The sequence below is a fragment of the Dendropsophus ebraccatus genome, chromosome 15 (assembly GCF_027789765.1).
Source record: "Dendropsophus ebraccatus isolate aDenEbr1 chromosome 15, aDenEbr1.pat, whole genome shotgun sequence".
NCBI lineage: Eukaryota > Metazoa > Chordata > Amphibia > Anura > Hylidae > Dendropsophus > Dendropsophus ebraccatus.
The window spans coordinates 8608956-8753134 of record NC_091468.1 but is presented as its reverse complement, the minus strand read 5'-3'; the positions used below and the strand labels follow the sequence as shown (position 1 = coordinate 8753134).

Genomic DNA, 144179 nt, shown 5'->3' with positions numbered 1-144179 from the left:
GAGCATATAGCCGAAATGAAAAATACTTCAGCTCTCAATAGATGCAGATCAGGGCCGGCCAAGCATTTTAGAGATGCACATGGTGGGGATCCATCTGGTTTCTCCTTCTATGCAATAGAGACCTGTAAACCTCGTCGCGGTGGTGACTGGGTACATCTCCTCAGGAAGCGCCAGGCATTTTGGATTCTACGCCTCGGCACTCGCGTTCCTGAGGGGCTGAATTACAAAAGTGATCTTTTCTATATATACTGATTTTTTTTTTTTCCCACATAATCACATTTTTGTTTATATTGCTTACTGCTCATTCTGTTTTTCTGTTTGTACATACAGCAATTGCAATCATTAATTATTTATTAATTTTTTTTTTTTGCTATGCATCTAGAGCCCTGATATCAGTGTATAATATAGCATGTTATTCAGTATTGCTTGTTTTTGGTTTGCACAATACACACTATGCTTTAATCAGGTGGTTTCACAGAACATACATGGTTAACTCCACTGTGACCTGCTTCATTCCCCTCCCCCTCCCTTCTCCTATTCCAGTGATGCAGAGGGGTGGAACTTGGGTTTTCAGACGCCATTACCCAAAGCATATATAAGTTTGCCTATTATGTTGTTGTACTGTCATGATTATGGGGCTTGTCCCCGAAACGCGTAGACGTGCTGTTTTTAACACGGTTGTTGTTTTTTAATATGCTTTGGAATAAAGATTTTTTGGAGCTGTGATTTCCTTCTAATTTTATGGACTGCCTCTACATAAATCCCGTGTGCACCAGTGCGCGCGGCTGGTTTCCTGCTTATTTTCCCCCCAAAAAATGAAATGAAAATTAAGCGGACCCTTATTCCACGCCCCCTGCTGTGCCCTACTCCAGCCACTAGGTGTTTCACTCCCCCTGTGCACAGCTGCAGTTATATAGGACGTGCGCATGGCTTCCGACGGGGATTTCTCGGCGGCGGGGCGGGGTCTGGGACTTTGAGGAAGGGCTTCACCCCGGCAGCTGGGGTGACAGGTTCCCTTTAAGTTATCGCAATATGAGTCGAGGTTGTTAGGAACCCCGCCTCCCCCGAGTTGTCTTCTAACCAGAGCTGTAACCTGTGAGAAAAAGCAGCAACAAGTAACGTAAGTCCTCTATAGCACCTCCGCAGGGGAATGTAAGTATTACACCATTCTCAGGAAAGCCACTGGGCTGTTCATGTGGATCAGGAAGGTTCTGGGTCCTCCAGGGAGACGCTTTCTGCTCCGGCTTAGGAATCCTTTGTGACTCAACGCTATTAAATCCGAACGCCCTCACAGAGTATAGGAAAATAGGTGATTTAATTGCTCTTATATTTATATTTCTCTATGTAAAATCCCAGTGCATAGCCTTCTAATGCCTCTGTGACTCTCTTACTGACGTCTGCCTTTTTTCCTATTTTTATTATGCTAATAATGAGAATTATTTTAATTATTTTACTATTGTTCTAGAGTTTTTTTTATGTGAATACCAACCCATTAGAGAACATCCTGCTGTCCCCCTGATTGGCAGGTAGCTGCATCTTGGATATTTTAACCAGCTTGTGTTGCCATCGTATCCGTGCGTGGAGCCTGCCTGCAGATATTACGCGGCGCTGACAGCCTCCCACATCCCCCTTCTTTACGTGATCTCGCAGTTGGAGCAGACATCTGTACAGGTCTGTGTTTCCGGCAAACATTCTGTCATTTTACTCAATAATTTCCTAAAGTGTCAATTCATTTGTGGTCATTTATAGTTTTTGTTCATCTTTGTCTCAACTCCGCTCATTTATTATATTTGATATCACTAAGAGTACGTTGACACGTCCTGGATCTGCAGCGGATTTCTTGCTGCGTATTCGCAGCGAGACCCTCTGCGGATCCCTGTCCAGTAATTCTATGGGCAGACAAGCTTGCAGCAGGAAGTACATCCCGCTGCGAGTTTGTCCCCGCCCCGTTAACCCCCCCGCCCCTGGAGCCTATACTGCACCTGGTCCCCGCTCCGGCTTCCTTCGGGGGTTCTCGGCACGTCCCGCTCGGCCAATCAATGCACTGCCTCGCAGCAGCGCACTGATTGGCTGAGCTGGACGTGAAGACACCAGGAGCCCTGAAGCAAGCCGGAGCGGGGACCAGGTGATGTATACGCTCTGGCGGCGGGGGGTTAACTGGGCGGGCTGCGGACAAACTCGCAGCGGGATGTACTTCCTGCTGCAAGCTTGTCTGCCCATAGAGTTTACTGGACAGGGATCCTTAGGCAGCCTTAGGCTATGTTCACACTACGTAAGTTTCCGGACGTAGCGTGTTCTGTGAATAAGCGGCCGGAGATTTATGTAGTTTGCGTACAATGTAAAGTATACGATCTACGGCTGCACAGTTCACACTACGTAAGAACTTACGCCTGGATCGTACGTGGCGGCGTAAAAAATCAACCAGACCATTGTTTGAGGACGAAAATGCCGTAACTTACGCCCGTAGCGTTACATGCGGTCCCGTACGGAGTGGTGATTTCTTCATTTTTGCACTTTTCTTTGGCCGATTGCCAAAAGGTTCTGTGGGGTGTCCGGGGCTAGGCGAAGATATCCAAGTAAAAAAACGCTGTCAGATTGCTACGTAGAGCGCTCGGGAAGCGTAAGTAGACTACGGGCGTAAGTTCGCGGAACGTACGTAGCCGGCCGCAATTTACGTAAATCCCCGGCCGGAGTTTAACACGTATATGTCCGGCCGCGACATATACGTAGTGTGAACATAGCCTTAAAGAGGTTCTCTTTAAGTGGTTTCACAAAGTTCTTTAGATATGTAATTTACTTCTGTTTAAAAATTTCCACTTTTCCAGTACTTATCAGCTGCTGTATGTCCTGCAGGAAGTGGTGTATTCTCTCCAGTCTGACACAGTGCTCTCTGCTGCCACCTCTGTCCATGTCAGGAACTGTCCAGAGCAGGAGAGGTTTTCTATGAGGGTTTGGTGCTGCTCTGGACTGTTCCTGACATGGACAGAGGTGGCACCAGAGAGCATTGTGTCAAACTGAAAAGAAAATACCACTTTCTGGACATCCAGCAGCTGATAAGTACTGGAAGAGTGGAAATTTTTAAACAGAAGTACATTACAAATCTACCTAACTTTCTGACACCAGTTGATTTAAAAGAAAAAGATTTTGGGCCCCCCTGATGGTGCCCTAAACCTAACCCCTAGCCATAATCGGCCGAATCAGGCCGATTCTTGATCCATGTAATAGAGACAACAATTATTGGCTGATCTTGTCTTTTGGTCCTGACTAAGGCTGGGTTCACACTACGTATATTTCAGTCAGTATTGTGGTCCTCATATTGCAACCAAAACCAGGAGTGGATTAAAAACACAGAAAGGATCTGGTCACACAATGGTGAAATTGAGTGGATGGCCGCCATATAACAGTAAATAACGGCCATTATTTCAATATAACAGCCGTTGTTTTAAAATAACAGCAAATATTTGCCATTAAATGTCGGCCATCCACTCAATTACAACATTCTGTGATCAGATCCTTTCTGTGTTTTTAATCCACTCCAGTGTCACTGCCTTTTTTTTTTTTTTTTTTTTGCAGAAATCAATAATACAGGTGATTTTAAGAAACTTTGTAATTGGGTTTATTAGGCAAATATGCCATTATCTGCATTTAAAAAGACTTTCCCCAGGTCCCCCCTCCCTCCTCTCTCTATCATCCACTGCTCATTATCAGGAAATCTCGACTCTTTTACATCAGTTGAGCCCTGTGTAACCTATGTAGGGGCGCCGAGGGGGATTAGTCACCAGCAGAGAGCAGAGAACAAAGGATTACACAGTGGGAGCTGTGTGAAAACCGGTATTCAGAGGTCAGAGAGGTCAGTGCTGACTTCAGAGGAGATAGCCGGTGATGTAGCTGTAAATTAACTCTTTGTTGTCCTGTTTTGGTACCTCATCTCCCTCCACCCCTTCCCTCCCCTCTCCATAGAAAACGATGAAGAGCTTGGGGGAGAGCTTCAAACTGCTTTTTCATGATAAAAATGTTTTTTCCCGGCTAATAAACCCAATTACAAAGTTTTTTAAAATCGCCTGTACTATTGATTTCTGAAAAAAAAAATTAAATGACAGTGACACTTGAAAATCATTAGCTGCTGACCGTGCATTGCTATGTGTAATAGCTACATGTAATAGCAATGCACGGCCAACAGCTGAGAGTTGTGTAAAAAAATAAAAATAAACTCTATACATTACCTCTCCACGGTCCCGATGGTCTTCTGCCCTCTGCTCGCTTCCCGGAGCCGCCGCTGTAACTTCAGAGCCAGTCTCTGAACTGATAGGCCTCGTAGCCAATCACTGGCCATGGTGAGCAGAGGGCAGAGGACAACCGGGAGTGTGGACAGGTAATGTATACAGTTTAAGGGCTGCACATATATCGCTAATGATATACAGTGGTACTTTGGTTTAAGAGTAACTTGGCTTCAGAGCATTTTGCAAGAAGAGCTCGCATTTTTTTTAAAATTGTGACTTGGTGTAAGAGCATTGCTTTGGTGTAAGAGCTTCCTGTACTGGGTGGGAGGGGGAGGGGGGAGGGGCATGGTCTGCATAGCGGGGTCTACAGCCCTGTACTCTGACCCAGGAAGTCTCCCTCACCTTCCAAATCATAGCAGATGCACCTCAGGCTGGGGCTTGCATCAGGGGACAGGACTGTGGAGGTAATCTCTTCATAGCTGTAACCTCTGTCTCCCCGGATAGAGAGTGCTGCATGTATGTGCCCACATCTGTCCTGCTCATTCCTTCATGCTCCCTGCAGTCTCTGTCAGCTATTGTGTCCCCTATCCTCTCCATTCCTTCTATACCGTGTCTGCACTCACACTCAGCTATACACACTGCTGTATAGAAAAGTTTCTGTCACTGCCCTCCTGCACAGCTCTGTGATTCTCACTTCCTGATTGGTCCATGCTGAACACACACCCCTTCCCCATTGCTGTCATGTGACCACACAGACCTATGACAGCAGCCCTGCTTCTCTATTCTAGCCTGTTGTACTACGCTACTGCATTATGGGGATCTGCAGCTCCATCCTGTATCTACAAACTGCTGCTGTGTTATCAGGGTTATACAGTTACTATACATTATACACCACATGCTGCTATACTGTACAGTAACTTATATATCACATATCCAGCTGCTGCTGTGTTATCAGGGTTATACAGTTACTATACATTATACACCACATGCTGATTGCTATACTGTACAGTAACTTATATATCACATATCCAGCTGCTGTGTTATCAGGGTTATACAGTTACTATACATTATACACCACATGCTGCTATACTGTACAGTAACCTATAATATCACATATCCAGCTGCTGCAGTGTTATCAGGGTTATACAGTTCTATACATTATATATCACATGCTGATTGCTATACTGTACAGTAACTTATAATATCACATATTCTGCTGTTTCTCATTGTTTTATCTGTTTAACATGTTTTTCAGAATAATAAATCATTATATTTGGGGTGTGGAACCAATTGTCTGCATTTCAATGATTTCTTATGGGAAAATTTGCTTTGGTGTAAGAGTGGATTTGGATTACAAGCGCCGTCCCGGAACGAATTATGCTCCTAATCCAAGGCACCACTGTATGTATATGTATATATATATATATATATATATATATATATATATATATATACACATCTCTTGCTAAACAATTATCAAACTGTGTAATAGGCACGGTAAGCGAGCACCAATCTAGCAATCGAAGCTCAATTAGGACTATGGCCCGATCATTTTAATAAACTGTTTACTGAACCTATTAGGCCGATAATCGGGCAGTAAGGGCTGCATGGACATTGTTAGAGATGTCCATGCAGCCCTAACGATGTCCATGCAGCCCTTGCCCAAATACCTGACACCTTAGCTCTCCCCCATCTTCTCTCCTGTGCTCCGCAGCTCCGTCTGAGCTGTCAGCTGACAGGCCTTTCAGCCAATCACAGGCACAGGAGAGAAGAAAGGGAGTGGGGAGAGGTAAGGTATCATATGTTTGGGCAATTGTCAGCCGTCAGCCATGCATCGCTATTATACGTAGCTATTAGGCTAGGTTCACACTGCGTTTTTGCAATCCGTCTTTTTTTCATCTCTTTTTTGCAAAAATGGATGAAAAAAACTGATGCATTTGTGTGCATCCGTTTTGATCCGTTTTTCCATTGACTTCCATTGTAAAAAAAACGGATGAAAACGGATCTGTTTTTTTTTTTGACGGACACAAAAACGTAGCTGACACTTCTTTTGTGTCCGTAAAAAAAAAAAAGGATCCGTTTTGATCCGTTTTTTTACAATGGAAGTCAATGGAAAAACGGATCAAAACGGATGCACACAAATGCATCCGTTTTTTTCATCTGTTTTTAATCCGTTTTTTTTTGCAAAAAACAGATTGCAAAAACGCAGTGTGAACCTAGCCTTATACGTAGCAAAGCGCGGCCGGTGGCCGACAATTGTAGGTCCAAACCCACACCAATGATCAGCCGATGATCGTAGTCATCGGCTAATAGATGCAGGGACGGATTAACTTTACCATAGGCCCCGAGCTGTTCACCAAGCCTGGGCCCCCCCACCCCACCGTAACTATGGCGGCACTAGCCTGGCGTTCATAGTACAGGATAGACAATATCATGATGCCCTGATCTGTGTATAATCACGGTAGAAAAGCAGTGATTTTCTGCAAATCATGGCAGAACTGTAGCCAGGAGACAATACACCACTGAAAGTATAAGTCTTTTTGGGTGGCCATGGGCCCCCCGGAGCTCAGGACCCCGGGCTACCGCCTGAAGAGGACCTATTATAATCCGCTACTGGATTGATGTCTCTATTAGCGGCTGATTCGGCTGATTATCGCTCCATGAAATAGGGCGCTTACAGGAGACATCGGGCCGTGTAATAGGACCCGAAACCATCCCACCCCATGTGTCCCATACACAGCTTGAAATATGAACCATCAAGATTCAGTTACGTGCATGAAAGGCTAAAGTTGTCAGAAGGTGCACATAAAAGAGAACACTACCAGATGTGAGTCTGGCGCAGACACAATGACAAATGCATTCAGCCTACTTATATCCGCTCTTTTAGCGCCATTCATCCTCCTAACTGGGATCAGTATGTGAGATTTTGCAGGTTTCATGATCTCTTCCCAGGAAAGGGTCAGCTAGGTTCCCGGACTGTTCCCCCTCTTTCTTCTGAAGTCCTGAAGACACCGCGTCATTATATTTGGCCGGTGACTATTTCAAGGCTCATAGATATGGCGGATCAGGTTACAGGGGCCACACCTGTCGCTGCATCTGTTACTGTCTTGTCCTGTATTTGTTTTACTTTGACATCACCTGCTGCCTTGGGATAACACAGAGCGGACTACGACATACCAGTGGAGATGATGAGACCGAGGGCTTATGTACTCACATCGTAGGACTGACAGCAAGCGAGCAAGGGACAAGGAATTGGTGCCAAAATATATGAGGACATTGCACAACTTTTCAAGTTTAAAGGGGGAGTTCACCCCCAAATTTTTCTTTCAAAACAACTGGTGCCAGAGATTTGTAATTTACTTCAATCAAATAATCTCCACTCTTCCAGTACTTATCAGCTGCTTTATGTCCTGCAGGAAGTGGTGTATTCACTACACTGCTCTCTGCTGCCACCTCTGTCCATGTCAGGAACTGTCCAGAGCAGGAGAGGTTTTCTATGGGGATTTGCTGCTGCTCAGGACAGTTCCTGACATGGACAGATGTGGCAGCAGAGAGCACTGTGTCATATTGGAGAGAATACACTACTTCCTGCTGGACATACAGCAGCTGGTAAGTACTAGAAGACTTGATAGAAGTAAATTACAAATCTCTGTCAATTTCTGTTGCCAGTTGATCTGAAAAAAAAAAAAAAATTATTATTATTTTGTAAACTACCGTTAAGGGTTAGCGTATATGGCATTTCTGGCTGTGACATCAGATACAGCTCAGTGACCCTATAGATTGTGCAACCAATAAAAGTGACAGGGACAACAACTTGAAAGTTGCAAGAAAATCTACCTTGGATGGATTTCTTAGGACTGTGGGGTTGTGCATGCGTCCACGTATGGGTCCCATCACAACACCATTCACCTTTATAAGTTTTGGTACTGTGCGATCATAGCGGCACGACACAGTGCATTATTTTAAGTCAAAAACAGCCCTTGTTTTAATGGCCAACAATGGCCGTTTTTGTCTTAAAAAATACACTGCATTAAACTCTATGGGAACAAAGGCCTTTGTTTACACACTGTATTGTAAAACGGCCACTGTTCACACAACATATGGTTGTTCTGACGGCCGAACATTGCAGAGAGTTCAATGGTTAATTGGATTGCGCACCCAAATGAGCCGCAATGCAAAGAAAATGAAATGATGTTCCTTCGGCCGACATGGTAATATCGACTGCAGGATCATGTCAGAGTGCGGCCGTTGTTTATACAGAATGTGAACATAGTCTTACACTGCGCCCTGGATTTATTGCCTCTGTCTATACAGCCCATCTCGTCCTTGTTCGGCTAATTCATTACCTTTCCCCTATGATGAAGCTGCGCCCTGGAGTCGTAGTAATGAGTCGGCGCAGCGGCCATTTAATACGCTTATCCATCATCTTTACTGTCTGGCTGCTCTCTGGATGTGCTAACAGGCCCCAGGATCCCGCCTAGCAGCCGGCCAGACTGAAGGGGTTAATGGAGATCCCTTTGCAATGCGCAGTAATCATTTTTTCATGAGACATGCATTTGTAGGCCCCTGAATAGCTGCAGATCAGGTTGCGCACTCAAGAATGACATTCCAGGTCAATAGCTCCTCGCTGCTGCCGCTGCCGCCGTGTGAAGGAGGAAAGTGTCCTCTCAGAGTTGGAGAATGACGAGCGTCGCGCCCATCTCCAGCCGCCACCTATAAACCAGGGACGGATCTCCTTTATTCTATGGTTTCGGCAGATTCCTACATTGCAGCAGTAAATCCCCTATTACACCGGGCGATGCAGAGGAGCAAACCAGCGCCAATCTGTCAGCTCCGCGCTCGTTCCCCATGTGTCGGCAGCGAGCGGGTAGGAGTAGGGAGGCTGCCTGGGTGATCGCCACATCGTCAGGGCAGCCCATAGAAGATAGTGGCGGTTCGCTGCCACTGCTCCTATTACACGGAGCTCCGCCAGCATATCACTGCTATCCTCATAGTTGGGTTTTCAACATGTTGAATAACAGCGATCAGCCGACAGTGTGCATGTCGGCTGATCATTGTCTTCTATTACACAAGACTATTATCGGCCGTAACAGACGATATCGGCTGATAATCGTTTTGTGTAATAGGGCCTTAAAGGGACACAATTCACAGCCCACATATATTTTTATGGAAAAAAAACACACACACAGGCAACAAAGTTATGTTCTGAAGGCTTTCATTTAAATCTATTCAATGGTGCAACCAGCTTGGTAAATGGTCGGGAGGTTACAGATTTAAGGGTGCGTTCACACGTACAGGATCCGCTGCGGATCCAGTGTCAGTTCAACCCTATTACAATACATACTCGCAGCTGGATGTCAAGTTGTAATTATGTACGTTAACCCCCGTGGTGGCCGAAGCATACATCACCTCCTCCCTTGCTTCGGGGTTTCTCGGCAGGACATCCCACTCAGCTAATCAGCCCCGGCAGCACACTGATTGGCTGAGCGGGACGAGCAGACGCCGGGAACTCCTGAAGCAAGCCGGAGCGGGAAGCAGGTGATGTATGCTCCGGACACCAGGGGGTTAACTTACATACAGTATGTATTGTCATAGGGTTGAACTGACACTGGATCCGCTGCGGATTTTGCTGCGAATTTGCAGTGTGAAATCTGCTGCGGATCCAGTGTGAAGGAACCCTAAATGAAGAATCTACAGAGGATGAGATGGATGGAATTACTTGAACGTGTCTTCGATGTCTATAAGATTATTCTCTTCCTTCCTGTTTCATGTTAGTCATAGCGGAACTGACCATACAATGTACGAATCACATAGAGATAATCTGACCGCATAATCCTGATGATTATTTATTACACATTATCAGTGCTCTCATATAACCAAGAATACAACTGATTTTCACCATGTTAATTTGATGACCCAGATGGAAGAGCTGAACCTGAAGACCGTGGGCCAAAGTGCAAACTCTGCCACAACTTTACAGTACTGGCCTCCTCACATGGGCAGGAGAGACTGTATTGGCCTCCTTAGGGTCCTAGTACACAGCCCAATAATAGTTTAGCAGGGGCTGCACGGACATCATTAGTGATGTCCGTGCAGCTCTTGCCCAAACAGTAAATACTTCACCAGTCCACGCTTCTGGCTAGTGATTGGCTCAGCGGCCTGTCAGCTCTGAGAGGCTTCTCTGAAGCCACAGCTGCAGAGTGCAGATAAAGACTGGGAACGTGGACAGGTGAAGTATTAACTATTTGGGCAATGGTCAGCCGCACATAGCGATGCCCGGTCAGCGGCCGATGATTTTAGGTCTGGGCCTAAAGAAACGATGAGCCATCGCTTCATTGGCTAATTGTTGTCGCTATTACACAGAGCGATAATCAGCCAAATCGGATTATCGCTCCGTGTAATAGGGCCCTTAGGCTCCTGGGCCCAGATGAAACCTCACCCTCTGCACCCCCTACAGGTGTTGTTCGAAGGACAGATGGTAATAGTCATGCCCATACACACACAGTAGGGCACCCTCATACTTGCTAGAATGGGATCCCTAGCACTAGGCACTACCTTAGGTACCTTAGGGTTTGTTACAAAGTAGAGCGAGAGGGTCTGCACTGGTAGGATGGTGTCTAGTACCCTCGGGCACACCCTGTTTAACAACAGGTTCAGGAGACTGGACCTGGATACAGTAAGTATAGCTGTTATATAGCAGCCTTCAGGAGACTGGACCTGGATACAGTAAGTATAGCTGTTATATAGCTGCCTTCAGGAGACTGGACCTGGATACAGTAAGTATAGCTGTTATATAGCTGCCTTCAGGAGACTGGACCTGGATACAGTAAGTATAGCTGTTATATAGCAGCCTTCAAGAGACTGGACCTGGATACAGTAAGTATAGCTGGTATATAGCTGCCTTCAGGAGACTGGACCTGGATACAGTAAGTATAGCTGTTATATAGCAGCCTTCAGGAGACAGGACCAGGATACAGTAAGTATAGCTGTTATATAGCAGCCTTCAGGAGACTGGGCCTGGATACAGTAAGTAGAGCTGTTATATAGCTGCCTTCAGGAGACTGGACCTGGATACAGTAAGTATAGCTGGTGTATAGCTGCCTTCAGGAGGCTGGACCTGGATACAGTAAGTATAGCTGTTATATAGCTGCCTTCAGGAGACTGGACCTGGATACAGTAAGTATAGCTGTTATATAGCTGCCTTCAGGAGACTAGACCGGGATATAGTAAGTATAGCTGTTATATAGCAGCCTTCAGGAGACTGGACCCGCCTCCTCACTTGCAAAATGTATCAATGTATAAAAAAAAGTAAAAAATCAGATTCCAGATTTGTCAGCTGCTTGATAAGGGAACTTCTGACGCTGTCACATAGATTGGCAATGATGTGATGTCTGTGAAAAACACAAATCTCAGAAAACTCGGTTTCCTAAGAATTTTTTTTTTTTCTTTACTTACTGACGTGCCATGAATTGTGGCCTCATGTGCAGCCTCGGAACCTTTAACTAATGCAGAACGACATATATCATGGGCCCCTGCGACTATTTGTCTTTTGTTAAGCCGTTCATCCACCTTTATCTGTTCCCAGTCCAAGCAGAAGACGATCCTAGTAAGTGTCATCTAGGTAACAACGCGGCACTGAGCTCAGGCTTAAAGGAAAAGTCCGGCCATGAGAAATAATTGGGGTGGAATAAACAATTCCAACTCACCTCTCCCGGGGGCCTCTCCAGCGATGGCTCACCACTCTGGGAACCCCACCACTATGGGACCTTCTTTGGGAGCAGCGGCACAATTTGGTCGATGAAATGCCCGATCAGCAGGATCCCGCTGCAGTCACTGATTGGCTGATGGGCATTCCATCAGCTGGGTCCACCATTTTCCCCCAAGTGGTAATGTCACTGAAACTCAGAGGAAAATGCCTTCCGAGGAGGTGACTACTGCAGTGTTATTTACCACCTGCCATCATCTGTTATTGCAACCGTATAAGATCTGGGCCTCCAGTGTATGGAAGATATTTGGTAAAAGTGACATGTTACACTACAACAACCTTTGACTCCCAGTGTCTTAAAGTGTCACTATTGTGTTGTGTTGGGGTTTTTTTTGTTTAGTTTTTTTTGCAGAAATGAATAGTCCAGGCAATTTTAAGAAGCTTTGTAATTGGGTTTATTAGGCAAATCTGCCATTATCTGCATTCAGAAAGACTTTCCCCAGGTCCCCCCCCCCCATCTCATTCACTGCTCTTTATCAGGAAATCATGTCTTGTTTACATCAGAGGTACACTGTCTGTTCTATGGAGAGGGGGAGGAGGGAGATTAGTTGCCAGCAGAGAGCATAGAACAAAGGATTACACAGCGGGAGCTGTGTAAAAACGGATATTCAGAGGTCAGAGAGGTCAGTGCTGACTGTCAGGGGAGATAGCCGGTGATGTAGCTGTAAAGTAACTCTTTGTTGTCCTGTTTTGGTGCCTCATCTCCCTCCACCCCTCCCCTCTCCATAGAAAATCATGAAGACAGGGGAGAGAGCTTCAAACTGCTTTTTCATGATAAAAATGCATTTTTCCAATAATAAAGTCAATAACTAAGTTTCTTAAAATCGCCTGTACTATTGATTTCTGCACGACAGTGACACTTTAAGCTTTATTACACAAAATGACTAACGGACGTACTTGGCCGATTACCGGCCATTCCAGTCAATAATTATTTTGTGTAATAGCTCAAGTTGGAAGACAACGATCAGCTGAGAAGCACGATGTCGGCTAATCGTTGTCTTTCAGCAAAACAACAATGATAGCGACTGCTGGCCATTGCGCCGTCTAATAGGAGCGGCGTCAGCAGACCGTTGCTGTCTTCTATGCCAACACCCCCCACCCCCTGATCTGACAGGTCGGCGCTCGCTTGCTTCTAAATATCAGGTCGTGTAATAGGACCCTTAGGGTGTTAGTACACGGGCCCGATAATAACTGTAAGATTATATAGATAATATCTGTAAGATCTGATAGATCGGCGCTCGTTTACTGGGCCTATTCCACGGGCCGATTATCGTTTAACAAGGGCTGCATGATCGTTGTCATCGGCTGATCGTTGTATTTATTACACTGAGCGATAATCAGCCAAATCGGGCCCATTCGGCCAATTATCACTCCGTGGAATAGGCCCCTAAGTCTCCATTACAATCTTACCATCATGGGCACTCACATATCACCAGTCTGGACATCATTGCTGGACTCACAGGGAACCCCAGCTATCACCACACTGCTACTCTCAGTTGGCCCGTAGCATAACCTACCATAAGAAGCACATATGCTTTAACGAAGAAAAAAAAGAAATATAGCACGCCCACAGGTGGATGCCATGTTCCAGCATTAACATGGCAGTTCATTAAAGGGGAAGTATCAGCAAGTTAGACTAATCCAACCTTCTGATAGCTCCCTATTGCCGGGAAGGATGCTATGTCTCTTACCTTCCTCTTCGGCGCTGTTCCTGTGCTGTTAGCAGGGTGATCCGCCTGCCCGCACCATTGCTTATCAGAAGGAGGGGCCGGCTGGTGCTCTGGGGGCGGGCCAGTGCACCATTAGGAGCACTGCCCGCTCCATTGCTTATCATTAGAAGGAGGGGCCGGCTGGTGCTCTGGGGGCGGGGCATTGCACCATTAGGATCACTGCCCGCTCCATTGCTTATCATTAGAAGGAGGGGCCGGCTGGTGCTCTGGGGGCGGGCCAGTGCACCATTAGGAGCACTGCCCGCTCCATTGCTTATCATTAGAAGGAGGGGCCGGCTGGTGCTCTGGGGGCAGGCCAGTGCACCATTAGGAGCACTGCCCGCTCCATTGCTTATCATTAGAAGGAGGGGCTGGCTGGTGCTCTGGGGGAGGGCCAGTGCACCATTAGGAGCACTGCCCGCTCCATTGCTTATCATTAGAAGGAGGGGCTGGCTGGTGCTCTGGGGGAGGGCCAGTGCACCATTAGGAGCACTGCCAGCTCCATTGCTTATCATTAGAAGGAGGGGCTGGCTGGTGCTCTGGGGGCGGGGCAGTGCACCATTAGGAGCACTGCCCGCTCCATTGCTTATCATTAGAAGGAGGGGCAGGCTGGTGCTCTGGGGGCGGGCCAGTGCACCATTAGGAGCACTGCCCGCTCCATTGCTTATCATTAGAAGGAGGGGCTGGCTGGTGCTCTGGGGGCGGGGCAGTGCACCATTAGGAGCACTGCCCGCTCCATTGCTTATCATTAGAAGGAGGGGCTGGCTGGTGCTCTGGGGGCGGGGCAGTGCTCCTAATGGTGCTTCGGGCCGAGGATTACACTGCTAACAGCACAGGACATACCTTCCTCCTCAATGCTCGGTGTAGATTTGTCTAACCTGCTGATAGTTCCCCTTTAAGTGTAGTAATTAGGTCAGGTTCAGGGCACAGGCAGCTCCTTGCTTTGTTTTCGGTAGTTGGTAAATGAGAAGCTAATTTCACACAAGTTGAATTAAAAGGAAGGAGTTCCCTCAGGGCTCATTTTCCTCACTGAGGGTATACGGCCTTCTGCATCTGTAATAATTCAGAAACATTTTGCTGAATTTCATTACGGTTTTCCAGAGTTCTGTCTGAAGAAAGTTCAGAGACTCTCTTTGATGTCATTGGAAATATCGGCTTCCTGAATTGCATCATTGTCCAAGTGTATATTTGACCTTAAAGGGGTTGTTCACCAACATTTTTTTTTTCTTTCAAATCAACTGGTGCCAGAGAGTGCCAGAGATTTGTAATTTACTTCTATTAGGAATCTCGTTTTCCAGTACTTGTTAGCTGCTGTTTGTCCTGCAGGAGAGCAGTCTGGAGAGCAGGAAAGGTTTTCTATGGGGATTTGCTGCTGCTCTGGACAGTTCCTGACATGAACAGAGGTGACAGCATAGAGCAGTGTGTCACGCTGGAAAGAATACATTACCTCTTGCAGGACATACAGCAGCTGATAAGTACTGGAAGACAAGATTTTTTTAATGGAAGTAAATTACAAATCTCTGGAACTTTCTGGCAGCTGTGGATTTAAAAAAAATTTTTTTGTAAAAAAAAAACATGTGGAGACTTATTGGTCCTTCATACTCCATTGGAAATTCAGTGAAGAAGGATATGCAATGCCACCTTTTGAAGGTAGATTTCCCTTGAAGTCAATGGTGAACTTCTTTAAGAGGTCTTAAAGGAGAAGTCACATGAAATTCAAAAAAGGGAGGAAGGCAGAGGGGGTGCGGAAAAGTAAAAAAGTGAACTTACCCGTCCCCGTGCCCCCGTAGCACCACTACCCATTGACGGCCGCCGGATTACATTTTTGCCTGGAATCTCGGTACATCAAGCACCCAGCTCTTTCAGCTGCAAGATTATGACCCGTCTGGGTAACAGCTCGCTCAGCCAGTTAGGGACTAGGGTGGTGTCCTGCCCCAGTCACTGATTGGCTGAGTGGGAAATAACTCAGCAAAGTATGTCACATTGCAGCTGGAAGATCTGCAGGTGATACAGGGCACAAGGATAGGTACATTTACTTTATTATTTTTCGCACTCCCCTGGCTTTCTCCCTTTTTTGAACTTTGTGGGACTTCTCCTTTAAAACATGACAATAAGCCAAGCCCTTCTCTCAGAAGTGGAAGTTTCTAATTTTGGTCTTTATAAGTTTGGAAAATAAGCTTCAGCTCCATGTTTGGCGGCACTAAAGATTCCTTAAGGGCAGGGATGTGGAATCCAACAGCTTCCATTCAGCAGGAAGGAGCAGGAGCAGTGAGCTTTTGGGTGACCTAAACCTGGTCTTAAAGGAGAAGTCTGGCAATTTTTTATTTTATTTTTTAAGAACTGTATTGCCCCCAAAAAGTTATACAAATCCCCAATATACACTTTTTTTTCCCTGCAATTACTACTGCATCAAGGCTTCACTTCCTGGATAACATGGTGATGGCAGAGGATGATGGCAGAGGGATGCTCCAGTGCCTGTGTCCCTCAGTGTCCCCCTGCCATCATCCTCTCCAGCAGCCACAGCCTGCACAGCTCTGGGAGTCGGGTCATGACATCACTATGTTATCCAGGAAGTGACATCACCATGTTATCCAGGAAGTGACATCACCATGTTATCCAGGAAGTGACATCACCATGTTATCCAGGAAGTGACATCACCATGTTATCCAGGAAGTGACATTACCATGTCATCCAGGAAGTGACATCACCATTTTATCTAGGAAGTGACATCACCATGTTATCCAGGAAGTGACATCACCATGTTATCCAGGAAGTGACATTACCATGTCATCCAGGAAGTGACATCACCATTTTATCCAGGAAGTGACATCACCATGTTATCCAGGAAGTGGCATCACCATGTTATCCAGGAAGTGACATCACCATTTTATCCAGGAAGTGACATCACCATGTTATCCAGGAAGTGGCATCACCATGTTATCCAGGAAGTGACATCACCATGTTATCCAGGAAGTGGCATCACCATGTTATCCAGGAAGTGACATCACCATTTTATCCAGGAAGTGACATCACCATGTTATCCAGGAAGTGGCATCACCATGTTATCCAGGAAGTGACATCACCATGTTATCCAGGAAGTGACATCACCATGTTATCCAGGAAGTGACATTACCATGTCATCCAGGAAGTGACATCACCATTTTATCCAGGAAGTGACATCACCATGTTATCCAGGAAGTGGCATCACCATGTTATCCAGGAAGTGACATCACCATGTTATCCAGGAAGTGGCATCACCATGTTATCCAGGAAGTGGCATCACCATGTTATCCAGGAAGTGACAGCACCATTTTATCCAGGAAGTGACATCACCATGTCATCCAGGAAGTGACATCACCATTTTATCCAGGAAGTGACATCACCATGTTATCCAGGAAGTGGCATTACCATGTTATCCAGGAAGTGGCATCACCATGTTATCCAGGAAGTGACATCACCATGTTATCCAGGAAGTGGCATCACCATGTTATCCAGGAAGTGACATCACCATTTTATCCAGGAAGTGACATCACCATGTTATCCAGGAAGTGGCATCACCCTGTTATCCAGGAAGTGACATCACCATGTTATCCAGGAAGTGACATCACCATGTTATCCAGAAAGTGGCATCACCATGTTATCCAGGAAGTGACATCACCGTGTTATCCAGGAAGTAAAGCCTTGATGCGGTAGTAAGTGCAGGGAAAAAATCGCTTTATAAGCATTTCCCGTAATAAGTGTATATTGGGGATTTGTATAACTTTTGGGGGGCAATACAATACTTTAATAAAATTTTTCGCCGGACTTCTCCTTTAAACACGGGCAATGTGATTTTTGCAGGTTGATAAAATTATTTGACGGGGCTGTAAGCGCATGCGGCACAGGTAAAGTTTAGAAGTTCCCATTCTTTAATCTGTTGACCATCTGCCCATGTTTGAGCCATCTAACGTCAGTGTGAAGAGCTCCTGTATGCTCCTCATCTCATATTATGGCAACGTGCCTGGAAGAGGCGAGAATTTACCGCTCTTGCCTTCATAAAATTTACCATTTTCACTGTAACTTGAAGAACACTGAGCGGATCGCTGCATAGCTTGGCTGTAAATTATACAGTGATTCCATTCCATGGAAGGATATGGCTCTCTTAGGCGCGCTGGCGGACTCTATTAGCAGCACTGTCTGTGCATACTAACACTCCCATGATACGTACTATATATGCTTGTTGCAGCATCCAGCATCTTCTTCTCATAGATTTCTTCTTCTTCTTCCTCCTCCTCCTCCTCCTCCTCTTCTCCCTGCTTCATATCCGTCATCAGCATAGCTGAGAAACAGCATCAAGTGTTCTAATGTAGGAATGATTCTTGATCCATCAATCTGCAAAGGAAACATTTTTGAGTTAGAATTTTTGAAGAAAATTGTCATCCTTTAAAGGAGAAGTTCGGAGGATTATAAAATCCTGCAGCCGGCAGGGCAGGGGGCAAATAGATAACAATTACTAACTTACCTCTCCCCGTGCCTACAGTGAGCAGCAGGGTCAGCCTCGGGACTCCCGCCGGAGGGCATTTTCACCAAGTCATCATAACTCGGGGGAAAAGGCCTGTCCTGGCTGATGGACTGGCCGCTGGCGGTGCCCCCCCATCCAGTCACTGACTCGTTGAGCGGCCAGTCCATCAGCCAAGTCGTGACATGTCAGCTCCAGAGATCCTGGAGCCCGGCAGGGGTCCCGTGGTCGGCCCTGCCGCTCACCGCTGGCACAAGGACAGGTAAGTTAAGGCCCTTTTACACAAAGCGATTATCCGATACTGACCGTTACGGATGATAATCGCTTAGTGTAATAGAAGACAACAAGCAGCCAAAATGCTCGATGTCGGATGATCGTTGTCGTTCAACATGTTGACATGAGAATGTTCACGATAGCAGCGATCTGCTCCAGCTGCCCCGAGGAATAGGAGCGGCGGCAGCAGACCACCGTTATCTTTTAAGGGCTGCCCCCTCCACAGCTCCCCTCACACTTACCTCTCCCCGGGCCTCTTCCGCCCCGGAACCCCTGCTGGGCTCTGGGATCTCCGGCAATGCAGATGTCACGACCTGGCTGATGGACTGGCCACTCATCCAGTTAGTGACTGAGGTGGGACGCCACTCCAGTCACTGATTGGCTAAGCGGGCTGTACAGCAACTAGGACGGTTTTTTTCCAAATGACCAACACATGTCATCATATCAGGGTGGAAGAAGTGTACTTCTGTACTCCCTGATCTTTCCTCGCAAACTGGTTTACCTTCTGTAAGGATGGGACACAGCCATGATGAGCTGAGGAGGCTCTGCATCTCTGTGATCACAGACAACCCCAGGGACAATCCACAAGCCCTGGAGACATCTGTGATCGCAGAGGAAGACACAGAAACTATAAAATTATACTTACCAGCTCCCAAGTAGAAGCCCGACCTCTTCTCACAGAGCGGTAAGTTAGGCAATGAGCTGTCAACTATAGTGTAAGAGGTTGGGTAAAAATGCACAAGTAAGCAATTTAGCTAATGACAAGCTTACTTTTGCATTGTGACAAATAAAAAAAGGTTTTTTTTTAGTTGAAAATACCCCTTTAAGTATTAGGTTTCCTAAGTCTATGACGTGCAGAGGCAGAAGAAGGAGACAGGGGACTGAATGCAGAGACACAAACAGGATGACACAGAAAAGCTGCAAAACGCTCTAGTAAGTGTTATCGCTTTCCAGTGCTGTATTCACTGTTTACACTACTCCTTACTATTCTATAATGTCCTCCATGCTGCTGCAGCTTCTATGGGTATCCAACAGAGATACAGGGGAGCAGGGTGTATGTTGTTTATATGTACAGATTGCTATAACAGCATCTCTTGAAGACTGCGGAATTTACTGCTTAGACATCTTTGCATAGCTCACACCAGATGCTGGTGTATACTGTGGCATAAAGCAATCAGCCTAGTCACTGTAATATCCTGAACGTGGCGTACTATGGCGTGACTATGCATTTCCTGCATTTTACATTTATTTAGTGGGACTGCAGTAGCCTGCTGTGCTTCTGAGTCCTGTAAAACGACTGTATATATGCAGGAAATTACCCATAAGCTCTGGGAGCCTGCACAGTAGATTACTTTCCCTGAGCATATGGGAGTCTTCAAGCTACAAAGCTGTGAATGCTCAAATGACTATAAAAAAAAACCCTCAAGCAAAAAAGATTAGGCAATTAACAGAGAACTTGAAGAGGGATATCTAAAAATTTAAAAAGGCCGGCGAGGGGTGGGGGGAACATATTAAAGAATCCATACTTACCTGTTCCTGTGCAGCGCAGCTCAGCCAGTCAGTGACTGCAGCGGGACACCTCTGCAGTCACTGACTGGCTGAGCAGGTACTTCTATCCCTGATGTGACGATGCAGGAAGCCGCAAGAAACTGGACCCTGGCACCTGTTAGAGGGCCTGTGACGCTGCTCTGTGGGGGCACGAGGACCGGCCTTCATTTCATTATAGTCTGCAGCACAAAAGTTGTAGTCAGCCAACAAACAGGCACTTTCTCATTAGTTGGCAGATTGCTGTCTCTTTTACAGGGGCTGATGCATTCCCATTGGCCCATGCTGCTGCTCTAGACAGTTCCTGACATGGACAGAGGTGGCAGCAGAGAGCACTGTGTCAGACTGGAGAGAATACACCACTTCCTGCAGGACATACAGCAGCTGATAAGTACTGGAAGGCTGGAGATTTTTTAATAGATTTAAATTACATATGTCTTGCACTTTCTGGCACCAGTTGGTTTAAAAGAAAACATTTTTTGGTGAACCCCTTTAATCTGCAACTCAGATGTGAGTTTCGACAAGTACTGTACGGTGCTGCAGAATAACTTAGCGCCATATAAAGCAAATAAATAAAGAATCCAAATAAAGCTTCTTTGCTGATATAATAATACAGCATAAAACGTGCATGTTACAATCCAGAAAATCATATGTTAAAGTAAAATCGCGAATGTGAACAAGTTGTATCTTGTCGCTGTGACGGCCGCAGAGAACGGCTCGTTCTATGTGTGAAATGATGTAAATAAACAGCTTTAGAAACTGTGTGAATCCCGACCTTGTGCACATGTCACTGGTCGTCTGTGATCTGGCTTCAATGACATCTCATACCATGTTCACTATTTACCCTACGCAGGTTTTAATAGGCCCCACTTTCCACTTACAGTCGCTTCCAATGAGCAGGAGTCATAAGGACAGGACTATTATGTGTACGGCCAGTGCTGAGCAGGACTTTGTACAGGGATGAGTCAGCGCCGATTCCAGTTACAGAGATACAGGACAATTAGTAATGAGAACATTGCAGGGGATGAGTCTGCAGCACTGGAATCTGCTGCTGCCTGGAATTACAGCGATGCCAGGTCGGAGATGGTAGTCAGTAATCCTCACCTCATCCCTGTATAACCAGTCATCTGGGCTTTAGGGCGTGTTCTCACATTCAGTTTTTAATGCAGTTTTTCAAGCCTACGATAGTTTGTCGTAATGGTTTTATAAAGAGAACTTTAGTTCTATCATCAAAAAGCTTGAAATGTGAGAAGACACTTGAATTTTTTTTTCGTCCGTTTTTGCAAGATGAAAAAAAAGGATGCAATTGTGGGCATCCGTTTTGATCCATTTTTCCATTGGGTTCCATTATTAAAAGAAAAAAAAAAAAAACGGATCAAATTGGATTTTTTTTTTTAACGTACACAAAAGTAAGGTCAGCTACGTTTTTGTGTATGTTAAAAAAAAATGGAAGTCAATGGAAAAACGGATCAAAACGGATGCACACAAATGCATCCGTTTTTTTCCCATCCTTTCTTTGCAAAAATGTAGTGTGGACCCGGGTAATAAACACAATATTCTAAACAATCCCCCTTCCAAATACCACCCTATGTCTAATATACATGTATAACCTGTCTTGCACCCTTTCCCTGTTTTCTTTCTCATATTTCCCTGCTCTCGATGTGTGAATTCATCTTCTCTGTGTCCTATCTGACAACACGCTGCTCCCTTTCCCCCCTCCCTTTGTAGACACAGGGCATGTGATCCCCTCTCTGGGGGCCGGATTAGCTGTCTATTGACACCCAGGAGACATTATCCGCATCATCTCCATGCACCTGTGCTACTTTCATAGATTTACAAGTGTCCCTGAGCCTAGGTTTCTGTAATATGAAAAGTTATAGCTCTATCTCTGCTTGCTGTCAATGAATGCAGGCATATGTACCTGTGTTTGTGTCTCAGCTCTGTATATTGTAAGTGTTATGGATGTTCTTAGAGTCTGGATGGAACTAGAATGTTTTCATTTACAGTCAGAAAGCAGAAATCTAAACCTACACTACACCCCCAACCCCCCATAAACAGATTCCGTCATGCAGCATATAGCTACACCATGCGCATGTCAGCTCTGCTACACCATGCGCATGTCAGCTCTGCTACATCACCAGCTGGTCTGGAATAAATACTGGGGTGATGTGATGCAAAATCAGTGAAAAAAACTGTCCTGTGGTTACTGTGCAATAGTAATGACAGCAGTGGGCAGGAAAGAAAGCTAAGGGGGCGAGTACACAAAATGACCAATCAAGGAGATGCATGATGGGAAATGTAGTTTCCAGGCCGGCGCCATCTTGGTTATAGATCGGCTTTAAGAAAAACTTGTAACCTCAGGAATGGCAGCAGCTAGAATGATGGAAGACGGCTCAAAATACTCCGGGGGACTTGGAGAGTGAGACCAGCAAGCCTTTTATTTTTAGCTCTTACATGGATAACCCCTTTAAGGTCATATTACACAGCGCAGTAATGAGGGGAAACAAGTGATGATCTGTCAGGTCAGCGCTCTCGCCCTCCTCGATCCCCGCTGGCTGCCTGTACTATTACACACACACAGATATTGATCGGGGAGGAATGGGAGGGGCCGCCCACCTGATCCTTAGAACCAATTAAAGTCTGCTTAGGTCTGATGCTGCCGCTGCTCCTACGACTTTGACTGACAAGCAGCAGACCGTCGCTGACATGTTGAAATACCGCGATCAGCTGACATTAACATGTTCTATTACACGCAACGACTGTCATCCTGAATGGCCAGCAATTGGCCAAGTAAAGCCGATAATTGTTTTGTGTAATAGGGCCTATAGTGGTTCAAATCAGCAATCAGGGCTAATTCTGAGAAACAAAAGCAAAGCTGTGATTGGTTGCTATCTGCCTGAGATGTGCCTGTCATACCACTTTAACCCCTTCAGGACCGGACTTTTTTTTTGTTTGCGCTTTTGTTTTTTTCCTCCTCGTATTTAAAAGGCCATAGCGCTCACATTTTTTCACCTACAGACCCACATGAGCCCTTATTTTTTGTGCCACTAATTGTACTTTGCAATGGCAGGCTTAATTTTTGCATAACATACGCTGCAAAACCAGAAAAATTTATTGTGTCATGAAATTGAAAGAAAAAAACACATTTTTTGGGGGGAGTTGTATTTACGCCATTTGCCCTTGGGTAAAACTGACATGTTATCTATGTTCCTCAAGTTGTTACGATTACAATGATATGTAACTTGCATAACTTTTATTTTATTTGTTTTTTTAAAAATTAAAACCTTTTTTTTTTTAAATTAATGTTCCTTTAAAAACGCTCTATTCCCATGCTTATAGTGCTTTTATCCTTTGGTCTATGGGGTTGTGTGAGGTGTCATTTTTTGCGCCATGATCCGATCGCTTTTTATTACAATTTTTCTGAATTTGATGCAACCAAAATGTGCAATTTTGTACTTTGGGATTTTTTTGCGCTTAGGCCATTTACCGTGCGAGATCAGGAATGTGATAAATTAATAGTTCGGGCGATTACGCACGCGGCGATACCAAACATGTTAATTTATTTTTTATTTATAACATGGGAAAAGGGGGGTGATTCAAACTTTTATTAGGGTAAATTCACACGGGCGGATCCGCCGGAAGTCTCACATGTATTGCGGATTAGCTGCGGATTTCGTGCATGAGACTCCCGGCAGATCCGCCCATGTGAATTTACCCTTAGGGGAGTTTTTTTTTTTTAAATAATAATAACACTTATACTAGAAGCCCCCCTGGGGTTAGGGTTATTCCCCCTGGGGTTAGGGTTATTCCCCCTGGGGTTAGGGTTATTCCCCCTGGGGGACTTCTAGTATAAGTACACTGATCTCTCATTGAGATCTATGCAGTATAACTATAACTATAACAATGAGATCGGCACTCGATTGCTTACGGCTGCTGCAGCCGAAAGCAATCGAGTGCCGAGCCGGGATCAGCGCCATTACGACGCAGACTCCGGCCAGTGCCGGATGTAAGGATCACCCCTCTGTTACTAAAAGCAGTAGATCTCAACAACAAGGACAACTGCACAGCATACACAATTCAGTACATGCCACAAAAAAAAGAGAAAAACATAAGAAAGATTAATTAAAACAGTACTAAACCTCTAGCAGCAGAGCGGATCCTCACACCACCGAGTATTAGTCCACCGAGAAACCTCATATTCTTTTTACGAGACTTAGGGCCCTATTCCACCGGACGATTATCGTTCAGATTATCGTTAAATTGTTCGAATCTAAACGATAATCGTTCGGTTGAAATGCAGTTAACGATTAACGACCAAACGAGAAATCGTTGATCGCTTTATAAGACCTGGACCTATTTTTATCGTTGCTCGTTCGCAAAATGTTCGCAAATCGTTCGCATTGAATAAGACATCGTTCGGTCGTTCGCAATAGATACGAACGCAATAGCGAAGAAATACGGAAGAAGAAACGATCGCAATTACGATCATAAGTAACGATTATCGTTCCATGGAAATGAGTGAACGTTTTCAGGTCTTTCGCAATAGCGGTCGTTTGAGATCGTTAATCGTTAATGATTATGCTAACGATAATCGTCCGGTGGAATAGGGCCCTTAGACATGTAGGAGGTATCCCTCCTCTGCTGCTGCCAAAAAAACGTCCCCCTCCCTTCCCTCCCCTCCCAGAGCGGCAGATGTGAGAGGAGAAAGGAAAAAAATCATCTGAATACTTAATTAGCAGGCACGGCGATCGGACCGTGCACACTAAAAGCAGCAGTCCCGGGCTACATACAGCACCCGGGACCGTGGCGGTTCAGAGCGCCTAGGCGACCGCTGGCAAAACATGTACGTCCAGGGATTAACCCCTTCCCGTCAGTTACTGATGTGTGTAGGACCACTGCAGTAAGAGCGGTCCCGCACACATCAGTGTGTCCAAGGCCGGAGGTAATGAGAGGCAGCTGCACTCCCGCAGCTGCATATCATTAATCCCTTAAATGCTGCAATCTATAGCGATCGTGGCGTTTAAGGAACTCAGTGGCAGAACAAGCAACTGTCACTGAATGATGGCCCCCCCCCCCCCCCCCGCAGCTTTTGTGACAGGCGGGGTTAAGCTCCTTATTTCTGTCCCGTCGGATCGACGATCCATGTATAGAGTCTGCAGGCTCTATGCATAGATCACGATAACACTAATCTATGCTATCCTAGGGCACAGCATAGATCAGTACATGCAATCTATTGAGTACATGTTTTACAGTAATAAATAGTGTAAAAAAAAAAAAAAAAAAAGGTTAATAAAAAGGTTTTTTTATAAGTATTAAAAAACCCTTATAAACCCCCTCCCAATAAAAGTTTAAAATACCCCCTTGCCCATTAAAAAAATAAAAATATAAAAAAAAAAAAATAAATAAACATATTACATATCGTAGCATGTGGAATTTTCTTATCTATTGAAATATAACATTATTGTTCCCGCACGGTGAACGGCGTAAATGAAAGAAAAAAAAAACGCACCAGGATTGTTGATTTTAATCAATTATATATCCGAAAAAAATATATAAAAAGCGATCAAAATTTTTCTGTTACACCAATATGATATTAATAAAAACTAGAGATCATGGCAAAAAAAACGACACCCCAACCAGCCCTGTAGGTGGAAAAATAAAAGTGTTATGGCTCTTATGGGCCTATTCCACAGGAGCGATAATCATCCAAATCGGGTGATTATCGCTCGGTGGAATAGAGAAAACGATCAGCCGAAGATCACGTCATCGGCTGATCGTTTATTTAGGGCCAGACCTAAAATCATCGCTACGGTGGAATAGCGGTGCGCGGCGGGCGACTGACGATTTGAGAAGCACCATACATTACCTAGCAGGGCTTCTCCACAGCATCAGCAGCTTCGGAGCTGCCTGACTGAGCTGTCAGACTGCTCACCAATCACAGGCCAGGACCGCCGCGGGCAGTGATTGGCTGAGCGGTTTGACAGCTCAGACAGGCCGCACAGGAGTTGATGCTGCGCTGCGGGACCCGGGGAGGAAGACGGAGCGGAGGAGAAGTCCTGCCAGGTAATGTATGGTGCAAGGGCTGCAAGGACATCGATGTCCCTGCAGCCCTCGCTCAACGATCATCGGGCCGTGGAATGAGCCCAGTAAACGAGCGCCGATCTAGCAGATCGGCGCTCGTTTACATTGTTGATTGGGCCCTGCTCAGCCCATAGAATAGGACCCTTAGAAGGCGGGGAGGAGGAACATTGCATTAATCTGTCCGGGACTTTTGTGCATCAAAGGGCTCTTTCTTGAAGGGGTTAATAAAGCGGGATAAGGTGACTGAAGACTAAGGGGCCTATTCCACGGAGCGATCGTTCATTTAGGTTCAAACCTAAAATCATCAGTCGCCACCCGCGCATCGCTACGTGGAATAGCGGGCACAGAGGGCGACCGACGATTTCACAAACATCATACATTACCTGTCCAGGCTGCAGGTCTTCTCCTTCTCCCGGTCCCGCGCCGCAGCATCAGCTTTGGAGCGGCCTGACTGAGCTGACAGAGCGCTCAGCCAATCACTGGCCAGGACTGCCACGGCCAGTGATTGGCTGAGCGGTCTGTCAGTTCAGTCAGGCCGCTCCAAAGCTGATGCTGCGGCGCGGGATCGGGAGAAGGAGAAGACCTGCAGCCTGGACAGGTAATGTATGAAACAAGGGCTTCAAGGACATCGGTAACAATGTCCCTGCAGCTCTCGCTAACAATTGTGGGGTCGTGGAATAGGCCCAGTAAGCGGGCGCCGATCTAGCAGATCGGCGCTCGTTTACATCGTTGATCGGGCCCTGCTCGGCCCATGTAATAGGACCCTTAGGCCATAGAAGCTGAAATCACTGTTCTGTACATAAAAGCTGTAAAGAAGCCAAACAACTAACATAGAAGAAACAAATAATATTTGCATCAGCCGGATGTATTCATGACACAAATTGCTTAACATTTCAATTTGTTGAACTAAATCTATAATACAAGTTATATATAGAATATACTAATAACCATTGCACTTATGTCAGTAGAGGTTTTATAACCTGCTGAGATATGAAGCTGCACACAGCGCACTTCTTGTTCGATAACTGTATTGAACTATCCAGCAGTCAGCAACCCCCGGGCCTGCAATGGATCATAGCTAGGAAAATACATGGTATCACTCAGCAAATGTTAAAGGGGTACTCTGGCGAAAATCTTTTTCTTTCAAATCCACTGGTGTCAGAAAGTTATATCGATTTGTAATTTACTTCTATTTAAAAATCTCAAGTCTTTCCATACTTATCATCTGATGTATGTCTTACGGGAAGTGGTGTATTCTCTCCAGTCTGACACAGTGCTCTCTGCTGCCACCTCTGTCCATGTCAGGAACTGTCCAGAGCAGGAGAGGTTTTCTGTGGGGATTTGCTGCTGCTCTGGACAGTTCCTGACATGGACAGAGGTGGCAGCAGAGAGCACTGTGTCAGACTGGAGACAATACACCACTTCCTGCAGGACATACAGTCCCTGATACGTTCTAGAAGACTGGAGATTTTTAAATAGAAGTAAATTACAAACCTATATAACTTTCTCTAACCAGTTGTTTTGAGTCCTTTTAACTCTGTGATATTTATATGGTTCTATCACAAATACTGCTAGATTATGCATGTACGAATAGAATCATTGACCATCTTTTTATTGGTCTTTTATTGGATTATAAGAATTCCTGGTAAATAATGGATAATAAATAGAAATGAGCGAACCTGGAGCATGCTGGAGTCCATCCGAACTTGAACTTTCGGCATTTGATTAGCGGTGGCTGCTGAAGTTGGATAAAGCCCTAAGGCTATGTGGAAAACATGGATATAGTCCTTGGCTGTATCCATATTTTCCAGACAACCTTAGAGCTTTATCCAAGTTCAGTAGCCCCAGCTAATCAAATGCCGATCGTTCGGATTCGGATGGACTCCAGCATGCTCCAGGTTCGCTCATCTCTAGTTTTTTGCCCTGTAATTTCACAAGGACTCTGTGTCCTGAATGGAATTTCCAATGCAGTGTGAATTCCCCTTTAAGGATGCAGTCGATTTTCTGTTTCAGTATTTTTTGTCTATATAGTTGTATAAGGGATTTTTCTTGTAGTTATGAGTAGGGAATGGAGAAAAAAAAATTAGTGTTTACTGTGGAATAAAAATACACATAAACTTAAAGGGGCACTCTGGTCATTTACATTTTTTGCTATAGTGCTGGAGCCACATAGAACATAATAAATATCGTATTCTTACCTAACCCCGCTCCCCGGGGGCCTCCTGTAGCATCTTCTGGTCCCCTGCTGAATGCTTCCACCCTATTTCTGAGATGGACTCTTCCTGTCAGTGACAGCTCGCTTAGCCGATCTCTGACCACGGCACTGTCTCTCTTCAGTCAGTGATTGGCTGAGCAGGCTGTCTCGGAAGCAGGGGTGGGAGGACCCCGGGGGAATGGGGTTAGGTAAGAATAAGATGTTTATTATGTTCTATGCAGCGCCAGACGGCAATCTCCGTCTCAGGTAGTGTACGTCACACTCCCCAGGTGAGTTAAATGTTTTTTTTTTTTTTAAATTTAGCTGCAGTTAACCCCTGCCTGACCGAAGCAGGGCTGCAGTCGGGCAGGGGTTAACATTTACCAGCGTATAAGGCGAACCCCAGACAATCTTTAGGGGTTGTCTTATACGCCCAGTCGCCTTATACAATGGAAAAATACGGTATATATACATATACTGATGTCTGTGCAGCCCTTGCATTTTACATAAAAATTAATAAAGTTTATACCTTTTCTTCCCTGGTGTCCTGATGCCTTTCGCCTGTGTTCGCTGCTCACCGCTTCTGGAACTGTCTCTTCAATGACAGCCCACTCAGCCAATCACTGGATAAGAAGGGACAGCCCCGTGGCCAGTGATTGGCTGAGCTGCCTGTCACTGAAGAGACAGTTCCAGAAGCGGCAGTGATGAGCAGGAAACACAGACGGAAGGCTTCAGGACACTGGTGGAGAATGGGTAAGTATGAGTCTTAATATATTAACGCTGTCATCAGCTGTTGGCGGCACACCACTACATGTAACGATGCATGGCTGATGATTTTGAAGCAAGTATAAACGACAATGATCATCTGATGATCGGCTCTCCGTCTGATCGTTGTCTTTATTACTCAGAGCGATAACCTGTTGAATCAGCCTCATCAGTCAAATTTTTACCCAGTGTAACAAGCCCCTTAGATGTCCCCCCCCCCCCCCATTACCATCACCATTACACATGCCGACAGTGAGCAGGCGCGGGGGTGGGGTGGGGGGTGGTCGTGGGGGCTTATAACATGTTGAAAGACATTGAAAGACAACATTGAGCCAACATCGTACATGTCCTCTGATCTTTGCCTTCTTTTATACTAAGTGATTATTGCCCGTAATGGGCGATAATCGTCCAAATACGACCGATAATCGCTTTGTGTAATAGGGCCTTAACCCATTAGATGCCACCGTCTCAATTGACCTACGTAACTGAGGGGGGCACGCGGCCAGGGTTGGAGTTTGCTGGTGCATCCAGCTATCAGCTCAGGTCCGTATCATCCCTGCACACATTACTGCTCCCTCCCCGGGTGCAATAAAACGTAAGACTGTTTGTAAATGCATTGAATGCAACTTAGTGGATGCAACATGACTCTCTGTGTCTCTTCATTATATATAAATCTTGTATTGTAGATAGACAATTAGAGGTGTATCAGTAACCGTAGATTACAGGCATCTTGCACATTTCTTCGGGCTGTGTACTTTCCCGGATAAATATTGACACAGTACACAAGATAGCGCTCTCATAGAGAGAGAGATAAGACTGTGCAAACATTGTTGTGAAAATCACCTGCCATGTAATATACGTAGCCTTTTCCTGGTCATGATCCTGCACTTTACAGCTTATATGGCCTTGTACCTTACTGTAAATTCTAGAGGAACTTTCCCTAATAATTGTTGATTACGGCCCAATGAATCATTTATAATGGAGTTGTGAATATCTTCTAGCTCTCAGTGTGCAGGGATGGGCTGACGTGGATAGATCCCCAGGCTTCTGCGGACACCTGGTGTTGTCACCAACTATACAAGTGAAAGGTTGATGGTGTATATCAGCTGTGAGCGGCGTCACACTGCCGAGCCCACCCAGGAGATTACTCCGGGGTCCACCCTCCACCCATAAAGCACAGCCACTTAGGCTCACACACAGTGCCAAAAAGTGTCTTCAATGCATGACCTTTGACCTCAATGGGAATATGTGCTGCAGTTCACACATTTTAAATACACCAGGATAGTGACATCACTACGAGGGTCTCTTGGTAAGGCCCATAGGAAATGCATTTTTTACCCCATGGATATGGAGGAAAATGCATCTAAAAGTGCCATCCCCTACCATCTAACTCCAATACAGAGACCTGAGGTTATCCGCACAGTTTCTGCAGTGTATTTTGCAGAACACAGTATGAACATACTCTTATAATGATATTGTAGTCTATGCAATAATAATGATATTGATTTGTATAGTGCCAACAGATTCCACAGCACTTTTTTTGCACAATACAAACACACATACAAAGATTGGGCATGGGGTGGGGTTAGGGGAATTGAAAAGGCAAATATGTTGCAGCCGCATCACAGAGCTCCTGGACTCTAATGGCTGTCATCTTCTCCCTGATTCCGGGTACATCACAACCTGGAATCCAAGTCACTGAAGAATGGGATTTACCCTACTCAGCCAGTCAGTGACTGCAGCTGTGTCCCGTACCAGTCACTGACTGGATAGACAGGAGCTCAGAAAACAGCTGGCGGGGTCCAGAAGCGGGACATGGCTCTGCGCGGGTGTCAGGACAGGTGACTATAAGTTGTTTTTTATTTTTCCCCCTGTCCATTAAGATATTATACTTCCCAGCCAGACTTCTCCTTTAAAGTGACTGTACCACCAGGCCCAGGCTGAAGCCCTGGAGGCGGCCGACCCACCCTTAGTGGGAAGAAACCCCAGCCCCTCCATGACGTGACTCCATTAGAATCAATAGAACCCTATCATAGAGGGGAGGGGTTTCCTCCCACTAAGGGTGGGTCGGCCCGCCTCCAGTGCTTCAGCCTGGGCCTGGTGGTACAGTCACTTTAAGATTTTACTTGTCACTTATCCCATAAGAAAAAGATCCTAGTGATAAGTGATTGTCTCAAACGTTACCTCAGGAGAAGTGCTGAGTGGAAAAGCCAAACTCTTCTGGTTCGGCAATGTTCTACGAACCCAAACTCTCGGCATTTGCAGAACGTTTGAGTTTGGAGAACGTTGCTGAACCCGAAGAGTTCAATCTCTCTGCTCATTACTACTGAAGAGTCTATTACTGTGAGGCCACCTTATCGTTGGTGGGGTGGTTTACACTGTTTGCAAATGGTAACCAAGAGCCTCATTATTTTTGTGGGAATTTTTCTTAGCAGTTGGGGGGGCTGCTTTTAACTATTTACAAGTCTGTATTGGGTCTGTAGCTTGCCATTGCGGTGAGCTGTTGCATTTTTCTGTGTTTGCAATTTCAGCCATAGCAACGTGCTCCTGCCTAGTGTGAATGGTGTTCTAGGAGAGCTGACCAATTTTGTCTTTTTTTCTGTGTTCCGGATGGGGGAGTGGCTGCCTCTACTTGTTCGTGCACTCCACCTATCCCACCCAGGTGGTGTAATTACTTTTGCCGGTATAAGATGGATCTTGCATGCCCAGAGCATAGGCGTATTACACGCCATGGAGAGGCCATAGTACAGTGTAGGGTCTGCCCCAAACATGGGACCACCTTATCGTGGTGGGGTGGTTTACACTGTTTGCAAATGGGAACCAAGAGCCTCATTATTTTTATAGAAATTTTTTAACAGTTGGGGGGGGTTGCTTTTAAGTATTTTCATGTCTGTATCTTGCCATTGCGGTGGGCTGTTGCATTTTTCTGTGTTTTTGAGTCTATTACTGTGTCAGAGACAGGATCTTCATGTCCTCTGCTGGGCCAGTCAAAACCTGGCTATTAGAAGCATTAGGTTCTTACAGGTCCTGGATGTAAACAAGAATATTTCCATTCACAGTATAAAGCCATCTTGAAAATGGTGAGGAGCTGAAACACCAAGTATGTCAGAAGTTTGAAGAACTTTTCATTATAAACTTTTCATTGACGGCCGCCGAAAAAAGGTAATATCCTAACCAGCGATTGCTGGAGTTCTCTGTGACCTTGACAATGGAGATCTTAAGGGGAAAATTCCTTTAAGTACATAAAACATATAATCCATGTCAATAGTAAAGTAAAAGAAGACATAAATTTAACCCATTATTGTACAATATACTTAGCAGGGCTGGGTTGCTGCTCATGTAGATAGGTATGGCAGTGGGTCTATGGGCTATCCCGCATAGTTGCTGTATGCTTTGATGCGGCACAACCATGATGGAGGGTAAGAATGCTGAATCGTTAGACATATGAGTACTCAGCCTTATACAGATCCCCTGTAAACATACCGACTGAGGATACGTCTCACATTGCAGCTTCCACATGAAGAAGAAACCATAGTAGTTACTGGCCACCACGTCTGCATAGTTTCATGCAGAAATGGAACTGTATCCTTACAAGAAAGACATTCAGATTATTGGATCAAAAAACACAAACTCTGGATAAAAGGGGCAAAATTTTTTTCTTAAGTTTGTTTTCTATGGGGATTTGTTATTGCTCCTGGACAGTTCCTGACATGGACAGAGGTGGCAGCAGAGAGAACTGTGTCAGACTGGAGAGGATACCCCACTTCCTGCAGGACATACAGCAGCTGATAAGTACTGGAAGACTGACGATTTTTATAAAGAAGTAAACTACAAATTTGCGGTACTTTTTGGCAACAATTGAAAGATTTTTTTTTCTGCTGGAGTACCCCTTAAAGACTGGGTTGACATTCGCTTCGGAGGTCTGTTTAGGGCCTCCGCTGCAGATTCTTTTTGGGTCAGAATACGGAACACAATGTATTCTAATGCTGCCTTTACACAGAACGATAATTCGCGCAATTGAACAATTAACGATTTCGAAGTATCGTTTTTTTTTTTATTACGATCAGCGTTTAGACGGAACGATATATCATTTGGAAAATTTGTTATTGCGATCGTTTTAATATTGCTTAAGCCCATATCACACATAGGGTAAATCGGTGAAACACTGTTTACACGAACCAATCTGCGAATTTTTTGCAAACGACCAACGACAATTTGAGAAAGTTAAAAGATCAAAATGAACGATTTCTCGCTCTTTGCTTGATCGTTTGCCGTGTTTACATGAGCCGATTATCGCTCAAATGCGATTGTTATTGCGAAAATTTAAACGATAATCTTTCCATATTAACGTAGCATAATGGTTCCCAATGGTGTCAATAGCGGGGATCATCGACAACACTAGTTCTATTTTAGTTACGTCATGCTTTTCAGTCAAGAAGTTGCCCCTTAGTTATGATGAAGTCTCACATGGCTTTATAGCCGAGCTGCAAGTCTTCATACTAGGTCTTGACTGTATCTACATGTGATGCGAGCTGCGCAAATAGAATGCGACTTTTCATCAAAGTTGCAAATCAAAAATCAGGCGTTATGGATGCGAAACCACGAGAAAAATCTGAGAAAAATATACGTATGACATAAGGTGTACAGCACAGGTATAAAACTCCCGGCTGTCTGGGCATGATGGAAATTGGAGTTTTGCAGCAGTTGGGGGGCTGCGATTTTTACACCCCCGTTGCAGAGCAATGATAGATCCCCCCTGCGCGCAATAATATGTGTATTTTCTTGTCCGGTAAAGTTGCACAAAATTAAATGTTAAAAAAAAAACTGGAATAAAACGCCAAAGTGCATTAAAAAAATTTACAAAATTATCGCACGACTGAAAACGTTACGAGAGTAAAAAAGTGCAAGTGACGGAAAACTCGCACAAGAAGGTGTGAACATGGGCCGAGACGTAACGCATCAAGTCCATCATTACCCAGACGGCGGCAGCGAGGACCCCCCCTCCTTTCCCAGGATGATGATGATGATCCCACTGGAAGTAGTTGTTCTCTTCCTGGACAGGGGAGGAGGGAGAGCAGGGAGGGAGGAGGAGGATGAGTACAGCTAGCTGCCTGGGATTTGCTGTGCTGGAGGAGGAGGAGATCCATCTGCAGGGCTGATTTGCTTTAGATGTGTGAGAGAAATCTCCCTGTACTGTATCAGCCCGAGCAGGGGCTGCCTCATCCTCTCCTCACACCTTGTACAGTCTATCCTACACCTCCTCCATATTGGATTATCCTGCTGATTTCTCGCATTGGATTCTTGATCTGCATTGGGATTGCAACTGGATTTATGCCTTCTCCTCCTCCACCGCATTGGGGACAGTGATGCAACAGCCGGAGCCCAGCAGCTTCCTCCTCCTCCTCCTCCTCCCAGCAGCCCTGGATGTCACCTGCAGGGAATGAGGACACCCCAGCCTGAAGCAGGGGTGGGGACGCCCCGTTCTGTCAGCTCCCTCACGGGAAGGGATGCTGCTGTGATTGTGGAGGCTGCTGCTGCCTGCCTGTACTGACATTCATCTACTATTGTGATATATCGTGATAAGGGGAGGGGGGGACGAGAGACAGCGGCAGCCCCGGGGCCTGGCGGCGGAGGAGGAGGAGGAGGAGGGGACACCGAGCGCCCGCCGCGCTCCTCTCAAGATGTCAGCCAGGACGCCATTGCCGACAGTAAACGAGCGGGACACAGAGAATGTGAGTAGCCCTGCGGGCGAGTCCACTCTGGATGAGGGGGGGGGGGGGGGGGGTTAGGCTATCTAGGGAATTCTTTAGGCTTAAATGGATGGTGAGGAAAGGAAGGGGAGGGGGCGTGTATAATGAGACAGTAATCAAAGGAGGCCTATAAAAAGGGCAACGTGGGGGGACAAGCCATTAACCCCCTCTATCCCAGGCGTCAATGGAATCTTCCGGTGTCGCTGCCTCAGCCTGTCCGTAGATCACAATATGGTTTCCTTCTACTTTAACCCCCGCTGTGCCGCAGCCCACGCGCTACTGGTGGCCTCAGAGATCATGATGGGGGGCTGGGGGGGACGACATAATTACTTACAATTATATATATTATAACAAACACAACAATCTGGACAAATAATTATAACTTACGCCGCTTCTGATAATCGACAAATCTGCTGTGAATAATTCTGAGGTAAGATACGTGATTGGACCTGTAACAGGTCGGTGGTGACAAGATGGTTTCCAAGCGAACTTTTTGTTGACTAAATGGTGGCCACTTCTGTGGGACGGGCTGTGAAAATTTTCCCTGGGGGTTCGCAGGTCAAGATTGTGGCCAGTAGAGAATGGAAGAGGCAAGAAATTCTTATTGGTTTCAAAATATCTGTGCGTGTGTGGGGACGCTTGCTCTGAAGGGAAGATGGGGACGGGCACTCTAGGGGGGGATTGGAACGCTTGCTCTGGGGACGGGCACTCTAGGGGGGATTGGAACGCTTGCTCTGGGGACGGGCACTCTAGGGGGGGATTGGAACGCTTGCTCTGGGGATGGGCGCTCTGGGGGGAGATTGGAACGCTTGCTCTGGGGATGGGCGCTCTGGGGGGAGATTGGAACGCTTGCTCTGGGGACGGGCGCTCTGGGGGGCGATTGGAACGCTTGCTCTGGGGACGGGCGCTCTGGGGGGAGATTGGAACGCTTGCTCTGGGGACGGGCGCTCTGGGGGGAGATTGGAACGCTTGCTCTGGGGACGGGCGCTCTGGGGGGAGATTGGAACGCTTGCTCTGGGGACGGGCGCTCTGGGGGGAGATTGGAACGCTTGCTTTGGGGACGGGCTCTCTGGGGGGAGATTATTACACCTGCTCTGGGGACGGGCGCTCTGGGAAGAGATTATTACACCTGCTCTGGGGGGAGATTATTACACCTGCTCTGGGGACGGGCGCTCTGGGGGGAGATTATTACACCTGCTCTGGGATGGGCCCACTGGGGGGAGAATGGAACGCTTGCTCTGAAGGGAAGATGGGGACAGACACTCTAGGGGGAGATTGAACGCTTGCTCTGAAGGGAAGATGGGAATGGACGCTCTAGGGGAAGATTGGAACGCTTGCTGTGATGGAAAGATTGGAACAGACGCTCTGAGGGAAGATTGGTACACCTGTTCTGAAGACGGGTGCTCTGATGGGAGATTGGAACTCTCGCTCTGAAGGGGGGATGGCAACGGACACTGGGGGGAGATTGGAACGCTTGCTCTGAAGGAAAGATGGGGACAGACGATCTAGGGGGACATTGGGACGCTTGCTTTGAAAAGAAGATGGAAACGGATGCTCTGGGGGGAGATTAGAACACTTGCTCTGAAAGGAAGATGGGAACGGACGCTTTAGAGGGAGATTGGACCGCTTGTTCTGAAGGGAAGATGGGGATCGATGCTCTGGGGGGAGATTGGAACGTTTGCTCTGAAGGGAACAAATATGGGAGGGATTGTTATGAAAGAAACAGGTATCACTTGACTTACTTTATTGGAAAAGTTATTCTGTAGGGAACGTCTACCAGAAAGGCTGCTCTGAAGGGAACATACCAGTACAAATGTTCTGGGGAAAAACTTATGTGAATACTTTATGTGAAGGAACCATAATAACAAAAATTCTGAAGGAAACACTTGTCCGAATGGTTGCTCTAAAGGGAACCGGTACCAGAATGGTTGCTCTGAAGGGAACAGGTACCAGAATGGTTGCTCTGAAGGGAACAGGTACCAGAATGGTTGCTCTGAAGGGAACAGGTACCAGAATGATTGCTCTGAAGGGAACAGGTACCAGAATGGTTGCTTTGAAGGGAACAAGTACCAAAATGGTTGCTCTGAAGGGGAAGTGTACTAGAACAGAGGTTCTGAAAGGAATCCCTATCAGAATGCTGACATTGATGATCCACTTATCTAAACACTTGATGTGCAAGGAACACATATTGCAACGCCTGCTCTGAAGGAACAACTATTCTGAAACACTTGTCTGAGTGCTTGCTCTGAAGGGAACACTTTTCCGAACAGTTGCTCTGAAGAGAATTCTTATTAGAGCAATTGTTCTGATGAGAACATATATAGGATTGATTGTTTTGAACCGAAGAAATCGGTTCAGTGGTACTAAGGTGAACACACATCGGAACGATATATCTGAAGGGAACACTCATTGGCGTAATTCTTTTGAAGGACACACTTACTGGAGCGATAGTTCTGAAGTGGACAATGATCAGATCTATCGTTCTGAAAGGAACACTCATCGGAGCGATCACTCTGAAGAGAACAATTAAGTGATTTCTTGTCTGAAAAAGCACATTAGAATGCTCACGAGAACACACGAACAGAACATGTATCGGAATGGCTTCTCTAAAAAATACTGAAAATTTGAGAACGCTCGCTTTGAGGGCAAAAACCTGGACATCCGATCAAACACAGGTCCAGCTGTGCAGAACCCTTGTGGTCGCAGCCAGCTCCCCTGATTCTAGGGGGCACATGCCATCCTCCATTCCCACCTGTCTCGGAGCTTATTTCAGCCCCATATGCTTCTATTAACCCATTCTTATTGGCCATATCCGGGCAGAGTGACGGCAAAGATCAACTCATACATTTTTATCTGATGTTAGTTAATGTAACAGGATTACCACTTTACCACTACTTAAGGCTCTGTGATTTACCTAGCGCTGGCCAGTACCCCCGAGAAACACGATTACTCTCCTGTCATCCGCAGTGACTCTTAACTAACCCATCTAGTGGGGGTAAATTCATGAGATGGTTAAGATCCCCTTCAAGGTGACAGTCTGCTGCTTATTATAAATCGTAGAAGTCTGTAGAGATCTTTTAAATAACCCTTGACAAGCCATGTTTTGTGTGTGTCGTAGGTACAGGGAAATAGCTATGTGATTGTTGCTTGAATAATCCTCTAATACTTTGCAATGTGGGTTGTTTACTTGGGAGAATTTCACACAGTTCCACCGCAGAATCCTTTGTTGCTGTGTACGCAGGGCTAGTGTTAAGGAAGATGGTCCAGCCATGGCGCAGATGTTTGCACTGTACAGTATTGCATCAGGGCATACACCATCTGCAGTCTATAGAATTGCATCATGTAGGTTATCACGAAGAACAAAAAGGATGCCCTGCAGCACATATTCATTGAGGTGGCAGAAGTTGAAGCGGTAGACACCTAAAAAGGCCTTTTGCTGATTTCCAGATAGTCCCCCCCCCCCTTTGTTCGTACATCATGAGGAAATTACATCACTCCGTTGGCCTCCTACAGTCCGCTTATCTCTTAAATTCCTGAATTCATTTTGCCAATCAAGTACCTGCAAAGTTGCTTTCGCCTCACTCTTGTGCTTTTCATGTCAGCCATCACGCGGGAGGGGTGACATGGAGAGTATTTTCGTGGCTCAACGTGATAATTATGGGATTTGGTGTCGATAGGGAATTGACAGGAATCCTCACATTAGGCTCTTTACTGTCACCTCGTAGCAGTTCAGGCTGTTTTTTTGGTGTTGTGTTTTATGGTGGTAATGCTCAGAGGGTTTTCAGCTGGTGTTGTGTGTCCATCCTGTCATTTCTATAGATCATCGTGCCAGCTATATATAGGATTTGAGCAATGATGCAATGAATTATTTTAGCCTCCAGATGCCTCGAAGGAATAACCTGTTGAGGCATCTTCCGATAAAGAAGAAACGTCAATCTGCACATTTCTGTCAGCATTTTGCAGGGTGCATTAGCAAAAGGTCCTTGAGCCGGGACCCAATGTCGTACAGATCGTACTTGTAAGTTTCCATATTCGGTTATCATTCATGTCAATCAGACATGTAATAAACATGTGATGGGTAGGTGTTTACCAGGCTCAGAGGGGAGCCGTAAGGGCACAGAAAGTCGACCATAGAAGCCTTCGATGGAGGTGTACAGTCGGCATTTGATGTTTAAATTCGGGGGCATGCAAAGTTATAAAAGAGGTACTGCTATGGGGAATCTTTTACATCTTTTTTGTATAACTCCTTAGACCCGATCCTGTTTTACATAGCGGGACAGCTACACGTGTAACTTCTATCCATTGAAAGGATACACAATAAAGAAACCACAAAGAGTTTAGGAATGTACACTTTTCTGCTTTCATAGTTTTCAATGGACATTGAGGGTACTATGTTTATGGTACTCATTTGATCTAGTGACGGCAGTGGATCCCAAAACCACACCAAAATGACCATCATGATATATACTAGGTACTACTATATCTAAAACTAACATACTAAAACTTATTAAGGAACATTTTGGATTGCAAAAGTCTTTTGAAGGATCTCTCCATCTTGATACAGTCACATGGAGTATGGATAGGGCACATGCCAGGCTTTACCCTTTGTGGGTTTCGGTATGACACGTATTAGTGACACTGGAGCTTGGTGTCAGGGATCCACCTCACACCTTTAAAGGTTAGCAACAGGCTAAAAGAGTGTCCTTCATGTTGATTGACTTGGCACAGCTGAAGGCCCCAAGGATGGTTATTTTAAAGTCCTCCAACATTTTACGTATCAGTGACTGTGGCACTTACAGTTTATACACACACAGGATATTAACTCATGCAATCTACACGTATGAACATAAGTACGGTGTGGTTTTTTCTGTTACATGTCAGTTTATGGATTCTTCTTATGTTGTGGATTTTCCACATTGACTTCAATGAGTAAGTGAAAAGTCGCAAAGCTGGGTCTGAAGAAAAAATTGCAAGTACAGATTTTAAAGTATACCTGTATACCAAGTCCAGCGAGTTTTATTCTAAAGCCGGAAGCTCATGTATCCATTGATACGACCACGCCATGACGGTAATGCACGCTACCCAAATTGGCTCAAAATGGGGGTCACGCATATTAGCGCAGTTGTGTGATCATATTAATAGATACCCGAACTTCCTGCTGGAGAATGCATTTTAATGACGATCAGGTCAGCAGACTTTATGACAGGTACGCTTTACATTATTATTTTTTTTTATAAGAAAAATGATGTTTTTAAAGGCATTTCCTAATTTATAAACCTTTTTAAATACCCTATTAGGGAATTTTAAGGTTTATATAAGGTTTGGTCACTGAGTATGTGGCAGAAATACAAGGTGTACCCTCAGAAGGTAGTTTTCTATGGCAAGTATACGATTACCTATCCAACAAAGTGACAAAAAGTCACCCCCAAAAAATGTGACTTTTTATGTTGTTGCTTCATATACGCCGCACTTCCTTTGGGATGTACCTGCAGCGCAACAACTCTTACAATAGAACTGTTGAATGAAAAAAGTTGTCATCGAGCCCCAACCTAAAGGTGCCCATACACACAGCTCAATGTTGGCCAAACCCACCAGTTTCATTACCTAGTGTGCATACACCTAGTAAGTATAGACGTCATCAGCCTCTACCCAGTTGGTAGATGGTGGGTTTACACCTTCAAAAGTTGGCGGCTAAATGTTTGGCTACTCCTCCTTATTCTTCCACACACATGCATAATGCAGCTTGGCTCAGCGTACTTGTGTTTTCAATGGGGAAGGAGACAAAACGGCCATCAGACACTTTTATTGGTGGCTTATTGGTTATGTGGGAATTCCACATGCCAGATCCTTCCTTCCTGCAAGAGTTATGGTAGAGTCGGGGGATATAATGTCTGGCTGACAGCTATATTAAATGCTTTGGCTGGTTTTATACGGCCAGGGGGTAGAGGACTCCATTGCATCCTGTTGCTCTATCTAGATTGGGTGTTTGGGAAGGGAGGGTGACATGATGGATGCCGTCTGATTCCGTTAGCTGCAGTTTACGACTGAGCTTCAATGAGGATTCCCTGTACATAAATCATTCAGATACTTTCTGACAGAGAATTTCACAAAATTTCCCGAACTAGGCTATGCCAGACACAGGGTTGAATCGCGCAATTATCTTGTAATTGCCCAAAGGCAGGTACTAATTGTTAAGCTGGATTGGTGCCCAGAGCGCCGCGTTCCTCTAGGAGCACCTCACCTGACTGGTATAATTATCTGTCTGGGTTGTGGATGACATAAGGCAGCACTTACAGGGCTACGAAGATTTTCTTGTATTAGGGTCATAACCATGCTGAGGGAGAGGCCGCACGCTGCGGTCAGCAACCATAACCACTTACGGTTTTAGGCAGTAATTTTACATAAGCTTTTTTTTGTCACTTTCCCCTATACATTTTTTGTCTTTACAACAAACCAGCAACGGTTTGGACAAAAGCTTTTCGTGATTATAAAAAGTGCATTTTGCGCTGTGCATTTTTTGGGGGTAAAGCGTGAATTTCCTGTAATGCTGTATCCGGAGCTAGTTCTCACCAATCATATGCCAGGAAAACGTAGAAATGTAATATGTACCCAGAACATGGTGGTATCTCCGAAGCTTCAGCACACATGACCAGAAAGTACAGAGTGGGCTCTAACCATATAACAATGTGAAATCTTCACAGAGCCCCTCTAGGGCAGAAAGTGAAGTGACCCAAATGAGAAAATAGCATTGCACATAGATATAAAGTAACCCAATCCAGGGCACTTAATCTTAAGTGCTAATTCACACATCAATTTAGCTAGCTAGATTGCGTTATTGGCAGGACCAGACATACCTTAGTGTTGCTAAAGCAAATAGGAAACAAGAGGATGTGGGATGGGGACACACCTGGGGTTGGAGGGTAGGAGTCCTTGGCAGATCATGCTCCATCAGTCTGTGGTATGCGCTATTATACCTCCATGTTGTGTTCCTCCCCTGGAATGCCAATGTTGGCCTTTAAATTGGTGGGTAGTGCCTATGTGGTGCTAAATTTCAAGTAATTTTTTTGACTGGTCATATCGACCCAATCAGCCAATAATCAAGTGTTTGTTTATTCTTCGGCTGGTTGTTGGTTCCATTACACAGGACAGTGTCAGCCTGTTAGGCCAATAATCCCCTCATGTAATAGAGCCCTACGAGAAACAACAACTTTGTGTCATGGCTGTTCAGGGTAGAAGCATGGTTGGCGGTTTGATGGCTTGAGTTTTACCAAGGACGTTCTGCTAGGTGGGGAAGCTGAGGATGCTCTGATTCATACACAGGTTGTTGCTGACACAGTAGGCCTGTCCCTTCTCTAATGTGTGGGTGTCATAAGGCCTTGGTTTCAGATGTGTCGGGAAGTAACTGGCACTCCGCACAATGTTGAACAGTTTTGCTAGTGTATTTCTGGTGGGACTTTACTTATTATATTATTTCAGGTTGGATACCACCTTTATAACACCTTGTGGATCAGATTCTCTCCTACTGTGTTATTGGTGTATACAGGAGATTAATTTTGGAAATTAGTTTTTTTTTCTTGGCTTTCTTGACTTGTTCTGGGCTAAGTTCCTCCTTTGGGATGTCTGTATAGAAGTCTGGTGGAGCTGGATGTTTCCGTTTTTTGGATGGGTACGTTTGGTAGAAAAATAACCACCTTCTTCTCTGGAGGATTTTGTATTGCCTCTATTGCCTTTTATATGTTTACTTTATATTGGTACTGTATTGTCTGGGTCCTGGGTCTTAGGTTGCTCTGCATGGCTCTGCTCTAGCTGTTAAACCAACTGTTCAGATGTTTTTCTTTTGGCCTCTTGTAGTTGCAGCTTTTCAGGTTGGACTTTTCTACTATCGTATATATATTATATTATAGAGGTCTATTACGGCTTCACCTACTCTGTCTGGTTTCATCTCATAAATGTATAGTTTGTGCGTCTATTGAAATATACGTCTTTTGGTAGTACAGCCGCAGTTTACAGGGAGATGGTGAACACTACCAAGAAATATTAACACCAAACAAAAGTTGCGATCAACCGAGGATCAGGCATTTTCCCACTCGTTGACTGATCGTTTTGGGACGATTATTGGCTAAAGGAGTGTTTCTAACAACGGGTCTTCACGATAATCGTCTTGTGTAAAAGGGGCTTGACATTATAATCCCAAGTTGCATGCACAGCAGCTAGACAGGCAGGGAGCTACTCAACAAGGTCTGGATAAGTGGTCACTGACTGGAGCCACACTGACTACATCCCACAGCTGCTGGAGAGGGTCCTTAGAGAAAAGTAAGTTATGTGATCTGCAGGGATTAATTTATGCCCTGATCGGGAGAGTGTGCCCTCCGCATGGATGAGTGGACCAGAGAACATGCCCCAGACCATAGCACTGCCACCACCAGCTTGTTTTCTTCCAGTAATGGCTGCAGGGTGTTTACTTCCTGATGTATCTTACTTAGGCTGGGTTCACACTGCGTTTTTTTTTTTCATCCGTTTTTTGAAAAAGACGGATGCATTTGTGTGCATCCATTTTGATTTGTTTTTCCATTGACTTCCATTGTAAAAAAAAAACAGATTAAAACAGATCCGTTTTTTTTAACGGACACAAAAGTAGTGTCAGCTACTTTTTACAATGGAAGTCAATGGAAAAACGGATCAAAATGGATGCACACAAATGCATCCGTTTTTTCATCTGTTTTTTTGCAAAAAACGGATTGCAAAAACGCAGTGTGAACCCAGCCTTACTTACACGCCAACAGCCATCCGTTCATTTATGCAGAAAATGTGGCTCATTGGAGAAGACAACGCCTTAACAATGAGAAAAACTAATTCCAAAACTCCAATTCCAAAATTGATATGACTAAGTATAGTTTACTGAATTGTTGTACCTTCCACCTCTGTAGTTGACCCATGTACCCTCCTCCCCATATTCATTGTACCTTACTGTGCATCTTCTTACCCCTTTTGCCTCCCCTGCAACTTGTGTTGAGCAGGTGGGGGCAGAGCATAATAAGTCTAGCCGTGATTGGCTGATCCTTAGCATCCAGTGTCAGGGATTTGGTCAGCTGACTATAATGAGGGCTTATATTTCAAGCCTGCTCCAAAAAACCTGCAAAATTAGGTAGGTCTTATTTTATGTTTATATCTCATATCTATGTATCTTGTAGTAATAATAATAATAATAGTATTTATTTGTATAGCGCCAACAGAGTCTGCAGCGCAGTTATATTTTATTATGTATTATAATACACAGGCAATTATCTTAGTTCTTTGTAACAGTTTTTCCATAAGAGCAAATAAGGAGACTGAAGTCCTTGTGAAGTGGATATAAATCCAGACGTAGTGGCTGAGATATTAATGTATCTGTCAGAATTGCTAGTCGGATGAGGGCTTTGTGGTTGTGCTATGTGCTGGGAGGTTAAGTGACGCCTCCGATTGTACTTTATGAAGTGTTCGGAGATGAGCGGACCTGAAGTTGGCCCCCAGTGAGATTGCCTGAAAATATTACATGCCATTCATTCATATGAAGTAGATAAAACACCAATGTGGGGCTAGATTGTGGGTTTCATGGTGATTTTGTTCAATCCTTCTACATTTTTTCGCTTTTTTCGTAATCCACTATATATTCTTCCTTTTCTTCTTTTACCATTGATCTTTCCAGCCATATTGGAGGTACCAGTATGCACAATGATAGATCATTCTCCATAGTTCATGTGAGCAGAGCCATGCTATAGTTTCTTGAAGCAATGGGATCACTGATGGTTTTCCGGCTAGACTGACAAACATACAGCACCGCAAACTTCAGCATCCTGGACATTGTTTGTTTCATCAGTTTTGGGTGAAGGTGGGACTTGGAGATTAAAAGGGGCTGCCTCATGACAAACATATTGTAATATATATATCATATATTGATAGGGGCCTTAATGCTAGGATCCCCTGATGATCACTAGAATGAAATGTGGCATCTGTAGGAGAGTCCATCTTCTCTCAGGTTGGCTCCAATTAGCTTTTCCTTGAGACTGCATCGTCAACCATTAACTTGCCTATACCCGATGCTGGAGCTGTCGGAACCTTTCACAGCTATTTGGGCCCTGTTGTGGACCTCTATGAAACAGAACTGAAGAACTTTCTGATCAGGGATTCAGTAAAGCTGTGTAGTGACTTTGGCTCAGATGAAAAAACTTCTATTAACACTAAGGTACATCCATATATTTAGGGCTCTGTACAGGGTGGCCATTGGCCGAAATCATCCACGATCATCCGACAAAGGAGCAAATGCTTATTAATCAGCTGATCTGGTAATTATTATTCATCAAAGATCATCGGTCATTGGCTGCACATCTACCCGTGTAATAGAAACGTATGGCGGATGAGTGATCTAGTGATCTCTCTTTCGAACGATCTCCTGTTTGTGTGACCCTTGCCGGACACTGATAAATCCTTGTTATCTGCTTCAGCCTGTCTATTAGGGTGCTTAATAGGATTATACAAATCATCTGTTGTATTGGATAGTAGAGTACGACCTACAAGAGATTGGGGACCACTCAGATTACGTGATCTCAAGCCCTCTGACCCCTCGTTTTAGAAGTTTTATCTCTAGATATTTCTTTGTGTTTTCCCACATTTTTGCTCGTGTTACTCCTTCCATAAGAATCCTCCTGTCTCTATTGTGCAGAATATGAGTCAGACCTATGAAATCGCTAGTCCCGATAAATAGAGTGAATATACTGATCCTTAACCCCTTCAGTGAGCTGATTGCTCTGTCTGGAAGCATGCAGCAGCAATTACACCAGCCGCAAATCTCTTATTTGCATACTTAGATGTTATTGGAAAACAGAATTAATGGTGGGTCCCATGTGTGCAGGAAATCCATGACTAGAAGGCTCCCGGCGTCAGTGGAGGAGAGTTTTCTGGAGGGTAGACTATTCATCGGATGCAGGCTTGTGATTTTTTTTGTACTACCCTGTAAAAAATGGGCGGCCGACAACAATTTACACAGCAGTTTGTGGTAAGGCGTTTGCAGTTTAGTTGTGCCAGGTACAGCACTGCTGTTTTTATGGGCTCCCAACACAGTTCCAATGTCATTCTGTACACATAGAAACTGGCCAAGATTACATTCTTCTAGAAATAATGCCACATTTGTCCACAGGTGGTGTCTGGTATTGCAGTCCAGCTCCAATAAAGTGACTGGAGCGGAGCGGTGATGGCACACATGACGTGTGGATAGGTGTTTCCCTGTTCTTGGAAATAAGAAATACTGTAGTTGTTTACTACCCCTTCTAGGGCATATTCCCATCTCAGCTAATATAGGAAATAGTTGTTGACTACCCCTTTAAGACAACCAGCTGGAAAAGAGCAGCATATCCGGAGAAGGAGACAAGTTTACTGTATAAATGTGTTTGCAAAAGTATTTAAGATGATGAGTCCTACAAGTTTAATGAGATAGGAATACCCCTTTAAATATAGGTCAGTCAACCCCCATCTTGTCGTAGATGTTCCCCATTGCAGCTACCCTACAGGTTGTGAACCAGCGTTCTTAGCTGACTGAATACACTCATTTGGCATATGATAGGATAGGAAGCATTATTACTATTACCCTCTTTCTGCATAATGTTAGTGGCTGTGAAGTTTACTATGCTGAGACTGCCCTAGGGTCAGCACTGTACATTCTGGTTCAGTTTCTACAGGAAGAAACAGCTGCGAGGTATATATAGAGCAGTCAGAATGTGTGTAAGTGAAGGGATATGGATAGCACTCGGACCTGGTAGGAGCCTGCTGCAGGGATGGTATCTCCAGGATGTGTAGTCTAATGCTATGCCAGGGGTAGAAGCTTCGCATAATGCCCAGTGTCTTAGTAGCTGGCACCACTGTGTTGGTTTCCTGCGGTTGTATCAGATCAGCGATCAGCATCGTTCTAGGTTTAGGACCCTTATTACACAGAATTATTGTTTTGTTTGTATTGTTTGACTTTAAACGATAATCGTTCCGTGTAAATGCAGGCAACAATCAAAAAATCGTTTGTGCATCGTTGATCGTTAATTTAGATCTGACTCTAAATCATCGTTAAAGGAGACCTGTCACCCCCCCGTGCCGGGGTGACAGGCTCCCTACCCCCTGTTACAGCCCCCTATACTCACCTGATCCCGCCGGGTCCCGCTTCCTGATCCGGTCGGGTCACGGAGATATGAGCGCCCGAAGCCCGGCGCGCGCGCTCACAGGAGAGTCCGACGCTCATAGAGAATGAATGGGGAGTCCGATGCTCCGTCATTCTCTATGGGCATCGGACTCTCCTGTGAGCGCGCGCGCCTGGCTTCGGGCGCTCATATCTCCGTGACCCGACCGGATCAGGAAGCGGGACCCGGCAGGATCAGGTAAGTATAGGGGGCTGTAACGGGGGGTCGGGAGCCTGTCACCCCGGCACGGGGGGTGACAGGTCCTCTTTAATCATTCAGTGTAATTCCACATCGTTCCTTCTTTTTGGAATAAATGATTGTAGTAACAATTGTAACTAACGACTATCATTCTGTGTAATATGGTGAACAATTTCAGGTTATAATAAACAATCGAGTTTGCCATTGTTTATCGCTAATCCTTAAAAATCATTTCGTCTGATAAGACCCTTACACTATTACTGAGAATAGAGTGTCACGAGTATCTCCTGCTCCAGAGAACCTGTCCTGCCCTTGCGTTACCCACACAAACCATGTAATGCTTTATTCTTCCTGTAGTGGCGCTGAAGGGATACTGAACACTTACCCACAGAATATAGCTGATCATTGGAGGTTCTAGCAGGCAGACACCCTTTGGTCGACTATCGTTAAATATTCGTGAGACCCTTTTGAGTAATAATTTATAACAAATGGCCTTGAGTCATAGAAACCGCAACCGAAAAACCCATCTGATCGCTGAATGTTCAGTACGGGCAACATTCTTCTTGTTTTATCTTTATTGGTGATTTAACAAATGTACCTTATCCCAGTAATTCCCTCCTGTATGATATTTATGGCTTCCTTTCGCCTTCTGTTCTCGGCATTAGATGTGTCTCAGCAGGTTTTGCGAGAAGCTCCGCATCCTCTTTTTGACCAGATCCCTTGTGAAGACCATATATGTCTAGTTTTGCCCTGGAGGCTGTGACAAGTTTATGGGGCAGGCCATAGTATGTTGTCTGAAGAGGAGGTGCAGGACGGGGATGTCAGGAATTCGCCTCCTTGCTTGCATGCCAGACACACAACCTGTTGTGACAGCTCCTGTATGTTGTCGTCTCTCCCCTCCATGCTCCCTGGAGCTCGGCCTCTCATATTTCTTCTTATAAGATCTCGGCAGACTTTCTATCTATTCCAGCAAGTGCTGAGGTCATGGCGGTGGTATGTCTGTGTGTGCACATCTGAAGACCTTTACACAGACATGAAGGAGGCCATGCAAGTCTTAAATAGCATCTCCACCTAAAATAAAAAAGTGAACCTAAAGTCTTTACTTCTGTCTTCTTCTGTATCTGTTGGGCGACAACCAGTTTTTTCACCATTGGAATTCTAACCAAGTTTTCCCAGACGTCTGAAGTATGCTTAGTTATGCAGAAAAACGCCCCATACCTTCCTGTGTATAGAACTGGGTGAGAGATGAAGTGGTGGCCATACTGCTTTTTTGCTTTGAAAATATGTTACTTATCTTGTACTGAGCCTTAGGACTCTATTATACAGGGTGAATATCAGCCAAACAGGCTTATATTGCGCTATATAGCGCCAGCCGACGTCAGCTGATCGGGCTGCTCTGAGCTACAGGACAGGACATAGGTGATTGTATGGCCAGCTTTAATATAGCAATCGACGGACACAACCCCCAAATCTTTATTGAGCTCCTATAATTCAGTTCTTTGGCTGCACTGCATTTAAGTCCCCCTGAGAAAATTACTGTAAAAAATGTGTGCACATCTCCTTAAAGGGGTTGTCCAACTTGAAAAAATTGCTCAGTTAGTGGAAAAATAGAAATATTAGTGAAGTTCCCCTTCAACATGATCAAAGATGGCAGCCAGGGGCTTGAGGAAGGTCTTTACTATGTTAGTTAGTACTCCTAGTAGGCAGAAGGTAGGGTGGACAGGTCATGATAAACTGCAACACATTAGTATCAGTCCATTAGCAAGTGGAAATAACAAACCGAGAAAATGTTTAAAACTTAAAAAAAAAAAAAAAAAGAAACTTTTTGGGGCAGATGCATTAAAGGGGTTATCTAGTGCTACAAAAACATGGCCACTTTCCCCCTACTGTTGTCTCCAGTTTGGGTGGGGTTTTGAAACTCCGTTCCATTGAAGTAAATGGAGCTTAATTGCAAACCGCACCTGAACTGGAGACAACAGTAGGGGGAAAAGTGGCCATGTTTTTGTAGCGCTGGAAAACCCCTTTAATAGCCAGGGTTTTTAGTTTTTGTTTTTTTTGGCCCTGCTCTTATTTTTAAAAATTTACCGGGTTTGCGCTGTGGGATTTATCAAGAAGCACATGCCTCTTCATGGATCCAGTGTATCAGGCTAAAAAAATGCATTCCGGCTCAGAGCTGGGGAAGATTTTCAGCCAAATCTTTTGAAAATGTTAATAAATTTTATGCACGGGAAGGACCCGCTGTGTCCTTTGCCCACTCGCATGTCGACTTCTTGACAGTTTGCACTAGGCGGAGGCCTTGATTCATCTTCCCCTCAATGTTCAAGCTAATAAAATATAACATTTTATCCTGTATGTGGGTATGTACCGCTATGGATTATGCGGCAGAGGCCGCCGTGCGGGCTGTGCTTGAAGTTTCAGCGCGTAGTCCGTACATATCATATCTAAGAAAAGAGTTAAAAAAACGATCAAAAATTCAGATTTATCCCAAATTGCTACCAATAAAAAGCATAAAAAACAGTGTGAACAGTGCTCCATAGGAAAAAAAAATGTATAGTAGTCAGAATATGATGATGTAGTAGTAAAACATAGCAAGCACTATATAAATTTTGCTGTCAATGTAATTGTACTGACCTTTATGTAAAGGTGACGTGTCATTTTTACAGCACAGTAGATGCCATAAAGACGCAGCCGACACAACTAGTTTTCCCCCCTTAAATTAGCAATATTATATGATAAAGTATGCGGGTTGTCATTAAAAAGTACGGCTTATCCCACATAAATGAATCCCGTATGTGGTTCTTTTAAAAGAATAGAAAGGTAATGGGTTAGAAGAAAAACAGCGGCGGCAGGAAAGGGTTAACTTTTTCTTTTCTTAAATCCCTGATTCTGAATCTATCATCTAAGGCTAGGTTCACACTGCGTTTTCAGCATCCGTTTAACGGATCCGTTTTTTTTAACGTCCAGAAAAATAGGGTCAGCAACGTTTTTTGGTCCGCCAAAAAAAACGGATCCGTTTTTTTTTATAATGGAAGTCAATGGAAAAACGGATGCACACAAATGAATCCGTTTTTTGCAATCCGTTTTTCATGTGTTTTTTGCAAAAAAAACGGATGCGTTAAACGGATGCTGAAAACGCAGTGTGAACCTAGCCTAACGAGTCAGATCTCATATAGGAGCCATATTATCCTAAATGCCCTAGTACCTCTTTGCTCTGGTTGTGTCCGCATGTATATACATAGGAGCGTTTTTCACTATGGCGTGACATTGTCCCGTATCCGTGATAAGACGCATACATAAACATTTTAGATATGGATTTTTCTCCCCTCATATTCCGTTCTGCATTGATTTGATTGCTCGGAAGGACAATAACCCCAGTAAAAAAAATTGGATCAGCGGAGAAGGGTAAAAGCTGCGAGGCTTCAAGGTCAGCAATGGGCCGTGTAACAAGACACCATAATGCAGTTCTGTCTCCAGATCTGGCAGGTGTTCAAGTTGTAGACATTAAGGAGAGGAGATGATGAATTCCTATCTGCTGGACGCTTAGATACTGTGCGCGTCAAGGAGAATTTATATAGGAATTCAAAAATGTTTCCCCTTTAAATCAAAAATTCTTCTGTAAATCAACAGGGACTAAAAATTCAACTCGGTTTGGAAAAGATGGATGACAACCAATATGACGGCCATTACACTTATCACACTGACTCTTAAATAGTCCTGGTCAGTCAATGATATATATTCACTTTAGGCTTGGGTTACACAGCAGTACCGCGACTTGTATTGTTGATGTACCCTGAAAGGATGTGAATGGGGCCTAGGGCTTTGGAGTTGGAGAGTTATGGTACTGCACAACAGGAGCAGTGGCAGCAGACTGTTGCTATCTTCTATGGGCTCCCTGCGGCCTCCCATACTTATCCGCTCGCTGTCAGTGTGTGTAATAGCGCCGGGAGCAAGCGGGGAATGAGGAGCAAGTAAGCGCTGATCTGACAGGTCGGTGCCCGCTTGGTCCTCCAGATCGACCCATGTAATAGGGCCTTAAGTGCGAAATGTTTAATATGTTTCTTACAGGGGACGCTGTAATCCGGCTGGTAATCATTACTCTGAACGTTTCTACGCCAGACCCACCGCGGCCCTGTGTGCTCATCCTGTTTTTTGTGTTGTAACATGAGATAACCCTCTAATGGCCGCATGCATCTCAGTGTTTGTTGATGGATATACAGTATCGCTCTGCCATACTTGAGCTGCGGCTTTGACAAGGGAAATAGTGATGTGGATGCTGAAAAGGAAAATTTTAATGATTTTTCTTTTTTCTCTCGCATGCCTTTACCTTCACAGAAGGGATGGGGAACCTGCGGCCTTCCAGCTTATGCAAAACTACAATACCCATCATGCCTGGACAGCCAAAGCTTTAACTGAAGGTTCCTCATCCCTCATGCATTTGTAATTTACTGCTGTTTCAAAAGCAGCACTTCCAGCACTTATCAGCTGCTGTATGCCCTGCAGGAAGGTGTGTTTTCTTTCCAGTTTGACACAGTGCTCTCTGCTGCCACCTCTGTCCATGTCAGGAACTGTCCAGAGCAGCAGCAAATCCCCATTGAAAACCTCTCCTGCTCTGGACAGATCCTGACATGGCAGCAAAGAGCACTGTGTCAGACTAGAAAGAATATACCACTTCCTGCAGGACATACAGCAGCTGATAAGTTCTGGAAGACTTAAGATTTTTAAATAGAAGAAATTTACAAATCTGTGTAACTTTCTGAAAACAGTTGATTTGAAAGAAAAATATTTTCGCTGGAGTACCCCTTTAAAAAACCTTTATTCCCCCTCAGTACATCACTAGGCAGTCTTCCTTTAGAGATGTTTTTGTATTTTCTACTGATGTCTATAGTAACTGTCACCCGCCAGGCAGAAGGACTTTTATTTGTTAGTGATTTTTATGTCATTTTTTTTTCTTTTGCCCGCGCTTGTGGTTGGGACTGAGGGAACGTCGGCCATGTGACGGGTTCATGGTATCTGACAGCAGCCGTATTCTCTGCTGTGTGTCTTCATAAATACAAAGTGACGTGCCAGCATCTCTGTATAGTACTCCTCTCCCTCCCCGCCTGTTTGTAGTCTCTCTGATGTAGATTGCCGATGATAGCGCCCATTCATTCGTTGGCACTGTGATGTCTCCTGCTTGTCGTTGCCGAGTACAGAACACGCCGTGACGAGTATTATTTATATCAAAGGTTTTCTGGGTTCTAGAGATTTTAATAACATGTCATGTTTTTCACATTTTTTTTAAATAATGTATTTTTTTATGTGACTGTGTACATATATAAAAATTTTATATTTCTTTCAGGCTTTGTTAGAATTTTTAGCCAAAAGTCTACATTCTCCAATCGGTTCTTGTGGGTTCATATTGACCAAAATGCTACGTGTGACCAGAGCCTCATGGCCACTAGATCAGACCCAGTAGGCCCATACTTCCTTTTTTCCTTAGTTCATTTGTCAACTTTACTGTATAGACTGGGAAAGGATGAGTGGTGCCATCTCACAATAAGCAGAGGGATATTGATATTGTCTTTTGTACTGATGAAGGTATAGATATGATAGTATATAAGGATAACATTTATTAAGACTGGCATACTCGAACATCGGTCTTAAAAAATACAGACCCCCCAATCCACAAAATAATGACTAATTTACTAAGTACACTTTTTCATTTTTTGCGGATCAGCAAAAATTACGGATGCAATATGTGGATGGAATTTAGTGGATTGGAGATAAAATGGGAGACACATGGGAGAGGAACACCAAAGCAAAAAGTTTAGTAAATGCTTGGATTTTCCACCAAAATCTAAACTGTGCCAGGAGAGCTGGCTAGGTGATTGTATCTATAGATCTGCCATCATGGTTAAAATGAGTGGGCAGCCGTATCACCGGCTGATCTTTGCTGTGCCATTGCAGCCGCAGTAATTGTGTATGGGCAGCTAGTATCATGAGCCACATCGGGGAGTCGTGCCCCCATTGATTGGCATAAATGAGTGTTTTGGAGACCTCTGTGACAGTATGTAAATGAATTTTGCTAAGCGGCTGTTCATTTGCATACTGTGTGGGATCGATGATGTTCTAGGCAGATTGGAGAAGCAGTTTTTCGAAAAGGTTTTCTTTTGTAGTTGTTGACATCCAGGTTTGCAAACAAGCTGGTAGACGTCATAGAAGACCAGGCCTAATAGTTGTTTTGTGGCAGCTACAGCTCAAAAACGATGTCCACCTCTGGGAACTTTGGGGCACCCTGCAAATATGTCCACTGAAGGGAAACACCCCTTTAGGTAATCCCCTGGTTGTATGCTTAATGTAGGAATCCCCTGCATATATAAAAAAAAAAAAAAAAAAAAAAAAAAAAAATCACTCATACTCACCTGGCATGTCCTCTTCTTTGCTGTCTCAAGCGACATTGCTCAAGTGCGGGGGAAAGAGTTGCCTCTTGTGACCACAGGCGTAATGCTTCCTGTGGCCACAAGAGTGATTAGCAGGACGGGGTGCCAATGGCTCCCCTCTCTGTTAATCAGAGCACAGCATTTAACTGTAAGCGCTTATCAGGAGTGCTTACAGTTAAAGGGCTAAGCGTAGTGGCCGACTTGCCTGGGTTTGCTGGGTGTTGATGACTGCCCTTTAAGCTGCACATGCTACCACAGGGATCAAGGCCAAGTGCCCAACATTCCCATTGATCGTGATCTCCAGAAATTGCACCCCTCTTTGAACTTGGTAGGTGCCAGTGCCCTAGGCGGATGCCTGCCCTACCTACCCCTTGTCTCTGAGTATATTTAAGTCTTAAAGGGGATTTTATTAGTCATGTCTAGCATATCCACCAGATCTGCCCAATTTTACTACTTTTGTCCTTATTCTTAAAGGGGATTTTCACCTTATTTGGAGAGATACTCGGAACGTGATCTCTCAGCCTTGTTAGAGTTTCTGTGGGTGCTCGGCCCATGATCCCTCAGCAGCCTATCTTCTATATGTTGTGTAGACCACTCCTGGAAATTTTAGAGACTTATTTATAGCCAGTGTTTTCTCCCCCACAGATACACTTCTATAATTGGCTTCAGTAGTTTTTTTTTAATGTAGTGATTTATGTCTTCAGTGTGAGAGTTGTTGTCTTTTGGACATTTTTATAACATCCCACTCCTTATTCTTCTGGAATCCACCCAGAATAACCCCCTATGGATTATGAGAGGAAATCTGTGTCGTAGTAGTGTGGGAGTCCTTGTCCCAGTGGCTTTGCCCTAATGAATTGCAGATCACGGTGGTGTTTGTCATTCATGGTGATCAGGGAATGATTGTTTCCCATCTTCGTGCAGCAGTTCACACCTGTTATTGATGTAAACGTTCACCAGATTTGCTAAACAGGCTAAACTATTGAGGGATTTACTAAGATCTGCGTTTGCTGTTTCTGTTGTTAGTGAATGCCCATTGCCGTGCGTTTCGACAGATATATTAAAGGAGAAGTCTGGCGAAAATTATTATTAAAGTATTGTATTGCCCCCCAAAAGTTATACAAATCCCCAATATACACTTATTACGGGAAATGCTTATAAAGTGCTTTTTTCCCTGCACTTACTACTGCATCAAGGCTTCACTTCCTGGATAACATGGTGATGTCACTTCCTGGATAATATGGTGATGTCACTTCCTGGATAACATGGTGATGTCACGACCCGACTGCCAGAGCTGTGCGGGCTGTGGCTGCTGGAGAGGATGATGGCAGGGGGACACTGAGGGACACAGGGCACTGGACGGACACTGAGCATCCCCCTGCCATCATCCTCTCCGGCAGACACAGCCCGCACAGCTCTGGGAGTCGGATCGTGACATCACCATGTTATCCAGGAAGTGACATCACCATGTTATCCAGGAAGTGACATCACCATGTTATCCAGGAAGTGACATCACCATGTTATCCAGGAAGTGACATCACCATGTTATCCAGGAAGTGAAGCCTTGATGCAGTAGTAAGTGCAGGGAAAAAAGCCTTTTATGTGCATTTCCCGTAATAAGTGTATATTGGGGATTTGTATAACTTTTGGGGGGCAATACAATGCTTAAATAAAAAATTTTCACTGGACTTCTGAGGTCAAACTAAAATTTGTAATAGAGAAGACCTGGCACTCACCAAGTAGATTCTGCTAGTTTATTATGGTGCAGGTGACATCAGGTACAGACAGGACGTGTTTCGGCCCAGCATTGCCTTCATCAGCTCATTGGTAGTATGTACTGGTGTAGTCACCAACTGACTACATTCAAGCCATTAAAGTCAACAGGGCTGGGACTCTCGATGCTCAGATATGTCGTAATTTCATTTTACCAGGATGCCAATGTTTCGGTAAAATCGTGATTTGAACATGAAAAAAAAAATTGGTTGATGTCCAGGGTGGTCCAGGGTAGAGATGATCGAACAGGGCCGAGGTTCAGGCTCGTACGAACCCGAACCATCGGCATTTGAATCCAGCTGCCTTCCCGTTCCGTGGAGAAGGTGGAGACAGCCCGAGTACCGCCTGGAAAACAGGGATACAGCCTATACCTAGGCTGTATGCCTGTTTTCCAGGCGGTACTCGGGCTGTCTCCACCTTCCCCACGGAACGGGAAGGCAGCGGGAGTCAAATGCCAATGGTTCGTACGAACTTGAACCTCGGCCCTGTTCGATCATCTCTAGTCCAGGGTAGTGAAGAGTTACAGGCTTGTTAGGGGTCCAGTCCTTCAATCTTGAAAATATGGGTTTGTGTAGTTTCCCAATCCCCAGGGTAGACAGCCCAATCTCTGTGCCAGATTTTTTGGAATGTTTTTTACCTTATTTTTTTTGTTTCCTCTATACCCTAAAATCCAAGTGAACCCAATGAAATCCCGGCCATGGCTGCTGCCTGTGTTCAGTGCTCTCATTATTGCAGAGGCGACTCCTGAGGGTCGTACTTGGTAGATGGAAGAATAGTACAATGAAGAAAGTCATTGTGGGAACAACTATATTGCAGGATAATAAACTATGCATTATAGTAGTGTCCTAAATCGGCCCCTTGTTAGCTGTTTTGCTTCGCCAATTCTGATTGGCAGCACTTGTATTAACCCCGTAGAGTCTTCGGTCTAATGGTGATGACTTCCCGTGTGTATTCATTTTGGAGCTGTCCCAGATGCTTCTGTGGAGGCTACAGCTTGGCACGCAGTGCGGGAGTGCTGTAATACACTGTGGATACTGCCAAGGCTGTGCCAGGCTAACCCTGGAAAGATGTACAGTCCATTAGCTGGAAGCATTGGGACATGTAAGAGCCAGGCTGAGACCTGATATCCCAGGGATTGCTCATTCCACTGCCAGGTCATGTCACAGAAAAAGCTGAGATATTGAACCAGATCCAAGGGTCTGTGCAGGGTTCTCAAGGAATTACACCAATGTATTTCTCCTAATAACTCCCTTGCAGCACTATTTAAAAAATAGAGACTGTCCTGTTTATGTGCCAATATTATACTTATCGGGCCACATGTATCATCCGGCGGACGGATGATTTTTGGCGGAAAGTGCCGATTTGCGTATTATTTTATACGCAAATGGCCGATTTGCGAATAAAATAATCGCAAATCGGCACTTTCCGCCGAGTACGCCAGGGGGCGGAAAGGGGGCGGAAAGTAGGCGTGAAGTGGGCGGAACGGAGGGCGCGGACTCAGAGTCCGCGCGATTTATCATCCGTTCCGCCCAATTCTACGCCGAAAACCTACTCCAGTACTCAGCTGGCGTAGGTTTTCGGCGGTGCGCACCGGCGCGCACAGGATTTATGTACAGGCAGTCCGCCTCTACATAAATCTCCGTACCGCCGGAGCTGCGGGGGCATTTTTAAGTCCGGCGTAAAAAACGCCGGACTTAATAAATGCCTCCCATTATGTTCTTGTTGTAGTAGTAACATTCTTGTATATAGGAGCAGTGTTAGGCTGGGTTCACACACAGTATATTTCAGGCAGTATTTGGTCCTCATGTCAGGTAAAATAACAGCAAATATTTGCCATTAAAAGAGCCTTTCTGTATTTTCAATCCACTCCTGGTTTTGGTTGCTATGAGGACCTGACATGAATACTGCCTGAAATATACTGTGTGTGAACCCAGCCTTATAGTAGTTATATTCCTGTATATAGGGAGCAGTATAATAGTAGTTATATTCTTGTATATAGGAGCAGTATTATAGTAGTTATATTCTTGTATATAGGAGCAGTACTATAGTAGTTATATTCCTGTATATAGGGGGCAGTATTATAGTAGTTATATTCCTGTATATAGGAGCAGTATTATAGTAGTTATATTCCTGTATATAGGAGGCAGTATTATAGTAGTTATATTCCTGTATATAGGAGCAGTATTATAGTAGTTATATTCCTGTATATAGGAGCAGTATTATAGTAGTTGTATTCTTGTATATAGGGGGCAGTATTATAGTAGTTATACACGAACTGGAGAGAATGGAACCGCTGCACATCCCATCTATGGCTGATACCAATGCTAGGCCTATATTAAAAATCAACACCAGAGTGTCTGTATATGAATTGATCAAGCCATATTGCCCCGTGTACCACCGCGCAGGTCCTCTGGTCCACACGGGTCCCTACGCTAACTCCACACCGTGTCGGTCAGCGACCGCCAACCCCGCAAAGCGTGCACGTGCAGGGAAGGGAGGCCATGGAACGGCCCTGCAACCCCAATGTCACAGGGCCAGACCCAAAAAGCCCCACCAAAACCCAACCAGCACCACCGGCGGGGAAGGCTGCCCCCAAACGACACAAGTATGGATATGGTATTACACTAACCATTGCTGCTCTCACAGAATGGGGAAGACATAGAGCAGTATTATAGTAGTTATATTCTTATATATAGGAGGCAGTAATATTGTAGTTATATTCTTGTATATAGGAGCAGTATTATAGTAGTTATATTCTTGTAGCTATATCCTTGTACATAGAAGCAGTATTATTGTATTTATATCCTTGTATATAGGGTGCAGTATTAGGCTATGTTCACACAATGTATATTTCCTGCCGTAGCGCGAACCGCGAATATATGCCCGTAGTTTTGAGGTTGATGCGTACGCTTGAAAGTATACAATATAAGCCCGCACAGTGCACACTACGTATGAGCTTACGGCTGGATCGTATGCGGCGCCGTGAAAAACGAACAAGACCATTGTTTGCGACCGGTACTGTTCCAACTCACGGCCGTGGATTTCAATGCGGCCCCGTACGGAATACTTTTTTCAGCCAAATCGAACTTTATTTTTATATTAAAAGGTTCTGTGTGGTTTACTGGGCTGGGCGAAGATTTCCAAGTAAATGACCTGTTTCAGATTGCTTTGAAACAAGTTAGGAAGCATAACTGTACTACGGGCGTATGTTCACGGTTCGCCCGCATGTCTATTTTTCACACGGCCGTAGTTTTAGCCGCACATGTCCGGCCGCGTACGAAATACGGCCGGACATATACGTAGTGTGAACATAGCCTTATGGTAGTTATATCCTTGTATATAGGAGCAGTATTATAGTAGTTAAAATAATGATGTAGAACAAAGACCATAGGACACTCACCGAATCTGCAGGCTTGAGGCTTTTTTATTCAGCGATGCATATCAGAGAGGGAGGACAGGTGGACGTTCCTCAATAATGTGATGTTATTTTCTTTTTTCCTGACCTCTAATGCTCGGATTCACCTAAGTTCTGACATGATGAGGGATCCTGCAGTGGTATGATGGAATAACTTATTATGGACAGGAACTCTGGTTCTTGTTTGCCACTGATAATATTTGATCACAGAGATGATCAGATACAGGGTCCCCTGGTCGATGTTATTCCCATAGATGATTTCCTGGTATTTCGGGGGCTGTTATGTTTGGATTTTCATCCTGGCGGATATATCATGCCAGATTTATCATCCATCCCAGCACTCTAACATAAAGTAAAGCATAGTCTCCTCCTGACAACCTAAAGGACACATGTGATCTGACACATTGAGAAATTTTAGATCCCCCCTGACAAAAAGTTTCCCCTCTAATGATGGCCAAGAGATATCCAATTGCCTCAATATCCTCAGTCAATTGAGAAACCACAGACTATCCTGCAGGGTTTTGGTTGGACAGTATGTATGCTGTAGAAGTAGTAGACACTCTGGAGTATGGGTCTTTCCTGTTTTACTCTCAATAAAAGATTTATCTATACCCCATTTCTTGAGACATCTTATGCTATACTCTAGATACTGGGGCGGAAGACACTAGTAAATCTGCTCAGTCAAGCACCCAAGATTCTGTAAAAAGCAATATCCAATCCCTGATACTATTCACCAACAGAAGACTGTTATTTGTGTCCAGGTTTCCAAAGTTATCTTTATGAAACATGGAGTCAAAGAAAACCCTAGAGTTTAAAATCCCTCTTTCAACCTGTTCCCGACAAAAGTTGAAAGAACAGGCGAAAAAGCCTGGATGAGAATGATTCTGGCAAAGGAAAGATGACAGAGACGTACAAGAAGACGGGGACCAGGTAAGTCTTCAGCATCGTATCCTGGTCTCTATACGTCAGCCTCTCTATAGGAACCTTTACATTTCCATTTTCCAACTTTTCCTCCCAGTTTATTGCTGAGTAATGGTCTCTCTGGAATTTAACCCCAAGGATCTTAGCAGGAGGCTTTAGCAAATTGTGGCAGATCAAAATCTGGGTTCAATGTTCAGAAAGCTCGACTCTTCTCAAGGTTGACCAGACACACTGAGGCCTCCAAGTAACTTTTGATCGCTGTAGACGTGTCCACCTCACGAGACTCAGATATCACTACAGTCACATCATCCGCGTAGGCGACAACATCCAGGGGCAGGCAATGGGGGACCAGTAGCAAACATACAGCAGTGGACTCAGTGGGCAACCTTGTTGCACCCCTGCCTCAACCCTGAAGGTGCCACCCTGCCAACCATTGATCAGAGGAAAGCTCTTAGCTTTAAAATAAATCTTTTTTTCGCCTATCCACAAATTTTTCCAAAATACCATACTTTGATAAAATGGCCCATGGATACTATTGGTTTATTCTTTAGCCTGGTCAACCTACAACATATCTCAAACACCCATGGGTTTTACATCTCTCAAACATCTCCCTGATGGAGATGACGGCTCCAGAGATGTTCCGCCCTTTTACAGTGCAAAATGAAAGCCTGCTTACAGTGTTGGGAACCAAGTCCCTAACCTTGAAAAGAGAATTTTTCCCAGAATCTTCCTGTTGACATTGAAGTCAGCAGTCGGTCTCCAGTTCTTGATGTCGCTAGGGTCTTTACCTTTAGACAGCAGAATTAACAATGAGACCCTCTCGGATTGAGGCTTCAAGTGATTTTCTAGAAAATTTCTATATAAATTCACAAGGATCAGAGCTAATAGGTCTCTGAAGTTCTTATAGAATTCTGCTGTAATACCATCTGGATCTGGTGCCTTCTTCAGGTATAACTTATCAATGACCTCATTTATTTATTGGGTCATTTTTTCCTTATCCAAAACCTTCTTTTTGTATACCAGGATCTCACCACCCCCAGGATAACACCCTGGGAGTCAGTGAGACCTGCCATTAATTTCTTTGCCGCACGCTCCAAGCAATTCTCTGAGGGATCAGCAGACTCTAAGGACCCATAATCCTTTTTAACTACCATGGAGGTATACCTACTGTACTGATACTGCCTCACTTCAGATTTAAGCCGGTCAATCCTTTGTGCAGTCTTAGATACTGGCCATACTTACTCTTCCCTTTCTTAATACACAGTCTCTGTAAGAGGGACCCGATCTCCTCCTTGACATCCTCCCACCAGTCCGCCATATTGTCATTAAAATCCACTCTCAAGTTGGTTCTGGAAGAGGGAGTGAGCACAATTCTAAACCTAAACAGTTTCCATACCCCCTACCAGATCAGATATTCAATCCTCCCTGCCCCGATGTTTTGCCACTGTCTGACATAATGAATCGTTAATAAAAGTCAGCAATATTTGTGGTGAGTGCCGCCTGTACAGTAATGCCTCGGTTCTCATACAGCTCAATATTGGAACGGAATTTCCCCCTGAAGTTTTGTTTGGTACTTGAACATTGTTTGGTATCTGAACAAAATCAGGGGAGATAAAATTGAGGTGTTCTGGAACACTGAGGTCAAGGTTACAGGAGCGAGGATTCCCATCATATAGATGGGAATTCTGCTCTAATGGGTGTCCCCTGCAACAGAGCCAGGAGCGGGCAGCTGTTTGAACTTGCTGAACTGCCCTGGCTTCTCCCCATCGCAGGGAACTGCTTCTCCAGCCTGGAGGAGCTGTTCCCTGCGGCGGGGAGAAGCAGTGCCGGCCCTGGGAAAGCAGCGTCCGGCATCTGCGCAGGATCAGCTGTGGAAAGGGTGGGCAAAGCTGGAGCAAGGGCGCCTGCGGCCCAGAGAAGGGTCCACTGAGCTGGGGAAGGCTGCAAGAGCTCTTCCCTGAGGCGGGGTAAAGCAAGGGCGGCAAGTTCAAACTGTTGCTCCTGCCTCTCTCTCTGCCTGCTCCAGGAAACACTCGTTTAGAGCGGGGATTCCCGTCATTATGATTGGAATCCCTGCTCCATCACAGTAAATAGTGGGGAAAGAAGCATCAATCCTTACTGATAGTCTTTACACTCTGGGGGCCGGGCGCTCTGCACCTGACCCATGGAGTGTAAGAACCAATTAAAGACATTTACATTGTTCCCTATAGGAACTGCTCGGTTCTAGTACAGCTTCCAGAACAGATTGACTGACAGACAGAGGTATTACTGTACTTCTATCTCTAAGGCTTGTGCTTCATATTTCCGTGTGAGCTGATACCCGGCATATAACCTGTATACCATGGAACTCCCTAGTTTACCCTCTGTACCCACTGACCTATAACGCATGCACCGATCTAGGGACATGTAGCAGAGATAGTGCCGTCTAACCTCTATTTGCTTGTGATTTATAGCAGTTTCATTCCATCCTAAATTGGTAATATTATGTTATATTTTGGTACATAGAGTAGTATTATAGTTAGTGTTGTAACCTTCTTCCTTTTGACTGTCTTGAAAGTTTATACCAAGTACATAACTCTGAAGTGGGCAACAATGGGTACAAAGAAAGCTCCTTACGGGGAAAGAGAAAGTAAATTCTGCGTTTCATCCTGATGCGTGATGTGAGAGGCATTAACAATAAAAAGGTCCTAACCATTTAGCTTGATAGCCCTTTCTTTACCAATGATGTTAATATCAGCAGTGTTCAGAATTGCTCTTTTAAGGTGGATGGAATAGCGGAGTTCTGTCCGCAGTATCGTGTAATCACCGGTCTCTGCAGGAGAAGCTGTCGTTCAATGACCTTGTCTGCTGCTTTGTGTTAATAATTCCGTTTTATCGGAGACCTGCGCCCAGCGGTGTATCCGAGCTCGGTTACTATGGCAGTGGCTGCATACAATGCTCAGGCGAAAGGAACAACTTGGGAGAGTTGTGCGCCTGGGTAGTAAGGCCTCCATTATACTCCCGTGCTGCAAGCACAGACTGAAAGGCAAATTCTTAATGTAATTGGTCACAAAGAACTTAAAAAGCAAACACAACCAGATGTAGAAAGGACTCCGGAGGTGCAGGACAAGATCTGTGGCCGAGAAAAGGGCTCGTTCATTTAGAAGCTTTTGTTAATCTTGCAGTGAGACAAGCGGAAAAATGTACATACACACCCCGGAGCTGTAATCAGCATGCTGCTGTATCTCTAGGAGGGAGGATATCACCGAAGCTGAAAGTTGTGTAGGACTAGACCAACATAGTATAGAGGAGGTGTCATGTGTGCTAAAGTATAGAGGATGTGCCCTGTGTGGTGTAGTATAGAGGAGGTGTCCTGTGTGGTGTAGTATAGAGGATGTGCCCTGTGTGGTGTAGTATAGAGGAGGTGTCCTGTGTGGTGTAGTATAGAGGATGTGTCCTGTGTGGTGTAGTATAGAGGAGGTGTCCTGTGCGGTGTAGTATAGAGGAGGTGTCATGTGCGGTGTAGTATAGAGGATGTGTCCTGTGTGGTGTAGTATAGAGGAGGTGTCCTGTGTGGTGTAGTATAGAGGAGGTGTCCTGTGCGGTGTAGTATAGAGGTGTCCTGTGTGGTGTAGTATAGAGGATGTGTCCTGTGTGGTGTAGTATAGAGGAGGTGTCCTGTGTGGTGTAGTATATAGAGGAGGTGTCCTGTGTGGTGTAGTATAGAGGAGGTGTCCTGTGTGGTGTAGTATAGAGGAGGAGTCCTGTGTGGTGTAGTATAGAGGAGGTGTCCTGTGTGGTGTAGTATAGAGGAGGTGTCGGCACTCCTGTGTGGTATAGTATATAGAGGAGGTGTCCTGTGTGGTGTAGTATAGAGGAGGTGTCCTGTGTTGTGTAGTATATAGAGGATGTGTCCTGTGTGGTGTAGTATAGAGGAGGTGTCCTGTGTGGTGTAGTATAGAGGAGGTGTCCTGTGTTGTGTAGTATATAGAGGATGTGTCCTGTGTGGTGTAGTATAGAGGAGGTGTCCTGTGTGGTGTAGTATAGAGGATATGTCCTGTGTTGTGTAGTATAGAGGAGGTGTCCTGTGTGGTGTAGTATAGAGCAGTGATTTTCAACCAGTGTGCCGTGGCACACTAGTGTGCCGCGACACATGGTCGTGTGTGCCGCGGGGAAAGTTCCCCAAACTATGGTGCCCCTGTGAAACAGGAGAAAACAATGGGGGAGAGAAACCTGGGGATGGGGAGAAACAGGGGAGAGAAGCAGGGGGGAGAGAAACATGGGGATGGGGGAGAGAAACAGCGGAGAGAAGCAGGGGGAGAGAAGTTTGGTGGAGAGAAGCACAGGAGAGAAGCACAGGGGAGAGAAGCACAGGAGAGAAGCACAGGGGAGAGAAGCACAGGAGAGAAGCACAGGAGAGAAGCAGGGGGGAGAAGTATGGTCTAGAGAAGCACAGGAGAGAAGCACAGGAGAGAAGTATGGTGGAGAGAAGCACAGGAGAGAAGCAGGGGGGAGAAGTATGGTGGAGAGAAGCACAGGAGAGAAGTAGGGGGGAGAAGTATGGTGGAGAGAAGCACAGGAGAGAAGCAGGGGGGAGAAGAAAACAGACCCAGGTTTCACACTGAGTGAGTATAAATACATTTAGAATCTATATTATTAACTATATGTATAATATGTACTGTTTTAGTGTCATTTTGTGCCATTTTGGTTGGTGGTGTGCCCCGGGATTTTTTAAGTATGAAAAGTGTGCCGCGGCTCAAAAACGGTTGAAAATCACTGGTATAGAGGATATGTCCTGTGTTGTGTAGTATAGAGGATGTGTCCTGTGTGGTGTAGTATATAGAGGAGGTGTCCTGTGCGGTGTAGTATATAGAGGAGGTGTCCTGTGTGGTGTAGTATAGAGGAGGTGTCCTGTGCGGTGTAGTATATAGAGGAGGTGTCCAGTGTGGTGTAGTATAGAGGAGGTGTCCTGTGTTGTGTAGTATAGAGGATGTGTCCTGTGTGGTGTAGTATATAGAGGAGGTGTCCTGTGTGGTGTAGTATATAGAGGAGGTGTCCTGTGTGGTGTAGTATATAGAGGAGGTGTCCTGTGTGGTGTAGTATATAGAGGAGGTGTCCTGTGTGGTGTAGTATAGAGGAGGTGTCCTGTGTGGTGTAGTATAGAGGAGGTGTCCTGTGTTGTGTAGTATAGAGGATGTGTCCTGTGTGGTGTAGTATATAGAGGAGGTGTCCTGTGTGGTGTAGTATATAGAGGAGGTGTCCTGTGTGGTGTAGTATAGAGGAGGTGTCCTGTGCGGTGTAGTATATAGAGGAGGTGTCCTGTGTGGTGTAGTATAGAGGAGGTGTCCTGTGTGGTGTAGTATATAGAGGAGGTGTCCTGTGTGGTGTAGTATAGAGGAGGTGTCCTGTGTGGTGTAGTATAGAGGATATGTCAGCTCTCTTATTTCGCTATTGGTACTTTTGATATTTTCGTCTTCCTCGCTTCTCTCCCTGGATATAAGACATCGCCCCTATTTGTGGCACATGGGGTCAGAGACCAGTAATCCAGCGGCTCTGGGTCGCCAGTTCCGGCTCAGCCAGTAGCAGACAGATGCAGCGTTCCCATGTCATGGTCGTTCCTGCGGGGGATACAGGAATCCAGGGTTGTGTTTATGGAAAGTTTCACAATCAGAGGCGCAGTCCACACTATAAGTGACTCAGCAGCTTATCCCTAAGCCTCCGAGCTGCCAAGACTCCAATTTAACTTCAAGGGACACTTTCCCGCCTGACTGCTGCATTTAAGCTCATGTTGTATGTATGGATAAATGAAAGTCGACTGGCTTAAGGTCCTATTACTGAACGCAGTAAGCGAGAGGCGATCTCCTCAGAGCTCATGTACAGATGGATCAGTTATGTGACCCTTTGGTTCAGTGAGTGGCACTTTCCCTATTACACAGCAAGACTGATGACCGCTGACTTTTTTAACAATCAAATAAACCCAGACAGTCAACAAGCCTATTATGCAATACAAAACACAGTATGTTGCCACAAAGCGATTTTTCGTTTTCTCCGATTAACGAATTGCAAACTAGCGCCTTTGTGAACGACCTGAAATCCTTCACCATAATACATAAAACGACAGTCGTTGGTTACTGTTTTCTTTATTTTGTTTTGTTTTTTTGTTTTTTTTGCAGAAATCAACAGTCCAGGCGATTTTAAGAAACTTTGTAAATGAGTTTATTAGGCAAATATGCCATTATCTGCATTCAAAAAGACTTTCCCCAGGTCCCCCCCTCCCTTCTCTCTCATTCATTGCTCACTAACAGGAAATCTAGACTCTTTTACATCAGTCTGGCCCGGTGTAACCTATGGAGAGGGGAGGGGGGAGGAGGGAGATTAGTCGCCAGCAGAGAACAAAGGATTACACAGCTGGACCAATGTTTAAACCGGTATTCAGAGGTCAGAGAGGTGAGTGCTGACCTCAGAGGAGATAGCCCAGTGATGTAGCTGTAAATTAACTCTTTGTTGTCCTGTATTGGTGCCTCATCTCCCTCCACCCCTCCCCTCTCCATAAGAGAACAATGAAGACGGGGGGGAGCTTCAAACTGCTTTTTCATGATAAAAATGCTTTTTTTGGCTAATAAACCTAATTACAAAGTTTCCTAAAATCGCCTGGACTATTAATTTCTGCAAAAATTTTTAAATGACAGTGACACTTTAAGGGTTGCACATGGAGAGAACGGCACAGGCGTGGGGAAGCCGGTGCAGCGGTATCTTTTTTGAACTGCGGTTCGCACACGGTGCCAGCCTATTACCAAGCACTGGCCTAGGATAAGGTCCGGTAACAGACCAGCACCGTGCGTGGGAAGCGGGCTGTGGTTCAAAAGAGGGACCGCAGCCCGCACCGGCACCGTTCTATCCATGTGCAAAACTTAAAGCGAATGTACTGATGTACTGAAAGATGAGATCTACCCACCTATACCTGCTGAAGGATTGTTCCTGTTCCTGTCCCGGCTCGGACTATTTTAATGTAAACAGACATTTCTAATCAACAGCAAGCAGAGATGTAACAAAGTTGCTTTTTGGCGCTGCGAATACACAGTAGACCTTACAGAGAGTGGCAGCAAACCATGAGGTAGTGTTGTATGGCTACATCACCAGAATGGCAGCCGTATCCATTCACAGATTTTTCCCAACTTGGTAAATATAGACGACTGTAAAATGTAATTTCGGTAAGATCCAATCCCTTTAAGCTGGTGAGGGGCGGCCCGCTGTGAGAGCAGCCTGTCACCAGACGTGGGGGGTATCATGTGTGGCGGAGGTGGCGGCAGAGTTCTGTGACAGGTGCCGGATCTCACAGCACGCTCTGGAATGCCTCCATATGTTCTCCTCCGCCTGTATTGGCTCGGCAATAAAAATGCTAAAATGCGTTGCTCTTGGGCCCGGACTATTATGTCGTTCTGGAAACATTTAGCGTATTTAGGATATTTCTAAGATTACAGCTACGGCTCGTTCTCTTCCTGTTCTCTGTCACTGCGAAATCCTAGAAGTCATCTACTACTCCTGTAGCGTCTGGGTTCCATAGGTTCTTGTGGCATCCTTACGGTTCGTCCACCATACACTAGGCGCATACTGTTAGGGTATAAGGATATATAAACCACTTACAAGTACAACATTTTGAATTTACAAAAAATCTAAAATTCTTAACAACAGATATAGTGTTTTATTCCTGAATAATTCCTTTAAAGGGGTACTACGGTGAAAAAAAATTGGGTTCAAATTAATTGGTGATTAAAAGTTATGCATATTTGAAATGTACTTCTATTTAAAAGTCTCCCAGTCTTTCAGTACTTATCAGCTGCTGTATGTCCTACAGGAAGTGGTGTATTCTCTCCAGTCTGACACAGTGCTCCCTGCTGCCACCTCTGTCCATGTCAGGAACTGTCCAGAGCAGCAGCAAATCCCCATAGAACATCTCTCCTACTCTGGATAGGTGGTTTGAACACAATTTTTTTTTTACCAGAGTACCCCTTTAAGTTCACCAATACTACCACCAGGAGCCTTCCTCCCATACATTTCTCATCGCCACTCAGCTTTCCCAGCAGCAGATAGAAGAAATAGCTGATTATAATGAATGACTTCTGGGTTATTCGGCTGTAAACCTTCCTGGCGTTCCTCATATAAAACACGATTTTGTGACCGCCGCGTAGATGGCGGTGTAATTTTTCTGCAGTGTGCTTGTCTTTCACATTACTTGCAAACCCAAACAATATTGCTTTCTATGGAGGGGATTGTGTTACCCTGCAGTGGAGCGCAGGATATCATCTATAGCGGTGATATAATAATGGACGCAGTAGCACTGCGGAGGTGAATGCCGCTCAATGTCACCAGGGTGATTATACAATGAAAGGCTGGTTATCTTTTTGTGGACCCTGTGTGTGGCTCATTTCCCCTATGAGCCAATCAGACCAATCCTCATTGTGGGGTCACTGTTATTGAGGCATTGTATATATCTGTTATGGGAGACTATTGGGAGACACTAATATAAAGGACTACTCTGTTATGGGGGCACTGTGGCTGCTACTATTATGGGGGATTATGGCTGACACTTATGGAGGGTCTGTATTCATCTGTTATGGGAGTATACTGGGTGACACTGTTATGGAGGGGCTGTATCTGCCTGTTATGGGAGTATACTGAGTGACATTATTATGGAGGGGCTGTATCTGTCTGTTATGGGAGTATACTGAGTGACATTATTATGGAGGGGCTGTATCTGCCTGTTATGGGAGTATACTGAGTGACATTATTATGGAGGGGCTGTATCTGCCTGTTATGGGAGTATACTGAGTGACATTATTATGGAGGGGCTGTATCTGTCTGTTATAGGAGCATACTGGGTGACACTGTTATGGAGGGTCTGTATTCATCTGTTATGGGAGTATACTGGGTGACACTGTTATGGAGGGGCTGTATCTGCCTTTTATAGTAGCATACTGGGTGACACTGTTATAGAGGGGCTGTATCTGTCTGTTATGGCAGCATACTGGGTGACACTGTTATGGAGGCTCTGTATTCATCTGTTATAGGAGCATACTGGGTTACACTGTTATGGAGGGGCTGTATCTGGTATAGGAGCATACTGGGTGACACTGTTATGGAGGGGCTGTATCTGTTATAGGAGCATACTGGGTGACACTGTTATGGAGGGGCTGTATTCATCTGTTATAGGAGCATACTGGGTGACACTGTTATGGAGGGCTGTATCTGTCTGTTAGAGGAGCATACTGGGTGACACTGTTAGGGAGGGTCTGTATTCATCTGTTATGGCAGCATACTGGGTGACACTGTTATAGAGGGTCTGTACCTGTCTGTTATGGCAGCATACTGGGTGACACTGTTATGGAGGGGCTGTATTCATCTGTTATAGGAGCATACTGGGTGACACATCTGTTATGGATTGTTATATGGCTGTGGCCCTCGCGCTTGGTACCATTATGGTGACAATACGGCTGGCACCATTATTGAGGCACTGCAGCTTACACCATTATACACCGTCATGGTGGTCTGTTGTTTTAAGCTACTGAATGGGGCTGTAGCTGTCAGTACTTTGACTGTCATAGTTATGGGGATCACTGATTGGGGAGGTCTACATTTTTAATAGTAGGTTCTTATGTTCTTTTTTATTAGCAATTGAAGGGATATTCCACTCAAACATGTTTTTTTATATGTTGCTGCCCATGGTGAGACTAACAATTTCTTCCATACTTGTTATTATCTATTCAGTCTCCTTACCCAGTTCTTAGCTGCTGCTTTCTGCTGAAGACACAAAAATCTGTGTTTGAGCTTTTCTCTCAGTCTCCTCCCCCTCCCTTCTGAGAGGGCTGATGTCCCTGGCAGGCTTTTCTGCAACTTTGTAGCTTCTTTTTAATGCTGGAAGGATTAATCACAGTGAGTTCAACAGCCACTTGACCTCAGAATAACCCTCCCAACATTACAAAGAAGCTACGAAGTTTCAGAAACAGCCGGGGACTTGTTTACATCAGCTGTCTCAGAAGGGAGGGGGAGACAGAGAGAAAAGCTCACACAGATTTTTGTGTCTTCAATAAAAAGCAGCAGCTAAGAGCTGGGGGAAGGAGACTGAATAGATAATAACAAGTATGGAAGGAATTGTTAGTCTCACCATGGGCAGCAACATATCAAAAGTTATGTTTAAGTGGAGTACCCCTTTAAATTGGGGGGCACACTGATCTCCATCCTCCTCTTGTTTGTTCACTGCCATGACGTTTACCCTTCTTCCCTTGCAGCACACGTCACTGGACGGGTACCCAGAACCACACATCCCTCCTACAAAGTCGAGCAGTAGACAAAGCCTTCCCCGATGTCGCAACTCCATAGCGTCCACCACCGACGAGCAGCCGCACATTGGAAACTACCGTCTGCTGAAGACCATCGGCAAAGGAAACTTTGCCAAAGTGAAACTGGCCAGACATGTCCTGACCGGGAGAGAGGTGAGTGCGAACAGTGAGTGACCCCGGGGCAGCAGGACACCATTCAGACACGGAATAGATTTCCCTCAATTGTTCGGCTGGGTTCACAGCTGAAAGAAATCTTGCTGGTTGTGAATGAGATGGGACGGGGCACCGAGCCAATGCCCTGGTCAAGGCCTATTGTTGTCTGCACAGCGCTGTATATTACAGGGGGCTTCTTCTGCTGTATAGCCGCATTGTGCGACTGACTTATGGACTATTAACAATTTCCCTGTGCCTAGCCAAGTCCGCTCCGCAGCAGATGAAGCTAATGGGCTCAACAGCTGTTCTCCACTGTAACTCATTTCTCTGCATTGACTTCCTTGGCCCACGCAAGTCACAGTGTAGGAAAGCTTCAGGGCAAAAAGTTACAGCACAGATTTAAAGGGGACCTGTCTGCTCCCCTGACACCTGTGTCACTGCCATTACTTGCATTCCCCATGAAGTATCACTACCCGAGAACTTTATAGCAGAACTTTGAGTTCAGCTGTCGCTCTGTTATTCCTCCTGGAAATATAAATCAATTGGCAGTATATATAGGCAGTATATACGGGGGTTGCTCTATGTGTAGCTTTTGTGTATTAGGCTGGGTTCACACTACATCCTTTTTTAATGTTTTATGCAAAAAAAAAAAAAATGGATGAAAACATGGATGTATTTGTGTGCATCCGTATTTCCCTTGAATTCCATCATTAAAAAGATTAAATAAAAGGATCAAACTGCATCCATTTTTTTTAGCTTACACAAAAACGTGGTCGGCCACATTTTTGTGTACGCTAAAAAAATGGATGCATTTTGATTCGTTTTTTGATAATTTTTTTTTTTTTTATAATGGATGTTTGATCCCAGCTTTAGGGTATGTGCACACTTTGGAATATAGACGCTGAATCCGCCGCTTGTGCCTGCTCACGGACTGCGGCGGGTGCGCGCGTCTCCGCCCGTGTCATAGACTCCATTCTATGCACAAGCAGTTTCCGTCGTCCATCCAAAGAATCAACACGTTCATTCTTTGGACGGACGACGGATTTTCCGTCTATTTTCTGAACTATCGGCTTCTGATTCCCGCTGTCTGAAGCCTTCGTGAACAGGGTGGATACAGCCTATGCCAATGTCTGTATCCCAGTTTTCCAGGCGGTCCTTACGCTGTATCCACCCTGTTCACGGAGGATGCAGACAGCTGGAATCAGAAGCCAATAGTTCAGGTTCATATGAACCCGAACTTCGGCAAATTCGCTCATCTCTAGTGATCAGTAGTGACTGCAGCATCTAGGTGGTTAAAAACTCTGTGTCTGCACCTTTTGTCCTCTGAATATCCCAAACTGCAGCTGAATAGTCACGGTAATTTGGTTCATCCGTTCCTGCCATGACTGTACTCCACGCTTCAGGAGTCAAGTGTAATGAGAGATCACTAAAATAGTGATCTTGTGTACTAGTAAGTGGTTGCATATTCATGTCCTTTAGGTAGGCTAAAAGTACAGCATAATAAAAAAAAAAGTTATGAATCATATAAAAAATAGCAATGTTAAAAATGAGTTCCATCCTTTTTTCCCATTTTGGAAAAAAACGGTTAACACAATAAAAATTTGTAGAATACTCCAAAGACTTCTAGTAACATTAATAATAATTATTAATTCATTTAGTTATATAACACCAACTTTTTCTACATTGCTTGTCAATAATGTGAAGTCGTAACCAGTAAAGAAAAGTCGTTGCTAAGCTGTTTTTTTTTTTTCCAGAGTGGATGACAGTTTAGCAGGAAGTGAGGAGAGGACAGATGATTGATTAAAGAAGAAGAAAGCATTTTTATCTGATAAGATATATTATAGGGTTTCTTGTATTCTTGCACTATTGATCTATGCAATGTTTGTTGAAACGACAGGGACCATTTAAGTAAAAAAGACAGGCCAGGGGCGCAGATAAGCAGTAATCCAGTTTGTGTCCACGGCGCTGATAAAGAAAGCAGGTCCTTCGTCTAACGTATGTTTTTTTTCCACTTATTAAGTTATGTTTTTTTTTTTAACGTAATTGTTTTTCTCTTTGATGCGCAGGTGGCAGTGAAAATAATTGACAAGACTCAGCTAAATCCTACGAGTCTACAAAAGGTAAGCTATAAGACATCTTATCCAAGCTTATGCTCCTTTTCCTATTTTAAGAAAGTTTTACGGAGCATCCCGGGGGTTGCAGTTTTACAACAGCTGGAGAGACACAGGTTTACAGGACCTTTCTGAAGGCCCTCAGGGCATGCTGGGGGTTGTAGTTTTGCAACAGCTGGAGAGACACAGGTTTACAGGACCTTTCTGAAGGCCCTCAGGGCATGCTGGGGGTTGTAGTTTTGCAACAGCTGGAGAGACACAGGTTTACAGGACCTTTCTGAAGGCCCTCAGGGCATGCTGGGGGTTGTAGTTTCGGGCATGTTTATGGAGCATATGCGAATCCTAAACAGGTGTTTGGCTAACAATTATTTTATGCATATAGAGTTTTGTGACTATGTCACTAGGATATGCTTACTCCTTGTGATCAGGGGTGGTCTGACCTCTGGAACCCCCGCTAAGCACTAGTATTGCAGCTGGCCCTATTCACTAAGAGCACATGTCTTGGGTGCTGCTCTGCAGGGAAGAACAGTGCAGGGGATGCAGCAGTAAAGACGAATTATAAAGGGATTACTGTAGTGTGCCATGCTATCATTAATGATAAAGGAATACCCCTTTAAGGTTTTTACTTCTGGTCTGTGGTGATATATGTGCTGAGCTGTAAGGCTTATGAAGGAGTGTCTGAAAGCAGCATGTGGCACATGCACGTTATCACCCAGTCATCCAGTGCATGCTGTAAGTTTTCACCCAGCTTTCCTGGGAGCGGATGAGTGGCTGAGCAGAATGCATTGATAGTAGAAGGCATCTGAAGGACTTCTGTTCTAGTTGTGTTTCATTACCATATGGAGAATATCAATGATCACTCTCGTTTCAAACAACTTCTTTCTATGCGATGGTCGATGTGACTCCTAACACTTTTGTTAATCACGTTATTTACCAAAATTTACTCTTTGCCCCAGAAAAAAAGCTGCTCTATAATCTTGTTCACTAGATGTCACCTTTCCCTGCAGTCTGCTATCCATTGTCTGTTGTTAGGGGAAATCTGTCTCTAGTAACAGCTAGATCAGGACAGATTACAGGAAGTGTGGGTGGGGCATACCATTTTCCCTGTGCGGGAGAGGGGGGAGCTGAGAAAGCCTGCACCTGTAGTCTCTATACCGTACTTCCCTCAATGACAGCAGTGAGAGTGCTCTCTGAAGGGTTTAACATAGGTTACGCCTACAGTAACGCAACACTGCGGTATAAAGGAGCGTCTTGTTCTTCATCCTTTACTTTAATTACAATGTATATTTATGATCTTTGCCAGTGATAAGTTTCTTTTTCTGTGGTTTTGGCATCGATAGCCGAGGGGGAAAGTTCCTGACATATTCTGCGGAGGCCGCTTCCACCTCCCAAACCTTCTATATTTAGGCGTCTACTCTCCGACTCCCCAAATCGTAATGTAATCCAGCAGTGTCGGCCCCGTGAAGGACGGGTAAGAACGTCATCTCCTTAGGACGCTACACACATATTAAACCAGGAATAATATTATTTCCTGCTGGGAAACACAGAGAGGAGGCGGCCATATTATGAGGCGAGAAAGGGTCTGTCCGTGTAATCCGTCTCTTCTCTCATGGATCTCAGCAGCTTAGACAGGATCCGCTGCCTGCCTAACATAGCAAACATAGTCAAATCCAGATCCTGTCAATTCTGGTGGATTTTCCCTATCAACGTCAACGGGAAAGTCATAAATTTGTTTTTGCAGATTAGGTTGACATATAATGTAGCCTCTATTCATTGGTGCTGGTTTCAGTAAACCAAACATAGTCAAATCCACGTAATGACAATTTGTAATGGATTTTCCTTATTGGTTTCAATTAAAAAGTCAAGATCCGCAATAAATCCAGTCCAGTTTTTACAGACATTCTGAAGATTCGAAGGTTACGCTAACATCTATAAAGTAGTCTTTGTTCATAGTACTGACTTCAATGGTCCAAAGGGGGCAAACCCACATAATGATGATTTGCGGTAGATTTTCCCATAGTCCCGTAGTTTGGCTTTAACGGAGTAGGCAAAATCCTTTAAAATTGACTGTTTTCAAAAAGTTAGACAGTTTTGTAAATTACTTCTATTTAGTAATTTCTCCAGTCTTTCAGTACTTATCAGCTACTGTACGTCCTGCAGGAAGTGGTGTATTCTCTCCAGTGTGACACAGTGCTCTCTGCTGCCACCTCTGTCCATGTCAGGAACTGTCCAGAGCAGCAGAGGTTTCTAATAGGGATTTGCTGCTGCTCTGGACAGTTTATGACATGGACAGAGGTGGCAGCAGAGAGCACTGTGTCAGACTGGAGAGAATAAACCACTTCCTGCAGGACATACAGCAGCTGATAAGTACTGGAAGACACTTTTTTTTTTTATATAAATAGAAGTAAATTACAGATCTCTCATACTTTCTGGCACCAGTTGATTTAAAAAAATTCATTTACCCCCAGGTGTTACAAAAGTCTGCAGCCGGTATTGCGTCTAGTCCAATATCGGCATTAGTCACACTCTGTTAAAGGTAATTGAAACTCTCTTTCTATACTACCTTTTGACCTTAGGAAGAAAGACATTAAAGTATAGCTTGGTAGCCCTAGCAATAGGATCTTGTATCCTATGTCCTGTATGGAAGACCCCACTCCTCTTAACAGGTCAATGAGCTGAAGACTTGGGAGGGGGGTCCCATTGCTATGTCATTGCCCTCCCCCCACCTGTTATCACCAGAGGAAGCAACCAGCCGGCCTTCATTTTACTTGCAGAATCACCGCAGGAGAAATCCTGTATTACATGGCACCCACTGAGATGATGGAGCGTCTCCGAAGTAGGGGATCCCCGGCAGGGAACCTCCTCCCCACCCCATAACATCAATATTCCTCATCAGGAAAGCAGTTGTCGATGAAAACCTTTTTTTTTTTTTTGCAACTGTGTAAGGCTGGGTTCACACTACGTTTTTGCAGTCGGTTTTTTTCATCCGATTTTGCAAAACAAGGTTGGAAAAACTGATGCATTTGTGGCCATCCATTTTGATCTGTATTTTTTTTTTATAATAAAAGTCAATGGAAAAATGGATCACAGTGGACCCACCCTAACAACCTAGTATTTCACCCTGCAATATTACTTAATCTAAACGATAATCGTTCGGTTGAAATGCAGTTAACGATTAACGACCGAACGAGAAATCGTTGATCGCTTTATAAGACCTGGACCTATTTTTATCGTGGCTAGTGAAGAAAAAATGATCGCAAGTATGATCATAAGTAATGCTTATCGTTCCATGGAAATGAGTGAACGTTTTCAGGTCTTTCGCAATAGCGGTCGTTTGAGATCGTTAATCGTTAACGATTATGCGAACGATAATTGTCCGGTGGAATAGGGCCCTAACGCCCTCATCTCTGTCTACCGTCCTACCCATGCCTTACGCTCCTCTAACGACTTACGACTAACATCCACCTTGATCCGCACCTCTCACTCCCGTCTCCAGGACTTCACCCGAGCTGCACCAGTTCTATGGAATACAAAGACTGTCAGACTCACCTCCAATACACAAAGCTTCAAACGTGCCCTCAAAACACATCTGTTCCAGCAGGCTTACCAGGTTCCCTAATTTGACTGCTACCCTCAACCCCTGCCCCCCCCCCACTACCACCACCACACACGTGCACACATAGACACATACACGCACGCACACACAGACACATACATACATACACACACGCCAAGCATTTAAGCACTTAGACCTGTGCATACAGGCATTGGCTGGTGACAGGTTCACCCACCCTTACCCGCACTGCCTTATTTATAAAGATGGCCGGACCATAAGAACAATGATGCACTTTGCCCCTCTGCCATTTTGTCTTGCACCCCCTCCTGATAGTATGTAAGCTGATGCATGCGAGCAGGGACCTCACTCCTCATGTATGGATAATTATATGTATATCTCTGTAATGTCTGATTTATGTCTATGTATGTACCCCCAGAATTGTAAAGTGCTGCGGAATCTGTTGGCGCTATATAAATAAAAATTATTATTATTATTATTATTAAATGATCACAAACGAGATTGTTTATCGTTAACCTAAAATCGTTCCCCATATTACACAGAACAATGGTCGTAAAGGCCCATTTACACGAAGCAATAATTCGCCCCAATCGATCGTTTAACGATTTTAAGGCAACAGTTTGGTTTTTATAACGATCAGCGTTTAGATGAATAAATTGTTAGAAAAATCGTTATTGCGATCGTTTTTAGATTATCTATCTTCTCATAGGGTGAATCTTTGAAAGACTGTTTACACGAAACAATCTGCGAATTTTTAGCAAACGACCAACGACGATTTGAGAACATGTTGAAAGATCACAATGAATGATTGTCGCTTGATCGTTCGCTGTGTTTACACAAGCCGATTATCGCTCAAATGCGATCGTTATTGCGAAAATTCGAACGGCAATCATTCTGTGTAAGCGCACCATTGGCTACGATCATTTACTCCTTCTGATCCTAGCAAAACAATGGACAATGTGCAATTACACTGAACAAATGTGCATCTTGCGAATTACAGCGAACTATTAGCGATAATTTTAGGTTCTGATCAAAATCAACGATCAACGACATATGCAATGACAAAGAACGATTATCGTTAAAATTTGAACGATATAACGATTTTTTGCATGATAATCGCCCCGTGTAATAGGGCCCTTACACCTGCACACTTGGGTGGGCCGAGTCTCTGGCACGTAGCAAAGACCTTATCTGGCCAATGCAATTATTTATTACACCCCCTTCCCCCATACACGTTGGTTGGTCACATGGTTATGCTGAAATTACCAGGTTCGGCTAACATTTATTTGATACATAACCACTTTACAAATATGTTGCTACCACTTTGCTATTATTTATGATTTCTTTCCATAAAGTTTTTTTTTACTCCTGTTTGACTGTATTTTTTGCATATTGGTGACCTATACCCTGCCCCCAGCTTACAGCCCTTTGCCCCTGAAGTTGGCATGCACAGCCGCCCCAGTTGGTGCTGTTACGTCTCCTGCTGAGATGCAGCACTTCTGGCTGGATTATAGCGTGGGGGGAAGGTTGATTCATCAAACTGTCTAATATAACTCACCGCTCCATGAATCAGACGCTTCAACAACTTGGTGATATTTTCTGCGGGGCTATAAATAAAACGAAAGGTTCTCGACCATTTGCTGAACACGGATATGAACACTGAATAAAAATGCAAATTTATTTATAGAACGGTCAAGTTTTCTTTTTTTCTTACTCATTATGTATTTTTATATTTGGCCATCCAGATTTGGGTTTAGGAAGTTTGACAGCACAGAAGGTAGAACAGGGATGAGTCATCCTACACCACAGGCTGATGTGTAGGGGCTCTGTGAGGGAGGGGCATCCAGTGGACCCTCCCATCAGGAGCACAGATCAGTCATCCTATACCACAGGCTGATGTGTAGGGGCTCTGTGAGGGAGGGGCATCCAGTGGACCCTCCCATCAGAAGCACAGATCAGTCATCCTATACCACAGGCTGATGTGTAGGGGCTCTGTGAGGGAGGGGCATCCAGTGGACCCTCCCATCAGGAGTACTGATCAGTCATCCTATACCACAGGCTGATGTGTAGGGGCTCTGTGAGGGAGGGGCATCCAGTGGACCCTCCCATCAGGAGTACTGATCAGTCATCCTATACCACAGGCTGATGTGTAGGGGTTCTGTGAGGGAGGGGCATCCAGTGGACCCTCCCATCAGGAGCACAGATCAGTCATCCTATACCACAGGCTGATGTGTATTGGGCTCTGTGAGGGAGGGGCATCCAGTGGACCCTCCCATCAGGAGCACAGATCAGTCATCCTATACCACACAAGCTGATGTGTATGGGGCTCTATGAGGGAGGGGCATCTACTGGACCGTTCCATCAGGAGCACAGATCAGTCATCCTATACCACAGGCTGATGTGTATGGGGCTCTGTGAGGGAGGGGCATCTAGTGGACAGTCCCATCAGGAGCACAGATCAGTCATCCTATACCACATGATGTGTATAGGGCTCTGTGAGGGAGGGGCATAAGTGGACCGTCCCATGAGGAGCACAGATCAGTCATCCTATACCACAGGCTGATGTGTAGGGGCTCTGTGAGGGAGGGGCATCCAGTGGACCGTCCCATGAGGAGCACAGATCAGTCATCCTATACCACAGGCTGATGTGTAGGGGCTCTGTGAGGGAGGGGCATCCAGTGGACCGTCCCATGAGGAGCACAGATCAGTCATCCTATACCACAGGCTGATGTGTAGGGGCTCTGTGAGGGAGGGGCATCCAGTGGACCGTCCCATGAGGAGCACAGATCAGTCATCCTATACCACAGGCTGATGTGTAGGGGCTCTGTGAGGGAGGGGCATCCAGTGGACCGTCCCATCAGGAGCACAGATCAGTCATCCTATACCACAGGCTGATGTGTATGGGGCTCTGTGAGGGAGAGGTCTCTGGTGGGCTGTCACATCAGGAGCTCAGATCAGTCATCATATACCACAAGCTGATGTGTAGGGGCTCTGTGAGGGAGGGGTCTCTGGTGGGCTGTCACATCAGGAGCTCAGATCAGTCATCATATACCACAAGCTGATGTGTAGGGGCTCTTTGGGGGAGGGGCATCCAGTGGGCCGTCCCACGAGGAGCATTCACTTTATCTACATCAGGCCATTTCTTTTATCTGATTGGCTGGGAAGGATCCATTGATTCTCTGTGCAGCCACACCCATGATTTACCATTTTTGGGCCAATCAGTGATGCTGCATTAAGGTCCTCAGAGTCTGTCTCTTTTATATTGAATACGGCCACATTCTCATCAGGTTTCTTCTCCCCTTCTTCCATATTTATAAATTCTTTCTGCCAACTCCTTATCCTAAGAATCTGGGCAGAATCTTCTCTGATGAAATCTTCCAATCTCCGCCATAGTCTGCCCATCATCTTCCTGCTTCCAAAATATAATTTCATTACTGAGGGATTTGCTTCTGATCTGTGTGGGCAGCGTGCCCGGACTGTAGTCGTGAGAGACTTACAGAGTCTTGTACAGGTTCTACATGTCTTTCTGCAGGCTCACTCTCTTCAGTATCCAAGACATAATGTACTTTTTTCCATTTCTTGGGTTGAGCTCTAACTTTTTTGTTTAGTCATCATTTAAAAAAAAAAAAATTCTTTTTTTTTCTTCTTTCAAATGAACTGGTGCCAGAAAGTTCCAGAGATTTGTAATTTACTTCTATTAAAAAAATCTTAAGCCTTCCAGTACTTATCAGCTGCTGTATGTCCTGCAGGAAGTGGTGTATTCTTTCCAGCCTGACACAGTGCTCTCTGCTGCCACCTCTGTCCATGTCAGGAACTGTCCAGAGCAGCAGCAAATCCTCATAGAAAACCTCTCCTACCATTTGTGCACTATGGTCCCAGGCTGCATACATTGGACTTCAGGAGAAGTATTGCTAATAAAATTAAGGAAGCATTCTCTGTCCTGCTCAATTATTCATGGCGTCTTCTGCTTCCATTAGCAAAGGAGCAATATTGAGCGGAGTGGAGTGGTTCTAAATGTTCTCCGGGGAACTATTGTTAAGACATTGCAGATAGCCAAGGTTGTCCGGCCAAGAAGAGCACGAGGAGGCTTTAGCTAAGAGTTTCACCTTCCTTCTCTATTCTCTGCTACAGGACAATGGATATATAGCATAGGGAAAAGTTGTTATATACCTGTCTTATCCGTATGTCTGTCTGGTATTATAATAGGTACTGTATATTCTTATATGTAGGAGACAGTATTATAGCAGTTATATTCTTGTATATAGCAGCAGTATTATAGTAGTTATATTCTTGTATATAGGGGGCAGTATTATAGTAGTTATATTCCTGTATATAGGAGCAGTATTATAGTAGTTATATTCTTGTATATAGGGGCAGTATTATAGTAGTTATATTCCTGTATATAGGGGGCAGTATTATAGTAGTTATATCCCTGTATATAGGAGCAGTATTATAGTTGTTATATTCCTGTATATAGGAGCAGTATTATAGTAGTTATATTCTTGTATATAGGAGCAGTATTATAGTTCTTATATTCCTGTATATAGGAGCAGTATTATAGTAGTTATATTCCTGTATATAGGGGCAGTATTATATTAGTTATATTCCTGTATATAGGGGCAGTATTATAGTAGTTATATTCCTGTATATAGGAGCAGTATTAAAGTAGTTATATTCCTGTATATAGGGGCAGTATTATATTATATTCCTGTATATAGGAGCAGTATTATAGTAGTTATATTCCTGTATATAGGTGCAGTATTATAGTAGTTATATTCCTGTATACAGGAGCAGTATTATAGTAGTTATATTCCTATATATAGGAGCAGTATTATAGTAGTTATATTCCTGTATATAGAAGCAGTATTATAGTAGTTATATTCTTGTATATAGGAGCAGTATTATAGTAGTTATATCCCTGTATATAGGAGCAGTATTATAGTAGTTATATCCCTGTATATAGGAGCAGTATTATAGTAGTTATATTCTTGTATATTGGGGCAGTATTATAGTAGTTATATTCTTGTATATAGGAGCAGTATTATAGTAGTTATATTCCTGTATATAGGAGCAGTATTATAGAAGTTATATTCCTGTATATAGGAGCAGTATTATAGTAGTTATATTCCTGTATATAGGAGCAGTATTATACTAGTTATATTCTTGTATATAGGAGCAGTATTATACTAGTTATATCCCTGTATATAGGGGCAGTATTATATTATATTCCTGTATATAGGAGCAGTATTATAGTAGTTATATTCCTGTATATAGGAACAGTATTATAGTAGTTATATTCCTGTATATAGGAGCAGTATTATAGTAGTTATATTCCTGTATATAGGGAGCAGTATTATTGTAGTTATATTCTTGCATATAGGGACAGTATTATAGTAGTTGACAAAAACTAAAGGAAAAATATAAACTCTTCTGTTCTGAGGAGAAGGATCATTCAGAACAATGCTATTCATCCTGTAGTCTTGTCTTTACTTTAATGGTGACAGCTTTTAGCCTACACAGAAACAATTGACACATGATGGTGACTGGCATCCACATTTACACAGTGCCTATAGGGTTGTAGATGTGACAATTGATGATACATTATCGCAGCACAATCCTGTTCTAATGAATATATATATAATAATGCTGCAGCGTGTGTCACATGAGAGTTTTGCATTGGGTTTGTACCATCCTCCTACCCAGTCAGATGGCATTAGATCAGCTGGAGCCTGTAACCTGGGGGCTGGCATCACTGTAAGATGATATCACTGTAATACTGTCACACCCCATCCTTTTCAAGATGGCCCTTTGTGTCTCGCTGTGCCCTAAGGCCCTGTTCACACTTGTCAGAGTTGACGCAGATTTTTTAGCGGACTCCACCGATGACAAACCGCATCCCATGTGTGTCTGAAATATGTGACCTGACACTTATCTCCACCGCAGATTTTATTCTTCTCTGTGGACAACAATATATTTGGAAATGTTTTATAACTTGAAAGAACTGTATTCTCTCCGGTCTTCTAGTACTTATCAGCTGCTGTGTGTCCTGCAGAAAGTTGTGTATTCTCTCCAGTCTGACACAGTGCTCTCTGATGCCACCTCTGTCCATGTCAGGAACTGCCCAGAGCAGGAGAGGTTTTCTATGGGGATTTGCTGCTGCTCTGGACAGTTCCTGTCTTGGACACAGGGTACACCACTTCATGCAGGACATACAGCAGATGATAAGTACTGGAAGACTGGAGATTTATTTATTTATTTATTTATTTTTTTGCATAGAAGTAATTTACAAATCTGTATAACTTGATTTAACCACATTTTTGCAGTGTCCCTTTAACATGCATGAAAAAAAATTCTGATTTTCTGCACCAAGATCTATGTCGGATTCATCATGTTATTCTTTTGCCTGGAGATTTTGTTCATTTTTTTTTTTTTTTAATGTAATGACTGTACATAGGTATAATCTCCTTGCCTTCTGCTTCCTACGCCATGTTGGCTCGCACAAAGCAGGTTTATATATTTCTGCCACCACTGTGCTAAATGCCACCATAGCGGGGATAATGCCGGTCATAAACCCCACATATAGCAGTCAGTCATTTTCTCAGGGGACTATTGGCTTCCTAGCTGCAGGAAAGCTGCAGATGGTGTCAGAAAAGGCCCCAGACCTCACGCATGCCGTAGGATCACACGTAACTTTCTTAAATTGGATCGTATGTAGGTGTAATGGCTTATAATAGAACAATGCCGAGCCTCCAGCGTGTGTGTGTGTGAGGCGGCACGAATCCTTCAGCTCGCTCACACAGACACCTACTATGGCGTACCTTACAGACAGTCAACGCTGATGACTTGTATACGCTTTACAAGCCCGAGATTTTGAACTATCGTGGTCACCCCATATCTGACATCTTGTGAACCAATCACGCTTCCTATTGGAACAGCTGTGCCCTGTGTACAGAGGAGTCTTGCCATAATACGGGGGGACTCGTGACAGGCCACGCACAGATTTCAATGGGTCGGAGCTGGGGATGTAGTAATTAGACAGCGGGGACTCTGGACGAGAAACAGCAAGGAAATGTCACCGAGCCTCGTAACCCGCTATCTGCACCGCTTTATATAGGAGCTGCGTTTATGCCATGGAAAATGGTAGTTGTATTTGTGTAGGGGCAGGATAAAGTCCATTATATATTACATACCTTGTTTGCCCGAAAATAAGACCTAGTAGAGGTTTTGCTGAATTGCTAAATATAAGGCCTCCCCCGAAAGTAAGAGCTAGGTTTTGTTTGGAAACATGGCCGCCGAACAGAACACCAGGGCATAAAGCTGGGACTCTTTTTAGGCCACCACTGTTGTCCCCTACCTTCACCGTCCGTTGCAGAGCAGCTGCATGCGGGACATGAATACTGTCACCTGCCGCCAATCCCGATGTTCCCTTCTGCGGCTGTCACTTGTAAATGTGCAGGCAAGGCATCAAGTGGCAGGCCCCTGCCGCCATTTCCTACTGCCAGATGTAGAGCTGCACATAGTCTGCCGCCATACCGTACACTGTCCCTGCTGTGCTGTACAAGTGTGCTGTGGTGAGCTCCCCCTGGTGGCCGGAAGCTGCCATACTGTATGCTGTCCCTGCTGTGCTGTACGAGTGTGCTGTGGTGAGCTCCCCCTGGTGGCTGGAAGCCGCCATACCATACACTCTGTCCCTGCTGTGCATGTGAAATGTGATTTATTCTTCATGGAATAATAAGACATCCCCTGAAAGTAAGACCTTTGGGAGCAAAAATGATATAATAAGACACTGTTGTATTTGTGGGGAAATGCGGCAGGATGTAGTAACCATATAGAGCTCCAGCATTTGGCCCCATAGGGAATGGATGGCCCATGAAGTCTATGGACCCACCATTATTTGTGAAGGAAGCAAAAGTCTATGGAGCATGAATAGTCCATGCTAGTGCTGATCCTACATTTTTATGGTCTGAGCTCTAGGCAGATGCATGGATTGTGGCATCCACCATGATGCTCATTGGCCCTTAGACTAGAATAGGTCGGAAACTGTATTACACCTGAGCCAAAGGCCGACCATTGTTCCTGCAGGGGTTGCGGTATACTTTGGTCTTTAGTTGCACAACTCCTTGGATTATATATAATATTAAAAAGTTATAATCCCATTTACTTGAATGTGAAGTTACCCAAGAGGTCGGACGCCGGTAGCCAACTCCTTGGACCCATGTGTGATAGTAACCGGCTTCAAGGTCAGATCCAAGGAGAAGCAGCTCCGCTATCAATATGGGATCTCAGAATGGTTGATTTTAGGTCTGGGCTCCACAGGAAAAGATTATTTTAAGCCTCATGACAATTATGATATAAATAAAGCGCTGTCTGTGTGTGTGTGTAACCCTTTCATGGCCGTTACGTGCTGGCCGTCACACTGCTTCCTGATGGGGTTAATGATGAGGCTGTAAAAGCGGACGTCATCACATTATTATAGCAATAGTGAACGTCCACTTTGACCTAGTGCTCCCAAAGATAGTGCCAGTGTACCCTTTTTTAACAACATAATTGAGCCCTAATATACCATGCCAAGGTGTGCCCCCTTAAAGGGGCATTCCTGTACTTATCAGCTGTTGCATGTCCTGCAGGAAGTGGTGTATTCTTTCCAGTCTGACACAGTGCTCTCTGCTGCCATGTCAGGAACTGTCCAAAACAGTTTCAAATCCCTATAGAAGACCTCTACTTTTCTCCAGGATGGAAAGAATACACCACTTCCTGCAAGACATACAGCAGCTGATAAGTACTAGAAGACTGGAGATTTAAAATAGACGTAAATTACAAATCTGTATAACTTTCTGACACCAGTTGATTTGCAAGAACATTTTTTTTCCGCAGGAGTAGCCCTTTAAGTAGTGGCAGTGTACTCTTTATAAACAGTGCCATAGGGTCCCAATACACTATGCCAGGGTGTGCTATCATAAATAGTGCCAGCTTTGTCTCTATATACAGTACCATAGGGTTTCAATAATCCCTTCTATAGCTACTTTAATTGTTCTCCCCATAAACCCTCCCGTAAATAGTTGCCTTGTTCTCCCCGTGGTGTGCTGCCCATAAACCATACCTTAGGCCACGTATAATCCATGCTTTTAGCCCGGAGACCTGTACAATTCTCAGACAAGGTAGAGAGTGCGGAGCATTCTGAGGCTTGGTAACGCCTCCTTGACACTTAGGTTTTGAGCATGCTATAGACCTGATGGATTCCTTTAAAGGAACAAGGTTTTGTATGAAACAGCAAAAATCAACTATTTATGATTTCTAACCGTTCAACTCCCCATACAGCGCCACCACAGGTGATATAAAGCATTACACACTATTTGCCATTAAAGTTGATTTATGGTAAATAATATTCTAAAAGTTAGTATTCATTGCATGATCTGATCTAATCACAAGGCCATAGACAATACAGTGTAAGGACATTTTGTGCCCTTAGTGCTGGATTAGGTGTCTATACGTTACATATAAGATGCAGGTCAGTGTCTTTTATCCCAGTCTAGTCATGGCTGTCACTGATGAGGTTATCACAGGTGCATGAAGTCTATGGCCGTGTATAGATGGCGCTGGGCTTCTTCTATAAATAGAGCTTTATGGGCGTCTTTGTTCCATCCCTCTCTCATTAGAGAAGAATGATTAGGCGAGTTGTAAAAGTAAATAACTTTGTGCGCTTCCATTTGTGCAGCCTTATATCCCGTATACTGAGAGGCCTCTCTTAATAAATATCCAGCCAGACAGGCCTTTTATTGGCCGTCATAAAGCCCCAGCTCTGGGAGACATATGCACAAGTCACCCAGCAAATCACTGCCCGCCCGCTGCATGCTGACGCTCTCATTCCACATGAAAGGATTTGGGGTGGGGGTGGGTGGGGGGAGATGGATGAGCGGCGGGTAAATAGTCAGCCCGGGCTGTGATGTTTCCCCATCATAAAACCCATCAGCCTCTCTCGTACCAAGAAATAAAGCCGAATACATAAAAAATATATGGAGTAAAACCTACGGCAGGTTACTCATATCAATCACGCTGTCCGATGATATGCCGTAGAAATCCGCCGTCCTCTATCTGCTGCTGCTAATGGTAATCTCTACAAATCGGACTCCTTAAAGGGCAGGTCTACGTTAATACAAAGTAAAGATAACACTATTGGTGTGCCACACCCTATGGGCCTAGGGTTCACCTCTGCTGCCTTCGCTCCCGGCCGCCCTTTCTCTTGCAGTTATGTCTCCCCCTGCCGTTTCTGGTGCTGCCCGTAGGGGGCCTCCATGCCTCCTTTCTAATTCTTAATGTTCCAATGCGTGTACCCTATTTCTCCAGTTATATCTGGCAGGACAACCCTTCTTTGGCTGCCTGCGGTCACAAACGTTCAGCGAAATCAGCACTCGTTTGCAGAGCCTTTACGCAGCCAGGCCGCACAAACAATCCCTGTATCTTTCATGCGGCAATTAACAAACATGGTTATCGGGCCGATTATGAGCCAAACGAGCGTTTCTAGGAATGCTCGTTGCCAATAATCGGACAGTCTAAAATGACCTTTAGGTCACACAATGGGCCCACACCTGTTGGTCATTACAATGAAGTTACACTGCAAATAGTCTTCATTAAAAATCTTTTAATCTTTTGTGTCTATATTCTGCATTCCTACCTGTGTCGCCATGGTTACAGACTACAAAAAAAAAATGTGTGTAGTCTGACCCTGTAGTGATACTCCTTTCTGTCCTCTACTTCTTACTCACTTGTTCAGTAAATCAGCAAGAAGTAACGGACAGACGGATGAGAGACTAGCTGCAGGATCAGACTTCACAGGTTTTGTTTGTAGTCTGTTACCATGGAGACATATACATCTGCTCAGGAGCTGTATTATTTTCAATGTATTTTATTTTCAAGTTTATTTTATCTTGTTTTTTGACCATTTTGAAAGAAAAGGTGCATTAAAGAGATTTAACAATTGGCAACATATGCCCCCAAATTTTTCATTGCCCTGTGTCCCAAAACATTGGTGTACCTGTACAACAGCAATATGGCAGCCCAAGTCTATCTTATATATCCGGAATCTAGGACCTAGACTTTGTTCGTCTAGCAGAATCAGATCATCTATATAGAAGTTTCAATGCGGTTTCTGATGCCTTGAGAACAAATCTGTTGCAATGAGTGGGGCTTTTAGTTGTAAACTGCCGCACCAGTGATACAGTATATACCCCTACATAATTGTATATATGAGTAAGTGTGACATATTATCATCACAGGGGATGGTACAGCCTGTTTATACAACAAATAGATTGATAGGTTCTTCACAGATCATGGATCATTCCATGTGATCGCACAGTTGCAGGTATATGTATAAAATACACTGCCATATCTGGTAGGAGGGGGTACTGCATTTGGAAGTTCTAAAAGACTGTGGACACCTTTGAAAATGTTATTTTTAATTATTGCTTATTATGGCATCTTTTTGCGTCTTTATTAAACATTTTGCTTTGTTTTGCTTCTAAAGCCTGGTTTTCTGTGTGAGCTCTGTTTTCTACCTGCTATCTCTCTCTCCTTGCTTTTTCACCACTGTCTGAGCTGGTGTGTTCTTCATATGTATCAACATATGTATAAGTCTTAGTGGCCCTTTATCCAGCATATGGCCACCCAGCTGTACAGATCCTGACGGGCTTTGCTGGCCATGTCATAAATCCGCTTATACATATGAGATCTGTTACATCTCCTATGAGCTGTGATGGTGAAGCCTCTGACAGCACCTTCAGTAGTATCCTGTGTATTTTTTTCTCTCTATCTGAATTTAGTCAATAGTGCCCACTGGGATGGGGGGATACGCTGACTGCTGCCTACCCCACTTCTTTACTGTCAGCCCAATTCGTTGTTTACCATTTTAAGGACTGGTGGGAATAGGTACACTGCCTTACATCTACAGCATTTTATATGGTCTTTTAGGCTGAGGGGTAGTTCAGCAAATTTTTTTTCTTTCAAATCAACTGGTGTCAGAGATTTGTAATTTACTTCTATTAAAAAATCTTAAATCTTCCAGTACCTATCAGCTGCTGTATGCCCTGCAGGAAGTAGTGTATTTTTCCCAGTCTGACACAATTCTCTCTGCTGCCACCTCTGTCCATGTCAGGAACTGTTGAGAGCAAATCTCCATAAAAACCTCTTTTGTTCTCCAGAATGAAAAGCATACACCACTTTTTGCAGGACATACAGCACCGATAAGTACTGGAAGACGAGATTTCTTATAAGAAGTAAATTATAAATCTCTTGCACTTTTTGGCACCAGTTTATTTATGGGATTTTTGTAAACGACACCGCTTTCCGTGTGAGCAATCTGCATGTGAACATAGAAAAAAGGGGATGTGGTGTGTAATATAAAGCCGGACCCCGACCTTGGGCTCCTGTCTCTATATACTATACTGTAGGATTTCACTAATTAGTGCGGCCTGATTCTGCCAGTTTCTCACTTTACTGAATACATTATAACGGCAATTATCTATTTTCTTCCAGTTATTTCGGGAAGTCCGAATAATGAAGATCCTAAATCACCCGAATATTGGTAAGATATCTGAAGATTTATTTTCTTGTTGTTTTATTTCTTGTAAAAAAAATTTCTGTGTATTAAAAAAAAATCTATCTATCTATCTATCTCCTACCTATCTATCTATCTCCTATCTATCTATCTATCTATCTCTCCATATACTACTCCACTAACTTTCTTTCCCTTTTATACAGTTAAACTCTTTGAGGTCATAGAAACTGAGAAGACGTTATACCTAATAATGGAATATGCAAGTGGAGGTGAGTCCATATACCATAAGTGTTTATCCGCCTTCCTTGCAGCTTGTACCCTTACACTGACACCATTGCTGTACAGCGACTTTGACTCACAACAGTTGTGAAACCTGAATGACGGGATACAACTTTTGTTCTAGAAGATTCATTTTACTCTTCCCGCCTTGTTGCATATTCACACTAGGGATGACTCCTCGCTCCACTACAACTGGGCAGATTTATGCTGCTATTTTTATAGATTTCTTTGACTTTCATGGATCCTGTAATGTGATTTATAAAAGTTGTCTGAAGGTGCACTTATAACTTTCTTGTCTTGCCCCACCCGACCCTGTCTGTGATGTTTATCTGATTGGGTTACTACAACACTGTTGTATAATCTTGTTTCTGTTGGATTTTTTTTAACCGGTGTTGATCAGCCCGATCCTATGGTCGCAGGATTTCATCTTATTACACTCAGCGATTTGACTCGATTGATTTCTCTACTTCAAGGGTTGACCTAAGCAGCTTCCTTGCAGCAAGGGCTGTATATATATATGTGTGTGTGTGTGTGTGTATATATATATATATATATATATATATATATATATATATATATATATATACACTCACCGGCCACTTTATTAGGTACACCATGCTAGTAACGGGTTGGACCCCCTTTTGCCTTCAGAACTGCCTCAATTCTTGGTGGCATAGATACAACAAGGTGCTGGAAGCTTCCTCAGAGATTTTGCTCCATAGTGACATGATGACATCACACAGTTGCCGCAGATTTGTCGGCTGCACATCCATGATGCGAATCTCCCGTTCCACCACATCCCAAAGATGCTCTATTGGATTGAGATCTGGTGACTGTGGAGGCCATTGGAGTACAGTGACCTCATTGTCATGTTCAAGAAACCAGTCTGAGATGATTCTAGCTTTATGACATGGCGCATTATCCTGCTGAAAGTTGCCATCAGATGTTGGGTCCATTGTGGTCATAAAGGGATGGACATGGTCAGCAACAATACTCAGGTAGGCTGTGGCGTTGCAACCATGCTCAATTGGTACCAAGGGGCCCAAAGAGTGCCAAGAAAATATTCCCCACACATGACACCACCACCACCAGCCTGAACAGCTGATACAAGGCAGGATGGATCCATGCTTTCATGTTGTTGACGCCAAATTCTGACCCTACCATCCGAATGTTGCAGCAGAAATCGAGACTCATCAGACCAGGCAACGTTTTTCCAATCTTCTACTGTCCAATTTCGATGAGCTTGTGCAAATTGTAGCCTCAGTTTCCTGTTCTTAGCTGAAAGGAGTGGCACCCGGTGTGGTCTTCTGCTGCTGTAGCCCATCTGCCTCAAAGTTGGCCGTACTGTGCGTTCAGAGATGCTCTTCTGCCTACCTTGGCTGTAACGGTTGGCTATTTGAGTCACTGTTGCCTTTCTATCAGCTCGAACCAGTCTGCTCATTCTCCTCTGACCTCTGGCATCAACAAGGCATTTCCGCCCACAGAACTGCCGCTCACTGGATGTTTTTTCTTTTTCGGACCATTCTCTGTAAACCCTAGAGATGGTTGTGCGTGAAAATCCCAGTAGATCAGCAGTTTCTGAAATACTCAGACCAGCCCTTCTGGCACCAACAACCATGCCACGTTCAAAGGCACTCAAATCACCTTTCTTCCCCATACTGATGCTCGGTTTGAACTGCAGGAGATCTTGACCATGTCTACATGCCTAAATGCACGCCATGTGATTAGAAATTAAAAAAAAAAAATAAAGTTCATACTTACCTGTCCACGCTCCCTGGTGCTTTCTGCCCACTTTCTGGTGACTTCCTGGTGTCTGCCTGGTTCCTCATTCACCTCTGAAGTGACAGGCCGCTCAGGCAATCAGTGTGCGCGGCAGTGAATGACTGTGCAGCCTGTCACTTCAGAGGCCGGCTCTGCTGTTCTCGAGGCTGCTGCGGGTAGAAGACAGGAAGATGCCAGGGAGCAGGCAGATGCATCAGGGAGTGTGGACAGGCAGGTATGAACTTTCCTATCTTTTTACACAATAGTCAAGTGGATGATTTTAGGTCAGGCCCTAAAGACACAATCAGCTGATGATCGTTGTCATCGACTGACCTTTGTCTTTATTACACGGAGCGATGATCTGCCGAAATGACCTTGATTGAAAAGAAGAAAAAAAAAGTTTGGTGAACAACCCTTTTAACCCCTAGACGACCCAGGGCGTACCCGTACGTCCTGGGCCGCCTAGGGAACTTCAGAGCGGTGCCATGCGGCGTCCCTGCTCTGAACCGCCGCGGTCCCGGGTGCTGCATGTAGCCCGGGACCGCGGCTATTAGCTGGCATGGTCTGATCGCCGTGCCCGCTAATTAAGTTTTCAGATGCAGCTGTCAAAGTTGACAGCTGCATCTGAAAACTGACTGCAGCCGTACCCTGGTGTCTAGTGGGGGGATCGCCCCCTCAATACGAGATCATGGAAGGGTGATCCTTGCTTCTCACCTGGGCCGGGGTCTGCGCCGTAATGGCCCTGATCCTGGCTCGACAATTGATTGTTTTCGGCTGCAGCAGCCGAAAGCAATCGAGTGTCGATCTCATGGATCTATGCAGTATAACTATACTGCATGGATCTCAATGAGAGATCAGTGTGCTTATACTAAAAGTCCCCCAGGGGGAATAACTCTAACCCCAAGGGGGGGGAATAACCCTAACCCCGGGGGAATAACCCTAACCCCAGGGGGGAATAACCCTAACCCCAGGGGGGGGGAATAACCCTAACCCCGGGGGGGGGGAATAACCCTAACCCCGGGGGAATAACCCTAACCCCAGGGGGGAATAACCCTAACCCCAGGGGGGCTTCTAGTGTAAGTGTAAAAGTTATTAGTAAAAAGCCCCCACCCCTAATAAAAGTCTGAATCACCCCCTTTTTCCCATGTTATAAATAAAAATAAATAATTAAACATGTTTTGCATCGCTGCATGCGTAATCAACCGAACTATTAATTAATCACATTCCTGATCTCACACGGTAAATGGCGTAAGCGCAAAAAAATCCCTAAGTGTAAAATTGCGCATTTTTTGTTGCATCAAATCCAGAAAAATTGTAATAAAAGGCAATCAAAAAGTCGCATATGCGCAATCAAGGTACCGATAGAAAGAACGCATCATCGCGCCACAGCCCCAAAGACCAAAGGATAAAAGCGCTATAAGCCTGGGAATAGAGCGATTTTAAGGAACATATATTTGTTAAAGGGAACCTGTCATCCCCCCGTGCCGGGGTGACAGGCTCCCGACCCCCCGCTACAGCCCCCTATACTCACCTGATCCCGCCCGGTCCCGCTTCTGGATCCGGTCGGGTCACGAAGATATCAGCCGCTGCAGCCCGGCACGCGCGCTGAGAGACGAGTCCAGCGCTCATAGAGAATGACGGAGCGTTGGACATATAAATAAGGGCTCATGTGGGTTTGTAGGTGAAAAAATGCAAGCGCTATGGCCTTTTAAGCACAAGGAGCAAAAAACTAAAACGCAAAAATTGAAATCGGCCCGTTCTGTAAGGGTTAACCGTTCGGTAATCTTTCAGTGTATGTACACATTGTTCTAGAGTATATTGAGCATACAAACCATTGTAATTACGATCGTGATTAACGAGTATGGCTCTGTGTTTTATGGTGAACGATTTCAGGTAGTTCCCAAAGATATCGCTAATCGTCGAAAACTAAAACTTGCTTTGTCTAATAGGACCCTTACTCTTGTGTAATAGGACCCTAATGGTGGTTTTACACGGAACGATTTATCGTTCCAGTTTGCGCTATAACGATTGAATTTGAACGATAATCGTACGTGTAAACGCAGCAAACGATCAAGCGACGAGCGAGAAATCGTTAATTTTGATCTTTCAACATGTTCTCAAATCGACGTTGATCGCTCGCAAAAAATTCACAGATCGTTCCGTGTAAACAGTCTTTCAACGATTTCACCTATGTGTGAGATAGGCTTAAGCGATCGCAAAACGATTTTTCCGTATGATGTATCGGTCCGTCTAAACGGTGATCGTTATAAAAAAAAACATTGTTCATTCAAAATCGTTAATCGTGCGATCGGGCAAATTATCGCTCCGTGTAAAACCACCATTACTCTTGTCTAATTTCACTTTGTTCATTCCAAACACATCCATGCCTGAAAATGTATTGGGTGACTGGGCAAGATGGCGGCTGACAGCTATCTCATGTGTATGGCCGATAAATGACAAATCTGTCCGGTTATGCAGTAATACTCCCTCCATTCACTATTACTGTAGATTTGCCAAATCCTCCTTTTGCTTTTCAATGGTCCCTTCAAATTGTATAGAGAGTGTGGGAATAGTAATGTGATCCTTCTCATTCACAGTAACACAAGATCCCAGAGGTGGAACCAACACCTGGCCTACATTTATGACCTGTCTTATTGAAAAACCATAGTTATAGGATTGTTGCTTTGAAAAGGATTACAAACACAGCCTGCCCTCTTCCGTAAACAGCGTCACCTTTGTTATCAGGTTGTGCCTGGTATTGCAGTTTAGATGCAGTTTAGACAGGGAGGAGAGATTCAAACTGCTTTTTCATGATAAAAATGCATATTTCAGCTAATAAACCCAATTACAAAGTTTCTTAAAATCGTCTGTACTATTGATTTCTGCAAAAAAAAAAAAAAAAAAAAAAAAATTAAACGACAGTGACACTTTAACCTCTTAAGGACATATGACGTACCCCTACGTCATATGTCCTCACTTGCACTTCAAAGCGGGGCCGCGCGGCGGCCCCGCTTTGAAGTGCCGCGATCCCGGGTGCCGCGAGTAGCCCGGGACCGCTGCTATTAGCGGGCACGGTCGGATCGCCGTGCCCGCTAATTAGCTAATCGGAGGCAGCTGTCAAAGTTGACAGCTGCCTCCGATTACCGGAGGCAACGTTTCCCTGGTGTCTAGTGGGGGAGATCGCTCCTCCGGGACCTTGTCCCGGAGGAGCGATCTCCGTTACTGATGCCGGCCGGGGACGCGTCCAAGATGGCGCCGTCCTCGGCTCGGCACTCGTTTGTTTTCGGCTGCAGCAGCCGAAAGCAAACGAGTGCCGATCTCATGGATCTCTGCAGCATACCTATGCTGCAGAGATCTCAATGAGAGATCACAGTGTATATACTAGAAGCCCCCCAGGGGGGCTTCTAGTATATGTGTAAAAAAATAAAATAAAGTGTTGTTAATAGTAAAAAGCCCCCTCCCCTAATAAAAGTCTGAATCACCCCCCTTTTCCCAGGTTTTAAATAAAAGTAAACAAATAAATAAATAAATAAACATGTTTGCTATCGCCGCGTGCGTAATCGCCCGAACTATTAATTAATCACATTCCTGATCTCGTACGGTAAACGGCGTCAGCGCAAAAAAATCCCAAAGTGCAAAATTGCGCATTTTTGGTCGCATCAAATCCAGAAAAAATGTAATATAAAGCGATCAAAAAGTCGTATATGCGCAATCAAGGTACCGATAGAAAGATCACATCATGGCGCAAAAAATGACACCTCGCACAGCCCCATAGACCAAAGGATAAAAGTGCTATAAGCCTGGGAATGGAGCGATTTTAAGGAACGTATATTGGTTAACAACGGTTTGAATTTTTTACAGGCCATCAGATACAATATAAGTTATACATGTTATATATCGTTTTAATCGTAACGACTTGAGGAACATGCATAACAAGTCAGTTTTACCCCAGGGCGAATGGCGTAAAAACACATTTCCCCCAAATAAAAGAAATGCGTTTTTTTTTTCAATTTCACCACACTTTGAATTTTTTTCTGGTTTCGCAGTGTACTTTATGCAAAAATTCAGCCTGTAATTGCAAAGTACAATTAGTGACGCAAAAAATAAGGGGTCATGTGGGTTTCTAGGTGGAAAAATGCAAGTGCTATGACCTTTTAAACACAAGGAGGAAAAACCGAAAACGTAAAAACGAAAATGGGCCATGTCCTTAAAGGGTTAAAGGTATATTTATTAGATTAACCAGAGCTGTCCGTACCAGTACAGTGTACACAGAGATAACCAGCTCAGGCCATAGATATGACTGGGAATCTTGTTACTATGATTTCCTATTAATATACTATACATATATATCCCTTTATTAGGTTCTATACATTAGACAATTTTTACTTGTCCAGATTCTGTGGACAATAAGCTGATCACAAACCCTCCTTAGGGGTACGTCATATGTCCTTAAGAGGTTAAAGTATTGTATTGCTCCCCAAAACTTATACGAATCCCCAATATACACTCATTACGGGAAATGCACATAAACTGCTTTTTACCCTGCACCCTACTGCATCAAGGCTTCACTTCCTGGATAACATGGTGATGTCACTTCCTGGATAACATGGTGATGTTACTTCCTGGATAGGAGGGTGATGTCACTTCCTGGATAACATGGCGATGTTACTTCCTGGATAACATGGTGATGTCACTTCCTGGATAACATGGTGATGTCACTTCCTGGATAACATGGTGATGTCACGCCCCGACTCCCAGAGCTGTGTGGGGTGTGGCTGCTGGAGAGGATGATAGCAGAGGGACACTGAGGGACACAGGACACTGGAGGACTCTGGCATCGGTTTGTGACATCACCATGTTATCCAGGAAGTGACATCACGATGCTATCCAGGAAGTGACATCACCCTGCTATCCAGGAAGTGACATCACCATGTTATCCAGGAAGTGACATCACCATGTTATCCAGGAAGTGACATCACCATGTTATGCAGTAGTAAGTGCAGGGGAAAAAGCACTTTATGTACATTTCCTGTAATAATTGTATATTGGGGATTTGTATAACTTTTAGGGGGCAATACAAATACTTTAATAAAATTTTTTGCCAGACTTCCCCTTTAAGGACACCAGAGGATCCTGGACAGGTGAGTATAAAGTTTATTACTTTCTTTTCCCATTCCTCAGCCGTTGTCAGCGCTTTGCTATTACACGTGGTGATGCACTCCCAGTGGCCAATGATCTTTAGGCATGTTTAAACAACAATGATCAGCCGATCATGTCTTCAGCTGATCTTTGCCTTTATAGCATGGAGCGATAATCTGCCAAATCGGCCTGATTCAGCAGATTATCACTCTGTGTATTACGGCCCTAAGGTAGAACAGGATAGGTCCTCCAAAGCCAGAGACGTTCTTAATAGTCACCCTTTACCCTAACCAAAAAGTCAGGGTCCTGGGCAGTGGACCTCTTTCTATTAACTCAGAACTCCCCAATAGGGTTTATGACAGGGGTCGGGAACCTTGGCTCTCCAGCTAAAGCTTTGGCTCCCCAGGCATGATGGGAGTTGTAGCCAAGGTTGGCCATGGGAGCCAAGGTTCCCCACCCCTGGTTTATCGCATCAGATCCAAACACAGTGCACTGCACCCTAGCTGGCTTTTCTTCTACCCTTTGATCCTGACTAGAATACTAGAAGGGCGGTGTAGACTGACACACTGGTTAGGATGTGTAGTAGGAAGCTCTGTATCTTCCACCACAGCTGAATGCATTATTTGCACCTCCGTACCCAGAATGCATCTCTCTGCAGTGGTTGCACTCTGGTTATAGCTCCCGGCGAGTTTTCTTTTTCGTCTTTCTCTGTGTCTCCTGTGGTTTTGAAGTATTTCTGATGACTGGCTGGAGCTGCCCCTAGGGGATGGTAAGAAAGCATTGACTGGTTATCTCCTTCCCCGCAGCAGCCATGACAGACTGCTGACTGGTGACGCAGCACTTCCAGGAGATAATAGAACCCTGCAGACATATTGCTTCATCAAATGCCAGTTCCTGAAAACTATTACTTATTTATGGGACCTCCGGGGCTCATCCCATATGGACATAGTGTCCTGTAGGCCGCCGACTGGGAGCTGGTAAATTCTAGTCTCAAGTGGTTGTAATTGGCTTAACGTGTTTGTTCACAAAAAAAAAATCTTTCAAATCACCTGGTAGCAGCAATCTCGAGTCTAGCAGTACTTATGAGCTGCTGTATGTCCTGCAGGAAGTGGTGTATTCTTTCCTGTCTGGAGAGCAGGAGAGGTTTTCTAAGGGGATTTGCTGCTGCTTTGGACATTTCCTTACATGGGCAGAGGTGGCAGCAGAGAGCAATGTGTCAGACTGGAGAGAATACATCACTTCCTGCAGGACATACAGCAGCAGGTAAGTGCTGGAAGACTGGAGATTTTGTAATAGAACTAAATTATAAATCTTTTTAATTTTTGGACACCAGTTGATTTTAAAGGGGAATAAAATCACCAGAGTACCCCTTTAAAGAGGTCCGGCCAGACCCATTTTTTTTAGCAAGTGCTTTGGAGGGGGGAGGAAAAAGGAAATAACATGATTTTATCTCCCCCGCTCCAGCGCTGTACTGAGAGGCCAAAGCGGGACCCCACTACGGCTGTTGACTGGCTGAGCAGACCTAACACGTCACTTACCGGGTCCCTGCTCAGACCAGGCAGTGGCCGGGAACCGGAGCGGTGGTCTGCGGCCAGCAATGCTGGAGCGGGGGAGGTAAGAGCATGTTATTCCTTTATCCACCCCCGTCTCCCGGTATTTGCTTATAAAATGGGTCTGGCCGGACTTCCCCTTTAAGCTCTAGTCCCCGTGTAACCCAGGCCGTATTGTGCTGACTGTCAGAGACTGTTCCTGGGACAGGAGAGTGCTGAGCAGGTTCCCATCAGTATTGATGCAGACAGACGCTTACTCACTGGAGTCAGGAAGGAGATCTACTCATTGGCTGATAGAATTTACCGACCTTGTCCCACAATCCCACTCTAATTCTGTCTAGATCGATACGAGTGCGGTAGGTGATGAGAACAGACAGAGCTGAGGAACGTGCGGCCCGGGATTGCGTCTCCATCTGTCAGTCCTGGCTCTGCAATGTGCCGTATAACTGCCACCTGTGGGTAACGGGGGCGCTGTTTTTCAAAGAAGGCAGCCATGTTTTTCTTATCTCTTAAAGGGATTTTTTTGTATCAAGACAGGAACGCCAGCCCTATTATCGCCCTTAATGTCGATTGTAGCAAAAGCTTCATCCAGCTGTGTAACAGGGCAGAGTTGGGATCCGGAGACGGCAGCTTCACCCCCTATCGTGTTACAGCTTCCTCAGCGTTTCGCAGCACATTAGGTCACGCAGCTACTTGTTATATGGCTCACGGCTAGTGGGAGACAGGTGAATCCAGCGTGGGAAACGGCGTCTTGTCACACGGAGAATGACTCATCTGCGTGTGATGTCGTCTGCTCATCTGTGAGGTATAGGAGAGGGGCCGCCATCATAATTCATGTATGTTATATACTGGACATCCTGTCAGCCATTACACTAAGGAGTGTTACAGCCCGGCTGATAACAGCGGACAATAGATTGTCTCTCAGTACGAAGGAAAACTCCTCAAATAAAAGAACTGGTAATACCCAGGGAGCAGCTTACTGACCCTGAGTGACGGCAACCACTGAAGTGTCCAGAGGGGGCGCTCACAGGAGCATCCAGCATGTACACAGTGTTCTCCTGTGGTGGCGCTGTATGAAACTGAAAACTTGTTAGCGGCTTATACCACAGATCACTGCTGATCACTGCACAGTCTAAGAGATATTCAAAGTGGGCAAAATATATACATATACTGTATATAATACATATATAATCCTATCTATCTATCTACCTATCTATCTATCTATCTCCTATCTATCTATCTATCTATCTCCTATCTATCTATCTATCTATCTATCTCCTATCTATCTATCTATCTATCTGTCTATCTATCTATCTATCTATCTGTCTATCTATCTATCTCCTATCTATCTCCTATCTATCTATCTATCTATCTATCTATCTATCTATCTATCTATCTATCTATCTATCTATCTCCTATCTATCTATCTATCTATCTATCTATCTCCTATCTATCTCCTATCTATCTATCTATCTATCTATCTATCTATCTATCTATCTATCTCCTATCTATCTCCTATCTATCTATCTATCTATCTCCTATCTATCTATCTATCTATCTATCTATCTATCTATCTCCTATCTATCTATCTCCTATCTATCTATCTATCTATCTATCTATCTATCTCCTATCTATCTCCTATCTATCTATCTCCTATCTATCTATCTATCTATCTATCTATCTATCTATCTATCATCTATCTATCTCCTATCTATCTATCTATCTATCTATCTATCTATCTATCTATCTATCTATCATCTATCTATCTCCTATCTATCTATCTATCTATCTCCTATCTATCTATCTATCTCCTATCTATCTATCTATCTATCTATCTCCTATCTATCTATCTATCTCCTATCTATCTATCTATCTCCTATCTATCTATCTCCTATCTATCTCCTATCTATCTATCTATCTCCTATCTATCTATCTATCTCCTATCTATCTATCTCCTATCTATCTCCTATCTATCTATCTATCTCCTATCTATCTATCTCCTATCTATCTCCTATCTATCTATCTATCTATCTATCTATCTATCTATCTATCTATCTATCTATCTATCTATCATCTATCTATCTCCTATCTATCTATCTCCTATCTATCTATCTATCTGTCTCCTATCTATCTATCTATCTATCTATCTATCTATCTATCTATCTATCTCCTATCTATCTATCTATCTATCTATCTATCTATCTATCTATCTCCTATCTATCTATCTATCTATCTATCTCCTCTCTCTCTCTCTCTCTCTCTCTATCTGGTTCCTGTCTTGGTGCCCCAGCAGTGACCCCCTCCCACATTATTTTGCGCTCATGGGGGATAAGTCTTTATCATGGACTGTATGTGCTTAGCTGACTTTCTGCTTAAGGGGTTAATGCAGCAGTCGCCCTCCGCAGCCCGGTAAGGTATATGCTGTATCCTTCATCCAGTGACATAAATGAATGTAAAGCATCTGCTGTTGTCGTCCATTCACGGCCTGTGTGTAATACCTGTCTTTATTTTTTGCAGGAGAAGTGTTTGATTATTTAGTGGCCCACGGGAGGATGAAGGAGAAGGAGGCGCGGGCGAAATTTAGGCAGGTAAAGAAGGAGAGAAGCGGCTAAAAATAGTCTGAGTGACGTCTGTGCACATGGAGGGTTTCCAGGTGGTCTGTTCTGCATTAACCTCCGCTCACCGCATGCTCCGGGGGTAGGGGGAGGCGGTGGTGGTAAAGGGGAAGTTAGTGATGGTGGGGGAGGTGGTGGTGGTGGTAAGGGGGAGTTAGTGATGGTGGGGGGAGGTGCTGGTGGTAAGGGGGGGGGGGAGTTAGTGATGGTGGGGGAGGTGCTGGTGGTAAGGGGGGGTTTAGTAATGGTGGGGGAGGTGGTGGTGGTGGTGGTAAGGGGGAGTTAGTGATGGTAGAGGAGGTGGTGGTAAGGGGGGGGGGGTTTAGTGATGGTGAGGGGAGATGGTGGTGGTAAGCGGAGTTAGTGATGTAGGGGGAGGTGGTGGTAAAGGGGGGTTAGTGATTGTGGGGGAGGTAGTGGTGGTGGTAAGGGGGGGTTAGTGATGTGGGGGGAGGTGGTGGTGGTGGTAAGGGGGGGGTTAGTGATGTGGGGGCAGGTGGTGGTGGTAAGGGGGGTAAGTGATGGTGGGGGAGGTGGTGGTGGTAAGGGGGGGTTAGTGATGGTGGGGGAGGTAGTGGTGGTGGTAAGGGGGGGGGGTTAGTGATGTGGGGGCAGGTGGTGGTGGTAAGGGGGGTAAGTGATGGTGGGGGAGGTGGTGGTGGTAAGGGGGAGTTAGTGATGTGGGGGGAAGTGGTGGTGGTAAGGGGGAGTTAGTGATGTGGGGGGAGATGGTGGTGGTAAGGGGGGGGTTAGTGATGTGGGGGCAGGTGGTGGTGGTAAGGGGGGTAAGTGATGGTGGGGGAGGTGGTGGTGGTAAGGGGGAGTTAGTGATGGTGGGGGAGGTAGTGGTGGTGGTAGGGGGGGGGGGGGTTAGTGATGTGGGGGCAGGTGGTGGTGGTGAGGGGGAGTTAGTGATGTGGGGGGAAGTGGTGGTGGTAAGGGGGAGTTAGTGATGTGGGGGGAGATGGTGGTGGTAAGGGGGAGTTAGGGATGTGGGGGGAGGTGGTAAGGGGGAGTTAGTGATGGTGGGGGAAGTGGGAAGTTAGTGATGGCGGGGTGGCAGTGGGGATGGTAAGGGGGAGTTAGTGATGGTGGGGGGAGTTCCGTTGGGGGGGGGGGGGGGTATTTGTATATGTTGTAGTCTGCACTATTCTGTCCTGTGATAGAAGCCTCCTGTCAGCCCTCGGCTTCCTTTTCTGCCCCCGCAGTGACGCTGAATACGCTGCCGTCGTACATAAGATGCCTAATAGCTTCATCGTGTTATTTCCTAGAAATGCAGGAGGCTTCTTCCTGATCACTGTATACATCGGATGTAGCAGAGCTGAGTCTGTTATAAGTGCTGAGATCCTACTGCTGTATCTCATATATATACAGTATAGTATGTTTTCTGTATCCCGTTTCCTACAATAAGGTAAAAACCTTAAGTAGGACAGAAAATTTTCTCAAAAAAAATAGCAACATAGCCGATAGCAACTGATCACAAATTTAAGTTCTTAAAGGGGGTTCTCCAGGAGTAAAAAGAACCCAAGCACTTTCTTGCAAAAACAGCGCCCCATCCTTGTCCTCAGGTTATTTCTTTAAGAAAGCAGCCACGTTTTTCTAACACTGGATGACCCATTTAAAGGGGTTATCCAGGATTATAAATATATAACAGCACCACACCAGTCCTCAGGTTGTGTGTGGTATTACAGCAACTTGGCTCCTCTTCAATGCAGCTCCACAAAAATACTGCTAGCAAGTGCCCGTATACTTCACGGTTTACCCGTCACAGCGCCATACAGTGTGAAGTGGCGGCACCTAGTACTGCAACTTGGCACTAGTGAGCGCCACTAAGATCAGTGGATCTGCGGACTGCTCCACTGATCAGAGATCCATGGCCTATGCTGAGGATTTGCTAAACAGTGACTGAGTATTTGCAGGGTAAGGCTACTGCAACACTACATTTTTGCAGTCTTTTTTTTTTTTCTATAATGGAAGTCAATTGCATCCTTTTCCATCTGTTTTTTGCAAAAATGGATTAAAAGAAACGTCCGGACATCCCGGCCTTACTATTTTTTTAACTAAAAATTCATCCGGTAAAAATAGCAGCGTCCTAGTCTTTGGTTACGTTACCATTGCTTCTGGCAGTGTGAGGGTTAACCCAGTATACACCAGAGGGAAAAATCAGCCGTGCATGCATGGAAAATCCCTCCCCCGGTGGATCATTTTCCAGCACTGGATCCCAGCGCTGCTCCTCAGCCGGCGGGTGCAGGGAGGTGAGCGCTATAAGTACCGGGATCCCACACTCCCTGTGCCCCTCCGGTGCTGGCATCATCCCTACATCTCCTGCAGGGTGGGCATGGTCCGGGCACTAACACTGAGAGTCCTGGCAATCCAATGTGCTCTGCTTTCCATATTATAGTCGAGAAGTACATTCACATTAGAACACAGTGTGATGTCATCATGGCCGTCCGTGACATCATATTTGTACTTGTCATGCACTTAAAGTTTTTACAATTTTGGCGATCATCACAATAACCGTACAGATGTCCCTACTCCTACTTGCTGGGATGCCGCTATAGGGCCCTGGCATGGTTTCTGTGGGTGACACAGGTTATTTTCGTAGGGTCTCCATTCATTTTAATGGAAAGGTCAATTGGTGCAAAAAAGGCATGATAGGAATTGTAGTGTTATAAGAGCTGGAGGGCTGCAGGTCTCCTCCCGCTGCTTAAGGCAATGATGTGACTACCTCTTAGTTCCAGTATTACTAGATCTCCCCTCTAATAATTGGTCGTGGACATTGACATGCTGACAGTTTCCTTTTCTTCTTCTGTTCAGATTGTGTCTGCCGTGCAGTATTGCCACCAGAAGTGTATTGTGCATCGAGATTTAAAGGTAATAAATATATATATTTTATGTTTTTATGGTTATCCTTGTGTTTTTACCCTATGAGGCTAGTCCAACAATTTTTAGCATCTGAGTGGGGACCTTCTCTTCCACAACCTATCGCTTTCCAGCTGTTGCAGAACTACAATATCCACCATGCCCTGACAGATGAAGGAACCATGTGAGTTGTAGTTTTGCAAAAGCTGTGGAGCCCCAGGCTGGGAAACCATAGAGGTATGATGCCGGAGCTCCCCCTGCTGGTGACTGGTCAGATAGCAGGGAAGATTATAGGAAGGATTATCAATCACCAATTCTTATTGCATCTATTTCTTATTTTATCAATTTTATATATATATATATATATATATATATATATATAATTGGTTTTGGAAATTCCCTATGAATATTACATTGCAGCTGTGGTTTCTTGGAGAGTACACGGCTATTGTCACCAGTTGCACAGCTATATGACAGTTTCCATAGCAGCACACCGTATAGTCATACTACCAGGACTTGTATTGGAGCAGGGGGCCTTGATATAAATAACGCTATAGCGCATCTCTCAGACCTCCGGATGGTGTAATGCTCAGTGGCCACAGCATGTGTATACAGGACCAGCTATATACCCCTAATCACCTACACATCATGTATATACATAACCAGCTATATACCCCTAATCACCTACACATCATCTGTATACATAACCAGTTATATAACCCTAATTACCTACACATCATGTATACACATAAAGCAGTAGAATCTAGTGACATTTATCAGTATTAAGCCGCTGCTATAAGGGAGGAGGCCCTCAAGGCTAGTTTTGTCCTATAAAGCCCTTTTATAAGAGAGTGTTCATACTTTATAACACACAGGGTCATACACCTTTCACTGCACTGAGCGCTTTCACTAGCAGCCGCCAGTGTTATCATTTGGCTGGTCTCAGATCTGTTTCTCTTATGGCTCTACTAGGCATTGCTCCCACCTAGCCAGAATCCTGCTCCACACTGATGAGGGGCAACACCCTGAAACAGCTGTATGTGGATGGTAACCTGGCCTTGGTTTTTCCCTTGTCATTACATTGACTTATAGGGCCACTTAATATGGTGGTTTTGGTGGTTTCCTTACAGGAGCCGCCCCTTGGCCGGGTCCTTCCCGGAGGGATATCTGGCTAGTCATGTGTTTCGAGATTCTTCAATGAGGCTCCACGGGCTCCTCTTTTGCATATTTATAGAAAAAACAGACCCTCTGTTTCCGGGGGAGACATTTTACATTGCAGACTGATTAAAGTGGTACTCCGGCAATAATCTTTTTCTTTTAAATCAACTGGTTTCAGACAGTTTATATACAGATTTGTAATTTACTTCTATTTAAAAATCTCCAGTCTTCCAGCACTTATCAGCTGCTGTATGTCCTGCAGGAAGTGGTTTATTCTTTCCAGTCTGACACAGTGCTCTCTGCTGCCACCTCTGTCCATGTCAGGAACTGTCCAGAGTAGGAGAGGTTTTTATGAGGATTTGCTGCTGCTCTGGACAGTTCCTGAAATGGACAAAGGTGGCAGCAGAGAGCACTGTGTCAGACAGGAGAGAATACACCACTCCCTGCAGGACATACAGCAGCTGATAAGTACTAGAAGACTTAAGAGTTTTAAATAGAAGTAAATTACAAATCTGTATAACTTTCTGAAACCAGTTGATTTAAAAGAAAAAGATTTTTGCTGGCGTTCCCCTTTAATTTGACCAGGATTCATATAAGATAATATCAGGTGATCAGAGCAGTGCCGCACCTGCAGGATTGATGGGATCCCGGCTAATCCTCACCGCCGTCTGCCTGCTCTCTTTAGAAATGTATAATGATTCCTCCCAGCAGGACTCAGCATTAGCACAGAGGCTCCATGTTCCCTCTCAGGCGAGTGTATAATGGTGCCCCATGGGGTCCGCAGTCGGCCGGCAGGCGAGTGTATAATGGCGCCCTATGGGGTCCGCCGCCGTCCTGTGCTCTCTCCACACCTGACACTGACAGCCTGTACAGAACGCCTGATCTCCTGACATAATCTCTTCCCCGAACAGGCAGAAAACCTTCTCCTCGATGCCGACATGAACATTAAGATAGCCGATTTTGGCTTCAGCAACGAGTTCACCATAGGGAACAAATTGGACACGTTCTGCGGGAGCCCCCCATATGCCGCTCCTGAGCTCTTTCAGGGAAAGAAGTACGACGGCCCCGAGGTAGACGTGTGGAGTCTGGGGGTCATCCTGTACACCTTAGTCAGCGGATCTTTGCCCTTTGATGGACAGAATTTAAAGGTAAGGAAAGAATATATACTGATCATCTTATATGGCCGAAGCTGGAGCGGCTGTCAGTGATAAGATCCTGGTAGCTGCATATTAAAGGGGTACTCCGGATAGGAACACATTCAAACCAGAAGGTTATAGAGATTTGTAATTTACTTCTATTTAAAATCTTCCAGTACTTATCAGCTAGTGTATGTCCTGAAGGAAGTGGTGCATTCTTTCCAGTCTGACACAGTTCTCTCTGCTGCCACCTCTGTCCATGTCAGGAACTGTCCAGAGCAGGAGAGGTTTTCTATGGGGTTTTGCTGCTGCTCTGGACAGTTCCTGACATGGACAGAGGTGGCAGCAGAGAGCACTGTGTCATACTGGAGGGAATACACCACTTCCTGCAGGACATACAGCAGCTGATAAGTATTGGAAGACTGGAAAGAGTACTCCTTTAACAGCTTCACGACATATCATGTACCAGTACATCATGCCCCGTGGCTCTATGATCCTGCCCTATAGAGAATGAGGACCGGCTGCTATCCGCACCTGTCACTGACCCATGGGGACCCCTTTAACCACCGACAGATTTGTAGGACGTGTTCACTAATGGGAGATTTTTTTTTTCCCCTTCAGGAATTACGAGAGCGAGTTCTGCGAGGAAAGTACCGTATCCCCTTTTACATGTCCACGGACTGTGAAAACCTCCTGAAGAAACTGCTTGTGCTGAACCCTGTGAAACGCGGCAGCTTAGAAGTAAGTCTTAAAGGAGGGGTGCTCCGGGTTTTTCTTTTATCTTTAGGATAGGTCATCTGTATCTGACTGAAGAGAGTCCAACTCCTGGCCAGCCACCCATTTGCTGATATAAGGGGGCGCTGCACTTGTGAGGGTGCCGTGGTCTCTTCCCTTCCGACCCTAGTGGCCACACCTGGTATTGCAGCTTATTCCGTTCATGTTAATGGGACAATTGCAATCCCTGGCATGGCTTCTACCCAGTGTACAATGGGATGCCTTGCAGGGAGTGAAGAGGCCATGGCTGTTGTATACATGGCATTTGTTATTACCTTCTCGTTGTAGAACAATAGATAAATGTAGACGTCTGACGGCAGAAGTTCGGCCATAGTCAGCTGATTCATGGGCCGATTGTATGGGATATACCTGAAATCAATGTTCAGGATTAGGAAGACATAGCTCCTTTATTCCAAAAACAGCATTACCCGTGTTTTTTGTGGTAGCCATGTGTTTCTTAACCTGGACAGAAAATGACTTACTGTATAAATAAGGTTTTTATCTTGCAGTTCTCATTCTCACCACTGGGGCTAAAACAAAGCTGAGACTTCCTGTTGTGTCTGTGGTGATATGGTGTTAACAACAGCCCAGGCAAGATGGCCGCCCCCCATAACAATGTACAAAAAGTGAAATAAAAAAAATGTACAGTCAGAAAATAGAAACAGATTAGAATAAAATAACAAGTTTTAGTATCTGACTCTAATCAGTAAAAGAAAATTTAGGTGACACATTCCCTTTAAGGGAAAACCAAAAGCAATGATTGTAAGAAGTTACATAGAGAACTCCACTCCCATAAATCTATAATGGTGACTCTTGCATTTTCTTCTCCCTACAGCAAATTATGAAGGATCGGTGGATGAATGTTGGCTACGAGGACGATGAGCTGAAGCCGTACACTGAACCCGAACCTGATAACAATGATACCAAGAGGATAGGTGGGTGACACCTCATACAGGATACAGGACTGTATCAGACTGCAGGAAACACATGTTACCTGGTGCCGTCTAACAGGCCACATAAAGTGAATAGTTACATTCAGTCCCCTATAGGGGGTGCTGCTCCTTCCACAAGTTCTTTGCTTTGCCTTATAGCCTTTATGTCAGTCTGTACAGTGTTTGGAAAGCATTGACATTCAGGAGGGAGCAGGCACAATGCTGAGCCCACACCGCTGCCAGGAGGTTATATAGATGAGAGGGGGTCTCAGTGCCTGGACCCCACCAACCAAATCTTATTCTGTGTCACTAGGACATTGTAGAAATGATTTTTAGTGACAGCTTCCCTCCTATATAGACAGGCTGTACAGTGTCCTGGAGGATCTGAGGAGAAGCTGCTACTCTCATAGATCTTCATGACCTTTTTCCATCTTGCAGACATTATGGTCACAATGGGATTCTCCAGAGAAGAAATCAGCGAGGCCGTAGTCAGCCAGAAATACGATGAAGTGATGGCGACTTACCTGCTACTGGGAAGGAAGCCTCCAGAGGTAAGAGGAACATCCATCCATCTATCTATCTATCTATCTATCTATATCCAAAGATGTTCTGCAGCACACCAGCATATGTGGAAAAGGTGGTTGTTTATTGCAAAAAAGTGCAAGGATTACAGAGATCCTGTATCTATCTATCTATCTATCTATCTGTCTGTCTGTCTGACTATCCAGCCAGTGCACACTTTCACTTGCTGTCCTCTATATGTTGCACATTTGTCATTATTTCCCCTAGAACATCTCTCGTGCTACAACAGTGACATCTGCAGGACAATATAGTGTACTGCATCTCTAGTAACTCAGCTGTGTCTTGTTTGGTAGAGGAGGATGTCAAGAGTAGTGCATATCCATCGTTCACATGATCAGTACATAAAACTCTTATAACTTAGTCACATTTCAGGATGTAATTGATAGGAGTCTTGCCTCTTGCGGTCAGTAATAATCCTGTCTTGTCTTCCAGTTTGAGGGCAGCGAGTCTCTCTCCAGCAGTAACCTGTGTCAGAGGTCTCGGCCCAGCAGTGACCTGAACAACAGCTCCGTGCCATCTCCTGCTCACATGAAGGTCCAGAGAAGTATATCCGCTAATCAGAAGCAGCGGCGGTTCAGCGATCACGGTGGGCCTCCTATTACCAATTCTAATCACAAAATCTAGCTGTATCTCAGGCGTCCTCAATATGATCTGCTTCTACATTGCCTTAAAGGGGTTATCCAGTACTACAAAAACATGGCCACTTTCTTTCACAGACAACACGACTCTTGTCTCCAGTTTAGGTGCGGTTTGCAATTAAGCTCCATTCTCTTTAATGGAACTGAGCAGCAAAACCCCGCCTAAGCTGGAGACAAGAGTGGGGCTGTCTCTGAAAGAAAGTGGCCATGTTTTTGTAGCACTGGATAACCCCTTAACCCCTTGAATCAGGTCAGTGCAGAACTACCACAATACAAAAATATTTAAAAAGAAGGTGATTATGGGCGCCCTCTGCTGTGAGAATGTGGTATTACTTGATGCCTATACAAGTCTCAGTCTACACTGTAGGCCTGGCATTCTGTTCATGAACCAGGAAGCTCAGGATGAACATTGCCATAGGCCCCATTTTTTTGGATTGGAATAAGCTGCGGATAAGTAGGGTTAAGTTAGGAAGCAATGCCGCATCTGAAAATGTAATGTAATGGAGACTGAAAGGACTGAGCAATGTGGTGCAGCGTGGGTGATGGCAGCCGCATCCATTAGAGGGATCGATACTAAATCTTTTCCCTTGCAGTGAATGTTGGGACAGGGTCAGGCTGCGTTTAGTTTTTTGTAGTAAAAAAAGAAATTAAATCTTTTCTATCATCTACTTAGTTTTACTGGGATAAAATAGCTGTCACCCAGCTTTCCCAGACCCCTAAATAGTAACTCTCTGGAGTTACACAGAGGAACAGCTATGCATTTGCTGCCTGGGAAAGCAGGGTGACATCCTCTGTAGGAAGCGCAGTGGCGGCCATATTGGTTATGAGCCAGTTTTCCCTTAGTCATTGTGACTCAGAGCTAATAAGACGTCATAGAATTCACTGTCTCTGGATTTAGAGATATTATTATATGATATTATAGAGATATTAGTGATGTTCTGGTTTGTTGTGTCTTCCGCAGCCGGGCCATCCATCCCCCCATCTGTGTCATACACAAAGCGAGGACAGGCCAACAGTGTGGAAAGTGAACAGAAGGAGGATTGGGATAAAAATGGCTCCCGCAAACTCAGCAGCGCCACCGTGGGCTCTAAAGGGGAAGTGACTGCAAGTCCGCTGGTGGGTCCGGAGAGGAAGAAATCCACAACTGGGACGAGTGTAAGATACAGAGTCTATCTATCTATCTATCTATCTATCTATCTATCTATCTATCTATCTATCTATCTATCTATCTCCTATCTATCTATCTATCTATCTCCTATCTATCTATCTTTCTATCTATCTCCTATCTATCTATCTATCTATCTATCTATCTATCTATCTCCTATCTATCTATCTATCTATCTATCTATCTATCTATCTATCTATCTATCTATCTCCTATCTATCTATCTCCTATCTATCTATCTCCTATCTATCTATCTATCTATCTATCTATCTATCTATCTCCTATCTATCTATCTCCTATCTATCTATCTATCTATCTATCTATCTATCTATCTATCTCCTATCTATCTATCTATCTATCTATCTATCTATCTATCTATCTATCTATCTCCTATCTATCTATCTATCTATCTATCTATCTATCTATCTACAAAAATACAAGTTGCTGCAGGCACACGGTAAATGGTGAGGCGGGTGCCTGCGGTCGTCCCCGGGGACCAACAGTGAAGGCAAGATACAGTAGAAAAATGACCGTAGCACTCCAAATGCGGTGAAAAAAAAGTGGGTTTGTTTATTAGCCCATGAAACACAGTGCTTGAAAAATGCTCTCATTGTCAGAGCTGAAACGTTTGCACTGTGTTTCATGGGCTAATAAACAAACCCACTTTTTTTTCACCGCATTTGGAATGCTACGGTCATTTTTCTACTCTATCTATCTATCTATCTATCTATCTATCTATCTATCTCCTATCTATCTCCTATCTATCTATCTATCTATCTATCTATCTATCTATCTATCTCCTATCTATCTCCTATCTATCTATCTCCTATCTATCTATCTATCTATCTATCTATCTATCTATCTATCTATCTATCTATCTATCTCCTATTTATCTATCTCCTATCTATCTATCTATCTATCTCCTACCTATCTATCTATTATCTATCTATCTATCTATCTATCTATCTATCTATCTATCTATCTATCTATCTATCTATCTATCTATCTCCTACCTATCTACCTATCTATTATCTATCTATCTACCTATCTATCTATTATCTATCTATCCATCTATCTAAGTAATGTCTGTATAGCCTGTGGATCACTCACCCCACGTCTCTTCTGCCCTTACAGAACAGCCTGTTTCCTGGCACCGGGATGACGAGGAGAAACACTTACGTTTGTGAACGCACTACTGATAGACTGAATGCTGTACAGAACGGGAAAGATAGCAGGTGAGCAGCTGTCAGAAACCTTCCCTCCTCCATGTTTATGAAGCAGGAGGCTCAGGATGAGCAGTGCTGTGGCATCCTCACAGATGGAGTCAGGCATGGTAAGAGAGGAGGTGTGATCCTCATGGGTTATGGCAGTGCCTGCTGCAGTGTGTGGGGGCTGCGGGACTACAATCCTCCATACATCTGTGATGCAGTGACAGTGAGGATCTATCAGGCGGAGGAATTCTCTGACTCTTCCTGTCATATGGCGTCTGAAAATAGCAGCAATTATACAGTTACTCATAGATAATCACTGGTCTCCACCGCCGATAATGAAAGACTCTTCTGATCATGACACATATCACTGATACATCACATAGGAGAGACTTCTGTTCTTATATGAAGAGTCTATCTATCTATCTCCTATCTATCTCCTATCTCTATCTATCTATCTATCTATCTATCTATCTATCTATCTATCTATCTATCTATCTATCTATCTCCTATCTATCTATCTATCTATCTATCTATCTATCTATCTATCTATCTGAAGTAGATTCAATGGCACTCCCAAATAGATGCAAAAATCAGTGTTTATTCCAGTGTCCAAAAATAAGTTGTCACAGCACAGCAATAGGCAACGTTTCTGTGGCCTCACGCCACCATTTTCAAGCCAGTATAAGTGAGCACATCACACATTTAAATACAGGTGGGGAGCACCCTATTGGTGCAAACCACTGTCAATCAAAGTGATTAAAAAAATGCATTCAGGTGTCCAGAGTGGAGGAATAGTGTTACATACAAAAAAAGGCAAAATACAAAAGTGACTCTATATGCTTCTATAAACATTATTTGATCCCAAAAATAACCGCATAGTGCATTTGTTATTGTATTAGAGTGTAATATATACATATATTGAAATACAGGTGAAAAACAAATACATTTAACTCTATCATTAAAAACTTCTTGTGTTATCCAAATTTTCAAAAGAAAAAGTCCATTTCCAATATGGCACATAGTCCATAAAAATCGCCTGAAAAGAAAAATAGTATGTTGCGTCATTGTAAAGGAGCCACTTCGGATCTGCACTGGCCGCTAGAGCATCCATGGTTACCAAAAAAGCGTCCCGGTCTCCAAAGGTCAGCTGACATCAGAGGTTAACCCCTTTCATCCAGACAGGTATGCAGTTAGCGTCCACAATAATTAGCTACCATAGCAGGTAGCATGATTTACAGGAGTAAGTCGCCTCGCAACCGCTCTACAGCGGAATGGAACCCATCCCGCCGGAGCCTGTTGGTCAGCAACAAGGGCCTGACAGGCCGCTTCAAAGACAAAAAAAATTATAATAGCTAATACCGCTGCGTCCGGATTGTAGCTTTCCAGGAGACGGGTGAGAGGCAACCTGCAGCTCATGTCATGCGGTCCAGGCTTCAGTTCCGTCTGTGTTCCAATGAGATCTAAAAGAATACAGAATAAGTATTAATAATGTTGCAAAATAAATATTATGAAAACAAAGTGTGATTGCTCACTATTCACATGGATCACTAATCAGATATAGGGAAGGGAAGTTTATCTTGACATATGTTTGGTTGTTTTATACTCTATATTTAAGCCATGTATCCCAAGAGCATCGGTCTTGAAAATCCACTCCAGTTCCCTGCGTTTCAGAAGTAGCTGTCTGTCTCCACCTCTGTTTGGCATTTCTACTCTGTCAACAACCATATACCTTATGTCCCATTCCGTGTGCCCTTTCTCAGTGAAATGCTTTGATACGGGGAGATCCATTCTCTTTTTTCTAATGGTATACCGATGCTGGTTCAATCTTGTTTTCAGATCCCAAGATGTCTCCCCCACATAAATCAGGCCACACGGACACCAGAGTATATATATGACCCAGTCTGATGAGCATGTGAGATAACACTTGATTTTGTAAGCCTGCTGCGTAATAGGATGTACAAATTCTGGACCTTTTTTCATTAATTTGCAGTTGATACAGTTTAGGCAAGGGAAGGACCCTGTGTTCCTGCGACCCAAATAAGTTTGTCTCTCGCTGCGTTCCTTAATCATTATGTTTTTAACAAGTTGGTCCTTCAGGTTTCTCCCCCTACGATAAGACATCAGGGGAGGAACCTGAAATTCTGTAACCTGTTTATGTGTATTCCTGATGATGTGCCAATGCTTGTTCAGAATCGAAGATATTCTGGGCGACCAATCTGAATACGTCGATACAAATGGAATTCTTTTGAGTTTAGTGTCAGCAACTTTGCTCTCCAATAATGTGCCTCGCTCAATGGCATCAATGTCCCTTCTGCATGTATGAAGGGTGTTGTGAGGGAAACCCCTATCCATAAAATCCTGGGTCATTTTTGAAAGTGTTCTATGGAGATTAGTTTCTTTATCAATGATCCGTTTGGCTCTCAACATCTGGCTCTTGGGGAGGCTCCTTACCATCTGTCTTGGGTGGCAGCTATCATACCTGAGGATATTGTTACAGTCAGTTGGTTTGATGAAAATATCAGTAACTAATTTACATCCCTCTCTGATGATTAATACATCCAAATAATTGATCATGTGATAATCACACTGCATGGTGAATTTAATTGTAGGGTTAATCGTGTTTAGATAGTTGACAAATGCCACCAATTGTGGCATGTCCCCCTGCCACACCATGAAGACGTCATCTATGAATCGCTTCCATAACCCAACATGTTGGAAATGGGGCGACCCATAGATGACCGTCTCCTCAAGGTGCGCAACAACAATGTTGGCATAGGTTGGTGCATAATTGGCACCCATCCCAACTCCACGTGTCTGTAAATACATATTGTTCTCAAACATGAAGTAATTATTATTTAAAGCAATGTCCAAGAGTTGAAGTACAAAATCCCCCTCCTTGGGTTTCAGGCTTAACCCCCTCAATTTAGTAGCCACTGCATCTCTACCCAACTCATTTTCTATCGAGGTGTACAGACTCACTATATCTAGTGTCACTAGTATACACGGGTCAGGTATATTGAGGTCCCTGATTTCACAAAGGAAATGTGTCGTGTCACGTAGATAAGATTTGGTGTTCGTGGATAAGGGTCTCAATACCCTGTCCAAAAATATGGAAATGTGGCTAAGAACCGAGTCTCTACCTGAAACTATCGGTCGCCCCGGGGGGCGCAGTGGATCTTTATGTAGTTTAGGTAAAAAGTATATTACTGGCATTTTGGGGTGTTCAACCACCAAAAAGTCAGCAAGTTTCTCATCAATAATACCTTGTAATAGTCCCTCCTGTACTACCTGCCCAATTTGTTTGTTAATTTTAAATTTAGGATCACTCTGAAGAGGTGTGTAAACTGCTGCATCGTTTAACTGTCTATACGCCTCTTGCAAATATGCTTGCTTGTCCAAAATCACAATAGCTCCGCCCTTGTCGGCCGGTTTGATGATAATATGAGGATTTTGGGTGAGATCTTGTAAAGCAGCCATATCTGAAAGGGAAAGGCCAACAGGCTCCGGCGGGATGGGTTCCATTCCGCTGTAGAGCGGTTGCGAGGCGACTTATTCCTGTAAATCATGCTACCTGCTATGGTAGCTAATTATTGTGGACGCTAACTGCATACCTGTCTGGATGAAAGGGGTTAACCTCTGATGTCAGCTGACCTTTGGAGACCGGGACGCTTTTTTGGTAACCATGGATGCTCTACCGGCCAGTGCAGTTCCGAAGTGGCTCCTTTACAATGACGCAACATACTATTTTTCTTTTCAGGCGATTTTTATGGACTATGTGCCATATTGGAAATGGACTTTTTCTTTTGAAAATTTGGATAACACAAGAAGTTTTTAATGATAGAGTTAAATGTATTTGTTTTTCACCTGTATTTCAATATATGTATATATTACACTCTAATACAATAACAAATGCACTATGCGGTTATTTTTGGGATCAAATAATGTTTATAGAAGCATATAGAGTCACTTTTGTATTTTGCCTTTTTTTGTATGTAACACTATTCCTCCACTCTGGACACCTGAATGCATTTTTTTTAATCACTTTGATTGACAGTGGTTTGCACCAATAGGGTGCTCCCCACCTGTATTTAAATGTGTGATGTGCTCACTTATACTGGCTTGAAAATGGTGGCGTGAGGCCACAGAAACGTTGCCTATTGCTGTGCTGTGACAACTTATTTTTGGACACTGGAATAAACACTGATTTTTGCATCTATTTGGGAGTGCCATTGAATCTACTTCAGATATATTAGGAAGTCCGTGGTTGGGACTACAACAGGCACCCGTTCACACTACTGGCAGTGCTGCTGAAATAACATACATATCTATCTATCTATCTATCTATCTATCTATCTATCTATCTATCTATCTATCTATCTCCTATCTATCTATCTATCTATCTATCTATCTCCTATCTATCTATCTATCTATCTATCTCCTATCTATCTATCTCCTATCTATCTATCTATCTATCTATCTATCTATCTATCTATCTATCTATCTATCTATCTCCTATCTATCTCCTATCTATCTATCTCCTATCTATCTATTATCTATCTATCTATCTATTTATCTATCTATTTCCTATCTATCGGTCTATCTACCTCCTATCTTCTATCTATATCTTATCCATTAATCTATCAATCTATTTTGTATCAGTCTGTCCGTCTATCTATCTATCTCCTATCTATCTATCTCCTATCTATCTATCTATCTATCTATCTCTCTCCTATCTATCTATTTCCTATCTATCTATCTATCTATCTATCTATCTCCTATCTATCTATCTATCTATCTCCTATCTATCTATCTATCTATCTATCTATCTATCTCCTATCTATCTATCTATCTATCTATCTATCTCCTATCTATCTATCTCCTATCTATCTATCTATCTATCTATCTATCTATCTATCTATCTGTCATCTATCTCTTTATATATATCTATATCATAAAAGTGAAAGTCTGTCTGTCTGTCTCATATAGACTTCCAAATGCCTGAACCGTTTGACCACATTTGGCCCACATATACATTGGGTGCCCGGGAAGGTTAGAGCGAAGGTCCCATTCCTGCCAGATGTACAGGAGGGGGAGGGGGAGAGCACCCCATAGAAATGAATGGGAGAATCTCCACACTGCACACACAGGTGATATAATTAGCACTGCAGATCCCCAGCAGTAATCGCAGTTGGAAGCCTTAGCAACCAATAGGATTACTACTTTCATTTTCATAGGGAGCTGGAATCTGATTGGTTGCTAGGGCAGCTGCCACACAACAAATCCAAAGAAATAAATGGTAGACTCCCTACTCCAACTATACAGTACAGTTAAACACGAAAGGTTATGTGTGAGATCAACTGATAGAAAGTCTAACGAGGTAAACCTGTAATTCTCCTATACCCTAGGAGGGGAAAGTGACTATTGAAAAAGAAGGGTGACAGGTCCTCAAGGAAGACTGTATAGTTGTACAATGGTATAAAACATAAGGTTTATTTACTATATAAATCGTCGTCTATAATAAATACATGATAAACTCATATGTCATAGAAAAATTGAGAAAGCAGTTTATATGTTGCAAATAGACAGAAAAAAGGAAAAGGCATAAAATCCTAAAAGGATAGAACAAATAGTTATAGAGCCAATAAACCTCGGGGTGATCAGCCACACGAGGTATTGGAAAATGTAAAAATATATAAAAAATATATATAAAAAATAATAGCCGTAAAAGTGGATTGTTATAAATCTGCGCAGGTGATATATGTACAGAACATAGAGCCCGTTGGTGAGCGCGTCTTTTGAGGTTGTAAGCTCTGCAATGTGCAGCAAAAAGTCATTCATCGGATAATAGCCGGCTTCTTAGAAGAAAGTTAAGACAGTTGTTTAGTGTAGCTCGGCCCGATTACTCAATCAAATCTTACTGGATGTGGTAAGTTAGTGGTGCTGTATGCACCGCTCACCCGTCTGGCGGCTTTGGAATCTCCTTGCGGTGTCAGGCCGATGGAGTATCCTGGTATAAGCTGCTGTCGGTGCGTGATGTTTCTGGTTGCTGTCAGCACTTCAGGCGCTCACGTGCGCAATGAGTAGAAGCTCCTTTTGTAATGGAGAAAACCTGCGCATGCGTATTGTGCTTTGTTGGCCGCCCGACCTCGTGGGTATTTTTGGCAGTAAGTCCACTTGTGCGGCAAAAAAGATTAATCAAAAATTAGCCATATAAGTGTAAATCAAGCTGGACGCGTTTCAAAGTCTCCCTAGACTTTTTCCTCAGCAGCAAGTTAGTAGTAGTCTACTAACTTGCTGCTGAGGAAAAAGTCTAGGGAGACTTTTGTCTTCATGTATTTATTATAGACGACGATTTATATTTATATACCATTTTACACCTATACAGTCTTCCTTGAGGACCTGTCACCCTTCTTTTTCAATATACAGTACAGTTGTACAGGACACTACAGGTACAGTATACAGGACCCCAAAACTCTACACTACAGGTATACAGGACCTCCACCAACTCGATACTACAGGTATACAGGACCCCAAACTATACACTACAGGTGTACAGGACCCCAAAATTATACACTACAGGTATACAGGACCTATATATTACAGGTATACAGGACCCCAAAACTATACACTACAGGTATACAGGACCTCCACCAACTATATACTACAGGTATACAGGACCTCAAAACTATACACTACAGGTATACAAGACCTCCACCAACTATATACTACAGGTATACAGTACCCCAAACTATCAACTACAGGTATACAAGACCTCCACCAACTATACACTACAGGTATACAGGACCTCCACCAACTATATACTACAGGTGTACAGGACGCCAAAACTTTACACTACATGTATACAGGACCTTCACTAACTATATACTACAAGTTTACAGGACCCCAAACTATACACTACAGGTATACAGGACCCCAAAACTATACAATACAGGTATGCAGGACCTCCACCAACTCTATACTACAGGTATACAGTACCCCGAACTATCAACTACAGGTATCCAAGACCTCCACCAACTATACACTACAGGTATACAGGACCTCCACCAACTATACACTACAGGTATATAGGACCCCCCACCACCACCACCACCAACTCTACACTACAGGTATACAGGACCCACAAACAATACACTACAGGTATACAGCACCTCCAAAAACAATACACTACAGGTATACAGGACCCCCAACTCTACACTACAGGTATACAGGACCCCCCAACGATACACTATAGGTATACAGCATCTCCACCAACTATACACTACAGGTATACAGGACCCCCCAAATTATACAGTGCAGGTATACAGGGCCCCCCAACTCTACACTAAAGGTATACATGACCTCCACCAACTATACACTACAGGTATACAGGATCCCCAAACTATACACTACAGGTATACAGGACCCCCCAAACTATACACTACAGGTATACAGGAACCCCCAACTATACACTAAAGGTATACATGACCTCCACCAACTATACACTACAGGTATACAGGACCTCCTCAACTATACCCTACAGGTATACAGGAACCCCCAACTATACACTAAAGGTATACATGACCTCCACCAACTATACACTACAGGTATACAGGACCTCCTCAACTATACCCTACAGGTATACATGACCCCAAAACTTTACACTACTGGTATCCAAGACCCTCAAACTATAAGCCAATGTTGTAGATAACCAGGCTCTGTATATAACACTGCCAATGTTGTATATAACCAGGTTCTGTATATAACACTGCCAATGTTGTGTATAATCAGGCTGTATATAACACTGCCAATGTTGTATATAACCAGGCTCTTTATACAGTCTGATCACATGACATCTCAGTTTGGCTATTAGGTATTTAGGATGTTTAAAGATTTTAGTTTATTTCTAATGTGCATAAGCTACAATTTATATAAACAGTGCAGAACTGTCGGGTATATAAGGATATATAGGGCTCCTGGCGATTTCCCCTTAAACAAAAAAACAAGGGTAAAGATTGGCCTCCTGGGCACTCTTGGAACAAATCTAATTAACACACTGACACTTTATACCCGGGCAGCGCCGGGTACATTTTCTAGTATGTATTATCTATCTATCTATCTATCTATCTATTTATTTATTATCTATCTATTTCATGTGAAGACTTAATTGGAAACCCATGGTCATTCTTACATACAGTCATCAGCCATAACATTAAAGGGGTCCTCTGGTACCAGAATATTACTGATAGCTCTGACATCTTTTGTATGATTCACCCCTGAGAGGAAGCTGTGGAGTCCTTTCATCCTTTCCTTTCTGGTGTTGTATTGTGCCCATCTCTCCTTTCCATATCGTTCTCTTTTGTCTCAGCAGGAGTAACTGGATCTTGTCTCTGAGCTCAAGCCCCACCCCCTAAATGATGTCACCACCCCTGCCCATGACCCTGTAGCTTACATCACCATCTCCCTGTCATATATACAGATACATATATATCTTTACTGGGACATTTGGGGAAGAATAAGGTGTGATTACAGCATGCTGCCTTGTGCCGAATGATGCTACAGGAGCAGACGGGACGAATACAGCAGGTGCTGCAACTTCACTGACTGAGAAAGTCTGCTGTTTACTGCAATGTTCTGCAGCAGCTCTGGCAGGAACGCTGTGGAAGAGGAGTAAGTGGGTTTGGAGAGCTGAGGGAAAGTAGTGCATTCTGGGAATTGTAATACTGAGCAACTGCTCAGCCAGGAAGCACAGAACCAAGACCCAAAACTAATGATTGTGTGATGGTTTCCGATATCTTCCTGCTGTATGCTTCTGCAGCCTGTAGGCAAAACTATGGAAGGCTGTGCATTGAGGATGATGGGAGTCATGATTGTTTTGCAGCTTAACAGAGATGTCTGCGGGCAGCACATCATCTACAGGCTCCGCAGTCCCCACCACCCGGCCCCGCCACCAGAAGTCAATGTCAGCCTCAGGACATCCCATTAAAGTCACCTTACCTACTATCAAAGACGGTACAGAAGGCTTCCGGCCAAGGTATGTGCCCTCCGAAGATACTGTGATGATGTATAAGGGTTCAGTGAAGAAAGCAGCCATGTTTTAAGCCCTTTTAAAGGGGAAGTGTCATCAGACAGTTGATTTTGTTTTTTACAAATTTTCCATGTTACTATTTATTTATCTATTCAGATGATTTCCCAGCAGTCTCCTCCTTATCCTTACAGACAGCAGTACAGTAATGGGTGAGCCCAGTATATGGATAAGACAAGGTAGCTGAAGTTCAGAGGTCAACCTAACACCCCCCCCTCCCCCGGTAGAATGATCTCTTTAAAGGTCACAGATCATGCCCAGAAACCTTCCTCATTCAGATTCTGTGTATTGTTGCCTATAGTTCACGGGCCCTTGCTGTTAACCAAATCTCTTAACTGCTGTTGAACAACTCGGGCAATAAGCCAGCCCCTATAATAATCTATAGAAAAGAAATAAGAATTACAATTAGGAAAAAGGACATTACAGTATTTTAAGTGCGGTGCCCCTCCCCTTTAAGCTCTTCGGTATATTGTAAAGACTGAGACCAGATGAGCAGTATGTCTGCGGTATATTGTAGAGACTGAGGCCAGATGAGCAGTCTGTGTGCGGTATATTGTAGAGACTGAGACCAGATGAGCCGTAGATGTGCGACACATTGTAGAGACATAGACCAGATGAGCAGTAGATGTGCGGTATATTGTAGAGACTGAGACCAGATGAGCAGTAGATGTGCGACACATTGTAGAGACATAGACCAGATGAGCAGTAGATGTGCGGTATATTGTAGAGACATAGACCAGATGAGCAGTAGATGTGCGGTATATTGTAGAGACTGAGACCAGATGAGCAGTATGTCTGCGGTATATTGTACAGACTGAGACCAGATGAGCAGTATGTCTGCGGTATATTGTACAGACTGAGGCCAGATGAGCAGTATGTCTGCGGTATATTGTACAGACTGAGGCCAGATGAGCAGTATGTCTGCGGTATATTGTACAGACTTAGGATAGATGAGCAGTAGATGTGCAGTATATTGTACAGACTGAGGACACAATTTCTATGCATTTCTAAAAGATTTCCCCCCCAATTTTTACAGCAGCGCAAACCAGAGAGTACCGGCTACGTCCCCCTCTGCTCACAGTATTAGTACAAGTACCCCAGACCGGACCCGGTTTCCACGTGGGAGCACCAGTCGGAGCACTTTCCATGGAGAGCAGCTCAGGGATCGTCGCACTGCTACGTATAACGGACCACCGGCATCACCGGCCCATGAGACCACCCAGTTCTCACATACCAGGAGAGGGACGTCCACCGGTATTATCAGCAAGATTACCTCCAAGTTTGTACGAAGGTAAATAGCTAATAATGGAGTCATTCCAGCGTATGGATAGTGTACATAGAGGCCGCCATTATGGGGGAGGAGCCATAACATTATGATGTCATAATGTAAAATCCTCCAAACTAAAACGGGTGATAAAGTGGCCGCCTCCATACTGTAGCTTTAGTTGTGTTTGCCATAGTGAAGTCTTGGACTAATATAAACAACCAAAAATATGGCGGCAATTGACCTGATTCTTCTGTGACGGACTGTATCTACACTATAAATTCTGTACATACATCCGACATATCCTGGTTCTTCTATCATAACCCTCATCTGCACAACGTTTTATAGTTTATATACAGAAGTTTTTGTATATTTGTGTATATGTTGTATTACTTATTCTGTACTGATCCTGAGTGACCCCACCAGCAGAATAGTGAGTGCAGCTCTGGAGTATAATACAGGATGTAACAGGATCAGTAATGTAATGTATGTACACTGTGACATCACCAGCAGAATAGTGAGTGCAGCTCCGGAGTATAATACAGGATGTAACAGGATCAATAATATAATGTATGTACACAGTGACCTAACCAGCAGAATAATGAGTGCAGCGCCATAGTATAAGGGTCCTATTCCACGGAGCGATAATCGGCCGATTATCGCTCCGTGAAATAGAGAATACGATCAGCTGATAATTGTCATCGGCTGATCGTTTATTTAGGTTCAAACCTAAAATCATCGGGCACCTACCGCGCATCTCTATTTGGAATAGCGATGCGCAGCAGGCAACCAACAATCTCACAAACACCATACTTTACCTACACATGTTGCAGGACTTCTCCTGCGCTCCTTGATCCTCCAGGTCCCGCGCAGCAGCAGCTTCGGAGCGGCCTGTCTTATCTGACAGACCGCTCAGCCAATCACTGACCAGGACCGCCGCAGCCAGTGATTGGCTGAGCGGTATGTCAGCTAAGACAGGCCGCTCTGAAGCTGCTGCTGCGTGCGGGACCAGGAGGAAGAAGGAGCGCAGGAGAAGTCCTGCAACATGTGTAGGTAAAGTATGGTGTTTAAACAAGGGCTGCAAGGACATCGGTAGTGATGTCCCTGCAGCCCTTTCTAAACGATTATCGGGCCGTGAAATAGGCCCAGTAAAGAGCGCCGATCTAGCAGATTGGCGCTCGGTTACATTATTGATCGGGCCCCATCAGCCTGTGGAATAGGACCCTAACACAGGATCCGTAATTTAATGTATGTACACAGTGACTCCACCAGCAGAATAGTGAGTGCAGCTCTTGTGTATACTCCAGGATGTAACTCAGGATCAGTACAGGATCAGTAATGTATGTACACAGTGACCCCACCAGCAGAATAGTGAGTGCAGCTCTGGAGTATAATACAGAATACGTATTGTATAGTTATTCAGTTCTGTATATACGTTAATTCTGTATATAAACTGTACAAATATATGTGTAGATTTCACATTGTGCTGCATGTATGTGACATATCACCATATACTGGGACGTTGCTGCATCTTGGAGGGAGGATTTCTGCCATAAATCACCAGCTGGTAACTCAAAACAGCCGAGTGGGGTCTTTTCTGGTACGGGCACATGATCCCTGTAAGAGTTTGCTGTCGGTTTTCAGCAGCAGATCTCACCCTAGTAACGTCTCGGCCCCAGTAATTTCTTGGCCCGATGTTAATTCGGCCGTTGCAGTCCAAGCCTTGGCTATTGCTGGTTGCCTGAGGGTGTGATGTTCCTCTAGCACGTGACATCTTTATTCTACATGTTTTTGGCTCATCATTTAATCTGAACCTTGACTTTGTTTTGAGGGATCCGAGTGAAGTTGAAGCGAGCGGCAGAACAGACACCTCAAGGTGAGGAGCCGCCATCTTTCCCTCCGCCTCTGGGCTGCTATTCTGCAGTGTCCGTCTTGTTTTCTTCTCTCTTTGCTGTGCTTATTCGCTGCCTTGAGAACATGGCCGAGCTTCTCTCTTCTTTTTGAACCTTTTATTAGCTTTAAAGGTGCAATTCCTCCAAGGGCAGGATGGGGATCTGATTTACCACATGACATGGGGCTAATTTATATAGCATGGGTAGGAAAATGGGTTATTCCCCTGTGCACCTTCTGTGCAACTTTATTTTTTTGACTAAAGTTAATTTTCTTCCACTTAAATATTACAAGATATCTGGCTTGTTTGTCAGTCTGTTTCTGATATGCATATACCCTGCCATTCTTTTACAGCATATACAAAATTGCTGTATGGCTTGCACCCTCTGTGCAACCCAGCCTGACACTTTTTGGAAGACATATTTTTGTTTAATATTTGAAAAAGGTTATGGCTTCCCAGCCATCCTCTGTGCAACTTTTTTAAAAGTTTATTGAAGTTTTTAATTTCTTTATTACTACCAGGTACAGCCACAATACACAAGTACACAACAGTATGCTGGTGTCCGTAAGTGGGCCTCGGCATGTCCTGTTTTATAGCAATAAAGGTTATATGTACAGTAATACCTTATGAAAAAGGAAAACTGCATCTCTAACCAGTCCAAAAACTTTACCTTAAAGGGGTATTCCCATCTGAACTTATAAAGGTATACTTGTAGTACAACCTTCCGGCCCTGCACCTGGCGCAAAAATCTACACCTGCTCTGAAGCAGGTGAAGATTTTTGCATTGTTTACACCTGTTTCCGGGCGTAAACCTGCATAAATCAGACAAAGGGAGAGGCCACGCCTCCTTCTCACCTTGCCACGCCCCCTCTGCCCGCCCATCAGACGGATATGGCAGGCATTCATCACGAAAAAGGGGCGAATCGGCCCCTTTGTTGTAACTTATGCCAGAGGCGCACAATGATATATATTTTACTATATCGCTCTGATCACTGCTTTTAGAGTAGAGTGGTGGTCAGAAACCTAGACAATGAACAGTGGGAGGGAAAGAGCAGCATATCAGGAGAAGGAGAATTATTTTATCTGTATGAATATGTAACGTGACCAGGCCTACAAGTTTTACTGTGTTAGTTGAGATGGGAGTACCCCATAAATTATATGTCCACCCTTGAAGAATATTTTGTAAAGCTACAGTTTTTTCTGCTGACACATTTCTGTGTATATGTTGATAGCATTGAGCTAAATGAAATATTCTGGCTGTATGTAGCCACCACTAGAGGGAGCATACTGCTTATACATTGAATTTAAAGGAGAATTCCGGCAAAGATAAAAAGAATCTTGTTCAGGCAGAGAGTGGGGGAACATAATAAAGTATACTTACCTGTCCTTTTGTCCCCACAGTGCTGCATCACCGACTCTCTGACACCCGCCAGAACTCATTTCCCCCCAGCTTCCTGCTGTGTCATGACTCGGGTGAAAGTACTCAACCCAGCTGATGGATTGCCTGCTCAGCCAGTCAGTGACTGCAGCAGTGTCCTGCCCCATTCACTGACTGTCTGAATGGGCAATCCATCAGCTGGGCCAGGACATGACAGGAGGAAGAGCTGGAGGAGGCAGGTTGAACGGGCAATCCATCAGCTGGGCCGGGACGTGGCTGGAGGAGGCAGGCTGAGCGGGAAATTCATCAGCTGGGCCGGGACATGACAGGAGGGAGAGCTGGAGGAGGCAGGCTGAGCGGGCAATCCATCAGCTGGGCCAGGATGTAGCAGGAGGGAGAGCTGGAGGAGCCAGGCTAAGCAGGCAATCCATCAGCTGGGCCAGGATGTAATAGGAGGGAGAGCTGGAGGAGGCAGGCTGAGCGGGAATCCATCAGCTGGGCCGGGACGTAACAGGAGCGAGAGCTGGAGGAGGCAGGCTGAGCGGGCAATCTATTAGCTGGGCCGGGACGTAGCAGAAGGGAGAGCAGAAGGAGGCTGGTGGGTGTCAGGGAGCGGTAATACGGTGCTGTGGGGACACAGGGACAGGTAAGTATACTTTCTTTACTATGTCCCCCCCCCCCCTGCCTGCACAGGATTTTTTCTATTTTCGCCAGACTTCTCCTTTATTACTATACCTGTATTCAGCAACATGACGGAAGTGCGCAATCTGCAGTCGAATAAAGTAATGGTTAAAGGGGCTGAATAAATTTATAAAAAGACTGATATATTTTTTTAATTATATAAGCTGAGAGCAGATAATATTTTTACACTCTGCCCGCTGCGTGGTTATTTGTGGAGCAGGAGCTTGTACACGGAAAGTTGTGACAATTTTTTTTCTGTTACTTTTGCTGTTAGAACACAAGGGATTGCACCTTTACGAGTAGGATTTGTGTTCGATACAGAAAACCTTTCTCCATTTTGTATTTAAACACAAATTCCCTCTCAGTCTGTTCTGCTCAGAATGGCTCTTAAAGGGACAGTGACGACTAAAAACAGCTCCATGTAGTAACCAAAAAGATAATTGTTAGATTGTAGATCATTAGCGATGTTTTTGGAAATCCCCATTTGAGTTCTAATTAAATTTATTAAATTAAATTAATTATTCAGCTATTTTCAACAAAAATTTTTAAAAATGGAGTTGTTTTTGGGCAATTTGTTCCATTTTACCATGACATATTGCAAGTGCATTTGAAATTAAATCATTTAACCGCCTGTTGTGTTGTAAAACTGGATCCGATGTTGTTATGTAGATGATGTAGACTGTTTTTTTTTTACTAACATGTAGTATATTGTAAACTATGCAATTTAAAGGGACACTAAAATGTAAAAAATAAAAAAAAATAAAAATTACTACTTCTGTCCCTAATATTCCCCCTCTCTCCCTAGAGTTGATTTTGTCCCCTCTTACAGTCCAAAGAGCTAACATTACAAATATAAATGGACTCTATATGTGTTACAGGAGGCATCCATTTTATCTTCCCTATTCCGTGGTGCTTACTGTGTATGAAACAGTAAGTTTGGGGAAAGGGTGTAGCTTGATTTTTTTTTATTTATTTTTTGCTGTAAAAGAGACTGCTGCAAAACCCAGTAAGCTAAACCCCACCCCTTCATCTAGGTCCGCCCCCAATTAGTTTACCGGTCAGAAATTATTGGAGCCAAAGGTTTAAACCTCACTTTTTATCTTGTTGAAAGTCTGGTAGGTTAACAGGTAAGTGTCTGCTTTGCGTCTTTTTTTTTATAGATTTTATTCTAGGTTTAGTGTCCCTTTAAATAATCTTTAAAGTATCAGCTTGATGTATAACTGTGCTGTATATACTATAATTGTTACTTTATGGGAGTAGGTGCTGTTTCATAAGGTCAGTTCTGCCCACTCGTGGATGAACCTAAATCACCATTATCAAGGCTGCATCTGATGTGTTGTGCGCCAGAGCTGCATTCACAGTTCTTCAGACCTCAGAGCTGAAATCTCCCAACATTCATTGACTTCCTTTGGTGATTTGCATTCTGTAAAGTCGAATCAAACCAGGAAGTATACAGTAATCAGAAAAAGTAACTGCCCCTGTGTTCCAGGAGCTGAGCTCTACAGGGTGTATTTTTTGTAGACAGTTTCCTGTCAGTTGATTTAAAAAACAAACAAAAAACAAATAAACTGGAGTACCCCTTTAACTTTGCATGAGGATCCACAAGTTTTAAGGAGGGGTCTAACAACCTGGATGTTTGTCTATAGAGGTCTTGTAAAGTTGTATGATATTACTGTATGCTCTTCCTCCTCAGGAGCACCTCTGGGGAGCCAAGAGAGAGCCAAAAAGAAGACTCCAAGGATTCCAAGCCCCGCTCTCTGCGCTTCACCTGGAGCATGAAGACCACTAGTTCCATGGACCCCAATGACATGATGAGGGAGATCCGCAAGGTCTTGGATGCCAACAACTGCGATTACGAGCAGAAGGAGCGATTCCTGCTGTTCTGCGTGCACGGCGACGCCCGGCAGGACAGTCTGGTACAGTGGGAAATGGAGGTGTGTAAACTTCCCCGCCTGTCCCTCAATGGAGTGCGCTTCAAGAGAATATCCGGGACCTCCATCGCCTTCAAGAACATTGCGTCCAAGATCGCAAACGAACTCAAACTGTGAAAATCTCAGTTTCCGGGGAGGGACGGGGAGAATCATCCCAACATCTGAATGTACCGCTGGAAAGTGCGCTGCCCGGGAGCAGGATCGGGCTTCTCCACCAGTAACGGGCATTACGTCACTACGCCTTCCCCCCATTACCGTACACATAAGGCCCTTACTGCAATAAAGTTATACAGAATTCTCCCACCAATTGTACATTCTGAAATCTCCGCATCCCTCCTACCGTAGAGGATGGTCCGGCCTCGTGTACAGCGAAGCCCAGAGAACATTCGCCACCCGCCGCTCCGTGTGGATAGAATTGTATAATAGACAATTGAATGCTTTACCACAAAGCAGATCTTGTATAGCTGGGTTTAGTTTTCTGTACAGACGTCTCCGTTCAGTGTTTTGTTCAGAGAACCGCGTTCTTCCTTATTGTTTCGATGATCAAATGATCCATATTTGATTTTTATCTTTTAATTTTTTGGGCGTAAACCCCCACAATGACAGAGAAAACAGGGTTAATCCTCACGACTACAAGACGAGACTCCATTAGAGTATTCTATCGATTAGTACTGCCTCGTTCTTGGCAGTGACCCCCGTCAGGCTATGACGCCACCCTTTAAACCCCAAAGATGTGTACAGTATATGAGACGTTCCTGGCAGTGTTTTAGAGAGCGATATAGACAATTATCATTACAGTGTTAAAGGAGATTAAGAAATTCTATGTAAAACCCAGAGAATATTTTTTATTTCAATCAAGATTATTAATAATTTCTTCGTCTCTAGAACGGGAGGTCCTTACGTCTACTCCTCGCCATCCTAATGCTGCTCTGCTTCGTCTGGTTGAGAGTTAGGGATATAAATTGTCCCCCCCTTATCATGTGTTACTTTCACTTCCGTTACTTCAAAAAAAAAAATCTAAAACTTTTTACTAACTTTAACCCTTTAACTCTTGAACTTTTTTTCCCCCAAATATTTTTGGAAGCGTACTTTCAGCAATGCCTATGACTCCGATAATCCCTCATTAGACAATATACTGGTACACAGTTGGTATCATAGACCGGCCTGGTGCAGTGACATAACCATTAGGAGAATGTAAACAGCTGGGAGCCCACATAGGTGTTTACTGAAACCTCATGTCTGTAAGAGACCAATCTGCCCCCTAGTGGTGAAGCGTTGTCTGCATAAATGGGGGGGGGGGTGTCATCCTCTAATTACCGTACATAGGAATAGTTTATCCTGTAATATAATGTGTGACGTTTACACATTGTAATGGTCTCTAATGTGAGTTATTGCAAGTTTCATTGGCTGCTTCAAGGGGAGGGGGTGCTGTTTAATGTTCAGACACTGAAGATCCAAGCATCAAAAAGTGGTGACCATAGGGCTCGCAGTGTCAACATGAACTCCAGATTACAGTTCATTACGTTTTTGGACACTCCCGAGCTTATAAAATACAGAATGAGTTATTGGTTTCCCTTTTTATTACATTATACAGTTCCATGCAGAACCTTGGTTGTGATGCCGCCAGGGCTTACTGTGGGTGGGATTACTAATGGGAAGCACTGCAGTTCATATAATTCCTCTCCCTTTACTTATTACAGCTGCTTGCATGCCCCTCTGTTACAGTGTGTCAGGGAGCGCTGTAATTACTCCATCTGCTCTGTTGATCACTGACTTATGTGCTGCCCAGCATGTGAAACACAATCCCTTGGGGTGAATCAGAGTGCAATGGAGATAAAGAGGTGCACAGTGTGTGAAATTCTGTAGTCCAGGAAGGGTAAAAGAAGGGATGAACACACATTTAGAGCACTGACACGTGAATGGGAGATAAACCTGAGGAGCAATAGTCATACATCTGCATGTGAGTTTGGGTTATGGCGGCCTCTCATAGTCACTACATTACATTGACCACTTTTACATTATTTTTACATACTGGAAAACTCTTATAATAAGTATCCATTGCATATCTGATAGTCAGGGACGCACAGCAGGGGCCTCAGGGGGGGTTTGCCCGTCTGCCCCTGTGTATCCTGGTGGATATGATAATACACTGGAGCTTGAACCTGAGCCGGCATCCTGATCCTCCAGATGTTTTGTCCTTTGGTTTTTAATCTGCCGTCACCTCTAGGCACAATGCCTGATGGGAATCTTCTATCATGTAGTTTAGTTGTCTGTACATAGAAGTAATTGCTTAATGTGAGATATTGGACCACCATTACGGTCCTCTATCTTTGCTCACAAATTGTTATATTTGATCCGTAATACTTATCAGCAGTCTAGATTTAACTAGGAAAACCGTGCAGACCTGTAATAGGGATGTCTTTGGGGGCCTTCTGAGCTAGTAGCAGGGGTGGGGCTTAAAGTGTCTCTTGAAATGTTTTGAAATGTCCTAGAAACATTGCAAATGTTTTGATTGGTCTGCACGTTCAGATCCCCACCGACCCCATTTTGGAATTGACCAGAACATACAGTACAGAGTGTGAGCACATGTGGCAGGAGACTTACCAAGAAGTGCAGTAGCTGCCATTGATGAAGCTAATGTAGAGTGATTTTAAAAAAAAAGATAAAGTAGTAACCTGATTAGTTGGACTAGGCGAATGCTCCAGTTTTCATTTGTTCCAGTTCCGATAAGGTTATGTCAGGATGGACCATCAATATCTCATCCGTGGGTGTTGACATCCGGCACTTTCCCCCGATTCATTGACGTGAATGGGAGCTGAGTTGCAGTAACCTGGCTCGGCCACTACACAATGAACGGAGCTCTCTGCTTCCGACCTTGTTTGTTGTGCATTTGCCTGAGCCAAACAGCTGAGCCAATGGATTCCATCAAGTGCCGCTTGAGTCCGTTGTAACACAATGAGGCTCTACATACAATACAACCCCTGGCACGAGGAGTTTACCACCTAATCAACTTAATAAAAAATATTTTTTCCCAATTATATAGTTTACTTCAATCATGGCCTATGATTTATTTATTTTTTTAGCTCATGTCCTTTGTATATGAATTTTTTTGTTGGTTTTACAGATCATTTGATGTAATTTGTGTCACTAGATGATCACAGTTGACGGCTGTTTATGTCGCTATATACTGTATTCTGTGGTTGTTATATAGAGGCAGCCGTTATTGTAAGCCATACCACTATTCAGGTGGGTAAAGCATTAGGGCATTTTCCGGTAATAGGAGATTGTTTCCACCCGATCTAGGAACCTCCTGTTCCTTCCATTGGAACAGCAAGTTTAACGTTGGGTCCTTTCTTGGCCTAAATTGTCCGAATCTAATAAATCAGCTTTGGTCTTGTCTCAAAAGACTTGCTTGTTTTCAAAGTGTCCCGACTTCCCAGAAGGTCAGGTATGACACTCAGAGGTCTCACAGACATCAGTATCTCCTAGTTCTTAGTATCTCCTACAACCCATCCTCTTCTAGACCTCAGTGTCTCCTAGACCCCATCCTTTTCTAGACCTCAGTATCTCCTAAAACCCATCCTCTTCTAGACCTCAGTACCTCCTACAACCGATCCTATTCTAGACCTCAGTATCTCCTAGACCCCATCCTCTTCTAGACCTCAGTATCTCCTAAAACCTATCTTCTCCAAGACCTCAGTGTCTCCTAGATCCTATCCTCTTCTAGACCTCAGTACCTCCTACAACCCATCATCTTCTAGACCTCAGTGTCTCCTAGACCCCATCCTCTTCTAGACCTCAGTATCTCCTAGACCCCATCCTCTTCTAGACCTCAGTATCTCCTAGACCCCATCCTCTCCTAGACCTGTGTCTCTTACAACCCATTCTCTTCTAGACCTCAGTATCTCCTAGACCCCATCCTCTCCTAGACCTCAGTACCTCCTAGACCCCAGTATCTCCTAGACCCCATCCTCTTCTAGACCTCAGTATCTCTTGGGGTACTATTACACCAATCGATTTTTTGACGACTAACGATTAATGATAAACGATCTCAAACGACCGCTATGGCAAACGACCCGAAATCGATCGGCCAATTACAAGGAGCGATTATCATTACTTATGATCGTTCTTGCGGTTGTTTTGTCATCGCTATTGCATACGTTTTAGCTATGACTTCTTATGACACCAAATGATTTGTGAACGATCAAGCGATAAAAATAGGTTAAAATTCTATCAAACGACCAACGATTTCTTGTTGGTCGTTTAATTGTTGTCTGCTATTACAGAAAACGATTATTGTTTAAATCCGAACGATCTAATGATTTTTCGAACGATAATCGTCCCATGTAATACGGCTCTTAGACCCCATGCTCTCCTAGACCTCAGTACGTCCTAAAACCCAACCTCTCCTAGACCTCAGTATCTCCTAGACCCCAGTATCTCATAAACCCCATCCTCTCCTAAACCTTAAGGCCCTATTCCACCGAACGATTATCTTTCATAAACTCGCTCCAACGACCCCTCGTTAACGATCACTAAACGATATTTTTTTAGCGAATGATAACACATAACACACGTGGGAACGTGAATGATATATGTAGTGTAACAATAATTTTGCGGTCGTTACATGGTCGTTTAAAACGTTCGCCAGGGTGATCGTGACCATACGACACACCTACTTTTTTTTAAACCTTTATACGAACGACTGAAAGATTTCTAATTTTACGAACCGATTAGCGAATTATCTTTAAAAGACCGTTTTTTTTCTCGACATGCTGAAAAAACATTTTGAATCACAATATAACGATTTCGCCTTTGTCGTTCGCTCGTTTACACCAATTACACGAAGTGATTATCGTTAACAAATGGTCGTTGGAGCGAGTTTATAAACCATAATTGTTCTGTGGAATAGGGCCTTTAGTGTCTCCTAAACCCCATCCTCTTCCAGACCTCAGTATCTCCTACACTCCAGTATCTCATAAACCCCATCCTCTCCCAGACCTCAATGAATGTCTCCTAGATCCCAGTATCTCCTAGACCCCTTCCTCTCCTAGACCTCAGTGTCTCCTAGACTGCGTCCTCTCCCAGACCTCAGTATCTCCTAGACCCCTTCCTCTCCTAGACCTCAGTGTCTCCTAGACTGCGTCCTCTCCCAGACCTCAGTGTCTCCTAGACCCCATCCTCTTCTAGACCTCAGTGTCTCCTAGACCCCATCCTCTTCTAGACCTCAGTGTCTCCTAGACCCCATCCTCTCCCAGACCTCAGTGTCTCCTAGACCCCATCCTCTCCCAGACCTCAGTGTCTCCTAGACCCCATCCTCTCCCAGACCTCAGTGTCTCCTAGACCCCTTCCTCTCCCAGACCTCAGCGTCTACTAGACCTCTTCCTCTCCCAGACCTCAGTGTCTCCTAGACCCCTTCCTCTCCCAGACCTCAGTGTCTCCTAGACCCCATCCTCTTCTAGACCTCAGTGTCTCCTAGATCCCATCCTCTCCCAGACCTCAGTGTCTCCTAGACCCCATCCTCTTCTAGACCTCAGTGGCTCCTAGACCCCTTCCTCTCCCAGACCTCAGTGTCTCCTAGACCTCTTCCTCTCCCAGACCTCAGTGTCTCCTAGACCTCTTCCTCTCCCAGACCTCAGTGTCTCCTAGACCCCATCCTCTCCCAGACCTCAGTGTCTCCTAGACCCCTTCCTCTCCCAGACCTCAGTGTCTCATAGACCCCTTCCTCTTCTAGACCTCAGTATCTCCTAGACCCCTTCCTCTCCCAGACCTCAGTATCTCCTAGACCCCTTCCTCTCCCAGACCTCAGTATCTCCTAGACCCCTTCCTCTCCCAGACCTCAGTATCTCCTAGACCCCTTCCTCTCCCAGACCTCAGTATCTCCTAGACCCCTTCCTCTCCCAGACCTCAGTATCTCCTAGACCCCTTCCTCTCCTAGACCTCAGTATCTCCTAGACCCCTTCCTCTCCCAGACCTCAGTATCTCCTAGACCCCTTCCTCTCCCAGACCTCAGTATCTCCTAGACCCCTTCCTCTCCCAGACCTCAGTATCTCCTAGACCCCTTCCTCTCCCAGACCTCAGTATCTCCTACACTCCAGTATTTCCTAGATCTTGAGGTGTCATATCTGACTTTTTGGGGCAATCAGTGCACTTTGATATCAGAGCAAATTTTTGAACATTAAATGAGTCGCCTGGTTCATTAGATTCTAATTCGGACCAGTTTATCATAGACTCCAACTGCCCATCACATTACCGTTGACTAATAGCCAACTAAATGTGAATTTTGGGTCCTTTAGGAACTGAATTCTATGCTCTGCTCATCCAAATAGACCTACAAATAAGCTTAGCTCCTTCATCCTTTTTTCCCATAAAGCATTGCCTGAAAACTAATTACCCCTGCCTGAGCAGGTATTGAAACCCAAGCAAGTCTATGACTATGCAGATGTAGAACTCCCTGAATCCTAATAGGTACAAATATGGGGTCCCCAAGAGACGACCCAGCCATGCATGGTGATCAGCTGCTCCTTAGTCAGGTCCTATGCTATGGCGGTAAAGTTTGTGGCTCAGTCTTAGTGAATGGGTGCGACTATTGCATGACGGCTTTTACTGGGCACGGATACACATAGATAGTGCCTGTGTAGGGAAGATGTCTCCCTAATAGTGGTAAAGACGTGTACTTGTGTACGTGTCCTTGTTTCCCCCCATGAACCACCCCTGCATAGGAAATAAAAGTATATTCCCATTAAGTTTCTCATAGATCCTTCCATAATCCAGTGTCTACATTTTTGGTTAATGCTGCTGCTTTTCAATCAAGAGGCTTCCTCCATAGGAAAGAACATGATCTCCGCTAGCTTAAGAACTAGGGCCGATCTGAACTGATTAGAAAGTGGGCAGATCCTGTGAGCGTTTACCAAGCCTTATGGCGTGGTGTTTTTGGTGGTCAGCCCCCCCTAAAATTGACAAACACAAAAGATATCAGGATAGCGTCACTAATAGTGGTACAACTTTCTGACCTTTGGCCAACACCTATGACCTGTGTATGAACAGCTTCAAGTAACGGGTTGGTTAGGCGCACACCGCTTGCTGTTACCTCTGTCTGTTTTTGCATTTTCCTGAATTTTGTCGTGGCCCACGACCATGGCCGCCCTCCACTCAGTCTGTACAAGGTCCACTTTAAGCTGTTTCACTGGATCGCTGAATATGTATATCTGCAAATATATAGTATGTATAATGTTTTTTTTTTTTTTTGTTCTACGAGGAATTGGAGCAAAATTGACCTCTTTGATATTTTTTTTATTTTTTTCGGCAGCCAGAATTTACAGTCGCTTCGCATGTCACTGTGGCAGTGAAAGAGTTTATTTATTGCCCCCAGGCAGGGCCTGCGAGGGTCCTTTTTTTTTTTTTTGTGTTCACGTGGGGATTTCTTTAGTCACGCCTATGTGATCGTAAAAAACTTCTGATATCATCGCTGACATCACCTATCAGATCCCTGACCTCTCCACTTTCCTTCTATCCACCCCTCCATATTTATTCCAGCTTGTAATGTACCGCTTTTCAACTTGGCAATCGCCTAAAATATAAATATATATATATAAATATATTAATTTTTTTTTTTTTTTTTTTTTTTTTGGGGGGGGGGGGGGGGGGGGGGAATTAGTAAAAACAAATAAAAAAAATTAAAAAGAGAAACCACTAGTGCTGGTACATTTTAATACATGTTATTTTGTACTGAACTAACCTTTTAGAGGTTGATTGTGCAATGTTATTTAATGTTGTATTGATTGTAACCAATATTTCGGGCTCAGCCCCCCCATCTGCACACGCTCGTAACGAGAACGGTCCGTCAGAAAGCTGTTGAAATTTTTTTTTTCCTTAAATAAAACACAAAAAACTAACAAAAAAAACCCACAACTGAAGCTGTGAGCAAATTTAAATTTACGAATTTTACCATGTTTTGTGTTTTTATTTCTATTTTTTTTTATTATTATTATATTTTTGTTTTTGTAGTTGCCATCAATTTTCTGCAATGGCTTCCTGGTTGAAATGGACTTTAAACAAGTACTGTACTGTGTGACGTAGCTTTATTTTATTTTGTAATGTTTCAATCTAAAATGGACGTGTATTGTTGCCTTAGAAAAAAAAAAGGGTGATTTGAAAACAAACAAACAAAAAAAAGTCTAGCCCCCTTTTATCTAGTGACATTTTAATGCAAGATATTCACATTCTGGTGCACTCTATTAAAAATCTACTTGAACAGTTCTCGTAATACGTGTTTTGTCACTTCCTGTCCGGGGGGTAAAGGTCGCTATAGATGTTGGCTGCTTGCTTGGCTGGGGGTGCTATATGGGTCACTTAATGGATGCAAAAGGGCAGATACTTAAAGGGTTAGTTCAGCTAAAATTCTAATCAGCTCGTGCCAGAAAGGAACAGATTTTTTTTATAATTTACGTCTGTTAAAAAATGTCAAGTTTTTCAGTACTTATCAGTTGCTGTATGTCCTGCAGGAAGTGGTGTATTCTTTCCAGTCTGACAGTGCTCTCTGCTGCCACCTCTGTCCATGTCAGGAACTGTCCAGAGCAGCAGAAAATCTCCATAAAAAAACCTCTCCTGCTCTCCAGACTGGAAAGAATACATCACATCCTGCAGGACATACAGCAGCTGATAAGTACTAAAAGACTTGAGATTTTTCTTTTTAAATAAGTGAATTACAAATCTCTGGCACCAGTTGATTTGAAATATTTGTTTGATTGTTTTTTGCTGAACTACCCCTTTAAGGCTTTTAAAGGGGTACTCAAACCTTCTATCATATGCCCTGCAGAAGTCTTATAGTTCTTTTCAATCAGACATGGCTCTCTTTGCTGCCACTTATGTTTGTTTCAAGAACTGTCCAGAGCAGGAGAGGTTTTCTATGGGGATTTGCTGATGCTCTGGACAGTTCCTGACATGGACAGAGGTGGCAGCAGAGAGCACTGCGTCAGACTGGAGAGAATACCCCACTCCCTGCAGGACATACAGCAGCTGATAAGTACTGGAAGCCTTGCATTTTATAATTTTTTTTAAAATTTACAATCTATATAACTTTCTGACACCAGTGGCGTACCCATTTAAGGGATATTAGAGAAAAAATGTATGGTGTAATGTGTATGGTGGCAATGAATTTGTGGGATAAAAGCATTGGATGTGTTGAATTTCAGCTGACTAGTCCTTTTGTTCTTGGTGAAGTATTCTTAGGTGATTTGGTTAGGATTGGCCACACTTCAGACACCTGATCTGGGGCCGCTGAGCCGCCATGTTATATCAGCAGAAGATTAGTTCAGTAGCTGGCCATACATTTTAGATATCTATCATATAGCATTTCTCCTGTACATATACATCGTCAGCCAGGCAGGAATTCTACATTTATGAATGGGAAGAAGGAACAAAGCTGCTGCCAGACTTCCCTGCATTCGGCTTACCTTGTATGTCAATGTCATATGCATAAAGAAGCCTTGAAACATGACCGGGGATGTCAGATGTATGACCTTACAAACACAAGGTATTAGTCTTATGACATTTAACATCCGCAGAGGTCAGAAAGTATCTGGAATATAGATGATTCTGTCACATTTTCATTCTGTCAGCAGGATCCACGGTCCTCCAGGGCATGTAATCCTGACAGACGATCACCGGAGGGTTCCCAGTCAATAGAGGGAAGACATTGAGAATCTTCACAGGAGACTTAAAGGATTTACCCGAGGATGGATTTGCTGGCAGAAGATCCTGCTGGTAATTATGGAGAACGTGCGCAGGGTCACAGACTCAAAGGCAGCTGCTCTATGATGGTATTATGAGAGACTATCACATGGCAGCCTCTGGTTCTGTGCGTATAGCAGCAATGGTGGGGATTAACCCCTGGAGAACCACAGCGATAGATAGGAGGTAGATAGATAGATAGTAGATAGATAGGAGATAGATAGATAGATAGATAGATAGGAGATAGATAGATAGGAGATAGATAGATAGGAGATAGATAGATAAATAGATAGATAGATAGGAGATAGATAGATAGATAGATAGATAGATAGGAGATAGATAGATAGGAGATAGATAGATAGATAGATAGGAGATAGATAGACAGGAGATAGATAGATTGATAGGAGATAGATAGATAGGAGATAGATAGATACAGTGGCGTAGCTACCGCGGTCGCGGCGGTCGCCCCCGCGATCGGGCCGCCACAAGGGGGGCCCGCGAGGCCCTCCCGATCAATCACTCTTGTGACCGCAAGCATTGTTTTGCTTGCGGTCACAAGAGTCTGGCTCCGTCTTCCCCCGGCAGCGCGCGCATCCCTGAGCTCCCTGCGCGCCTTGGGCCCTGACTTCCGGTTCCGGCGCGCAGGGAGCTCTGGGATGCACGCGCTGCCGGGGATAAGACGCGACACCACCGCCAGCCGCGCAGCAGCAGGGGACAGACCAGGAGGAGTGAGGATGTGGGAGCGCGTTGTCAGGTGAGTTAAGTTTTGTTTTATTTTTTTTATCAGCCTGCACGGGTGGGGGGAAAGAGGGGGGCCATCTATGAGGGTGGGGGGAAAGAGGGGGCCATCTATGAGGGTGGGGGGAAAGAGGGGGCCATCTATGAGGGTGGGGGGAAAGAGGGGGGCCATCTATGAGGGTGGGGGGAAAGAGGGGGCCATCTATGAGGGTGGGGGGAAAGAGGGGGCCATCTATGAGGGTGGGGGGAAAGAGGGGGGCCATCTATGAGGGTGGGGGGAAAGAGGGGGCCATCTATGAGGGTGGGGGGAAAGAGGGGGGCATCTATGAGGGTGGGGGGAAGGAGGGGGCCATCTATGAGGGTGGGGGGAAGGAGGGGGGGCCATCTATGAGGGTGGGGGGAAGGAGGGGGGGCATCTATGAGGGTGGTGGGAAAGGGGGGCCATCTATGAGGGTGGGGGGAGAGGGGACCATCCATAAGGGAGGGTGAGGAGAGAGGGGACCATCCATAAGGGAGGGTGAGGAGAGAGGGGTCCATCTATAAGGGAGGGTGGGGGGAGAGGGGACCATCCATAAGGGAGGGTGAGGAGAGAGGGGTCCATCTATAAGGGAGGGGGTAGAGGGGTCCATCTATAAGGGAGGGGGTAGAGGGGTCCATCTATAAGGGAGGGGGTAGAGGGGGCCATCTATAAGGGAGGGGGTAGAGGGGGCCATCTATTTGGGGGGGGGGCAACATAGGGGGAGAGGGAATACACAGAAGGGGGCATATATTATTAGGGGGTCACATAGAGTCAGGGCTACCCACTAAATGAGGGTGTAAAGGGGACAGTACAGATGTGCAGTGTGTATATAGATGAGGATGGTGCCGGAGTGAGGAGTCTAATATATCTGTCTGGCAGATTCTGTGGATTCGTGGCTCGGAGAAGTTCTCATAACGGCCTAGGGCGGATGGAGAAGATGAAAAGGAAAGAACTCCGATCAGAAAAGACGTCTCCTGTGAGTCACCTGATATATCTGCACTGTAATGTATATGGTGTATAGAGCCTGTGTGGCGCTGGGGCCACCTCTATATGACTGGATGAGGTGATTTAGTATACTGGATTTGGTCAGTAACAATATGGTGGTGATGGTAGTGGTTGTGGTGTGGCAGTAATGTTTCCTTCCTATAAACTGGTATTACTGGTAATATTGGTCTCAGTATACAGGATTTGGTCGGTAACAGTATGGTGGTAATAGGTAATATCTGTCTTGGGGTGGGTGTGTATATATATATATCTATCTATATATATATATATATATATATAGATATATATATATACCAATAGCATCACTTGGTCGTGAAAGGAGGGGGGGGGGGCCCAAGTTGGCCTCTCGCACCAGGGCCCAGGAGACATTAGCTACGCCCCTGGATGGATAGATAGATAGGTAGGAGATAGATAGATAGATAGATAGATAGATAGATAGATAGATAGATAGATAGATAGATAGATAGGAAGGAGATAGATAGATAGATAGATAGATAGATAGGAGATAGATAGATAGATAGATAGATAGATAGATAGATAGATAGATAGATAGATAGATAGATAGGAGATAGATAGATAGATAGATAGATAGATAGATAGATAGATAGATAGATAGGAGATAGATAGGAGATAGATAGATAGGAGATAGATAGATAGATAGGAGATAGGAGATAGATAGATAGATAGATAGATAGATAGATAGATAGAGAGATAGATAGATAATAGATAGATAGATAGATAGATAGATAGATAGATAGGAGATAGATAGATAGATAGATAGATAATAGATAGATAGGAGATAGATAGATAGCATACAGTTTCTCCCAAGAAACTGGGGTCATTGGCTAAAGCTGAGTTAGTGACGGCCAACCCCCAGCAGTGACATGATAGTAGTTTTGGTTTTACAACAGGTCGCTGGTCACTACAGTAATAAAATGGTTATAATCGGTATTTGCTACAGATACCCCATTGACTGAAGAATAAAGCATTGGTAGGAAGTGTTGTATTTTTAGCCGTTATTGTACTCGCTCAATGCTCCCTGTTTGTACAGTGAAGTTAGAGTGATGGGATTAGAGGAATGGCACAGATCTAACAATCCTGTGACAGGGAGGGGACATCCTGGATAAAGCCAAGTAAATATAAGGGAACAATGGGCGGGAGGACCCCTGCTGTGTCACTGAACAAAAGGTTTGCTGCAAACCAGCCTGGGCCAGAAGCCAGCCCCATCCCTGGGGAAGAGACACAGGAAAAACAGCACTTCTTATCAGCTGACACTAGAGGGGGTAGAAGAGCAGATGCATTGCTGCACTATAGAAAGCAACCATTGCTGCATTACTCTAAAGCCACCACTAGATGTCAAGATAGAGCTGCTATATTTAACAGCCACACTAGGTGGCGTGGTGGAGCACAGACATTCCAATGCTGTAATGCTTTAGGAAGCAAAGTCCAAGTCGTGTTATTTGCTAGATTTACCTGTTTGGTGCAGTCAGCTACAAGCGCAGACCGATCAGGAGAATGGCAGGCCGTCCCAAGATCCGAGGCAAGAAGAAAAACAAGTACAGGAAAATGCAGCCTGACCAGGAGCAGGTGGAGAAGGCAGAGGGGAGCAGAGATCAGCTGGAGCTCCAAGAACCTGCAGAGCAATGCAAAACCGCCCAGGGGAAGAAGAAAAAGAAGAAGAAAGAGAAGAGCAGTAAGAAGGTGCACCTGTCTCCCCTGCCTGACAGGTACGAGCCCCTGGAGGAGAACGCGGAGGACGCCGAGTCCAAGGAGGACAAGAAGTATAAGAGGAAGCAGAAAGTGAAGAAATATGCAAAGGTAAGAGGTGACTGGGAGCATGTGCAGGTCCTTAGAGGGACTTACCGTGTATAGATGTAGCAGAGCAGAGTTTGTTATCATACGAAACTCATACAACGATCACCTGTCGTCTTACATAGGACTGCAGGTAAACTCATGAAAATCACCTGTCATCTTAGATAGGACTGCAGGTAAACTAATACAAAGATCACCTGTCGTCTTACATAGGACTGCAGGTAAACTCATACAAAGATCACCTGTCGTCTTATGTAGGACTGCAGGTAAACTGATACAAAGATCACCTGGCTTCTTACGTAGGACTGCAGGTAAACTGATACAAAGATCACCTGGCTTCTTACGTAGGACTGCAGGTAAACTTTCTGCATTCTAACAACTTAAAACATGCACCAAGAATGCAGAGCTAAAGAGCAAGATAACAAACTCAGCTCTACTTCGTCTGAGCCTAGGGCATGGACCCCTGTGTTACTGATACTGTTGAACTACAAGACTATATGGTATAGAATCCATGCTTGGATTTGTAGTTTTCCAAATGCCACTGCTTGTCCAGAGCTGTAGACCCCAAGATTTTGCTCCATTGGTGTCGGTCAGGACCTTCAGGCCTTGGAGCATAAAGGATAGTTATCAATTAGCAAACAAACACTGTGTACAGGTGTAGCAGAGCTGGGTGTGTTATGTTGCACAATTTACAAGTAGTGTTGAGCAAACATTTCAAAACGTTTGGATTCGGCAATGTTATCCGAACCCGAATGCTCTGTGTTTGATTTCTCGCAGTTGCAGAAGTCGGATGCCGTCCTACTGGAAAACATACAGCCTCATAGTGTGTCCATGTTATCCTGGCAGCCTGTAGCTCGCTTAGGCTAGGTTCACACTGCGTTTTCAGCATCCGTTTAACGCATCCGGTGTTTGCAAAAAACGCATGAAAAACGGATTGCAAAAAACGGATTCATTTGTGTGCATCCGTTTTTCCATTGACTTCCATTATAAAAAAAAACGGATCCGTTAAACGGATGCTGAAAACGCAGTGTGAACCTAGCCTTACTGTGTGGGGTCAGGCTGTGTAATACGGCTCATGGGTGGGTTTGCATTTATCGCCATTCATCCTTTTTATCAGTGTTCTAGTCGGCCGTCTCCTAGTATGTTGTGACTGACAACAGAGAACAATATGAGTTTGTAGATGGAGCACATACACCCTGAAGAGCCAAAAACTATTCCCCCTGACCCCCATATATAAGCACCCCCGACTCATGTGTCAATGCCAATTGTGTCTGTGGTTTCAATAGTAAGGGTATGTGCACACTGAGGATTACAGACGGAACCTCCGTCGCGTAATCCTCAGCTCGCACCTGCTCGCGGAGTGCAGCGGGGGCGCGTGTCTACGCCCGTGTCATAGACTCCATTCTGTGCACGGGCGGATTCCGCCCTCCATCCAAAGAATGATTAAGTTCATTCTTTGGACGGAGGAAGAAATCCGCACGTGCATAGAATGGAGTCTATGACACGGGCGGAGACACGCGCCCCCGCTGCACTCCGCGAGCAGGTGCGAGCTGAGGATTACACGATGGAGGTTCCATCTGTAATCCTCAGTGTGCACATACCCTAAGAGGTGAGATGAGTGAACCCAAGCGTGCAGCATTTTATTACTGACTGAAGAAGTTGGATGCCGCCCTTAAGAGACCTGGTGGATACATTCTATGACCTATGTTCACACTCAGTATTTTTGCTCAGTATTTTGCAACTAAAACCAGGAGTGGCTATGCTCACACACTGCTGAAATTAAGTGGATGGCAGATAATTGCAGTTATTTTAAAACAACGACCGTTATTTGCCAATAAATGACGCCCATCCACTTAATTTTAACAGTGTGTGAACATAGCCTTTCTGTGTTTTTAATCCACTCCAGTCTTTTTTTGCAAAATACTTTGTGGGAACATAGCCTAAGGGTCCTATTACACGGAGCGATTTTTAACGACTAACGATAAACTATCACAAACAAGAATGTTTATCGTTAACCTAAATTGGTTCACCATATTACACAGAATGATGGTCGTTATGGTGCGTTTACACAGAGAGATTTTTCTGATAGATTTTTTAAGCCAAAGCCAGGAACAGACTATAAACAGGGTACAGGTCATAAAGGAAAGACTGAGATTCCCTGTCTTTTCAAGTCCATTTCTGACTTTGGCTTCCAAAATTGGTCAGATATATCTGCCTGTGTAAACGCACCATAAGGCTGGTTTCACACTACATATATTTCAGTCAGTGTTGTGGTCCTCATATTGTAACCAAAACTAGGAGTGGATTAAAAACACAGAAAAGATCTGTTCACACAATGGTGAAATTGAGTGGATGGCCGCCATTTAATGGCAAATATTTGCTGTTATTTTAAAACAACGGCTGTTACATTGAAATAAAATGGCCGTTATTTACTGTTATATGGCGGCCATCCACTCAATTTCACCATTGTGTGAACAGAGCCTTTCTGTGTTTTTAATCCACTCCTGGTTTCGATTGCAATATGAGGACCACAATACTGACTGAAATATACATAGTGTGAACCCAGCCTAAGGGTCCATTTACACAGAAAGATTATCTGATAGATTATCTGCCAAAGATTTGAAGCCAAAGCCAGGAACAGACTTTAAACAGAGATCAGGTCATAAAGGAAAGACTGAGATTTCTCCTCTTTTCAAATCCATTTCTGGCTTTGACAAATTATCTGCCAAAGATTTGAAGCCAGATAATCTTTCTGTGTAAATGTACCCTTAGTTACGATCGTTACTATGATCATTTACTCCTCCTGATTCCAGCAAAACAAAACAATGTGCCATTATACTGAACGATTAGTGAACAAATGTGGAACTTGAACGAACGTGGAATTACAGCAAACGATTAGCGAACGATTAACGATAATTTTAGGTTCAGATCTAAATCAACGACATACGAACGATTTTTCGATCGTTGGCTGCAATTACACAGAACGATTATCGTTTAAATGTGAATGATATAACGATTTTTCGCACGATAATCGTCCGGTGTAACAGGGCCCTAATAGTCTAGGGCTGCATCCAACTTCTTCAGCCACAATTATTATAGATATTCAAATTCTGCCCACTGGGGTTCACTCATCTCTAATGTTTATATCTCTGTGACAGATGTCAGCGAAACTGTCATCTCTCCCAATAAACCCATAGCTTGACTGAGGGTCCATGTTTTCTATAAGGGGGTTTCCAGACATGGCCACTTTCTTCCTGAAACAGCACCTCTCCTGTCCTCAGTTTGGAGATGAATTGTATTACTGCACACAACCTGAGAACAGGGGTGGTGCTGCTTTTGCAAGAAAGTATTTGAGTTTTATAACCCCTTTTAATGGAGGGAGGGAAGCCAGACTCCTCTGGCAGTGATTTTTCTTCCCAAGAACAACATGCCCGACCCTTTTCTCCCCTGATCTCATCAGGTTCGCTAACTTCTGTCTTATCTCTAACATATATAAGGACTCTAAAGAGGAACTCCTATGAAGTAAAAAAAATACAGGCAGGCAGGGAGGTGAGTGAAGATAATAATGAATGTATACTTACCTGTCCCGGTGCTGCCTCTGCTGCGCTGCTCTCAGGTCTCTCAGACAGCCGCCGGATGTCACTTTCGGCCGGCTTCTCCATACATCACAGGAAGTAAGTATACTTTAATATGTTCCCGCACCCCCTGACTTCCTGGAAATTCCCTTTAAGCTGCTGGGAGCCACCTCTGACTGGGTTATCTCCAAGGAGAACATAAGTAACGGGATGTTGAAATTCAACATGGCTGATCCTTCTCTCCGTCACGCACATAATGCGAATCCGTGGGATTGGCCATGGCTTCACCATTGTGTGTGGGGACCGTGGAATGATAGGTTCCAGCTATTCAGACAAATCACTAAGCCAAGAGCAACAACATAAACAACATACACCGACCACTGCCGACCACACAATCCAACATGGCCGACTGACTTTTCAACCATTGTTTATTCAACCATTGTCTTTTTCATCAAAACTTTGCTTGTTGCCATAACAACCAGTAACAATAAGGTTATCACAAAACACCCGTAAGCCACAGGAGTCCATCAGAAACCTTACAGAGACCCTCGCAATGCTCTTGGGCTGAAACTGGAGACTAAGGACCCCTTGTTCTAAGCAACACTGGGGGGTCTCAGAGAGCACACCCCCGCCCAACTTCTATAACCTGTGTGGATGAAGTTGTAATGTAACAAACCTTTAATGGGGTCCTACTACCACAGACGCTGACAACATAGGGGATAGATGTCTACTAGGAGGTGCGACTGTAGGGAGTGGTGGTCAAATTACTGGGCGGTGAGTCAAAAGCTTGTCCCCTATATATAGTGAGTATGGAGGTTGTACCCCTTTATATTCTCCAGTCTATAC

The 144179-nt window shown here is 44.3% G+C and overlaps 2 protein-coding genes across 3 annotated transcripts in view; both read left to right on the top strand.

Annotated features, from left to right (window-relative positions):
- Positions 1–34192: 34192 nt before the first annotated feature.
- On the top strand, positions 34193–134019 carry MARK1 (microtubule affinity regulating kinase 1). 2 transcript variants are annotated; one of them, XM_069955494.1, is made up of 18 exons: positions 34193–34782; positions 69986–70189; positions 72256–72309; positions 88403–88451; positions 88628–88693; positions 99671–99741; positions 102586–102642; positions 104700–104936; positions 105546–105665; positions 106534–106633; positions 107069–107181; positions 107645–107798; positions 108812–109005; positions 110149–110249; positions 119104–119256; positions 120344–120598; positions 122403–122447; positions 126215–134019. In XM_069955494.1, exons 1-18 carry the CDS (start codon positions 34732–34734, stop codon positions 126567–126569), a joined length of 2379 nt encoding a protein of 792 aa, XP_069811595.1. In that variant the 5' UTR covers positions 34193–34731; the 3' UTR covers positions 126570–134019. The 2 variants fall into 2 exon arrangements, with proteins under 2 accessions (XP_069811595.1, XP_069811596.1); XM_069955495.1 differs by lacking the exon at positions 122403–122447.
- Positions 134020–139402: 5383 nt separating this feature from the next.
- C15H1orf115 (chromosome 15 C1orf115 homolog) overlaps positions 139403–144179 on the top strand; it is a 14242-nt gene continuing 9465 nt past the window's right edge. Inside the window, exon 1 of the mRNA XM_069954466.1 lies at positions 139403–139764. Coding sequence (XP_069810567.1) covers positions 139462–139764 — 303 coding nt within the window. The 5' untranslated portion in view covers positions 139403–139461. The remainder of the gene's footprint in view (positions 139765–144179) is intronic.

Bases quoted from the DNA above. Each gene is read 5' to 3' on its own strand.
- MARK1 (XM_069955494.1), top strand. From the start codon at position 34,732: ATGTCAGCCAGGACGCCATTGCCGACAGTAAACGAGCGGGACACAGAG. The intron at 106,634-107,068 runs GTGGGTGACACC...TCCATCTTGCAG, and splicing joins CAATGATACCAAGAGGATAG to ACATTATGGTCACAATGGGA. The intron at 119,257-120,343 runs GTATGTGCCCTC...CAATTTTTACAG, and splicing joins ACAGAAGGCTTCCGGCCAAG to CAGCGCAAACCAGAGAGTAC.